At 39.0% G+C, this 122,908-nt stretch overlaps 2 protein-coding genes and 1 pseudogene across 3 annotated transcripts; 1 reads left to right on the top strand and 2 right to left on the bottom strand.

Annotated features, from left to right (window-relative positions):
• Window positions 1-4,692: 4,692 nt before the first annotated feature.
• DAW1 (dynein assembly factor with WD repeats 1) lies at window positions 4,693-24,248 on the top strand. Its single transcript, XM_053986820.1, has 13 exons — window positions 4,693-4,768; window positions 6,444-6,516; window positions 7,754-7,898; window positions 11,119-11,177; window positions 11,851-11,973; window positions 13,811-13,910; window positions 15,713-15,820; window positions 16,508-16,614; window positions 19,790-19,892; window positions 20,267-20,381; window positions 21,430-21,506; window positions 23,422-23,584; window positions 24,138-24,248. Exons 1-13 carry the CDS (start codon window positions 4,729-4,731, stop codon window positions 24,170-24,172), a joined length of 1,248 nt encoding a protein of 415 aa, XP_053842795.1. The 5' UTR covers window positions 4,693-4,728; the 3' UTR covers window positions 24,173-24,248.
• A 4,444-nt stretch (window positions 24,249-28,692) lies between these two features.
• SPHKAP (SPHK1 interactor, AKAP domain containing) lies at window positions 28,693-93,693 on the bottom strand. Of its 2 annotated transcripts, none has more exons than XM_053986712.1 (12): window positions 93,466-93,693; window positions 75,278-75,380; window positions 69,210-69,320; window positions 49,449-49,508; window positions 46,363-46,497; window positions 43,721-43,976; window positions 39,702-43,446; window positions 36,289-36,468; window positions 34,310-34,396; window positions 33,248-33,300; window positions 32,979-33,163; window positions 28,693-30,945 (listed from the first exon to the last, which is right to left on the bottom strand). In XM_053986712.1, the coding sequence occupies exons 2-12, from the start codon at window positions 75,359-75,361 to the stop codon at window positions 30,802-30,804; spliced, it is 5,040 nt and encodes a 1,679-aa protein (XP_053842687.1). In that variant the 5' UTR covers window positions 75,362-75,380; window positions 93,466-93,693; the 3' UTR covers window positions 28,693-30,801. The 2 variants fall into 2 exon arrangements, with proteins under 2 accessions (XP_053842687.1, XP_053842688.1); XM_053986713.1 differs by lacking the exon at window positions 93,466-93,693 and adding an exon at window positions 81,626-81,671.
• A 332-nt stretch (window positions 93,694-94,025) lies between these two features.
• Window positions 94,026-94,755, bottom strand: LOC128812261 (translation initiation factor IF-2-like; annotated as a pseudogene).
• Window positions 94,756-122,908: the final 28,153 nt, after the last annotated feature.

Genomic DNA, 122,908 nt, shown 5'->3' with positions numbered 1-122,908 from the left:
GTACAAGAGTAGGCAAAAATGTTTCATGACTATGAAAGTGGGTATTGCTGTATTACTGCTAATTACAATTAATGGTTGATATACATGCACCTTGTTTTGCACATCCATATGAAGAACATCAAAATGATGGTAAAGAAGAGAAGACAATGTAGTAGGACTACTACAGTTATTGAAGGAATATAGACTCATAGAATGGTTTGGGCTAGAAGGGACCTTAAAGATCATACAGTTTCAACCCCCCTGGCATGGGCAGGGAGACCTTCCACTAGACCAGGCTGCTTAAGGACCCATCCAACCCCAACCAACATGGCCTTGAAACAGATATGGAAAAAATAACGGTTTAAGTGAAATGCTTAATACATTTTAGAATTATAGATAATAAATATGAAATCACAAGTTAGTTATTTTTGGCTTTAAAAAAAAAAATTATCACAAACAATGGTGAGATGAACACACTTCTACTTCAGCAAAGTCGTGTTTTCTAAAACGAAGTGGCTTCCTCTATTTATATTTTCCAGTTCTATTATAGACTTACTAGAAATCTTGTTATTTGTCAGGAGTTTTTGCTGCCTCCTGACTCATGGTTTGACCCAGTTGTGCATTATGTATATGTAGAAGAGCTCCTCTCTTTTCCACTGGGTGCATCTGGAAAACTCACTGACCGCAGAACACTTGCGTTATTACCAACACCGTCAGCTTCGCCGTCTTGACGGGACGATGCGGAGCTCAGCCTAAAGGTCTTCAGCTCCCATGGGCCATGGAAAGAAAGATTAAAGGCATCTCTGAGTTCTTCTCAGAAGCGGTAAGATAAATATATCTCATTGGGATTTTTGTATTGAAGATTTTTTTGTTGTCAGGTCAACTCATAAACTTGGCAAGGTTAAGAGGAAAGTCATAAAAAGTGGACAGGAAGGAAAAATTTGTTTCAGCTAAGTGAAAATGTGATTGAAGCAAGTAAGGATGTATGGAATTCCTTGACTGCATGGGATATGCAAGCAGTTTGTCAGAGATGGAAAATGGAAGACTAAGGAATAGAACTACTGTTCCTTTCTGCTACTTGTTATTATTTCAGTGTAGGTGAACATAACAAGCAACTATTCATGTGAACAGAAATTTGTGGGAAACACACTTTCTTGGCAAATTGCAACTAGTAATTTTTTTTCTTAATTTTAGATTTTTAAATTAATGAAAACAGCCATGCAAAGAGGATAAACAATCATTGGGAAAGAGAACACAGTTCTACAACGCACTATCACTTCTTTCTCCTGGAACAGCTGTTACCAAGCAAAGGGCAAACTCCCAGAACATAAAGTCCCTTATGTAAGTAATAGTTTTAACATTTTTCATGGCTGTGGTGTCATGATTAGCATTGGAAATAACAGAGCAGAAGTGAGAAGGCGCTTTAACAATGCACTGAGTCTCTTTGGGTAAGAGGAAGCAGAATATGCCAGAATAAAACAACCTTGGGAAAAAAACAATCATGTAAATCTGTTTAATTCACCAAACAGAAACAAGGAACTACCAGAGAATTGTTCTTCTGCATTCTACAGACCTGAAAATGATGAGAAAGGACAGCACACAAAAACTCCCCTTAGTAAAAATTCACTTCACCCACTACTGGCATAACAGAAATAGGAAGTGGCTTTCTACATCTTTCCCTCAACTCAGACTACTTTTGGGCTGGCCTTTCTGATTGAGTTCAGCATACCACAGGCTGACCTACTTCAGAACAAGTGGGTCATGATGCAACTTTAACCCAGAAAGTCTAAACCCCACTGTTCTCTGCAAGCGTGTTTGAGTCATCTTATGCTTAGGATGGTACATTGGCTCAAGAGAGGATTTCTCAGAATCTGTGTTGGTAGGAAGAACCCAAGGTTCTCCAAAGGAAGTTCTTCATTGTAACTGCACTGATTTTGCTTCATATTGTCTGACAGAGTTCCCTTCGGCTCTGCAGATAAATCTACACTGAAGCCTTTCAAAGACTCTTGAATACACACCAATGAGTTTTATACTATCTCAACTTTCTGCCTCCCCTGGAAGCTGCATAAGCAAAAATGGACAGGGAGCAACTGCTATATAAATTATCTTTCCAGGCTGATTTCATCAATACTTTTGATCTATGTACATAAAAGATGATTATCTCATCCTGGATGTCTCAGCATTTAATTATTATTTCCAGTGTAGATATTTTTTAACTCCCTACATGGTGCATTCTTTGAAGTAGGCATTTCATGACTCAGAGGCTGTGTGCACTCTTCAGACACTGAAAAAACAGCAGGGCAACAATTTTGCCCCAGCAGTCTGAAAATATTCCTTCTAAAAGTATGCACTAGTTGCTTCTTTCCATGAACTTGAAGAAAAGTTGCATTTCTCCTTAACAGTCAAGGTTTAATGGTATGGACAGGAGCTCAGTCTGCTGTATTATCAGAATCCCTCTTATCTAGTCTCCAAGTAACAATGGAATAGCAAATCCTTCCATTCACTCCCTCCCCACAGTTTTCCCATTTTTGCCTAAAGCCTCCTCAGATAATCCTACCAGTGCTACAGCTCTGGTCCTGTTTTGTCAGAAGGACACACTGTCGTATATGTATTTTGCAGCCAGGCCTGTCCTGGGTAAAGCTTTGGGAATAGCTGTGGGAAAGGCTTTGTCACAGCACAGTGAGCTCCTTGTCCCCACTCAGGTGGTCAGCATTTTTTTCTAGTGACTGTACTGAGCAAACAAGGCCATCACATCAGTGCCTCTCTGGGTCGGCCTGGAGAGCCAGCACAGAGCTCAGAGGGATTGACTTCTGCTGTGACTCCACTGCTCCCTTATCTTATGCTTACAGAAGCAAGGAAAGAGATGACAGCTGAGGCCTGGTTTATCATCTTGTGTCATTTCTGCATCCTAATAACAGGTAAGGACAAATTGTGAGGTGTTCAGATGAAGATTTGGAGCAAGAAAGTGAGGGGAAAATGTACTGATCAACAGGTACTGATGTCATGGAGCTTTGCAGTCCTTCCACCTCCCTCCCCTGTTTTGAGTGTTTTGTTTAAATATGACTAAAATAAATAAATGTAGTAATTCCAGTTGGTCTTAAGTAAACAACCAGAAAGGCTGCAAGAATCTGTGTTTATGATGAACAAATTATGTTTTAAGGTAAGAAGCAGTGTCCTTGCCATGATTATTTGTTCATGTCATTTAAGTTAAAAGAACAGAAAAATATTTATGTTCTGAATTTATAATTTGGGTGAATAAACATTATGCTAAACAAATAGAAAAAGATGTTAAGAAATTGGGGACCACCAAGACTTGGGGTTGTTCAAAAGGTTATTTTTGAACAGGGTTGGTCCAAGTAAGTAAATTCCGTTGGAAAGTTGTTTGGATTGTTTTCAATAAAAGTATTTCTTATCTGCCTCAAGACTTTCCACATACAAACAAGACAAAAGATTTAAAACAAACAAATGGGAATGAAAAACTCAGAGACCACTTTGTCCCTCAGCCATGTCCTGAAGTAAGTCTGGAATTGGCCATTGTATTTTATTTCCTGGCTTTCAAAAAACTAAAGGACTATCTTCAAAGTGAAGCTGTAGGGAGCCATATGGGTGTCTTCGGAAAAGTCACGTACTGTTAAACACTGAGTGGGACTGTCTTGTATTGATTCATTGTCAACAATGTGGGCTATGAGATCGGCCAAATGAGAATGTGTTTACTGCTTCCCCCTATTGATCTCTGCAGCCATTTCAGCATAAAGCTTGACTCAAATTTTTCGTGCTATTAGTGCATTTTCTTCTCATGATTCCATGTTGGTTATCTCTTTTCAGTGACATCTTTTCTTCTCTTTTTGGTGAAATGCGCATCCAAAGAAAGGCAGTGGAACTGATGCAGGGTCTGGAGCACAAGCCTGTGAGGAGCAGCTGAGGGAGCTGGGGGTGTTTAGCTGGGGAGAAGGAACTGGGGGGGACACTATCACTTCCCCAGCTCCCTGAAAGGAGGCTGTAGCGAGGCAGGGTGGGTCTCTTCTCCTGGGTAACAAGTGACAGGATGAGAGGAAATGGCCTCAAGTTGTGCCAGGGGATGGTTTACATTGGGTATTAAGAACTGCTAAGGGAATTGGTGGAATCACCATCCCTGGCAGTGTTCTAAAGGTGTGTGACCCTTGGGGACATGGTTTAGTGGTGAACATGGTGTGCTGGGTTAATGGTTGGTCTCTACTGTAAGGCCTTTTCCAGCCTTAATGATTCTGTGATTCTAAACTCTAATTTTCATAGTTGTGCTTCAATCCTCAGTATCTCTTTAAAAAAAAACCTGAACAGATTAGGTTTTTCTTTTTTTCTTTTTTTTTTTTTAATTTATTTAATCTTTGCCCTCTTTCCTTAGTAAGTAACTATTCAATTTCCAAAAAGCTTCCACACATTTGCTACGCCGCTACTAGTGGCTCTTTGGCACTCCGAATTCATATGTATTTTTAGCGCGCTCCTTTCCTCTCAGTGGCGCAGCCCAGAAGCCCTCGCAGCCCAGTACGGACGATGCTGTGCCAGCACCGGGGCGGCAGCACTGACCCCGGGGCGGCAGCACTGACCCCGGGGCGGCAGCACTGACCCGGGCCCGGCTCGGCTGCGCGGCCACGGCCGCTCTCCCAGCGCCCCGCCATGGCGGGCCGGCGCCCTCAGCCCCGCGCCGGCCCCGCGCACGCGCCCCCGGGCCGTTGCCATGGCTGCGGGCGGACGCGCGGGGCCGGGGCGGCGATGGCGCTGAGGCGGCTCCTGCTGCGCTACTTCCCGCCGGGTGCGGAGCGGGGCCGGGGGGCTCCGGGTGCTGCCGGCGGCAGTGCCGGGGCTGGGGCGGCGCGCGGGGGCCTGCGGGTGTGGGGCGTGCGGCGGGGCCCTGCGGGGTGTGCGGACCGCCCGTCATGGCGGGTCCCCTCGGCCCGGCAGGGGCTGGGCTCGGCCGCGCGGGTCCGTGGCGCACCTGCAGCCGGCCGGAGCGGAGGTGCCGCCGTTTGTCCCGGTGCCTGGCTGAGAGGCTGCAGCGGGAAGCGGCTCGTCACCCATCGCTGCTGTAATTAGTGACTTTCTGCAAAGTCAAGGCAGTCTTACTCACATCACAGTAAGGGGCAACGATGACTGTAGCTGGAACGAAAAAAAAAAAAAAGTGTTTGTGTTTTTAAATGGCTGTTTAGCAAAAAACGTTGCCACTCTGCAGCTACCTGAAAGGAGGTTGGAGCCAGGTGAGGATTGGGTTCTTCTGCCAGGCAGCCAGTGAGAGGATGAGAGGGCATAGTCTTTATCTGTGCCAGGGGAGGTTTAAATTGGATTTTAGGAAGAAATTCTTCACAGAAACAGTGATCAGACGTTGGAAAGGGGTGCCCAGGGAGGTGGTGGAGTCACCATCACTGAGGTGTTTAAGGACTGGCATTCAGTTGACAAGGTGGTGTTCGGTCCTGGGTTGGACTTAATGATCTCGGAGGCCTTTTCCAGCCTAGCTGATACTAATTCCTATTTTTTGTCCTTCATTTATGAATTTTCTGAGTGGAGCCATGCTTTGCAAAGCAGTGCTGCCAGCATCTGGTATATCCTGTACTCAGGTGAAATTTCAGAAGTGAAACAAGCAGGAGATGGCCAGCTCAGGAAGTGTATGGGGAAAAAGGATCTTCCTTTCCAATTCAAAAACTCGCCAACTATCTGCCAATGGTTTGTGGCACGGGCTTTATCCCCTGCTGGACAGAAACAGCCAGAAGCAATAATCATACGTTACATGGATGATTTACTTATTGCAGCACCAACACATAAAGAAATGGAGGAAGCTCGTGATAGCGTAGTCACAGAAGTGTAACTTTTCCTTTGAACTTTGTAAAATGCAGAATGACACAGAAGTTCATCTAAATTATCTTTTCCCACAGAAAGTCAAGGAGCAGCTGAGCCCTTTATCAGCTGTTTCAAAACAGGAAGCCATGTGGTTAAACATTTTAATACTCCAGTTCAGTGGAAGTTGCAGAGGTGCCAGAGCAAAACTGGAAATGTAAAGCATTTTATGATTTTTGATACTGTACTGCATCCAAGCCTTTGCAAACACTGGATTAAAATAATGTTTTTTGTAAAACATGTTTTCCAGGCTTCTTGGAACACTAAACTACAGCAAGTATCTTCAGAACAGCTTCTTTGAAATTAATGCTGATGAAATGGTACAAAAAGATGTTGGAAAAAAGAGCTTGTTCATTTCTAGAATAGAAAATAGCTCAGAAATAACATTGTTTAATATCCTTTTTCATAGAAGCGTATCAGAGTTGTTCAGCATCATGCTTACTCTCAGCAATAACAGCTAACCTTCTTCCAGCTCCAAGAACTGGAATTGGGTCTCCTGAAGTCAGTGGAGCTATGAAAGTGGAAGTGCTGCTCTCTACAGCGCATGTTATAAAACTCCAGAAGTCTGATTATGACCTGTTTATCACTTGTTTTTAAAGGAATTATCTTGGAGTATGTAGAAGGTGTTGAGTCAAAGACCAGATCAATAGATCTGCTTGATCTTAGACCTGAGTAAGTATGATATTACTTCAGATAACAGCACTCTCTCTGTTTTTACAGCATGTTCATGTAAAACTCTATTTGACTGTATTAGACATAATTAAGATCAGCTATTATGTAGAGCCTATGTGCTCTACTCAGCCAGCTCTGGTTGGAAGGGCTTCAGAAAAATAACAGAGTGCCACCATTAAATAAAGTTACCCAAATCCATGGAGTTTATTAGGCAGAAAGACATGAAGTAATATGATTGTCTTAATAGCAGCATTGATATGGAAGAGGTCTTGCATGTAAGCCCAAGTCAGTAGACAGTGTAAGCTGGATATGCAGGATGAAAAATCCCAATTTAAAAATTATTAAGTTCTGTCTACTTAGGACTGTCCAGTATAGTGCTGTGGGTAAAATGTATCAAGTCTCTTTGTGAAAGAAATAAGTTGTCTGGTGTTACTGAACAGGAGTATAAACACTGAGAGGATACTCTTTTATGTTGTAGTGGCTTCCATTTAGAAGGCTGATGCAGAAAATCCCCTTTAGACTTGAATAATTCCCATACTAACAGAAATGCTTGGCTTTCTTGCTAAGCTGATTTTAAGAGTATATTGTGAATTGACTGCTGGGTATTGTCAACCCTTAGCTTCTCACAGAAAGCCAGAAATCAGTAGTTATCTGATGAAATAGGAAGAGGATCCAGTTCCACAGACCAGCTGTGGCCCCTCGCTGGGGGCTCCAGGGACATCAGTACACTGGACCACGTGGTAGTTACTGTCAAAACTAAGAGTTGTAGAAACAGCCATAGATTTCTGAAGACACAGAGATAAATTTAAAACTTTGCACACATAATTTATCTTGTAACTACTTCATGGGCAATTTGTTTAGAATTTATGAAATTCCAGCTTAATTCACATATTTAAACTGACAGTTTGTGACACACATCTCCCATGCCTGATCCTCCATGGAAATTGTTCAAAAAGATAAATTTTTTGCCAAGCTACAATTTTTAAAAGTTGAATTTTACTGTTCAACTTCAGTAAGAGAGGGAGGGAAATATAAAAACCAAGAAAGATTTATTCATATTTCTTTAGGCCTTTACAGAATGAGATAAATGCATAATATTTAATTGCTTACTTCAGTTTCTCTGCAAATAAATAATATTCTTGGGTTTAAATTCATAATTATTTCCAGAGGATGGAATGTGGTGGGTTTGGATTTGGAGTATTTATTGAGTTTGTTTTTGTTCTTTTCTCATAATTAGCACAGATGTCACAGCCTTAGTAGAAGAAATCCAAAAAAGAGAACCTCTCATCACAGCTTCCTGCTTGGAACATGTCATATATCTAGTACAAAGATTGCAGGAGAAGCTAGGGGAAAAACAGAATCACAAATTCTCTCTTTTTAAGGTCAGAGACATCTTTAAAATAATTTTGGGAATTTGGAGGAGTTTAAGTTGTGATATTATGAGTATATTTTTACTGCAGTTTATTGTGCTGTATGACTGATTCCTTGGCACTTCTCAATCCTCTTTGCACTTTCGGAGCAACTGAGTCTGGCCTGTTTTTCCTGCTAGGAATTCCCCCAATAAAGCTGAGAGGTATAACTGTTTCTAGACACTGTTTACCCAGGCTTATGTACTAGGGTGTGTTTTGGATGGAGAGAAATCAATCTTTTATTTGTTGAGTAAGAGTTTGTGGGCCAACAACACCCATAATTACATTTAAACAAAACCTGTAAATTGACCCCACATAAATTCATTGTTGGGAAAGGAGCAAAATATTTTCATACATGTGTCTACTTGTTCCTCATTTTGTGAAAATGGTGGGATTTAGCTATTATTTTATTATTTATGCTATGTTTTATGCTACATGCAGTTGTTATTACAAATCCTGGTTTTCATTACTTTCTGTCATTACTATTATCTTTGACTATTGATGAATTGATCTTTGCTTTACAGACTGCACTTGAAATATTTTTTCAAACAAATAGTATTTCTAAGAGCAATGATTACAGAGACCTTTCAGAGCTTCAAATCCAAGATCGAGTGTGTCAGAAGAGAATAGGTTTAATTGTATTTAATTGTGGAAATGAAACTTTCTTCGAGATACTGCATGCTACAATCTGACATAGTTAAACGTTGTATCTTTATTGTGTCAGCAGATGGCAATGTGCAGCTGTTGAACAGTGTTGGTCAGTGCTATGGCGTTTATTGTTACCTTAAATTAGAAGAGAAAAAGAAGTTTTGTGTTGGTTTGTTCAGCTATAAAACCCCTTACATGTTCTGAGGTATAACTTTGGTTCTTTTGACCAACAATACTCATCTGGGTGAATTCTGCAAAGAAATATGTATTTAACCTTGAAAACAGAGCTATGTAGCAAGGCATCTTAAATTTAAAAAGTTTCTCTTCCAAGTTATACTCTCAACTGAGATAATGCCTTGCTTTTCAAAAGCTTTAGAAATTGTCTGTACATCACAGAGACTGACAAATCTTCAAATGCTTGTTCAAACTTGAGTGTAAATAATGTATTTGTTCATTGTTGGGTGTAGTGCTGTGTCTGAGATTCTGTATTTGGAAACAATAGAAGCAGGCAAATCCAATCAGTGTTGGATTCTTCCTTTCACTCAAGAGTGGTTAGAAGTGTGTGAAAAGAACTTTTTTGATGTTCAGTTTCATTTAGGGCTTCTAAATGAGATATGAGCAGGTCTTTCTGAGATACTAATAAAATATAAGAGATGGGTGGGAGTGAGATTTGTTTTTCTTTTCCCTGAGAAAAATGTTCCATGTGTGCATTGTTTGGAAATGAATGGTTTTTATTCCTGTTGCACTGGAGTATAATCTGAAACAAGTGTATAAGATCATCTTTTTGTTATTTCCAGTAATTGTGGTGATGATGGTGTGTTAGGCACCCTGCAGTGAAATGAGGTTTTATAGCAATTTCTCAGGTTTTAAGCTATTCCATGGCATGGGATGCTATAGTAATTTGCAGATTTTTATCTTAGGTACAGCTGTAGCGGATTTTGCAGAATTGAGGTATATTTTTTCTAATATTGCCTTAGACTTTGGTTATTGTATCATTTGCAGAGGCAGTACTTGCTGGCTCAGAGTTCTGTGGATAAAGCAACTGCAGCACTGGGCATTGGAAGAACAGAATTAGTCTCATAATCTGAAATTACATAAAAACCCATCTTGTTTTCCTCCCTTTTTTCATAATTTCAAAATACCTTTGTTGTTCAGAGCTGCCTGTATGTAGTTCTAAAAATCTTATGGGTGAGATTTCCATAGATTTCCATAATTATTGATTCTCATATGCAGATAGATATTGTGGCTTGTTTTTTAAAAAACAAAATACTTTTTGTAATTTCCACATATTGATTGCCAATTCCCATTTCTGTAGCTGAAAGTACAGCTTGTGTTTCTTTCTCTAGAGAGCAGAAATTGCTGTTTCTGTAACATAAAATATATTTTCTGTTTCTCCCTCTCAGTCCTTCACTTATCAATCGTTATGTCCATTTTGATGAATCCCTGCTCTTCTGAGTAGAAGATCTATGAGCCTTTCTCATTTTCCTTTTGGAGACAGGCAGCTTGGAAGACTTGAGATAAGCAAAAAAAATACTGAAGCGCTGGTAATATGTCAGTGATTAAATCTCACTGTTCATAAACAGTTTCTTCTTCATTCTTAATCTACAGAAAAGACCTAGTCAATCACTGGGGTATTTTTAACATCCCTTTGCTTCACTGTCAGCAATTGTGGTGATTTCCCAGTTTATGATTTTATTATGGTTTAGACTTGAGGAGAGGGCAGCTTCTAATAGGTGAAAATTATTCAAGTGCAAGTCATGTTTTACAGCAGCCAGTTTATTCAAACACCAGCCAGATTATATTTTTTTGGTTCTTTTTAAAGTATCATGGCATGGTGACTTCCACTGCAGTATCTGAAACTATTTTCACCTTTGCTTAATAAACCTTAATATATGTTACTATGGCTATGGGCTCATTCACATGAATGATCCTGTAGTGTCTGATTAAAGCACTGTTAGAAAACAGTGCCCTCCACAACCTACACAATCCTTGCAGGCATTAAAGTTGAAATTCTCTCTTGGAATTTTGTCTTGCTGAGTATCTTTGTTATGGTTTTGCACACCTTGTTATGACCTCATAGGACAGAGCTGTAGCTTATATTTCTTTTTTTCTTCCTGTTTTGTATAACAGAGTCAAGTGCCAGCTGGAAGCATCCTGCACCCTAAAAGTCTCAAATTTAACTGGATTTCTTAGTGCACTGGCTAAGGCTAAATATTAGTTAGGATTTTTTTCATCAGTGATCTTACAGTCATCGTGATCTTCTGTTTTGCCCATTCAGCTCTGGTCTAGGGTTGTTTTGCTGGTCTTGGAGAAGGTGAAGAAGATGCAAACATGGAAAAAAAAAAACCTAGTTCATTGAAATAAAGGATAAAATTGAAATCAATACCATATAACATCTTCAGTGGTAACCTGATGATTAATGTGGGATTTTTTCTCCTCTAACAGGAGGAGGAGAAAAAATTAATCTGTTGAATATTTTGAGCAATTTAGTTTATTTTTTTAGCATCAAATGCATTTCCTCTCACTGCCCCCGCTTCTATTTCAGGTGCTTAGAACACACATATTGCCTTTGACTAATGTCGCATTTAACAAATCTGGTTCCCGGTAAGTTGTTTTCAAAGTCAAAGTATCTAATCATTAATTGAAGTTTTGTACTTGTAAATTAAATGGTAAGGAAGCTTCAGTGCTCTTATCTTGCTGCAGAAAGAATTCAGCTCTGCTGCTTATAAGCAGCTTCAGGCATAATTGGGGATTATATTTCAGGCCTCTGTGGAAAACCCATGGGAGATGCAAAAAATTAGCACGTGAGGTTCAATTTATGTAATTTTTTTCTTCCACAGTCATAGTCTGTTGACAATTACCATATTACAGAAAGAAGCACCTTTATGGCAATAAACTAAATATTGCTAAAAGCTAAATGAGTCTTTGACACAAACTCATTTGGGAGTTTCACTGTAGTGAAAGTGTTACTTTCATGTTAATTGATTTCACTGTGGACATATGTCTTATCATTTTTTCCTTCATGTCTTAAAAGCAGCAGCATGCTTTCTAGTTGAAATACCCTAGAGATTAGAAAAAATGTGTTTTTATGAATAAGATGTTAAAAAGAAAGAAGAAAAGGAACCTCTTTGGTCATAAATCTGTATTTTTGAAAGAAAGAGGAGATTTAGGGTCTGAGACAATGCTAACTAAAATCTGTGGAAATAAATAATTTGGCTGTGCATTGGGACCAGTAAGATATTTGCTGTATTCAGAAATGAATTTCTCTTTGCTTTAGCTTTATCACTGGAAGCTATGATAGAACCTGCAAACTGTGGGATACGGCATCGGGAGAAGAGCTGCATTCGCTGGAGGGACACAGAAACGTTGTCTATGCAATAGCTTTCAATAACCCCTATGGGTAAATAAATTTCCTCTGAGATTCTTCATAATTGCTAATACTGTTATTTTACAAATACTCTAACAAAGAATAGACTATTTTAAATTGAAAGAGTTCAACTTCTGAGTGTAGAGTGTGACCATAGGACACAAGGAAAAATGATGCACACAGCTATGGTCACGATGAAGAGACTAATTTATTTCCTCTGACTCCAATCATTTATAGTTCTCAAAAGGTGCCAGTGGATTGGAGGGTGAACGTGCCACCTCTCCAACAACACTGGACAAACTACCAGTACATCAAATTTCTCTGCCTCTATGAAGGAATGCAAAACAATAGGTTGTTTACAGAAAGTTGCGTGAGAAAGTTTTCTACAAGAATGTAAACTCAGAAGGCTTTAGAAAATCTTAAAAAATCAGGGTGACAGTAGAGTTCATCTATAGGTAATCACTGTAGGATGACACTGTCATTATTTGTACAAGAGATCCATTCAAATATGTTTTTTGCTATAATTTTTTAGAATTAAATTTAGAAATTCTAACCAAAAATTTAATTAGGTATTTAGTCTTGAAAAAAATAGAAATGAGTTAGTTGAATGTATTGAAACACAGTTTATTTCAGTAATATCTACACGACCAGATTGTGTTCTGAATGTTAATCATTCTCTTCTGCCTCCATGTAATTGTATGTGATGTGACAAATAAGTACTTATGACAATCTGTGTTGCTTCAGTTAAGGAGAAAGAGGTGGATTTCTCCATTTGCCATTACAAATTCAATATAATTTAGGACATGATTTAGAAATGTCACAGCTTTTGAGTAATTTTTGTACAATCCACAAGGTGCTGCTGTGTGAACATCAGATATTAATTTTTGTTTTCTTCAGTAATTGTTTGCCCTAGGTTGGAATTGCCACCTGTTAGGTGAAGGGAATTACATGTTAGCTACTGAAGTTTCATTGTCATTTGCTTCCTGAGGAAACTGTCATGTGTGAGAAAACCATTTTTTCTGTAAAGTAAGATAAATTAATTCCTATTTTTCTATTGAATCACATTACTGTCGGATGTCCTATTTATCAGTTGAACAATACACAATTACCATCAGGAAATTAATGTTAAAAGACTTGTTCTTACACTATTTAAAACTTTATCTCTTTCTTCTATGTGAAAAGGAAAACTTAGACTCTACTGTGTCAATGTCTTATATTCTGATATTATTCCTTACTTTAGAAAAGCATTTAATGAAGTTAATTTATATAGCTTGGTGAAACTAATGACAAAAATCCGTGCAAAGATCAAGAACTAGACCGTAACATAAAAGTGGAGAAGCAACCTACAGCAAGACAAAACTTGATGAGAACTTTGAACTATTTTTGTATTAAAAATTTGATAAAAAACCCTTTCTTCTGTAATCTTTAGGTTTTGGTACTGTGCCCCTTGGTACATTTCTGGAGACTTCACTTTAGTCTTGCTGTAACTGCAGATGGTCACAACCCTTCCACTGACTTCAGTGGCAGTAGAGTTCAACTTCTGATGGGTGAACTGCATTTATAATTGTTGATAAACAGATGTTATCTGATGAAATAATGTAACTTCCTAATAAATATGTAAGTACAGCACAACATCATCCCTAAAGTAGGTCAGTCATCAGTTATGAACACTCCTCTGCTAATAGATAGGTGCAGTAGCTCTCTTAGAAACTCCCTGTGTCTGCTAATTTTTTGCCTTGCTGTAACTTGTGTTTATAAAATCCTGTTGCAGCGAGCACCAAAGTGCATGGGAGCTTCCATGGATTCTGCTGTCTCTGGAGTCAGAGGGTTTTTCTACATAAAAATTATAGGATTTTTTTTTTCTATTTAGTGACAAGATTGCCACTGGATCTTTTGATAAAACCTGCAAACTGTGGAGTACAGAAACAGGAAAATGTTATCATACCTTCAGAGGACATAGGGCAGAAATAGTGAGTAGTGATGGATGTTTCTTATTCCTTTATGTTTCCTCACACCATCATTGATGACTGTGAGTTCTGACTCCCTGTGAGCTCCCACTGGAAGGCACAGTTATTGTGGCACATCTATTCATACATCCAGGTCTTGTTAACATTTCTGCACTGCAAGGTAGGATAGTCTCAGTTCTTGAGACAGAATAAACCCTCATACACAGTTTGAAACTATATTGTTATTTTTGCTTTGTTCTGATTTCCCTTGTTTGCTAAAACATTGAAAAATACCACAGCAACTGGAATTTTCAGTTTATTGTACATACTTTTTGTTTGATTACATATCACATGTTTTTCCAGCTATCTTGCATTGCCTGTCATATTTGCAGAACTAAATTACAAGAACATCATTGCTTGTGTTGTTGTCTTTCACAGAGATCTATACTTTGTGTACAGAACCAATTGGAGCTGTAGGGGAACGAATTTCTGAAATTTAAAGTGTGTTAACTGGGAATATGTGGGATGCTGAAATGTCAAAGATCGATGAAATTAAAACAGTTTAAGCTTTGAAATGCTTGGTTTCCTCTCCCATGCACTAGGATCCCTATCAGCAGGAACAAGTGCCTTGATGCACAAATTTCAGTTTGAAAGATCAGGGCAAAAACATTAACACTGAATTTTGATAATGAATGGCTTTTTTTTTTTTTATTTTTTTTTATTTTTTTTTTTTAATAGCTGTACAATCACTGTTCAATGAAATACTGCGGAAAATTGTTTCTGAAAAAACAATGTGAATTTAACTGTAGATCGAGAGGTCTTAAATAGAGCAAGAAAATGGTGGTTTACTATATTGGAATTTGAGGTTTGTTTAAGTGTGTTTTTGATTCTCTGGATGCTCTGAGTTACTCCTTACAATGGAGAACATGTTTGCTTATTGAGAAAGGCTGCAGTGATTTTATGGCATAAAATCAGTTAAGTAAATGCTTAAAGGCCTCTCCATTTTTTCTGACTTCTTAGGGGTTAGATTAGACCCGGAGTGTTATGAGTTGTGCTGACAAGTAATTAGAAGAAGGTAATTGCCAGTAGGAAATGATGTGTTTCTCTGAATCAGACCTGTTTCTGAAAGGCCATTATTGCATCTGATACATTGCTGGCAAGGGCATGCCCATAGTTATTCAGGATGAAAAAATGGAGCTACTGTTTTCCTTTTTTCATGGCACCTGCTATTCTTTATTTGCAGAGCAATCACACTGAATAATTACAGAAAATGGGAGGATGAATACATGATTTTTTAATGTGAAAAATTAATTAAAGTAGTTGTTACTTTTTATTCTTGCTTTTTCTTAAATATGATGTTGTGGTGATGCCCTTGGCAAATGACATTGATCATGACACCTGATAGGGTAAGAGTGCACAGAGTGTGTTTGTGGGTACACAGAACTATTTGGATGATCTTTGCCTCAGTCTCATCAAGTAACAGAGAAAACCTACCAAATGATAGTGCTAGGGAGGACTGTCAGACTGGACAGTAATTGGAGGATTTCAAAGAGAATTTTGAAATAAAAAAAAACAAAGCATGTGCTGGCAAGGAGTCCACTTGGTTTGAGTACTTACCCACAATGATGTGGTAAGGATTTGTTGCTGTTCTAGTGAGCTGTTGGAAGAATTCTGCAAGTTTTCTGTATGCCATAAAATATTACCAGATCTTTGTCTTATTTAAAAATAGTAATCCTGGCCCTTAAAAAAATCCTGTTTAGTTTATTTAGAAAATAGATCTAAATGGACTCCTTTAAACTTCTTCTGTCCAATGTTTCTCACTACAGGTGTGTTTAGCATTTAATCCTCAGAGCACACTGTTGGCAACTGGAAGCATGGATACCACTGCCAAATTATGGGATCTAGAGAAAGGAGAAGAAGTAGCCACTTTAAATGTACGTTTGCATTCCTTATGTTTTCAGAGGTGTTCCTTGCTTAGTTTTCCAGCTGAGATGAATAACAGTGTAACCATTACAACTGTTTCAAACCTTGTAGTTTCTTTTACCAGGTGATCCCATAGTGGCTGCAGTTACAAAACAGAATAAGAAAACTTGAAGGGAATGAGAAAAGCTTTGGTATTTTATAAGTCCTATTTATCAAAAGACAGATTTTCTCATTGCAGTGACATTATTGCTATCGATTAGAATCCCTTCCATCACTTGTTAAAACCTCCTGCTCTACTGTCAGTTGTGGCCTCCTCTGTAAGGAGGAGGCAAACACGGGCAGAGGACACCTCTAGATTGTCATCCCTCCTTGCTCTGCATGGCTTGCTGGCATCCCCCAGGGTCAGATTGGCCTCTGCTGCTTCAACGCAGTTCTCTCACATAAATCCTAAGTCATATGTAGTGAATAGGCTTCCTGTTTAAGTGGTGTACCTGAGTTTTTGCAGTTATTGGGATATTGACTATTCCACTGTCAGGTAGATCTTCCTGTCAAAATTGTTGTGTACTGGACAAGACAGTAAATAAAATAGTGATGAGTAATGGAAGGATTATGCTGCTGAAAAAAGACTACATATTAAACTATATTAATGGAAAAATAATAATTTGTATTCTCATACTCCTTTTTAAAATTTTTTTCAGGGACACTCAGCAGAAATTATTGCTCTGTCTTTCAATACCACTGGAGACAGGATCATCACTGGCTCCTTTGACCATACAGTAGCAGTATGGGATGTTGGCACTGGCAGGTACTAAAGCACTAATAAATATAATTTTACTTTGCATGATTTCAGGACAAATTAAATAGAAAATGTTGAGCTACACCTTATTTCATGTATTTCATTTAGAGTATATGTTCTTTCATCTTGTAATTTGTTACTCCTGTTCTCTTTGTTCTTTTGAAAAGGAATGCTGCTCATGAAATGCTTTTGTATGTATTCTTTATTTTAAATTTCTATCTTATGAGTACTAAAGAGGCAGAAAGAATGGACAGATCCTGTGCATGTTCCTGGTGAATTCTGCAAAGAGAAATATATTTTATCAACATGGAAACTCATGATTTGCAAGGTGTCTAGGACGTCTAGACCATTTAAGTAGAAAGTATATTTTATGTTATAGAAAATTATTCTGGTTATGTTATCTTTAAAAACTACAGAGGGTGTATTTTTCCTTCTCACCATCCTTTGTCAATATGAATTTAAAATATGTTTTTCTTTGACTGTAGAGAACAAAATCTCTTGATTAGGATGCCAACAAATAATAATGCAACAGGTAAATATGAACGTGTATAATACTGAATGACAAATTCACTTGTTTTTTCAGTGGGAAACTCAGTGTAAGTAAAATAATAAAATGATCCCCCTGATTACTGACAGAGTAATTTATGAAGATAACCATTCTATTTTGTTTACAGGCGTTGGTTTTTGGTTGTTTTTTTTTTGTTTTGTTTTGTTTTTTTTTTTTTTTTTTTTTTTTTTTTTTGTTGGGTTTTTTTTTTTTTTTAGAGCGAGGGAAATATCTCTGAGATTTATATATAAAAGGAAAGTATGTGTATAGTGATATCTTGGGATAATAGACAATATATATAAAAGTGAGACTGTGTGATTTATAAGTAAGGTACACATAGTGTATAATTTAAGGTTTGATCCTATAATCTTTGAGCTTATTTGATAGCAACACTCATTCAGCAAATCGACCTTTGAATTCAAGTTCCTTCAGCCTGATGTTCTTGCAAGTATTTTTGTGTGAAAACAACTTTTTGCATCTTATTGTTTGAGCCTACAGTGAAATCAAAGCCTGGGGATTTTCATGTTGCATTTTTTTTTCACTATGAAATCAATATGGACTTCACATCAGGGCCAATACCAGCAATATGAAGGAGCAGATTCTCACTGGCAGCTCTGGTGATTAGCTAGTGGACAACAGAATTGTTCCAAGGCCAGCAATCAGCCTTTCAGATGGCACCCGGGCATGAATACATTTAGGAATAATGGAAAGTTGCTGTCAGACTGTGAGCAAAAAATAATTTGCTGTCGACAGATTCAGGTAGATTTGCAAAAATCTTGTAAGTGAGGTTTTGTGTACTTGTTTTTCACCATGTGAGTCACATGAGGTGTACAGCTTTCCAAATTTCAGTTTCTTCTGATTTTGCTGGCTGACGCTGCTGAGCACGTGTTCCTGAGTTTTATTCTGGGTAGGTGCCCTGAACTGCCCTGACGGAAATTGATGTAGGGACAGGAAATCTGAACAAAGTTTGAGATTCTCTTCATAAAATACTATGATTTAAAAGAAAAAAAGGGTAAAGGGGGAAACACACTTTTGTAATCCAGGTCTGTATTTCCATGGCAGATACAGCCCATTGTAGTTCAGTTGAAGGTGTCTGCAAAGCTTTATTTGGCAAATCAACAGCCTGGTCCTGTATCTTGGGTCAGGGGTGCTCGACACCAGCGTGTGAGAGAGAAGCAGTTTCTCATTTGCAGTTATAGTCAAATACTAGAGCATCCATAGATCAAATTTCATGTGGAAACTGAAGGCTAAGGAAATACTGTCATGGCTAAAGCTGATTGCTTTTAATAAAGAACTTAAATGGAACTTTTTATGGCACTTCATAAGTCTCTCTTCTGTGTTTTTTCTGTGTATCTGATAATGGCTTCTGTGAGATGTTCTCCACATTGCTATTTATTCTGTTTATTGATCAGATTTTTATGTCAAAGCTTGAAGGCCGCATTGCCTTTTTGAAAATTGGAAGTTTAAGCTTTCAGCTTTTAGATTAAAACTTTTCTCTAGGTATTACTAGGTATTTTTGGCATTAGGTATTACAGTAACAGCAGTCTTGATGACCAAATAATATGTTTATAAAATTAAGTTTTCCTCTCTGAACTGCTTGTTGATTTTTTGTTTTACTGTAAAAAAATCTAGAAAATTACAACAGTGTAGATCTCACAGTGTTAGAAAGTAAAAGGAGTAATTCTGTAAAATGCTAAGAACGTAATCAAATTTTTGTTATTAAATAACAAATTCAGATGCTCAGGAAATTTTCTTTACTGATCATTTAGCACATATATTAATTTAGCTACTCTTACATATCTTGTGCAACAAATAAAAATATTTCAGTCACTTAAACTAATTTAGTTGTTTTTCTAGCCATTAGTTTATCTGTTATTTACAGTCTGCTTCTATTAATGATGCAGTGATACTAGCATTGTGATAATAACCCAATTTGCTAATCCTTTAATAGATGTATATCTCAATTAATCTTTTTTAGGCTTTGTTGCTTTATAGGCCATTAAATAGGAAGCAGTATTGGCTAATTGTAACCTCTCTGCTCAGATAAAGCTGAAGAATTTAATGGGACTTGTATTGCTAGTCTTGTGCAGCAAGACGTTCAGGATTAATGAGGATTAGAAATCATATTTCAGTTGGGCTGTCATTTGGCTGTTATTTGGGAACATGCTCGCATTAAGTATCTGATTAACTTCCATTTGATCTTCAGTGGATTTTATGAAAGGTTTAGATTATATGGAGTTTTAAAGATGTACTGTTTTTACAGTTCATTGAAGTAGGATAATGGGAGAGTAATGTGGAAAAACTTGCTGTGCTTTCTTAGCATGTAGATGAATACAAGGAATCTGTCGCTGGTATTGAAAATCATCACATTTCACTGGAAATACATTCACTAAAATATTTTTGAAAGAGAAGGGAGGAAATTTCCATTTTATTCTTTACTGCATCTTTTTGCCAAAAATAGGAAATGGAATTGATGTAATACTAGAATCCTTAATGAGCTGTACCACTCCATTTAATTACTTTAATGGTGAAGACTTGACACCTTAACTGTACCATTTTCTAAACTTACAATTTATATGTGTATATAAAAATACATACTATAAATGTAAATGATCATTTAAAATTTTCTTTTGGTAGGTTGTTACATACTTTAGTAGGCCACCGAGGAGAGATTAGCAGTGCCCAGTTCAACTGGGACTGTTCTCTCATTGTCACTGGATCAATGGACAAAACGTGCATGGTAAGCTGGTTGAGTAGGTAGTGAATACAGCTACTTGACATATAAAATGTATCTTTTTTAAATTGAGGAGCATCATTTTAAAGTAGTACATATAATGAATTAGAGAATTTACAACTAAATGTAAAACCTATAATCTTACTGATTTCAATGAAGTCTAGTTAAGTCTTGTTTAATCAATACACTGAACTAACAAATGTATAGAACTTCATTAAACTAACTAAAGAGTGACTCCTTATTGATTTGTATTCAGCTGTCGTGTTATTACATGTCAAACATCAGAAAGGGCCTCTACAAGTTGCTTTATCAATCAACTAGATATCTATAAAGTAAATTAGTCCAAAGAAGCAATGCAGTGCCCCTGTTTGTGTGTGCAGCTGTGGAATGCTGTGACAGGGACACACATAGCGACGCTGGCAGGGCACAGCAGGGAGGTGCTGGATGTGTGCTTTGACTACGCCGGGCAGCGCATTGCAACAGCCTCTGCCGATGGTGAGTGAGGGGCCTGTCACTGCTGGGGAACTGCAGCATCAAACACCTCTGTCCTTTCCTTTGGCTCTGCATTGAATGTAGCTTGATGAAGAGGAGGACTTGATTCAAAACTATCAATCGAGCAATGTTTGTTTCATTACTGAAATTGGGCATTAAACTTTAAAAATTTTCTCCAGTGACAAAGTTCTTATTTTCATACTTCAATCAACTCAACATGTCTTTCCCCTTTAACTTCAAACTTGAAAAGAAATATTTCACTTGTGGCTGGAAATACATTTAAAATGTGTACATAAATAGCTTTTGAGGGGGTTGATTTGGTGGCTCAGATTTAGGCTTAAATGAAAAATGTAGTTGGAATTTTACTGATAGATTTACTAGCAGGCTTTTCTAATGCACAGCAAAAGAATACACAAAGAGGCAAGAAAGAAGCAATTTTGTTTTGTTATTGGTATGCAGAAGTTTTGCATGTTTATTATTTGTCTAGGAATCACAATAAATAGTTTTCTGTGACCTTCCCAATTATTTATATTATACTGAATAATGACAATACTGTATTACTTTTAGATACACAATTCCAGAAACAGGGTACCAGACTGGATGGGGAGGACTATTTGGGTCTATTTTCCTATACTTGCTATATTAAGACAAAAGCCAATGTAAAAAGTTTCCTGATATTTAATCAATATATTATTAAATATAATGAACAGGTTATTAAATAATGAAATATAATGAAAGCTTTATAAATTTATTGTACATGCATTCTGAAATCACAGGCTTCAATAAGCTGTGTTCTATGTGGACCTTTGTATTCGTATGTTAAGAATTTTCCAGGAGAATCCATTTCTGATCAGGGAAGGAATGCAATCTTTTCCACTCAGATTACAGATTCTTTTTAACATGTTTTACCCTTGGAGGAAACTCTGTGAGGTTTACCTTCTATTTCTTCCAAAATTAAACCTGAGGATGAGTTCCTTCTGACCTTATTCAAATGCTCTTACTGAAATGGGTGCTAAAGCATAACAATCACATATGGCTCCTACTGCAACAGGGTCAGCAAGAGTCTATAATGCAGGAACAAAACAGTGCATTGCAAAGCTGGAAGGGCATGAAGATGAAATTTCAAAGGTAAGTTGTGCACTTTTTTTAATTTGACTTCGTGTGACATCCAATCCAGCAGTTATTCCATGATGCAGGAATACTTTTAATCATTATACCACCATATTCTTTAATATTTCAGATTGATAGGTCTAACTAAGAAGTTATCTTTACTAAAAGAACATTCCTTTTGGCTAAAAGCTATCAGACAATGATTGTTTACCAATTTCCCACTTCTGAGCTAAGACAACACTGGGTGTGCTACTCCTTTGGGTTCCAAGAGCCACCTCTCTGTATTGTCATGTCATTACCACTTGATTCCTTAGAATGGTGGCAGCTACTTGAGTCCATTCCTCCAAGGGGTTGACACCTGGCTTTGTTGCCATTGAAATGCCTGGTTTTCCTTAGCTCTTTCCTTTTCCTGGAGCACTTTATCAGTTGGGTCTGCACACACACTTGGTAAAGAACAGGGGAGCAGAGGGGGAGATGCTCTCTAAGTGTTCTTTCAGTGTGATCATTGTTAACAGAACTCCTGTCTGACCTGTCCTAAACTCTGCCTGTGTTATTCTGCCACATATTCCCACATTCTCTGACAGAATAAGCACCAGGTTTTTAATCTCTTGTTGACATCTTAAGGCTGTTGCCTCTAAGGCTTTTACCATGACCCCTATTCCTTTCTTCTACTAGATGTGCTCCTCTTTACTCTCTGTCATTTCTCTACACACCTGATTTATAGAATGGAACAGAAAAACCATATTTCTGGGAAAAATACACGGAGAATCTTCTTTTCAAAAATGCATAAGGGATTTGGAAATACAAAGTCTGTTTCAAGAATCACTTGGTCATGAGGAGTGTGCTCATGTGCTTTGCTGGCTCAATTTTGAACACCAAGGTTCTGTTCCAAATACATTTAGTTGCTTCCAACATTGTATGTATTTCTCAAACTTTGTTATTTATTGCTTGCAGCTTTTCATTATTCTTTCAAATAGATAATCTCCCTAGCTTCCAAGCTAGTGTGCTTTGTTTGTGCTGCTTTTGTGGATGCATTTTGATGATGAAATATTAATATTTTGAATCTAGGATAGTCCTTAATGAACAAAACTTAAATGCTTTCATTCTGTTGATTTGTATATAAATCATTTTGCTGAGAGAATAGGAAGTTCAGAAGGATTGGTCGTTCCTCAGATACTAAAGTTACTGTAATATCTCATACTCAGTGTAGAACCACTGAGGACAATCTAAGCCCCTGCTGCTGAGAGGATGGGTCAGAGACAGCTTCCATCAGGGCCTTAGTACTGGCATCATTTCAGCGCTGGAGGAAAGAATCCGCTCCTCTGGGAGCACGTGGAAAAGGCCATACATTTCTGTAGATATTCTATGGAGATGCGGCCACTTAGGAATGTTATTACTTGGAAATTGGATTTCTGGGGAGCAGATATTTTGCCCTCAGTGATTAAGCAGTTTTGAATTATATAATAAACTGGTATTGTCCAGTTAGTGCTCAAAAAATGTACCTGATTATCTGGAAATCCATAAATCCGTACAGTAATGGCAGTGAATGTTTAACAAATATGAAGACTTACTATAAAATTGTTTCCAGTGCAGATTCTGATACTACAGAGATGTATGTTATTTAAGGTAGAACTCTATAAAATATGTATACATTTTACATTGGAATAATGATGACATTTAAATAAAGCTGCTATGTGGAAGCTATGATCCTGTAGTAAGGTCATAGTATATAAGGCCTTTGTAAATACACAAAGTTTTCAGCCACAGAAGTTTGCCAGTATGACTGTAGTGGAATAGTACCCTTGATTTTAGCTAAAAAACTGAATGCAAGAGTTGTGCTTTCTATTTACATCTTTCAATCACTTTGATATGCTTCTTTCTCTAAGCATACTGACTTGCTGAGTAACATAACTAATTTCTGTATTTTTTAAAGGTGTGTTTCAACCCTAAAGGCAATTGCATACTAACAGCCAGCTCTGATAAAACAGCTCGGCTCTGGGATGCTGCTACTGGACACTGCCTTCAGATATTAGAGGGTCATGCTGATGAGATCTTCTCCTGTGCTTTTAACTACAAAGGTGATACAATCATTACAGGTAACTAATATATTCAATTTTTCTTTCCTTTTTTTTTTGAGAGACACCTGAAATCTCGCTACGGCAAAACAAAAACAGTCTGAAAACTTTCCTGGGGCCAAATGCAGGTACCAGCATTTGTACTTACTTACAATATAGTCAAGAAAATCTAGAACTTCACTTTAGAACTGAGATTTAAGAGAGTATGGCCATGAATGAATCTGTGCAAAGGTATGGGCCTACCCTCTCATCTCTCCAGTGGGCACATACCAGCACCAGAGCAGTGACTAAGCCATTTTCTCACAATGCATTGCTGTGAAGGAGGTATGGATGAACACAAGGCAAAGGAGCATGCCTTTTGTGTATTTGGTACTGAACTCTGATCAGGTTTCCTTCATTTCAGGCATGGGGATGCAGGATGATCTCAGCTGAAAATATTGCCCTAGATTCAGCTGCCTGTTTCTAGTTGTTGAGAAAAAATATATATGTGTCTCCTGGGTACATTGTTCTGTATTAACAGAAATGGATAGACTGTGCACCTAAATGATCCTTCACAATGTGTGTTTCTTACTAGGGAGCAAGGATAACTCCTGTAGAATCTGGCACTGACTGAAGAAAAGGATCCAGTTTGATGTATGCCTGCCTACTTTGTGAGTTTCAGAGTCAATAAACTCAGCCTGTCAGATCTGTTTTCTTTCACTCTCTTTGTTTGCCTTCTGTTGAAGTAGAACAGTTATCTAGATTTGATAGATTTGACTTAGGTATGGCATCACAGAACTGCAGAGGTTGGAAAGGACCACAGGAGGCCATCTAGCACAACAGCCTGTCCTGCTCAGAACCCTGTCATCCAAGCAGGATGCCCAGGACTGACGTGGGTTTGAATATCTCCAAGGATGAAGACTCCACAGTTTCTCTATTTGATTACTTGCATAGTAAAGAAGAAAAGTAGGGTTTTTTTTTCCTCTTACGTTTAAGCAGAATAGTTCCTTGTATTTCAATTACTGCATGTTGCCTCTTCACTGAGTAGCACTGAGAAGAATCTGGTCTGTTATTTCAATCACCAGAGAGAAATCATGATTAGTGAGAATGAATGCACAGAATAGCTCAGTTTCTTTATGTGTGATTTTTAATTTGTATCCTTTTTAATAAAAAAAATAGAACATTATAGTAATCTCAGTTGTGAAAGGAGTGTTGGTATGCACTTTCTTTGAGGACTTTTGTATTAATTTTTTGTGTGTGTGTAATAAAATATTGAATTAAAATGCCAGTTTTGCTTTTTGTAATACAATGCCCCGTTCATGTTCCTGGAGAAAACCAGCAGCCATTTATGAGCTGCCCTGCTATTAACTATTGCATGTATGCTGCACTTAAACTCCCCTCTCATACTTGCCCACATCTTTCCAGTCAATCTTTATTTTCTGCTTAGTACTTATTGTTCTCTTTTGAAGTGAGGTAAAAAAAAACTTACTATCAGTGGTGACTTAAACTTGGAATCCTGGCCCAGTGATTAAGTCCAGCATGAAGAAACTCTGCTTGCCAAAGATTGGAAGCTAAGGATCCTGACATAAACAGAGAAGTGGGTGAGAAACTCCTGCAAGTCATTTACTAGCATGCAATGAGCTTTTAGCCAGGCTTTCCTCTCCCAGAAATTGCCAATAGGTTTCCCCTGGAAGCAGAGCTAGCTCCACTTCCTGAGAGCACCTGGAAGTGCAGTGGCTCTTTGCAGGCATAGTGAAGGAGCAGAACTGACTGGTCTCCTCCAGCAGACTCGAAGGAAGGATGAAAAGGCCAAGAGGGAGTAAGGAAGTATACAGCAGAGAATTAACTTGGAGGTATTTTGTTATATTCTGTATCTTTGGGTGATTGTAGACTTCTAAATGTTGTTAAATTTAGTAGGAAGTTACTAAAGCTGATGTGTTGGGACTACCTCTGAGTGCTTGCCAGCACCCTTGTGTGTAAATGAAGAAACAAAAGTGCCTGTCATCACTTGGCAGATTTCCTGGTTATTTCAAGTAGTGCTCTACTGTGGGAGAAGTGAGCAGAGAGCTGCAGATAATTTAAAATGAAGTTTTCACCTGTAGGCAAAGTGGCTGACACAAATGTCTCTGTAATGCCTGTGGTGCTTCCTAGGTTTTTGTGCAAAATCTTTGGATGTCAAAAATGTATCTCAGTAAGTTGGAATTGAAAGGGCCAGGAAGGGCAGTGCTGCTCTGTGTTGGTTTAGAATTGCCCAATGTCCCTAGATTGATAGGTACTTGTGACCTGGGAGATTTTCAGCTGACAAAAATGGAGGAAAATTACTATGGTGAGATGTATACAATTACTGCTATGTAGTTAAAACCTCAAATTTGACTTGCTGTGAACTATCACAAAGTAGAAAATATTCTTTGGACTGTGATTAGAAACTAAATTCTCCCCCCCCCCCCCCCCCTTAATATTTTAGTTTGGTTTTCTTCCTGTTGCATCTTCCTTCATGATTTTTTTCTTATACTATGCTAGTGAATCAGACATCAGTAATAGCTTTTGGCTTCAAGCTCTTGTCCTATTTTTGCAAGAAATAGTGAGTTGATGTTTAATACAGTAAGCATTGGACTGGCAGGCCATCTGGGTTCTATTTCTGATTCTTCCTAGATTCTTGAGTGTGTAGAATTGCTTTTCAGGCTAAGTTATCTAAGTTTCCTGCTCACATGTGAAATATTTTCACATCTGGTGTGATTCACAGCACTGCTGGAAAGGGTGCTGGCTTGGTACCTTGTAAGAGCTTCAGTAGTACTCTAGATACTCTCTCTGAATGCTTTGGTGTTAGGTTCTCTGCACCTTGGTTTACCCACATGTGGATTTTGTAAATTATAGCTATACACATTAGGAATGTTGCATAAATGTAACTTGCTGGAACCATTCTGTGGGTCTGGCAGCAGCTTTATCCCTTTCTCTGATTCCACTTTAGTCCCTCAGCCAAAATGGTGAATGTGTATGTTCAAGCTCTATTACCTGGCACTTTTTAAATCTCTGTACCTTATACTATCCAAGTGCTACTTTAATCACTGTGTGGTTGGAGTGAGATGTAGCTTTCAACATCACCCTGAAATGCTGACAAACTTGGTTCCCTGTGACCTTATTGAAAATGATTACCTCAGGAGAGCCCTGAAGTGCTTAGGCTTGTCACTATAGAAAATATTTGCTGTATTCTTTTTTATCCTTTAGACCTTTGAAATCTTTTCAGGTTGAACCTCTGTGAATATGCAGTTCTGTTTTTCTGGGAAAGAGGTTTGTGTCATGCTCTAGGACAGAACATACACTTCACAAGGATGGGGATTTCCATGTAAGCACATGATGTGTACTTGGACTTGTGAGATTCAAATTCTTTCTGAATAGGTGATGACAGTAATACTCACACCCACTCATGTTTTAAAAGTGGAATTTTGTGTGAATTTCTTTTTGTCTCCTTCAGTGGGATCACTCACATTTCCTGGGTAGTTAGTAAAAGCATGTGGAAATATACCCTGCTTCTATTTTCCACTTTGTTTCACTTCACTGTCTAATTCTCATCTGAAGCTGGGAGGGGGGCACAGTACCCATCACCCAGCCCTATCTTCACTGCAAATTGTTTAAATTAGTTTGATAGTCTAGCTGTCTAATAAAGCTGTGTGTCCTGCTAAATGCTGCACAGCTGCAAGTTGCCTTCTGAGGGCCTGTTCCTTGTGATGAGGGTCTGTTCCTGTTCCTGGGTTCAGAGTGGGTTGGGAAAACTCAAGTAGTGGTGATGTAGGTTTGCTCATACATGGCAAAGGCTTAGGAATGGCTCTGACTCAGATTCTTAAATTGACTAGTATGGATTTCCTTCTGAGCTGCAATTTGTTTTATTTAAGTAGGTCATGTGGGTTCTTTATTTCAATGGATTGGTGGGCTTTTTCCCTCTGTCATTTTGATATGTGCAGTTTAGGATCAAAGTGACATTCCTATGCTTGTCTGTCATGCAGCTCTGCATTAAAACAGGGCAAGAGCAACTGTAAAACTGGCCTCTTCAGAAAAGTTATCCACTGAATTTAACAGGTGACTGTTTTTATCACAGACCATAAATGGTTAATTTACTTGAACACAATAAAAATCTTCAGAGGTATGAACAAAATTGAGGTAGATTATAGTTTTTCAGCTTCTAGTAACCTGAACATTGAAAGAACCCTAAACACAAAAACATAAATAATGAAGTTTTAAAATATCTAATTCAAATACAGTAGAATTGCTTTTTGAAGAGTAGCAGATCTACAGGCCAAATGTTGCTCTTCATTATGTGGGTGGTAGAATCAACCCTGGGGTGGCAGTGCACCTTCCCCTGAAGCCACGTTCAGGAAGGGGAGCACTGCAGCCGTGGCTGCTGCTCCCATGGGGGCCCCCGATGGCCAGGGCATCCCGAGACATCTCCTGCAAGAACTTCTGCAGCTCCCACTTGAAGTTGTGTACAGTTCCTTGCATCCTCTCATTTGATAGCTTCTCATTTCTTTTTGTTTACTTTGAATCTGGCTCATATGATTTTAATTTGTTGTATCCTAGTTTTTATCAAGAAAGACAGTGAGCAACCACCCCTGATGTTAAAAAACCTGCACCATGCTCATGTAGAGGGAGATTTTTTGCCTAAGGCTGTATGTTGTTCTCATTTAGGTGTATTTAATACCCACTTTGAAAAAAATGGAAAAAAAATCAGAATGGGCAAGTGCTTTTCTGATTTATTCAACGAAGTGATGGTTTCCTTTTCTGTTTAGCAGTAGAAATACCTGTGTTATCTAGACAGTATTGCAGTAAATGCCCCTGTGAACTTACACAAGGAGAGGAAACTCCAGAACTTCTGTCTCCCCACCCTCCTGCTCACTTTTGCAGGTACTGAAAGCAACCAGAGTGAGCACTGATAGAGGCTTGTACATTGGGAATTATTCTGGGCAATCAGGGTATAATTTTTCTTTATTGTGATACTAAGAATGTTATGTTTAGCCTTTTATCTCTTGAATGACTTGCAGCCTGGAACTTGGAACCTGAGTAGCTCTGGCACTGAGGTACGCCCTGGACCTTGCTCTGGCTTGTTTCGGTCAGAGCCATGGATCAGATTTGTCATTGAGAAGCAGAGTTTGAGAAGCTCCAGAGATGGCAGGCAAATATTTAATAGGTCAAAAAATCCGTAGCTCATTTGTGAACATTTTAGGAAGACAAAGAGGACACACATTATAACATAAATTTATTTCTGAATAAATTGCAACATTAAGAACTACTGTACAGAGAAACTGCATCACACTGTTACAACTCTGTCATGATATTTGTGCTTTGTAAACATTTATTCTATCACAACAAAAAAACTGTATACTGACAACTAACTGTATTTGGCTTAAAAATAAATACACTTTTCCATTTATTAACTCAAAGCACTTTATAATTCTTGGTGCTTTTCATTAGCTCTCAGCCTCAGAAATGCATGAGTTGCCACTCATGTTAGTGGGAGGTACAGATGCTCAGCAGTTCTTAGAGGCTGGCCCAGTGACTCCCGTTATGTTCATGGTTTGCAATAAATTGACCTTTATTTTGACTGTAAAGTGACCTCTCCTGTTCTGTTTATACTGCAGAGTAGATCGAGAAATAACTTATGTTATTTAATGTTCCACATTAGATTTTGATTCACTAACAATTTGTATTTCATAACAAATGAGCGATGCAATCATGCAAGTTTTGTAATGGTTTTAAAGATAAAACTGAGAATATGGCTCTTTTTCATAAATTATTTAAAACTACTTCAAAATTTTCAAAAATATTTAGTGCAAAAGGATAGTTTTTTTTTCAAGAAATATTACAGAAGCATATACTGTTATATGGAAAATAAAACTTCTCTGCAATATTTTTTTGGGAAAAGCAAGCAAGTATTCTATTCCACTATTTGAGTAAGAGAGATGAAAAGTAAGTATTTTCAAAAAAACAAATTGCAAAAGAGCTGTGATGTCATAAATTGTTTTTACCTTTAAATTCACACTCAGTCTCTTTGGCAGAGTGGAGAGAACGTATCACTAAGTGCATCTCAACAGGACAATAGCAGAGTAGATCTTATCAAACAATTATAGAAATGCTATAGGAATGTGAACACTCACATACAGTCCAAACAGTTATCTTCAAAATAAACACATATGTCTGCTGAAATTTTAATAAACATTTTGCTTTTTTCTAAGTTACAAAAATTTACCTTGAGATTTTTAGGACAAGATGGTGCTCTTTTAAGATATGCATTTCTTCACCTCATTAACAATTTATTCAATTACACTACATTAAATAGTACTTTTTTCACTGCTTTTAATTGATATGTAGAGTGTTACATAGTGCTTTCAACAGAAGCACTTTAGGTAACAATTGTACTATCATGATTCCCTTTTGCCAGGCAGGGACACTGAGGCACAGAGGTGAAATGACTTGCCCAAGGTTGCAGGGCTGGGGCAGGACAGGGCTTGAGAACGGCTGCCCTGGCTCACAGAGCTGTGTGCAGGAATCTACCAGGTGGAGCTATACTGAACTGCACTGCTTCCCAGGAAAAGGAGTCCATTTTTTAAGGACAGTAACTAGGAGACTGAATTTTATTTCTTTGGGAAGGTTGCAGGAAGCAGGAACAGCTATGGAAGAGAAATAAACACATGGGAAGAAACTAAAATGTGTTTCCAGCAGCTTTTTATTGTGTTGTCTAACTGCAAAGGTGTTAAGTGTTCAAAAGCTTTTATCCTTTAGCAGATTATGGGGATTTCAAAAACCCATAAATATTACTTATCTAGGGACAAGGGTACCTCCAGGCATTCTGGAACACACTCTGCTTCTAACAGTTAAACTGTACAAATATCAGTGTTGTTTTAAAACTGAATGGTAGGCTATTATCCCATTTTACCTGACTGATTTAATCAAATTGATGAAAATTGAATATATTAGATAATTAAGCCTTTACTGTGTAGTTCATTAATTCAGGAGGCTAAAAATCCATCCCCTCATAGTACAGTGCATCCTACAGCACAACATGTCAAGAGTCCCTCATGACACAGAAAGACACAATAAATTCAGATTTACTTTGCTTCTGGGTCAGTTGTGGCACGGACTTGTGCTGTTCTTGTAGAGTTTGTACATTTTGCACATTTTATTCAGTGATGTTCGGAAATCAGAGCATTACACAAACCACTGCTTATTTAAAGTGGAATAAACCAGGAAAGCTGAACCAGCAAGCTTTGTTAACCCAGTTCAAGCAGCCAGTCAAACAGGCTGGGTGTGATCTCTCTGCTCTCCTCGCTGAGCTTGCAGTACTGCACCACGGCTTGGAAGATATCCCCCACTTTCCAGGACTTCCGCTGAACTAACTGCACCACATCTAGAAACTGAATAAAAATACACTAAATAAAGCACCATGAAGTACACTTGGGATTTGGTGAACATTTTCTAAGGTTTTGTGGAATGCATACACACAAACTCTTGGTAGCCCACCCTTTGTAAGTGCACAGCTGTATGAGGGAGTGGACACCATTTGGTGCACAGCAACATCAACGTTCTTGATATTTATAAAACATTAATTTCTCTAGTTCCACAGCTCCCCAAAGACTGATGGCCTCTCATGACATCTTCTAAATTAACTGCTTCTGTCAATTATTTATTTATTGCAATGACAGTAAAACCAGACAAAGTCGGTTTGATAAAGGATTGCTATTTGCCATGTTATCAACAACTCATTGTCAAAATAATGGAAGTGTGATTGTCCATCTTGAAAAAATATTTTTGCCTTACCACTAGCTATCATTTATGTTTAATTTTCTGTACTTCTATATATGCATGCCATAGTATTTTAAATATTCAAATAGTACTGGTGAGAGGGAATTCTGTGTAAAAATTGTTGCATGAAGACATTTATCACAGTTGTGTTTTAAACATACACAGTATCTGTATTTGACTTTTTTTTTAATTTCCAGAGAAACCAGAGGTTAAATATATGTTCTTAAGCAGCTGTAAAAAAATATCCTGAGTTTTGTCCACTTGGTACTTAATAATGGGCTTCACAGGGTCATCCATCTGGTCCCTTTTTCTTCTGAAGCACATAAAGGAAAATCAAAACTTTTCAATTCTTTGCATTTCACAATAATTAGTTTGCTCCTTCTGTTTTAAGTTTTAAAGCACAAAAGAAAAGATTGTGCCTCTAGTTAGTGTAGCTGTTTGCTATTTACATACTGAAGCCTAAACTTTTCATATGTATTTTAATGATATTTAATAGGCACGTGATTTCCAAGAATGCTGTTGTAGGCAGGATGTGCTTCATTATTCTCTAGTGTATTTTTGCAATTGAATTAACTGTTTACCAAAGCACATGGGTAAAGCTGACAGCTGTTTCTTTAATTAGATGCAATTTGGACTGTTGCTGTTGAATGCATTTTAAATTATGTTTATGATTCCCAAATGCATGTACTCAAGAAAATCAAACAATATCTCTACTACTCAAAATGATCTTCCCATAAGAGACCAAAATACTGATTTGTAATACTTTTTTCATTAATTGACTTAAATGCTAACATGTTTTTAAGTCTTTAAGCTTAAGCTTTCTTGCTGATCTTGGAAATGGGTCTCTTTTGGGCTTTCCTGAATTGTTGTGGTTGGTATTTGGTGGGGTCTACAAAGGAGCCCCAGCTGACCATTCAGGAATAGAAAGAGTTTGCACTTCTTGTGGCTATTCTGGTCTTCAGTGTTGCTCCTGGCTCTGGAGTGGAGAAACCTCAGGAGGTTCCTCAGTCATTTGTGTGTGTCCACTCTCTCTGGAAAGAGACTTCTGCTCTCAAAGCTGTACCCCCAGCTGGAGCAATTTATGAACAGCCAGGCACAAGTTCAGACCGACCTGAGGCTCCTGTAATTGGTGTTACAGGCAAGGCAGAAGCAGCATAAGGACTGAAAATCTTAAGTCCAAACAATGTCTCACATTATAATGACCAAGTAGCAGAATATTGTACCTGTGATATCTACACGCAAATGTTTTTTATTTTTTAAACCTTTGCACTTAAATGCCATGTAAACCATGTGCAGCTTTTCAAATACAGCCACATAAAGTACTCTGTTAATTCTGCCTTGGCCATTAGTATTTAATGTATCATTGATATGAAAAAGTGAACAGATTCATCAAACATGCTACAGAGACTTGGACAAGGTATCATGGTGACATTTTCTTATGCCATAGACAATCTACTACATATTTCACATACTTTAAGTTCTGACACACTTGTCCTCTCATTCCTTTCTGTCATAAACAGCAGTGTTGCCATCTTGCTGTAATTAAGATGTTTTTGTATCTGCTTTTAAGCTCAATAACTTCAGTAAATCACAACTGCTACAGTTATGTAGACATTAATAGTATGCCCAATTCTGTAAACACTACCTTTTCAATTCTGTTTTCCTGAGATTTCTTAAAATAGATAGTTGGAATTCCAAGTTCAGAAGCAGCAATCCACTGCAGGGTGGCTCTCAGCTCCACATCGGGGCACTCTGGTTCCAGATCAAAGTTTATCACCAGGAGGTCCTTTTGACAGTTGGCTGTTCCCACTGAAAGCTCAGAAGTACTTTCTGGAAAAATAACCCCACTAGTTACTGTGCAATTGCTTGTGTTATCTTCAAACTGAATGTTTTAATTGATATAGTTCAACTTACCCTCAGTGTTCTCTGTCTGTTCTTTAAGGAAAACCTTTTCTTCTACTAATTCACTTAGAAACAAACAACAACAAAGCTTATTAGTCATACTTAGGAACAGTCTACAACACTGCTTCATGATGAATAAACTTCTCCCGCATTACCTCAATGCAAGACCTAGAAAACTGCAAGAAAAAGGTTACATAGGATGAAACAATAAAATGCTGAATATATTTCATTACTTAATCTGTGAATCAGTAAAAACTGAATTGCAGCATTTTTCTGTAGCAGGATAAAGTACTTGTATTAGTTATATCATGTATTACGTTTCACCAGGATCTGTGTATCTTTACAGTTCACATAATGACAAGCAAATGACATTATGGTAAGACACAGCAAGTCTCATAACCTGGGTGGAAATGCTGAATTTCCAATGTCTGTATTTTGCTGTGACAATTTTCTGACGTCACTGACTTCAGAAGTTCCCATGTTCAATATGTGATGTCCAGTCTGTATGTTTGTGCAGTGGGTGTGCCCTGGCTGCATAATGACATTCACCAGCTAGCAGGTTGTACCAGGATCTTTAGGCAGGATGTACTCACACATCTCTTGATAACTGAATTGCATGCTCAGTGAAACATTCGCAGAAACAATAGGTAAGATGTACTGTGGGCCAAATTGTTATTATTATTGGAAAGAATGCTATTGGTTTTTTAAAAAATTATTTTAATTGATCCTTATTTGCTTGATCTTCCTTGGTATTACAATAGAGTTTTGATAATATTTGAAGTTATTCAGAGAAGAAGGTTCGATGACAAAAAACTGATACCACAGAGAACTGTCTTTTAGACAGGGTGGTTGATGGATCTGTGTTCTCAAGAGATCCACCTGACTGGGTTTTCCTGTAATTTTTCACTGTCTGGTGCCCTCTCTCTGCACAGACACCTGCATGTGCTTTTTTTCTGAAACCATGGGCAGGCACAGCAGCAGGTGCAAAGCAGGGCTTGGCACAGTTTCAGTGGCATAAATGATTTGCAGATAAAATTGGACTAAACACCAAGTCTCACTTCAGTGACTACTTACTTAATCATAGGAGAAGATGGCACGTTCTCCTGATAAATTTCCAGGTCCATAATGCCAAGACTGCTAGTTGTACTGCTGTTGCCATTGCTGACAAAGCAAAAGTTTAAGTATTAGTGCCAAGCTGTGCTGAACATGTCTCCATACATCTTCTAAAAATTTATTTCTGTACAAAGCAAAGTGGGGAGGAGCTCTGTTCCATAAAATCAATTGTGCTCAGCAAGTGGTTCCCTGAATGAAGCACACTGCTTCATTCATACTTTGAGCATAGTCTGCTCAAAGTAATGAGGCTTTTATTAAAATAGTTCTAGATCAAGCATGTATCAAGTGCATCAAGTGATGCTGTAAATTGCAGGAAAAAAAAGTGGACTGTCTTGTGAATGACTTATGTAATGAATACTTGGCCTCAAACAAAAACTGAGTCTGCCTGAGTCCTTGAAAAGAAGGATTATCAGGTACAGAGATGCACTGCAAGAAACCTGCAAAGATCCAGCTCCCTCTGAACAGGGGGAATTCAGGAGCAAGGCACTGGCTGCCCATCACACACTTACCTGTAGGGTGAGTCCACACTGGTAACCAGCAACAGTTTCAGTGTATTACATCATACCCCAAATACTATTTGGGGTCTGATGGAACTCACAGGTACAGAGATGGCCCCTCATGTTTCTGACTACTCTGAAATACTGAGATTTTAATCAAAGCCATTTTGCTCATTGGGACCACAAATACACAGAAGTATTCTCTTTGGCTTCTTCACAAGGATGAAGTAGCACACTTGAGGATATTTGGAAAAAAAAATTACCAGTTCACTTTATAACATCATTATAAATGTGACAGTGAATGTCTATGCAGATACTGTAATTCTCATGGACAGGCTGTGAATTTGCTGGCTGCAAGTCAATTACCATGAACAAATTCTGTGTGGCAAGTCATGGTGAACCACTTAATTTTTACTGAAAAACCAACTAATAGTATTTTCCCCTACATTAGAGGGATTGATTAGACAGTTCCTTTCCCCATCAGGGTGTTCTGAGACATTGTCAGCACGGCATGCATTCAGACTTGCTGTAGCAATTTCTGTTCCAGTGCAGAGCTGAAAGGCACAATACTTCAGCACTCTCAGACCAAGGACTTTGTTAAAGGTTGATACTGTAATAACAGGATGAGCATTCAGCTGCACTAACAGCCATGTTTTGTTCAGTAATTTCAGCCAGCCAGCAGTGCTCTCTGACAGAGACTCTTTCTTTTCCCTGCTTCATTACCATAATGTCTTCCCTCCTTGTCATCTTAATACTCAAGAGAAAGATGTAATTACTTGATAATATTTTAAAACATAGTCTAAGAGCATGTAAAGGAAAAATCTTACTCAATTTGCTGCTGTGAAAGGGCTGAAGTCAAACTACCACCACTCTATATAAACTCCAAGGACTAAATAACATTTTCAAACATTTTTTCCTGACTTGGAACAAAATCAGGTCATAGTAGTAGGAGTTCTTGAATTTGTCTACTCAGGGAAAAATTGGTCATCCTCTGTTAATTTGCAGCCCTGTGCCAGTTTAAGCAGATCAGGGTTCAATCTTTGTTCTCAATGCATGGATTTCTGGTGGGAATGGCAGTCTTGTCAATCTTGGCTAAGGAGGTGCCAAAATAAACATTAGGCAAACAACAGCAAATAAAAGAAAGACTATAGCAATTAACTTGTCCAATGGCCTTTTTGCTGTAGGACTGAGATACTTTAGTGATGTCAGGAGGTTTTTTCTTTGTCTGAATTGAGCTACTCACCAATAGTAAAAAGACCTGTCTGAGAATCAGAACATGGGTAATTTTTTTCCCCTTATTAAAAAATAAAGAAATAAAGTCTGCCATTAGACATTCTTTACAGTATTCTGAGTAAATCTCAAGCTGTTGCCTCTCACTGCTGATGCAGGGTAGGCTTGGTGGGCAGACCACACTGTAACAGTGGGAAGAGACAACGTGGGTACCTCAGGGAGCGCTCGCTGAGCTGCAGGTAGCTGCTCGTGTCATCAGGATTGTCCTCATCGTTGGCCAGCTGGGACCAGCTGCCAGTGCTTTCTTCACTGCTGCTGAGATGGGCTGGAAATTCTTCAGCTGTTTTCGTCTCTCCTATGATTTCAGCATCTGATCTGCTCTGAGGACTGTTGCTGCCAGGGTGATAGGGAAGGCACATTGATATTGTAATATAGGCAAACAGACTGGTGCCACCAATCTTCAGGCAATGCTGCTCATTAAAGTCAGCCAAGCTGCAGAATTATAGACATGCAAAAGATTGGACAGCTTATAATTTATACATAAAGCCCAGCAGAACATCTGGCCTGAGATGCTCTTAAAAAAGGACTTTCTTATGATTGCTATAAATAAACACAAACCCTAGATTTAAGTATGCATAGAAAAGTTTTAGCTTGTACAAAAAGATTTAGTATGTATAAAAAACCTGATCACTCTAAAGGTTTATTGCTTAATGCACTTCAGTCAATCAGTGGTTGAAATATGTGGCATATGTTACTGCAGAATGACAGCATTTCTTGGAAATAAATATTGCTGCTAAATCCCTGTCCTGATAATGGGTGCATAAAGTCCTTGACAGGGTTTTCTACTTTATTCAAATTGTAGATCCAAAAGAAGTGAAAATAGGAAAGTATTGTGGGTTGTGGATCACTAATGATTCTGAGTCTGCCATGTCCTTAGGATCTTCACTGCTTAGGCCGGGGACGGACAAATATTGCAACAGTCAGAAACCAGACTGAAGATGGAGCCCAGACTGAGTTTAGAAAGTACAGGGTTAAGGGAAAAATGCTTTAATTCTGCACACTTGACATATGTCACACATGTGTGTATGCCATATATATGTACACATGCTCCCAGCAAACACACACAGAAACAAAAAAAGAAACTATATTTCTGCTAAGTTTTTAGAGCTAAACTGGGCTTTTGATAGAAAGAAAAGTAATAATCAATCCCTCCAATAATTATATCACTGTAGTGCCAGAATAACAAATAAAGCAAAACTGTAGTTTTGTTATATTCACTAGATAGTCTCCATTTGCAATTTAGGGATTAAAGCAATGTACTGACAACCCTCTGCAGGATCTCTCTAGAGAATTTCTTGCCTTCAGACCTTTATCTGAAATTATGGTTAAGGCATCTGCCTTCAGTTAAAGCAGATCACACCAGGAATTCTACTGCTCCTGGGTAACTATATAGTGAGATAATATCATTGTGGGTATCTTTTTGCCAAGCTCGCACTCTCAGAAGTTGCTGCATTAATGCTGGGTGACAGAGAGATGCTGCCTGTGCAGGGAGAATGGGACTTGCTTGCCTGGGGCTCTGCTGCCCCTGGCAGTCAGCTCTGCCAAACCCCTGTGCCTGTCACCCTGAGCCCTTGGGCCCAGGTGTTATTCAGCTTCTTAGGACAGGACAGGCAGCTCCTGATACCTGGTCCAAAACACAAGACATTGGTGTGGGTGATGTTTCTTGGCATTTTGGGTTTTGTTTGATTCATTATGCAATTATATCTCACACCAGTGATGCTTTGAACTGACAGTTCCTCACTTGGAACAGTTTCTGTGTAACTGTGGCAGGACAGGCTCTGTTGCATGGCCTACATACAAGAAACAGCTTTTTTTCATTGCTGAAGGCTTTCATGTTTGGTTTTTTTTTTTTTTTTTTTTTTTTTCCTAATTGACTCTATGTCTGCTTGATATTTTGCCTGGAGTCCTATGTGCCTGTATCTGAAGTAGCAAGTAATTTCATGCAGTAGAAGTGGATCAGAGCAATTTCTACTGATGCTTTTATAGCTACATTATATATATTTTTAGGTCTTCATTTCAGCCTAGACTTAGTCCAGACAGCCATGCCACAAATGGTTCAGATCTGTGTGAAGAACCACTGGTGGCTTTGCCTTCCCAGCAAGGATACAAGCACATCTGGAGAGCACTTGGGCAGCTTCTATTTGAGATTGCTTTGGAAGAACTCTGCAATTCATGCTGCAAATGAGGCCAGTGGACCGAAATGGAGGCCAGGCTGAACCAGAACTGCACAGCATTGCTGAGCCAAGATGCTGAGGCAGGTGTGGCCTCTGCTTACTAATTCTGCCCTACCAATACTATTGCTTTAACCATGTCATAACCATGTTGGGAACTCTGCTTCAAAGGCAGAGGAAAAGATGAAAGAGCTCATAAACTGCAAAAATAACTTCATTTTCAAGCAGTCAAGATTCCAAATAGGTGGATTTCTAAATTTATCTTACTAAAAACAGGTTACATTTTAAGGAGGAGGAAGTTTAGTGCAGGAGAGTCAGTATGAAAGACTAGTGACACCATGGTAATTATCCACCTAATTGCTGCCATGCACAGGGAAGTACTTACAATCTATCTACTTTCTCACTTCAAGCAGAGCTTTGTCAAATGCTGAAACACAGCACTGCCTGGAATAAAATGAGCTACAAAATGGTTTCTAACACCAGCACCTGCACTCTTTCTGCCACTCTGAGATAATGAGGTGCTGCAGAGCTCCAAGACTGGCAGTTTAGATACCACTAAAGTAACAGATACAATGAAGTACTGTGATAAAGAGACAAGCCTTGAGAGAGAGCATTCCCTTCACCTCAGAGCACCCACAGCAATACTCTGCATTTGCACTGCACTCTCAAGCTGGCTCACACTTTACCTTAACAAAAGCAAGCTGCAAATTTCCTTACAAAAGGAGTACAGCTGTAAGGAGAGGGTGGTAAGCTGTGATGCAAACTGGATGAAACTACATTAAAATAAAATGCTCTTCTTTTCCCTATCTAAATTCTACCAGAGAAGTCTTGAACTAAGAGGTGAGGGCTGCTTTTATTCTCATTTTTCCTTCACTAAAGAATTTTTACTACTTGTAGCTCCAGGCTGGAAACACAAAGTTAAACCTCAAGCTCTCAGAAGTCTGGTCTTGTTTCCAGGTACACAAAATGTTACTTGCAACAAGCATAGCAGAGAACTACAGGTCAAATCCTGCTATTGTCTGTTATACACTAGCACTGGTTTTTATTTATCTATTTTTTAGTTCAGATATCAGCCTGTGCTAAATAAAAGTTTAAGCTTTGGTCCATCTTTCCTGTCTTATGGGAGACATAAATGTCTGTAGAGAGAGAACTTGTCTGTGCAGTATTACATTTAAATCTTAATACCATATTGTCATATTCAATATAAGTTTCTCCAGAAAGTACCACTGTGACACATGATTAGGTGATTTTCTGCCAAAAGAAACCTGTAGTCAAGACGTAGCCTGCTTATATCTTTAAAAGTACCACTCTTATCTTCTTCTATCAAAATAACTTTTACTGGGAAAATAAACCAAGGAACAAAGCAATGTGGTGATTTGCTGTTTTGTCACTTACCTACTTACTGGGGAACTGGAAACCATGTGTTTCCCATCCAAAGCTTCTGGAGGCTTTGCTTTGCTTTGCTGCCCCTTTCCAGATGGGCCACATGAAGTCAAGGACTCTGAGTCTTTATCTGGCTCATCTCGTTGATCAGTTTCTATCTGAATTAAAGGCACTTCCCTGAGCTGTCCTGCAGGGAGGCTTCCAGGACTCTTCACGTGCTCTTTTTTCTCATCCAAATTTACTTCCTCCATTTTGGGTTTGAGATGTATCTGTGTTGTGCTTTGGGGATGTTTGCTTTCCAGCACGTGTTCTCGGCTTGTATAATCAAAGGAATCCTGCTGGACAACAATTAAACTTTTACCACTTTCAACAATATTTGCAGCCAGTCTTTTTGCATATTGTTCCACGTGTGGTGGAGAATCACTGTGAAACTGGTCTGCCTCTGCAGCCTCTGCCTCATCTGCTATGATTTTGTTCTTGCGCATCAGAGACTCAATAGAACTGGCCCAGGTCTCGTGGATCAGCATGTCTGTGATCTGGTCGGTCTTGCCTCTCTGGTACAGGCACGAGTCAGACTTGCAGAGCCCCGCAGAAGCCACGGTACTGACGGGCTGTATGCTTAAGGAATCTTGGCGATGGTGGGCGAACCCATCTAAGGAATTTGCTTTAATTGGGACGTTCACTGTAAGCCTAGAGCCTGAGGATCTACTGTCAGGCATTGACGACTGCCTAAAGCAAAAAGGTGACCGTAGAGAGGGTGCCAGCAAACTGCCACACCAGTCCTTTGAATTCCGAGAGGATGATGCATTATCTTTATTTTCCTTTTCGATTTCTCTTAGCATATACCTATAAAACTCTTCTGTTATACTTTCTGTGCTGGACTGTTTGGATGGGCAACTTGGTCTTACATTAAGATGGCCATTTTTCTTGGCTACCTGTTGCAAAGCAGAAGTTAAGATATTGTTCGCATTTTTTCCTGCATAATAATCCAGTAATAAATCAAATCCTCTTCCTTCGTTTTCCATCTGGTTCACCATAAATCTTGAAAATTCATCTGTAATGCTTTCACAACTAGACTGCTTTGAGACGGAACTTGTCTGGCTCAGAGAGTGACCAAAGCTGTTCATGAGACCTAGGGTATTGAAAGAGGCTTTGGAATCTGAGTCCTCCTCTGGTATGCTCTCACAGCTTGAGGCTTTGGCTCGGCTCCACCTTTCACAGTGCAGTCTGTTCCTGGGGTGGTTTGGACCTTGCCAGATGCTATCAACCATGGAGAGTTCAGTGAGGTTCATGATCTTGGCAGCCACTTCATTCGCAAAGAGATTGACTGAATCTGGTGTGTCCTCAAGGTTTATAGATTCATCTACTACCCGATTCATCAATTTTTCCTTTAGCTCAGGATGCTCATCTGTTTTTCTTTTGATCTCACTAAGCCGAGGTGCCCTGTGCTTTCGAACCACAGAACCATTGGTATGGGTTTCCTTCTTCCTTTTCATGGTTCTGCATGATAAACTCTGGGTCACCAGATATTCACTGCCTCTCTTCCAGGCACAGAACCAGGGTTGCTTGCCATTTGAATTTTCTAGACAAATGGCAGCTATTTCTGTTGCCATAGAGACAACTGTTTCTGCCAATTCTTCCGCAAAGTCTGTTATACAATATTTGTCCCTTGAATTTTTCACCTGTAGCACAGGCTGAGAAGGAAGCAACACATGGTTTCCTAACAAAGGCAAGCTAAGTTGAACATCATTATTTAGCACAGAATCACACTTAATCTTGGCTTGGTTTTCTGTGTTTATGGTGGCACTGGAAGACAGCTGGTCTTGAACACCATGCCTGCATTCACTGTTTGCAAAGGTATTTTCTCTGTCTGAAAATGATCTGTAGTCTTTCTTCTGATGATGATTGTTACTCTGATTTGGGGATTTGTAACAATCTCGCGCAGCTCTTTTCAGGTATCTCTTCTTGGGAGATGTTTTAGCACCAAGTGCGTTATGCCCTGTATCTCCACTTGGTTCTGAATTCAGCGTGGAACCTTCATTGCTATTTACATCTTTGATATCATTCTTGCAAGTGCTTGTGACCTTTTCAAGATCTTTACTAGTACTGGTGCTGTAGGATGTACCAAATGGCTTAGCAGCAGAGTGATCAAGGGGGCTGTGTGAAGTTTCACATGCTGCTGCCAGTGTTGGCCATCCTTCTGTTCTTGTTACCTTCTCTGCTTTTGCGCTTTCGGAAAAGAGAGGAGAACACTCTTCAAGTTGCCTTATGTCATTCATCTTCTTGCAAGTGAAATATATTATATTAAAAAGCAACTCGTTTGCAGTCTCTGTGAAAATGTCTTGTGTACTTGAGCCATCCTCCGAATGGGCTTGTAGCTGTCTCTTCTTCCTAACCTCGTCCACAGAATGTCGTAGAATAATATTGGATAAGTTTTGTGCAAGTTCGTCCCTGATTACTCCATCAGCACGTGGAATATGTGGTCTTGCTGCTGTTTCAATAATTTTCCCATTTATGGATTCCATAAAATGCCCTACATTTTTGTATGTGTCAGGTTTTGTCAGAATTAGGGATGCCTCTTTGAGAAGCGCCTCTGCAATGCTCTCATTCAGCTTCTCCATGCTGCTTCCCACAGCTAAGCTGCAATGCAGAGTAATGGCTGCAGAGGCCTGAGCAGCAGACAGAAGTCCACTGGAAGTTGCAGGGTACTTCTCCTCCTTTGTTTCCCCCAAGCCACAGATGGCTACAGCACTTGCCACTTGAGTCATGCCACAGAGCGCAGATGGGAACGAGTATTCCGTGCCAGCACAGTCGTCAAGGAGCTGTGAGGGTGCTGCGTGCACCTCTTCATCAGCAACCACTCCACTTCTCGGGTCTGCGACTTCCTGCTCCCGGCGGAATTTTTCCGCAGCCTGGGGACTGGAAATGGTTCCAATGACAGTGGCTGCACAAGCCAGAGCCACTTCCAGTGCACTTTGGTCATGTCCATTTGAATGCTCTTCCTCAAAGTAATCTGAAACTTCAGCAGAGCTTTCTGCCTCAGCCCAGTGGCTCGGGCTGGGGAAGGCAGACCCTGGCCACTCAGGTGCGTTCTCAGAACTGTCTGGACTTTGCACTATGACGATCTTTGGGAGTTCGTTCCATGATCGGGAAGCAGATACATCTTCTGACTTACAGGAGCTTCCTACAGAGATGCTGACTGCAGCCTCCTCACTGAAACTGGGTCGAGACTGTGACAGTCTAATGAATGCATCCTGCAGAACGGATTCTGCTAAATTTGTGGCGTACTGACCTGTGGTCGCCTGCTCATTCTGGGAGGGAGGATCAGTCTTCCTGACACCTGCACAATCTTCCCCATCTGCCTTGCTGCTGTGTTTCGTTGTGGGATCACCCCGAGGCTCCAGCTCCTCTTTAGCCATTTTGGTTACAGATACAGAAGATACATCTTCTAACATGAGTGCTGAGTTTTCAACCCCACTAGTCAAATTAGTAGTACTAAATAATGAAGTACGTTTTTCAGCTAATTCCTTCTGCCACAGTATTTCCTGGTCTGACTTATCTTCAGGTTTTGAGATGCCATTTTCAGCTCCAACATTCAGAGTTTCAGAGACCTGAGCAGCTGCATTATCTTTATTAATGCAGTTCCCTTCAAGAATGAACGGCAACCTGGCTTTTCTATAGTGAATGTTTTCAAATCCCTTTCCTTTAATTTTTTTGACATCTGAAGATGCTTCTGAAACATTTAATTTTTCATGACCTGTTGAGGAAAAAAAAAAAATTAGTGTTTGGAGAGTAACTTGTGACTTCTAAAAGAAAAGCACTGCACAACTTTGTAGTCCGTTACTGTTCTGTAAAAGTACTGCACAGCCATGTACCTTGTCTTTGAAGAAAACTTAAAAAATATGAATGGCTGTCCATTTTCTAAATTACATATGCATGAATTAACATCAAGTGCAATTTCTGTGAGCATTGCTACAGCTGTTTTGCAGTATGAACAACAGCATAATTATGCTCAGTTCCCCTGCTTTTACCAGCTTTATATTCATCAGCCTCGTTGTCATCCTCGAGGTGCTCGGAGGCCGTGAGGAAATCTTCTTCTATTGAGGACACGGAGCAGTTTGTGTCATCCTCAGGCTTTAGGACACGAGTTTCTATCTGCAGCTGCCTCTCCTGAACGAGCTCAAGTCCAATCAGAAACTTGTTTATTTCAAAAATAATGCAGCTTGCGCTGTTCCTCCTGTCCCCCCTCGCACACTGAACCAAGCAGACATCTGCCAGCCAAGGACACTACAGGGGAAAAGAATCTCAGTTATTCAATTAAAAAATAACACTTATTTTAAGCTTCTCCCTCTATAAATATCTCAGGAATGTTCTGTTGTAAAGATGCAATACGTTTTGTCATTTCAATGTTAGTAACAGTGTGCAGTTACATGTATGCCAAAATAAGAATTCTTGGACTGACAGCTTTTGTTATACAAGTGTTTGAGAAGAGAACCCAGCTGTATCACAGGGGATTGTTTGTTTTCAATCAACTTGTTGTTTTAATGACAGAGAATTATTTGATGTTAGTCATCTGACATGCTGTTATTAATGGCCTCACACTACCTGGTATTACCTCTCTGAAGGGAATTGTTTGTGGGCATGAATTCTTTTTCAGGGTCATTTCTGTTGCAATGCTTGTTTGAAGACAGCCCTGTAAATATTGGCTGATAAGAATGTGAAAAGCAGGTCACCTTTAGATGTTCCAACAGACCATTTTTAAATAGTGTTTTATTTTGTTTCTTTGCTGCTCTCCCTCTTTGTCCAAAGCCCCATTATTTCAGGCCAATACAAACTCCCACTGGAAATGGGGATTCAGCGCACAATGTGCTCAGCCTTTATATAAAACTGCCTTCTCTAGAGAAGCTGTACAATTAAGTTGAATGTTGGACAGGAATTGAGAGGAAGGAACTCTTGTTATCCTCATTTTACTGATATTAAACCAGTTGGACATTTATACAACAGAGCTGAGTCGATGTCTCTGCATGGGACCATGCTTTTTGTATGGATGTATCCTGAACCAAAGCCAAGCTTTTGCAACTTGTGATGTTGTGCTTTGAACTCGGGCTCCCAGGAAAGAGCCAGCTTGGGTGGCACCAGCTTTGGACTGGATTGAGGAAGAAGTTTTAGGCTGTGCAAAAGATGCCCTGGACCCCCTGGGCATTTGCACAGTATCTAACATAGGAAGGTGACCCCATCCTGGACCTTTTTTCTTTGACTGTGAATGCAAACCAATCATCTACTAATAAAGAGAGTGGGATGAGTGTTATGGTAGATTAACATGTTTATTAGCTTGCTCTTCCTTTCCACCTAAAAAATGTGTCTGAAAAGAAAATCAGATAAATTAGTGTGTTAAAACAGAAAAGATAAATTAGATAGCTGCTATGAAATTGAATCAGCACTTAAGCATGCACTGTATTGTGAAAAATGTTATGAAAATGTTATCAAAAACAGATGCAGTCTTAGCTCAGACATTCCCTACTTTTTCCCCAATCCACATTTTTGGGGGTTGTACTTGTGAAAATAGCTTGAGGAGGAGTGGCATAAAAATCATTTTACAAAGCTCTACTAGTCACCTTACAAATGAATTTCACTGAAAGCCAAACAATAGGATGACTGTGGCATATTTGGCCAATAAATCTCACCCAGTCTCAATGCAAAGCTTTACTCGACAGAAATTTATTTAGTTCCTGTTTGTCTCTTGAGTCTGTTCTCTATGAGAGGGCTGCCAGTCTCAGTGTCTGTAGGCTTGTGGAGACAGGGGTGACTTGGGCATTTCAGTTACCTTGTGTTTGGTACCCCACCCCTGTGTGTATTGCAACATCTTGGGATGTGGGGTTTGGAGCTCCATCTCTCCCACCACAGCCTTGTGCTTGTTTTTTTTAAACATTTCTAAACTCAGCCATTAGTCATGAGTGGCAGGAAAGCTCAAGAACCAGGTAATTGCTCTCTTTAATGATCAGATTATTGGTAAACTGTAAAATTCAGTGATCTTTGCAATACAGCTGTCACAGGGTCTGCTTCAGGAAGGCTTTTGTACACAAGGTAATTTCAGTGAAAGAAAGTTTCCTTCTTTTCTTATCTGCAGCTGACAAACATGGCAATACCTGTTCATGTTTTAAATTGCTTGATACAGTTTTGTACCCCAGGGTAACTCTGCAGTTTAATGAAGTTGAGAGGTGAAGATGGATTGGGAATGTAAGTGGAAAGTGGCAAGACCACTGGAAAGGCCAGTGCCTTGGCTCACCTCTATGCACAGAAGTGTTACCTATTTCCCTCTCTGCTGCCCTTCTGCTACTCTTGAAACTGGGGCTTACGAATCAGTCATCATCTCTGCCACCAGTGCCTGACTCCTCTGAAGGATCAAGTGCCAATGTGGCTTAAAGCATTACCAGCTGCATCCCAGATCTGCAGGATCCAGGGGGAATAGCAGCATCTCTTAGCTATCTTTGTGTAGATGGTGTGTGCCCTGTCGTGCACCACACACTTAAACCTGTCTGACAGAGGCTCTTGTTTGTATGTTTGCAAACTTCCACTCATCTCAAATTCATCTCAGGTCTTTGCCTTTTTCCTATTTTCCAAATTCCATCCTTCACAGGCGTGATGTGATCTTAAAGCTGAGTTTGACTCCTACCTGGGGAACCTCATAGTCGGCCTGAAGGTTTCCTGACGGCAATCCACTCAGCAGGACTATTTCATTTTCCTTCGGTGGCTGCACGTTCATCGAACTGATCAGTTTGGGGAGATTGGGTGAGACGCTGATCAACTTCTGTAGTATGAAACAGAGATTTTGCTCTCAGGTAATAAAGTCTGAGTTGCACAGTTATACTCATTAAAATGAAATATCACTTATAGGCATTCTTTTAGAAAGCTCACTTCAAAGTATTACTTCAAGTATATTAAGAATAGAACTGGTAGCATTAAAATGCATATTCTTTCTTTTGAGACACCAGGCAAGACATGGATGACAGTATAAACTTTTGCTCAAGTGTCCAGCAGGACAATCTGCCATCCCTCACACTGTCACATGTTGAACAGCTTGATTGGATTGGTGCATTTAAATACTTCCTGTTACATGTGAGTTCCTTAGACTGTGAAAACAGTGTCTCTCTCATGGGCTGAAACACAAAGGCTTCAGTAGGTATGGTAATGAGAACAGGGCAAATCTTCCCGTTTTCCTCCAGGCATATGACTAGCAAGAAACCAGTGGAAGTTACCTGGAAATTGCCAACCAAATTGGTGCAATGCTAAACATGGAACAGCAAAACTATTGGAGATATATGAAATAAGCCTTTCTTTTCTTTTACACTGTGTATCTTCGTGACCTTCCATTTGTAATGATACAGTCACTCCCTGTATGCTATGTATTTGTTAGAGGCAAAAGCAGTAACAGTCACAGCATCAGTGATGCTATACAGGAGATCTGTATTGCCCCCAGCACATGCAGGGGACATTTGTGCTCCTTTGTGTATGAAGGCCAGAACAAAAAGGCAATACCTACTCTGAGAGTGCAGTTCTCTCTGCAAAGGATCTTGGTGTCCTTGTTCTGTGAACAGAGAACCAAGGCTGACCCCTTAGAGCAGGAGCAGAGGAAACACCACCTCCATTTTCTGCACCACCATGGCCCAGGTGTTAGTGCAGAACATGTGGAAAAGCCCTTCAGGGAGTGCAGATTTGGGCACCCAGCCATCTGCTTTAGATACTAACCAAGGCAACAATACTTAAATTTTTTTCCTTTTCATCTTCAAAATATTAAGCTTGCAGTACTGTTATTTCTCTTTGGATTGAATTAGATATAATAAAGCTTTATGGCTTAGAAAAGCTAAATCAATATTGGGAAACTGTTCACTTTTCAGGGGACTGATCTTCAGATGAGACTAAGTATTTTTATGCGATATAACTAAGTTCAGTGCTTCTATTCAGTTTGATGTTTCACTGTAGCATTAAAAAGTTCTCATTATTAACTTTTTCTTTAAAATTATAACCTTTCTGTTATGACAAACACTTCCTGAAGTATTTCTATTTTTCTACTGCCTAAATTGCCACATTTAATCATATTTCTTAGGTAGGAAGTTACAGCATTTTATATATCTTTTACTTCACTTTTTTACCTTCAGGAATAAAAAAAAAGGAGTCTGGAAGCATAATTATTTTACACAAAACCCCCCAATTTAACCCTTTCCAAGGTTCAATCAGTAACACAAAATCCTAACAGTACCTATTAGTAAATCAAGTACCTGCTAGTAAATAGTTATATATTTAATATGAAAAATAGCTGCGCTAACATCTTCAAAATGATTTTAAGAAATGCTTTCACCACACCAGTGTCTTGCATAAAAGTCCATGCCACTCAATGCTAATTTACAAAACCTGCTTATTATACACAGAAATGGGGATGAAGGAGTTTCCTCTTGGAAAAGAATGCACAGCACCTGTGCTAGCAGGGAATTTTTATTACCTACACTGAAAACTGAGAACAGATGTCTAGTTCTAAGATTGAGGGAGAAACTTTTGGTGTTTCCTCTTATAGCTTTTGTTCCTCAACAAACACCATAAACAACAATAAAACCACCACATTTTAGAAAACAATCAGTGCTTTTGTGGCTTCAGTAAAGTAAAACCTCTCAAGCTGCTCTGCACAGTTAACCTGCTGATTCCATAGAAAAATCATTTTGCTGCAAGATGCCATATTTATTTTTGACAACAGAATCTTCACAGATCCAGGATGCAGAACACAGCATAGAAAAACTGTTCCTGCTAACAAATGACTTGCAGGAGGCATCAAGGTGCCAGTACTGGTTGTTCTATGATCTAGAAGTGTTTCCAGCAAACGAACTGTAATGGTTTAACCAAGGAACTCCCTGGGTACTGTCAGGAGTTCCTACCTGTGTTCACTCACTACATATTGCTTCTCTATTGGTGTGTCAAACATGGGCACCGAGCCAGCATGATAAAAGGAACTGATAAAGGAAGATGCAAGCACAAAAGTGACACCAGGCCCTTTTTTTTTTAAATGTCACTTCTGCAGATTTAATGGGTTTTTTTCTGGAATGGTATATGTCTTAAATATCATATCATGATGTAGCTTGTTTCAGTGCTTATAAAATAACCAGGGTTTTTACTGCTTTTTAAAAATTTCTTTTTTCCTACCCTTGTAACTTCCAGTTAAACAGATCAAACACACCTTTAGTTCTGTTTTATCTAGACCCCTCCTCAACCTATGTGGAGTTTATCTAGACCCCTCCTCCTACCTATGTGGAGTTTGACTGAGTAAGACAGCTCAGCTGAACAAGACCTAGATTCATGGAAGATTTTCAGGGGCTTTTTGGCAGTAGGACAGAGAAAGAAATCAGAAGCTGGTGGCAGAGCAGGACACCAGAAACTCTTTTTATGTAGTATTATGTCAAATTTAAAGAAAATGGATGTATGACACGTCCATGTTCACTTCTCTGATAAAAGCAAGAAATCTACTCATATAACTGCTGTGAATTCGAACTGCAACAATCCATTACAAATTTCTGGGATGGGAATAGGAAATGCTATGTAATATAGTCCAGTGTTGAGACAATTTCTGATTCCTTATGCATTGCTCTCTGTAACGCTTAAAAATCTAGGATTGGCTTTGATTAGTCCATAGAGTTTTAATCTCTATTTTTACTGGAGAGTCCTGGTGAGCCTGAATAGATCCATTGTGCATGTTTTTGAGACCTAAGCAGATACCTGTTTCACTTGCTCATCACTGCAATCATCTCTGTTGGCATCTAAATTCACAAAACAAACCTGTAATGAGAGAGAAAAAAAGAAAAAGCACTTTATAAAGTTGTATTAGAGAGGCAGAAACCCTTTTAAAGTCACTATATTTTCATTTTCTAGCCTTGTAGCTGAATCTGTGAAGCCTTTTCCTAGTACAAGAAAGGTAGAAAGGTTAGTAAAGAGAACAGCGGAATAGATGTTAAGAAAGGAGGAAAAGAAGGAATAAGAGTCATGACTTTATCAGTGCTGACAATTAGTGTGTCTGATGAATGAGCAAATGTTGCAAATAAACTGTAATACAGAGGATATCAGTAAAGGTAGAGAAAATGTTAAAAATACATTTGATCATATATCTGATAAATTCTTCATGTCTTGCTTTTCCAATTATTTCTTTTCAGGCACTTGTTGCTAAATGTTTTATAAGTAAGTGCAATTGTGAGTTGCTTTTAGAGTTTTCTGCACACCACATAAATATTGGAGTATTTTTCCTAACTTTCCAGAATGTCTATGAGAAATTTAACACTTTATGAAACTAATTTTTTAAACTTGGTTCATGAGGCAATATTCAACAGGAAGTTTTCAGCACTCCTAACTGGGCACCACAGGTGCAGAAGAGCTTAACTGCCTGGTGAGTGCTTCACCAGAAAGTTCTACTTTTGATGACAAGGGCTTTTGCCACTGCTTTGATTATTATGAGTTTCAGCGACTATTTAATGGTAGTGAGATTAACTTAAACAGAAACTTCAGATCTAAAGACCATTTAATTTCTGAAGACTTTTATTTTATTATATGCTTATTGGAAGGCCATTTTCTAATAAGAAAATCCCTCCTCCAGCTCTGAGTTAGAAGCAGGGACTCCAAAACTAGGCTGACTGTGAAGTTTATGAAAGTTGGGTGTTGTCCTCATTTAACCCAAAACCTAACACAAATTCAGGGCGCAGCTGAAGCCAACACCTGACTCCAAATAAATTGCAGATCCAAAATTTAACATAAAAGATCTGAGTGATTTTTTTTTTTTTTTTTGCTTCTTTTTCAGTGAAGAGGAAATACTTTCCCTAATTCCATGTAAATATCCCATAGAAAATGAGAATGCTCTAAATTATCCCCTTCACCAACACTGTTGTGTTAGGCACCCAAGCTCCTGTTGTGTGGCTGCTTTTACACCAAGACAACCCTGATTTCAGTTTATATATGCACATGCCATATGTACAGATTATGACCATCTGCAGTAACAGCCAGCACAGCAGATGGAAAGATCCAGCCAGTGCTCCCATTATAAACCAAAAAGCACCCAGTGAAGAAGAAAGCTTTTTGCCCTTTTAATAGTTTAATGTCATCTTTACATGAACTTACAAACATATTTTCCAGCCCTTTTAAAATTTTAGCAGAAATATTTCTGTGTCTAATAATGACAACAATCAGGCTATGCCACTGTCAGCTGCTGAACCTTTAAGAAATAGTTATAAAAATGTCTAAGCTACAAAATAGTAAAAATATCCTCTAGCAACATAGTATGGTGGTTATGTAATGTCCTAAACATGCTACAGTTGATTAGACAAACATTTCTCTTACTTTCTCCTGGGTTTTCACATGTAGGCATTTCACATATCAACACAAAAAGCATTAGAAAATTACACTCTTGGTTTGCACGTGAGCTTGCCCACAACAGTATGAGATATGAGTTCTGAGTCTGCAGCTGCATGGAGGTGTGCTTGCTTGGGGAACCATCAACTTGGCACCAGGGCAGGAGTGTGGCAAGGTGTGGGGCTGGTTTCAAGTCCTCCCCAGCAGGGTCACCCATGCTGAAGGCAGGGCTGTTACTGAGGAGTGCTGTGAAAAAGCTGCACAGGAGCAGTTGTGTCTTCAGCCAAACACCTGATTCTCTGATAAACCTTGGTTTGCCCTTTGCTGCCTCCATGGAATGATGGCTCAGGACTTTGCTGTGATGAACAGTGGCACTGCTACCAGTGACACTGACTGCCATCCTAAAGCCAGGCCCTCTCCAAGCAGCCAAAACAATCATCTCTGGTTCAGGCATGCTTGGCACATAACTCACTAATGCCTCAACAGAACAAACCTCAGTACAAGCAGGAATAGCTAGCATTTTAAGTCACATAATCCTTATTTCTTTTTTTATTTTTAAATTGATTTTCAGAACTGAATGGACTTGCACTATAAAACCTGCAGCAGTACTGGATCCAGTTCCCACATGCACTTGTCAAATTCCATTGACATTGATTTATGACACTGCCAATGTAGTCTTTTAGCATTTCCTGTTCTGTGGATTTTGCAGTTTTAATTACAGGCAATTTTTAAATAAAAACAGTTTCACAGTGGTGAAAGACACTGATGAACTCATTTATTTTTTCCCTTTGCTGTGAACAGGAGGCAGGATGAGATGGAGAGGTATTGTGACCATAAATTACCTCTACAGTTCCATCCTGGCCTGCTCTGCACTACTGCTTCCTTCTAGGAAGTTCACTGGGAAGATATTTTTGTTGGAGATACTTCACTGGTGGTGCTCAAAGAGAAAATGATCTACTATGAAAAATCTCTCCCTGTTTTCTGCTTACATAATACAAGTTTTAAGCTCTCATTAGCTTGTATTGCTTCATTAACTTCTAGTAATTATCAGGGACACCTCCATCGAAATAAGGCAAAACAACACTAGAGAACAATTAATAATATTTTGGATGGAAACACTGCATAAATTAAGAAGGAAAAGCCAAGGTCAGGTCAGGATTTGCTGACCTCAATTTAATTCTGATTTTTTTTCTTTGTATCAGTTGCAGCTCAGTTCAGCTGTAACCTTCTCCTCATCACGGTATCTTTAAATGCCAGTCCTTTCCCAGCCACTCCTCTACTTCTTCACATCCTTGACTTCTCACAAACACCTTTTCAGTTCCAAAGTGTGTTTGCTTTCCACTTACACTGGTTTTCTGTCTGGAAACCATATAGAAACTTTAAGATATTGCCTTTTTTCCTGCCTTAGGAAATACTTATTTTGGAGGGAGAAAACAACAAAACTTAAATGGTGTTGCATAATACAAAAAGGAAACAACCCACCACCCAAATTCAGGCTTTACACAGTGAGATAGTCACCCACAACTTCCTGGGTAGGTGCCAGAATCTGCTTTCGGTTCAGTAGTTTTTCCAAGTATAGAAATCCCATTTGCTCAAGAGAGGAGTGCTGTTCTTTTGGTGAACGTGTACCACTGCACTGAAATGTAGAACAAAGCAGGGTGCTACATGTCCCTAAACCATTTAAGGCACAGGCACACTGTGAATAGCAACTCTTGCACTATGCAGATTCTTGTACATCAATAGCACAGATTTGGGTCTGACCCCCAACCTTCCTCTTATGAAAACCTCCAAGCATTTCAACTAGGATAGTTCCAGCCAGGTTACCATCACTAAATTGCTGAGCTCTTTACTTTCCATGATCATATAATAAGCAAATAGAGAAACCTTTTTTGTTTTCTTTTTCTTCTATATTTTGCATGGTAATTTCTATGACTAGTTAGAGATGCATAGGGTAAATTCTATAGATCAGTGGAGTCCTGAAATCTGCTCTTGAGTTGGTGTAGAAATTATATACATACCTCACTTCTTAAAAGAACTATATATTAAGAAATTCTTTTTAATAAAGTATTTAAGGGTGTAATGTAAACACAGTATATTTTCCTCACTGACAAATGGCCTCAGGATATAGTTAACCTGGTTATCAAAGTGAGCCACAGTCCTGTGTTCTGTGCTGTGAAGGACTATGATCAACACCTGCTTGAAGTGCTGCAGGAGGTGGGCCTTCCCCCCCCCCATAAAATCAAAAAAATCTACATTATACCACTCTCCCAAAAATTTCAGTGTCTATTCTAAAAGAAAGGAAGTTAAACTGAAGAGACAAGACTCAAAAATGAGAACTCTCTACAGATGGCTTGTGCAACCTGAATTTTACCTCATATGCCCACATTTATGCAATGCAGAACTGCTGCCTGATTCAGTGAACAGGAAGCCTGCAAAAAGGGGGAAAATTATGGAGATTCCTAGCACTGTGTATCTGCCATTTTCTAACATTTGAGCCTATGACTTAAAGGACACTCCTAAGCACAGTTTCTTAGTTTCTAATCCATCAATAGCTGGATTAGGACAACACAGTTAAGCAGACTATCAAAGTGGTAGCAGGACTACATGCAGGTGACACAAACTGTTTTGTCCCTGTCATGCCACCACTGCCCCCATCCATCTGATCCCCAGCTTGGGCCTAGGTGTCACCAGCAGCCTGGTTTTGGTGCCATACACCTCAGCAGAGGCTAAATGTCTGTGAAGATGTTTGGATTTGCACCAGAACTGGGTAGAACTTTCCATGTTCTGTGCTGTCCTGGTTGGTATTGCAGGATGTACAAGCTGTCTTGAAAATGAGCTTATAGAGTTTTTATCTCTCAGGTCTGTGCTGTTCTGCTTTTCCCATCCTCTTCTGACACATCACTGAGTCAACTTATGCCAGGTGCCAATTCAGACACCCTGCGAGACACTTAGAGGGAACAACTGGTTTGGGACTGCTCTTTTATCTGGCCATAAAACTCATGTCTAATTTCCTACAAACAGAAGTGAAAAAGATAAGCAGCCCCAGGAGAGATCTCTGGAGAAAGTGGTTCTGAGCAGGCAGTTCCTGGGTGCCAAGTTAAAGAACAGTGTAAATGCCTAAACCTGAGGATGTGCAGGATACAACTGTGGGATATGAGAAGGTGAGCAACTGCTGAGTCCAGGAGTGAAGGTAGTTTTGTGTAAAAAACCAGTTAAAGTGATGGTAGGAATGCAGTCCTCAGGCAGAGAACTCCAGCAGCAACTGCAGCTCCACAGCAGGACAGGCAGGATCAGACTGTGCTGCCCCTTGCAGTTAGAGCTTCCCCCATGCCCTCAGCAGCGATTTTGCTCCCTTTAAATGTTACCAGTGCAGTGGCAGGAGCAGAAGTCAGCTGTATGTCAGGACAGCCAGCTGTGTCCTCTCTGTCCTGGTTTGGGTGTCCAGGTATGCAGCTGTCCCAGTGTCACTTTTAAATTAACATGCACCCTGCTGTGCTTCTTTACATCTTGCCTTGCTGCTGGTGAGTGACATGCATCTTACACCAGTGCAGTGATGTTCTGATTATTATTTAGCATTATCCTTTGAAATACTAAAGGCTTGGCATTTTACTTCCATGTTGTTTCTCCTCCATATTTTGGGCAGGTATTGTTTATTCTCAGAATGTGTGTTGTTTCTTATACACTATTATTCTAAACACTTTATCCCTTTTTAAATGTAGGATTGTGAAGGTACAGTTTGTGAAGAGGGTGATTGAATTTTCCATCAACTGCCATTGCTGCGACAGTTGTTTTAAGGATTTAATGGAATCTTTGACCACAATAATTTCTGCTCTTAGCAATAACTCTGTGATAGGATGGCAGATTTGGAATTCCAAACCTATTCTCATCCTAATTTAATCTCTGCAAAGTAGAAAAACAATACAGTTGCTCTAAACTTCTATTAGACCTAAGTCTGAGTCTCCTGGCTTTAAAAAGATTAGATCACTGTAATTTCCCCACAGCACAATAACAGAATAGAGCTGCTCCAAGGCATTGCTCATTGGAATGGTGACTATTTCAGAGAACTTACAGCTGCATGATGGGCTCCCTCAGGAGCTGAAGTCAGTGAAAGCCTGGGGAAAAAATATTGTTTTACCCTGTACTTGTGAGCCAAAGTAAACTGTAACCCACAGAAAATATCAAAGGAGTGGCAACGTGCCAGATTTTGTACAGAAACTTCCTGTGAGCTTTGTCTCTTTGAAAATGACCAGAACCACTCATATATTTTTGACTTTTATTAGGATGGCATAAAATGCCTTTTCCAGCAGATTGTATCCATGCAGCCAGTTTGTGTGACAGGAGCATTTGTTTTGATGGTTAGCAAAATGCTGATCTGCAAAGCTCCCAAATAGAACTCTGCATTTATTTTCACTTGTCTTATTTATGCTAATATGATGGCTAAATAAAACCTCTTGGATTTCTTGTGATATACAGATATAAATGTGTGTGTAGATATATCTAGTGAACTGTCTGTAAGGTCCCCTAATCATTGACCTCTCTGTTCTTTAAAATTGCAATTTCTTAAATCTTGTAATCCCAATAGAGTTTCAAGTACTCTTTTTTAGAAAGATAAAAAACCAAATAGCTGTGAAATGATGGTTTCGAAATAAATATTCTAAAATGTCACATAAGATCATCCATTAGCTAACAAGGAAACAGAAAAATAGTTTTGAAGATCCTAAGAATTTTTTTATCATCTAGGCCTGGTAGGACTTGTGTGAAAGGAGGCTGATTGCAAACTTTTTTTGGAAGCTTGCGGCTTTGGTCACTTCACTACAATTATTTACTAAAAGAAAACTTTCATAACTGATACTCGAGGCCTCTATGGCTCCAACTCTCAGTATAAATGCTACAATATAGTTCTGATTCATGTGCTGAAAAGCTGCTGTCAGGTTTTCCCTGTGACTCAGGCTTTGGAAAATAGAAGTCTCCCTCCATTGCATCTTCAGACATTTGGCCTCTTGGGCAAATTCACTGCATTTGATGGGAATCTTGTTATCAACCACTCTGTGACTGCTCCAATGAATATGGACATGCTGGGTGTAAAACTTCCTTCACAGAAATGACTTTGCACCTATCAAGTCCAGGAGCAACAGCCAGCCTGATACTTCTACCCTTTGCTTGTCTCTCATTACCATTACAAAGTTAATTTTTTTTTTTCTGTCACCACTTTTATTTATAGACTGGCACCAAAAGGAGTTTTTACTGCAGGATGAATAGAAAGGATTACTGCTTGTGCAAGATTAAAGAGTTAATGTACATTTCTGTAAAACCTTATATGCCTGCATTAATCTTCTTAATTTTTTTGGATAGGTCTTATTATGCTTATTTAATTTCTTTCTTTCTGTATTCACTTACATGTTAAACAGAATCTCAGAGGACTAGATAATATAACTGTGACAGTTAACAGATCTGATTTCAAGGCCAGTCCAAATAAAAAATGATAAATATAAACCAATAAACCATAATTGATATAATCATTTAGCTTTGTTTAAGTTAATCTTGACTTTTTCCATTTCCTGTATTTGAAAATTGTTGGTATGGAAGAATTATGGTTCCATCAGACTGTCGTAGGAGATGGTATTTTAAAGGAGAATTTGTTCTTGAGCAGAATAACCTGAAATCAGTTTGTGAGTTACTCAGGAGCCAGTCCTGCACCTTTATCCTTTTCCTGCCTCCTCCGACCTCCTGGTCAGTAGGGTGGGCCTGTTACTGAAATACAAGCACAGTCTGCAACAATGCATCAGTGACCAGGCTGCTCCAGAAAGAAAAAGACAGAAGTTCACAAAACAGTACCTTTGAATTTTAGAAACTTCCAGGGAAAAGATTTCATAGAAATGGTTGAAACTTTAAATTGCCAAAATGCAATGATGCAATCAAGTTTTAACTGTTGCGGTTAATTATAGGCCAGACTCTGCTAAATAACTCAGCTGAAACAGAGTTCAGTCCCAAAAGGTTTTGTTTAAAATGACTGAAACCATCACTGGCTAAGAACACTGTCCCAAATGCACCAAATATAAAATATTTAATGGTTTCTAAAACCAAGCTATTTAACAATGAAACCAAGGTGAAAGACTGAGTCCCTCTAGCCCCAAACTCTGATTGTCTTGGCAGTCACTGCCCAGGCTAGTTTTGGTAAGCCAAGAAATACAACTGCCTGCAGTCTACAAAGCCAAACAGATGAATTCTTTAATCCTATAAGCAACTGAAGCAAAGGAAATTATGATGATGTTTAATTTACAGAAAAGAGAACATTGATGGTACATTTCTAAATGAATGATCAGATTTCTGGGACAGTTAAGTACTTGCTTAATGTTTTCTTGAACACACCTAAATACTTTTATTTGGTACAGCATTGCTCTAAACTACTATAAAAATCAATTATTTTTCTCAAAGACATTTGTATGACACGTAGAAGCACAAAACAAGATTAAAGCATTATAAGTACTTAAATCCATTCTGCTTATCTGTGCACAGCAAACTGTTCTGTGGTGCTCTACAGGATTTTTCAGTACTTGAGAAAGATGAGGAAGTCAATGTGGCTAAGCCTAATTAAAAAATGCAAATGATTTTGCTAAACAAAGATGTCAAGTGAAAATACTCCATAGCATGACTGTGAGATTGATCGGACTCAAGTTCTGCCTGCCCCCGGTCTCTGGGGTGTCAGGATGAGCAGGTATTACCAAGGTGTAAACGCAGCTATCAGCGGATAGAGTCAATTGTGCATTTCACAGCTAGTTACAGGCTGTCAGATCAGCAGCTAAAACACCAGTGTCTGGAACAGTCTGTTTGGTTTTGAGTTTCTAAACCGAGCTAGTTCTTCCTTACTTGCCCCCACTACTCTAATTATGCTTATCACTTCATTATAATACACAATATGTTCCCCCCCATCTTTTTAAGTAAAATGTTAGTATGCATAATAGTTAGAGCATGTATCTCATTTTTGCTCTGTTTTTCACACAGTGGGGTAGGTCTGCTGTGTTTCGCAGTCTCCCAGGCTTAGGTGCCTTTTGTTCTGGACTACACTGGGGGAAGAAGGAATGGGGAGGTGGCACTTTGCAGGGCAGCAGGGAAAACCAGTGGCTCCATGGTTGTCACACCTTAGGAAACTCTTCCTGATAAATCTCTACTCAAAGCTTTCTGTGAAGGGATTTCAGGACTGTATCCAGTAGATCAGAAACTGCTGTCTCTAGATGAAAAACAGGCTCTGTGTCTCCCCTGATTAAAAAATTCTTTACTAAAAGCAGATCATTCTGTAAGTTCTCTGCTTTTCAGAGGATGGGGTGAGAATTAAGGAAGGAAGCACGCAGGTCTGATGATAGCTTTTGATTGAGCTCAGTTGTTTGATAAATACACATCATTATACACTGTAAGAAATTAGGACTGTAAAATCTAACTGATCTGGATAATTTCCTCAGCTCTTCCTTTTCTTCACCAGGCCCATCCTGGCCCCAGTCCTTCTTCTTGCTTCCTGCCTCATAAAATTACATTTTTAAACCAAGACCATCGTGTTCTGTCCTCTTGAAAAGGATTGTTTCACCCTTCCATTAAGAGAATTTACATTCAGCATACAAAATATCCAGCTACTGCTTGCTGACCACTGTTACAAGCAACAGAAATTACAGCTTTGTGATGGATACAGGTTGGTGACAGTGATGGTTTCTGTCATTTTTAACCAAACTTTTCTGCTGCAGTAGACGTGCATCTGTCTGCTCATGCATGCTCTACAAATTGCAGGGCAGCTCTGCCCCAGCTGTTAGACAGGTTATAAATTGGCAGAGCTCTGAGGCAGCAAGATTACTTGAAAAAGAAGGAATGGTACAGGTTCTTGTGCTTATGAATCAGTCTGGAAAACAGTTGGCTGTCTGACTGCTGAGATTAGAAAAGTCTGCTTATCTATGTATTAGTATCTTAAGGTTAACTTTTCAGCATGTTGACATGTAGGCTCTGCCACTTTCCTCTCAGTAGACTTTATTAAAGTGTAGCTCTGTCTGGTTTCTCTGTTGTATAAGGAAGGTTTGAGTTCACACCCTTACAATTTCTCAGTTTCATCTGTATTCATGAAACCTGTAGGAACTCTGGCTCTGGAACATCAGGCCCATTGTCAAATTAGACAGATATCATCCAGTAAGTGACTATTTCACTTGAGCCTGAAATTATTTCTGTTGGTAAACAGGCAACCAGAAACTCTAATCATGCATTTTTACTGAGGCTGTAATCCTCGGTGTTGATTCTTTAAAAAAATTTAATCAAACTAATTTAAATATAATTCAACTAGTTTGTCAAATTATTTTTATTCACACAAACCCACAGCTGCTTGGGGAGAATGTTTTGCCTAATGACATGTATTTTTGGACAGATTTAGGTTGTTCCTTTGTTGAGGTCGGTTTTACTGAGTTCCTGAATCCAGTATGAAATAGTAAAGCTAAATAATTTCCTCTCACAGAGCTCTTCAAGCACTTTGAGGGAACTAAAAAAACCTAAAAGGTTGTAAGGTGGATGTGTGGCTCTGGAAGGACTCAGCTTACTCAAATATACTGTTCAAGAAGCAAAGGGGGGAATTCTTTAAATTCTCACAGTAAATAAAGTGATTTTAACTGGGAAAATTAATTATGGTGGGTTTGATACTAATTCTTCCCATATACCTAGAAAAATTACTTAAAAAATATGACTACCCACATTTACATATTGTCAGTTAAAAAGAGCATGGAATATCTCAATTAAACATCTGGTGCAATCTGGAGGAGGTAGCCATAACATCAGAATTTTTGAATTCATCCCTAATCCCTGTGTGTCAGGCAGAAGTACCTGTACTTCTGCACTCATCCATTCTCACAAGCTCTGCATTCCCAGAAGCAGACCATAGAGCTGCTGTAATCATAGATGTTTTTCTACTAAATTACACAGCAGCTGACAGAAATAAAGATCTGTCCATGAGTCAGCTGGATTATCAGCTTTATCATTACCATTTTTAAGCTCTGCAATTAAAAAAAAATTAATTGTTTGTTCTACATACTTAGTTGCATACACAGTTGGAGGAAAAAATACCTGAGTAACACTTCTGAGGGGTTTAGAGCAAACCCCTGGAATAAAACAAGAATTTTCTAGCTTTCAAATTCTTGTATCTGAAATAGTAAAGCTGGGAATCAGAAAGGTATTCTGGTCTGAACTTCTTTTCCTAGACAAGCTTCTACCAGGAAAACATCTGCCTTCTTCATGGTCATCCTAAATCTGCAGGTCTAGACTCATACTACAGAAAGGAGAACTACAGTGATGATTAAAGGCTTGGCTTCTGTAGTTCCCAGTCTCTTTGCAGAAGACCAAAGAGATGAGGAATCTTGGCATCTACTTGGGGATTGGATCTTTTTGGAAAAAGAGCTGGAAATCTCAGCCTGTGCTAGATTCCTGCAGTACTATAAGGAGTGGTGTTTGTGGTCATTTCATTGACACTGAAATGTGTGGTGATTTCTGTTTGTTCTTGAACTTACAGATGTTGTATGGACAGCTGCAGTGCATCTTTCAGTTCACAGGGCACATGGACACACCCTTTGTCTACACAAGGTCCTGACAGAAGCTCTTTGGAGAACACCAGTGGCAAAACACTCAGCTGCAGTTAGGTACAACCCACAGTGGAAGCTAAGGTTCACAAAAGCTAAGGTGCACAAAGCTGTGCAGAAGAACATCCACCATGGAATGTTCTTCAAGTTCTCACACTGTCATGGGGCCTCTGTGTTTATCTGTGATGAACAACTGCTCATTTCACCCCGGAGGAGCTCAGAGCAATCAGCTGCAGCAGAGCAATCACACACCCTGCCTGGGGGCACACGGTTCCTGCACCCACTCAGGCACACTCACAGATTTCTCAGCTATTACATATATAACTGTGCAGTCACACACAGACACTAATGAAGAGGAAATGAGGATTATCTGAAGCAGGAATGTGCATGTGGCTTTCTTTTGCACATGGTTTCATAATGCTTAACGTGCCATCTTCATTCATCTTCCTTCTGGTTTTATAGGAGGCTTTAAAATGCCTTCATGCAGAGCAGTGAGGCGTGTGACACTGCCATTATAAAGCATGTAATGGAAAAGACACTTTCCTGTAATTTCTAGGGAAGAGAGATCTCAACCATTAACAAACTACTAGGTGAAATGTGTGGGTTTCAGGTAATATTCTTCAGAATGTTCCTTCAAAGTGTTCTCCCACATTTTTTTTAATCATTACTATTATTTTGCCTCCTATTACTCCACCTTGGAGTAGTTTGGGAAGCAGGCAGGATTTTGTTTCATGCCTTGCTATTAAATTCGTGTGCTGTCTTGGTATGAAAGAATGCAATCAGGTAACTTCAGAAAAGTGTTTCCTTTTCCTGATAAGTACATACAGATAAGTATCTACTGAAGAAGTGTATATATAGTGTATATATAGTGTATATATGCTTTAAGGACTGACACATTTTTGTGAAGATCTGCAATATAATAAGAAATAAGCAAACTGAAAATTACCAGCTGTTGCTTTTCTGTTGCGGGTATTTGTTTTTAGATTACAATTTCTGTTCCTCCACTGAACAAATTCTGGTGACTAGTTTTCACTGCTATTGGTTCTCATCACTTCTTTTTGGGGTCATTAACAGTTATCACTAATATGCAGAGTGCACATTTTTAGTAGATAGGAGACTGGGAATGGTATAAGAGATGTAGCTCTATCCTCCATGCACAGTAAAATCTAACCTTTTATATTTAAATGGTAAAAGAGGATCTTGATCTGAAATATGTCTTATATGAGGTATTTGAAATAGCCTGATAGTGACTCAGAATTAAAAAAAAAAAGTTTCTGGAAGACAGAGCTAATCGTCCATTAGCATTTGGATGCAATGCTTGTCTCACATGGATTTCCATGCTTGCCAAAATGATTCTGGCAGAGGAACCAGCTGTGAAATCTAGAAATTAAAATATTAGTTTGGAAGTAGTAGATATGCCCTGTAGCTACTTGCAAAAGGATTTGAATGAATGAAAATGTGAGGTAGCAGTGTTATATAGGTGGGAGAATTTCTGTCCCCCCTTTTCTCCTTGTCCCCCTTGCTTTCTGTGCTGAGCATGATGTCACATCTATGGAACTTTCCTTGGGAAGTCTGCTATCCCAGCCTGTTGTGCTCTCTAGTGAACTCACTGGTGGGGGCAGTACACAAGCCCTGTTCAGAAATAGCAAAGGCATCTCTCTATTCATTCCCTGTGTTCAGCAGAAATACAGAAATGCAGAAAAGCCCTACAACAGCCATGGTGAAGAAAATTACCTCCAGCCCTGCACAGAGTGGTAACCTCAGAGTATGAAGCAGCTCAGGCCCATCTTCTGTACTAAAAATAACTCCAAAGGCTTCATAACAGCTATCCCTCAGTGGGACACAGCAGTACCTTCCTTAGCTCACCAAAGTCAGATCAGGCTACCATCAAAAAATCCACTTCTGTCAAAGTAGGACCATGGCACTCTACTCACAGTTTCTCTGCTCAAAATTACAACAGGATGCAAGGCAGGTTGGGGAAACATCAACATGAAATGAGGTCTGAGCCTTCCTTCTGTTCTGTGGTCCTGTTCATGATTAGAGAACGGCAATTTCCATCTCTAGCTGGGAGTGGAGGAAGTCTTTTTCCCATTCTTGCCCTATATTTTCATTAGGATGGCCACAAAAGCCACATTACTCCTTTCAGTTTCCATGTAAAAACCTCTCCTATGAGCTGCACAACTGCTATCTAACATGACATGAGGTTTCCAACCACTCTTCTTGCAGGCTCTAATGGAGTGTTTCCAAAAGCAGAGAACTCTGCATCTCCTGTAAGTCAATCAAATTCACCTAAATAAGGTCCTGACATGACTCTCCCTTGTCTCCCCAGCCCAGCCACAATTCTCTTTTAGGTACACCTTGCAAGTTGTCAGAAGGATGTGTTATACTGCTCTCCTTATAGCATTTTTAGCAGTAATGAATTTGAAATTTAGTCCAAATTATTCTTCAGAAGGTGCTTATCTCAAATGACTTGGTGGATTTATGGTTCTTGATATTTTAGAGACTATCCCTATTTTCATGGCTGGACTGCATTAATGAATCTTCCCAAGTTATCTCTTCATAATCCACTGCTTCAAAACCAGCTGCGAATATTTTCTACCCATTAAAGCTTATTCCTTTGGGTTTGATGTAATTAATTGCTACTTAAGACTCAGAGAAAATATTCCAATAAATATTTATGCCACATGCACCATCTACTCTCTCCAGTGCCCTGTATATTTACTGTTTAACAAATTTCTGTGAACCTCAGCCTGCAATTCATGTTAGAGGGAGCCTGTGGCTATAGCAGCAGCACAGTCACAGATGTCCACTCTGGAGGTAGCACAAGAATCTCATTTCTTGATAAAGCAGGTCATGGAGGCACTGAGAAAATGCCAGAGTGGAATGCTGAAGAGGATGCAGCTGCAATACCATGCTTGATCCTCCCAGTGCTTATTTATAGCTTTGTCAGAGTAAGGTTAAGCACCTGCGTCTCTTAAGGACAGAGAAAACCACTGCAGTGTGAGACTCTCATGGAGGGACAGGAAAGTAGATGGCAGATGTAGACAGAAGATTAAAGACTGTCCCAAGTCTAAAGTTACAGGGAAAATAAGAAAAATTATTGTCAATCTTTCACACTCTGAGATTCACAAGGCAGCTTTTGACTGCTGTATGATATATGTGTGGTACTGAAAATGTGGAAATGCAACCCTTTAAGAGCATATTTGAATTCTATCTTAACATTAACTCATATGTGAAGATATATTTTTCAGAGCCAAGTATGCACAAGAGCAGAAAGTGAAACATATTTTACAGATTATACAAGTAATCTTTTCAGTGGTCTTTTAAGCAAGTGCTCAGTCTGCCTGCACTGTGCTCCATAAGGCAGAGAGCAATTGGTGAAGAGGAGAGGTTTTATTTCCCTGTGCAAGCCAGAGAGGGGCTCTCTGGAAGGTACAATTCCTTACCACAGCAGCATGAACACCCACACATGCCTGAGAAAGGACTACAACTTAATGCCACAATTTAGCCTGCCGCTGTTGATTCCTGCACCATGTCAGGATGTAATTAAGGTATCATCAAGCTGAATAGGAAGATGAGACTTAAACCTAAAAATATCTCCTGTAATTATGGTTTAGATCTGGAAAGCAATGGATGGATTTTGATTTCTGAAAGAGACAATGCTGTTCCTGAAGATGGTTGAGTAATTATGGAGTGAAAGGTAAAATAAACAGCCTTGTAATTCCCTGCCTACGACACAGTGCTGAGGTGTGCAAGCAATCTCATGAGGGAGGAAAAAGGTCTTAGTACATAGCTCTGGTGGTTTTAGGCAGAAAAATAGGGCTTTGCTATGTTTGCTAGCAAATGTAAAACTTCATTCAAACACAATAAAACAAAGCACCTGTTTCAGCTGTGCATGGTCACTATTCAGGAACACACATGGCTTTGTTTTAAAACAAGCCAACAAACAAAAATCTCCTCCTTTGGGATTCAAGATTGCACTTCTGTATTTGCCTGTGTAAAAGCCTTGTTGACTACTACCAGCCTGGGGAATAATCCTCCTTTCTGAGCTCCTGTAAGACTACACCATCACTCTTCAGTGAGGGCATGCTCTCATCCTTTGGACACTCTGAAGAACATATTGGATACATGGGCCCTGACTAAGGGATAGAAAATGTCCCTGACACATTGTCTGCACTATGTTAGCAAGTTACCTGGAAGTAATCTAGTATGAAAAACTGATGCCAAAAGAAAAAAAAAAAAATCTGTGTATTTTTACCTAAACATCCAAAGATATGTAGTACCATATCTTTAAAAAGACTTGGGTGAAGAAAAGAATGCAAACTACTCATGTGAAACCTGCTGTCCTTTATTTCATCAAAATACACCTTGCCAAAGATTTTTTCCTTTCTGCATATGTTATCATTCAGTTTGAATTAATTTGTGGTAACTGTTTCCTGGATGGTTTTGTTCCATCCCTTGAGTGAGCACTGGCATTTATCTGACAATATGGTGAGATGATTCAAGGAAGACTTGGCTAGAAAAACTAATTTCTTAATTTCATAGTTACTTTTCTCTCTGAATTGATTTACTGCACATTTGTACAAATGCCAGGGCACTAAATGAGATGAAGCAGGAGCTGGAGGAGGAGGTGAGACCACAGAAGCCCTGATTTGACCAGCTCAAATTAGTGCATAAGGACATCCTTAACCTCCTCCTTGTTGTCTGAAAGCTTGATGGCTAATCTGCAATGAAAGTGATAATGCTGAAATACCTGCTTAGGACAGCAAAGTCATCCAGTTGCAAGGCAAGCAGCAAGTTCTGAAAATCCAGCCATTCTGATAGCAAAATGACATTCTTCACTATCTCAGTTAACAGAGACACCACAGGCCATGTGATCCATCATCACATCACCTATTTGCTTTGGTAACAATCTGGTTTCTCTCTCACTTGTCACTCACTAAGGTAAGCATTGCTTCCCTTCTTTGCAAAGCTCAAGTTTGTCTCCTAGGCTGGGTATGTTCTCCTGCACTAAACTAACCAGTTTAACTAACCCTAAACTGTAATTCTTTCTCTGCTGCAGACAGATTAGGGTTTTTCCATGTGGCATTAGCCCACTCAGTGGCTGCTGCTGCCTCCACTATCCCCTTCCCCCAGTCATGCTGTACTCCACTCTCCTTTGTGCTTCCACCATCATCACCAGACCACTTCCAAAAAAGTGCCAATGGCACAGGGGCACAGAAAAGCAGCCAACAATTAGACATGAGGGTGTTTTACTGTGACTGAATTTGACTGAAGTTTGGGCCACTGTCCTTGTCCTTTCCCTCTGCTCTGACCATGTGTTCCTGCTGCTCCCTTGGGCTGGATTTAACCAATATCCAACTGCCTATGTCTATGCATACAGCCTGCATTACTTACATCCCTGTATGGAGCATTCTGGAGTGAGCATTTTTGTAGTTACAGAGTAGGAGCACTTGCAAATGGAAAAGCTGCTGGACTATTTCAAGAATGTTTCAAAACCTTTAACACTTTATTGAAACTGTTCTCTCATCCATCTGCCTGCAAATCCAGTTTTTTTCTCAGCTTTAAGGAGATATAAAACAATTTAAAATGAGCCCTTGTCACATCCTGACTCTTTAAAAAGTGTTATCTTTTTATGCTAAAGTAAGAAATAAGCAGTGTTTCTTAGTGCTTTGTTTTAATTGAAAGGCAGGTATTTTCCACCTTCCATCCTGCCATTTAGGGGTGTAAAGTTTCTGCTTCTCCAAGATATTCGACAGGAAGTTTGCAGGATTTCTGCCAGCCTGGAAATCCACTGCCCCTCACACAAAGGCACACTGCTTGGAGAGGAGAGGTTCTACCTGCCTACGTCAGTGGTTCTCAAGGACAATTCTCTGTTAGGCTGTGTGGAGTGGGAATGTCTTGCTCCCAGCCTCCGTGTTGGGACAGGATCGTCCTGCAAAGAGTGATGGGATGTGATGATTTTGTGGGGAGATCATTGGAGCCTGGGTCCATTTTGACAGATTTTTTTTTTCAGTGCAAATATAATTTCTAATGGCTTTTTGATGGCCTGGAGCATGAAAACCAGAGAGTATCTTGAAAATTCACTTATAAGTATCTTGAACCAGATGAATGCCAAATATCTTGCAGGACTATACCACCATTTTTTGTTTCTTCATTTAGTTTTGTATCCTGCTCTTTTCCTAAATAATGGTTTAATGACTATGTTCATGAAGAATTCCTAAAATAAAATTAAGATACATCTTTAGCAGTGTGGAAATACCACCTTAAACATGGAGATGCTGTAAAAGCATTGTGAAGAAAAGTGTTAAATCTTAGCAACTGCTAAGATAAAGTCATAATTGACATTTCTGTGTGCAAGACGAAGAGACTGTGCTTTAGAAGAGTCCAATGCTAGAAGACAACTATTAATCATCTAACTAAGCAAGAGTTTAGATTTCTTAACTTGTCTAACATAAACCAACCATAAATATTCAGCACCGGTAATTAATCTAGTCTAGATATTTGGAGAGAAATTAGGGACAAAGTATCTATCAGTTTTTTCTTTTCCAATAGGGTCTTTATAAAAGCATGTCCAAAGCAGGAAACATTTGTTATAGGTCCAGAAAAGAAAGCTGGCAATAGTGGAGTAAGCAGAAGTATCTGTTTTTATGTGAAACTACTTTTATTTTATGAGGTCACTCCATGGGGAAAGAAGAATGTCACCTTACAGAAATTTTAATTTAATTTATAAATCACTATGTGGAGCTTATACATGATTATGTCTCACAAATTCATGTGTTTTATTTTGTTAGGTGGATTTTGATTAAGTTCTCATTCAGTAGAAACAAACAAAACAAGACATCTATAATTAAAATACTTCCAAAATACTACCTGATTATATGAACAGGAAACTATGTATCCTAATCTCAGTAGTAAACTGGTGCTAAACAGTACCATTGTTAATTGAAGTAAGTTTAATGAAAATTTTACCAATTAGAGAAATATCCTCCAAAGAGAAAGAAACCACTTATAACACTAGTGTAGAGGAAAAAACTCTTTAAGGTAGTTTAACCTTTTAAAGCAGACAGTATGGCAAAATCAGACAATGTTGCCTGAAATAAGGAGGGTAGCAATGGCATAATCTTTCTATAACAACTTATCTTTGCTTGCTATGCCCAGCCTATCAGAGATAAATATATTTTCCTCTAGGATTCTATGAAAAATTAAGCAAAAATCAAAGGTCAACAGGTAAAAAAGCAAGCCAGAATTAATTCTTATATTAGGTAGTAATTCTTATATTAGGTAGTAATTTTCTCTGAGAAAATAAGCCTAATTTTTAGGATATTAAATACTAAATAGTAAAATTAGGTGACTATAGTCAATATGTTTTGCATTAAAAGTAATCCCTTCCTATATGAAAAAACGAGAATACCACCGGTTATCTGCCAGATGAACCTGCTCTGCTTAAGAATGTTTTCAGGTTCTCACCTTGTAAGGTTGCTCACGTGTACACTGGGACTAGGTTGTGTGTTTTGCTCACTCTGTCTTGTGGAAACTGATAGAGCAGTGCTGGGTATGACTGAATTAAGTCCAATAACCTCTGACCATATTCCTAAATGTCACGGCTGCAGTGACACTGCTGTGTCACTCCTGCTGCTCTCGGGCACTCTGCGTCACCCCAGGCAGGACACAAAGGCTCCGGCCGCCGCCTCCATGGATGGAGATTCAGTTTCCTGGCAGCAGCAGTCTGGGTTCATCAGCTGGAGCTGAGTGTCCGTGTCCTTGAGGGAATCCCAGCAGGCTCTGTGAGAGCCTTCATCTGGTCTTTAGGCTGTGTGCAGCACAAGCAGTGCTGGAAACCTTTTACTTGAGATAAGGCTGATCTTTCCTAAAGCCCTTCTTTGCTCACTGAGACCAGGGAATAGCATTTGAACAGGATTCTGAGGAAAGATCTGCTCTTCTGAGACCTCCATCAAGTAAAAAACTATTAAAAACATAGCCATGTATTTCCATCCAGTTTCAGGTAGATAGTTTATAAAGCAATGTAACTCCTATTTCTTCATGCATTATTAAACAAAAGCTGATCTTAATCGCATTATAACCCACAATAATGAGATTAAAATTTAATTTCAAGTGCAAAATAATTCTGTATGAGTTCTTCAGCAGCTTCCTTTCATCTAACATGGAAAGAGCTTTTTCTCTTTAATTGTGTCTCTCTGCCTTCAGGAACATTGAGCAGCCTTCTAAACATCTGCTCTTTCCAACCTGCCACTTAACAAGTTATGGTTCGGAATAATTTTCTCTTTGGCTTATTTTTCTCTCTTGTGAGTTGCAGATTATGAACATAAAAAAATGCAGAGAGCCACCAAAGTCTGAAAGCCAAATATGGGGAAATCTCTGCAGTAGTCTTTATTAATGTGTTCTGTATAGAAATCTGTATTTTTAGTTTGCGTATTTTTTTAAAAAAGAAAGCTGAAAATTGCAGACTTTTTTAGTTTAACATGTACTGTTGTCAGCTCCACATCCTATCCAAATAACTCTCAAGGAGATGGCAGTGAGTACTTACTGAGGCACAGTTGCTTTCCGACTTGTCTTCTAGAAAGCCAATTTGGCATGGTGTCCTCTGATTCTGCAGCCAGTAGTCTGTTGATTCTAGCAGACTGTTACTGCAGAGAATCTGTTAAAATAGTTAAAAATAGTTAAAATAATTGCAAATTTTTCTAAGCCCTATTGTGCTTTGGGGGCCAGAACCCTATTGTTGTAACTCAATGGAAATTTTGTTGACAAAACTGGGGGGAGTGGGGTGGGGGCAGAAAGATGGGCAAGACAGATCTCTTTGGTTTGGACCCGTCCAGTTACTGCACCTTTAGTCAAATCACTTATATATCCCCTGAAGTATTTTCTTCCAGAACTGAGAGTCCTTGGAGATAGATACTTGAAGAAAATGCCCAAACCCAGTCTTTTTATTGAAAAATATTGCTATTGGTTTTGTTCTGCATTAAAGTGATAAACAGACATATTAGGAAAACTAATTATTCAATTACACCAGAGTACACCAACTTGCAGCCTTTATGATTGACTGTATCTCTCTCCACAGTAGATCAGTACTACTCATTCTGCCAGCAGCCTCATTTTAGGGACTTCCAAGGCTCCAAACTCCTCCTTCTTAAACAAGTTTTTCTGTTTTCTGAGAAGTTGAAGTATTTTGGACCTTCTGTAATGAGTCCTGAGGTCAGTCAGCACCCTGAGACCAAAACATTGAGTTTAATCTCTGTGTTGACTCAGCCCTACAGTGTGTGCCACAGCTCCACTCAAACAAAACCAAAAAGGGGCTACAGAGATCTGCAGACTTTAAAGAGGCACAGCCAGTTTGCAAATCTGATGCTTAGATTAAACTGAATTCTTTACTTTCTGCCTCTGCACTAATATTCTATCATGAAAAAGAGGGACCATTAGTATCTTTAAAACAGCTAGGGAACAGCAGGGAAAATACTGCTGCACCATTAGTGCTACTTAGAGAATATTTCCTATGGCTTATCATCTTCCCTAGGCAGCAACGTTGAGAAGTATGTTTGTGAAATAGATGTATATTTTATTTGTACTTCTTGCAATTCTTGTATTACATGGAAATAGCCTGTACTCTAATTTTTGGACTTTTAATAATTATATTTAAAAATATAAATTTGTTACTCTACCTAGGGAAGAAAATCTATCTACAGTACTTTCCTTTACCTGACTGCATGTTTTGTATTGACACACATTTGTCCTACTTCAAGAACACTTAATCTCTAAGCCTAGATCTCTTCCTTAGGAAGAGAAGTGAGAATAACTTGTGAGTCCTTCTCATTTCTCAGGGAAGATGAATGACTGTGGAAAGCTCATCTGGCCAGTTGACACAGTTTTCTAATACTTGGGGGCATCCAGAAGTAAGCTTATTACTACCCACAGACTAACTCCCACTCTAATTTTTATATTTCTGGTAGAAAGTCAGTTGCACAGTTAATATTTCACTCCCTGTATTATACTTATATTGATTTCTGAATAAAAGTCAGCAGGAGAGGGATGAGAAGGTAATGGGAAACACCAGAGGCCCTGAGCTTGGCCTGCTTCAGTGCCTTTTTCATTGCCCTCCATGGAGACATTCCACCTTTGTGCTTGTTTCTCAGTACACCAGCACTGCTATGGGTTTTCTTCCAAAGAGCTTTAAAATACAAATTTAAGGTTCACAAAATACTCAGGGGAAGTTCTGTGCCAAAGACTTTCTTCTGAGAATACCAAAGGCTCATGAATGCTTCACCAGCCTCTTCTTGGGGGCTGCTAGCTAATCTTGTTTACCAGTGAAATGACTCTACACTCAATAAATTTTATAACCTCCCATCTCAGTGCAAAAAGATTCCTGCCATCATAACTAACTCCAAGACTAGATAGGGAAAATAATACACTCTATATCCCAAAGAAACAATTTCCTGTTAGTGTAATCAGCTGTTGTGTGGGTTTGGGTTTTTTTTTTTTTGAGGAAATCTTGACGGATTATGAACTAGTTGGTAAAATCTAGAATTAAGCATTCCTTTCCTCTTTCTGAAAAATTACCATTCTTTGAGGCTTTATGAATACAACATAGAATTGAACATATACAAAAACACACATACACATATATATATATGATTTCAGATTTAATTAGATTCTAGACATTCTCATCCTCAAGGGCTGAAGTTCTAATAAACATAATCCTGTTAAAACATAATTTTGCATACACAGGAAACTTTTTTTTTTAGCTCAAATAGCTTTTGCTGTAACAAGCAAACTTGTTTAATTTCCTTAAAGATCACAGTGAATTTTTCTTCGACCTTAATTACTTTAGATCTTTCTTTCCCAAAACTCAGTTTCTGAGAAACTGTGACAGGCAGAAATTTATCATGCCAAAACAAGCTTCAGATATCCTTGGTGCTGCTCATCTTTGTCTCAGAAGGAGTGCATTTCAGAACAGCTCAATCATAGCAGATGTATATTGTACATGATAAACCCATTAAATGAGCGGGGCAGTCCACACTTCACCCACTTTGTCTCCTGTGGGACATTAAATGACCCTTGGTAGCTTTAATTTTTTTTCAGAGATGTTTTTATCAGGAAGCAGATACTGATAAAGACAAATGTTTTGGTCTGGTCAGGTCAGGTCATGGTTGCCAAGCTTGAGTCACTCCAGGGTGGTTTACGAGTTCCAAGGCTTTATATTGCATTTAATTTTTTGTATGCAGCTTTTCATAACAGACTTTGAAGTTAAGGATAGAAATTACTACATGGATGTTTTGGACAGCATGTGATTTCTAAGTAACCTCAAGTAGATGAACACCATTAGTAGGATTATGTGTTCCCTGGGCCAGATTCTGCTCTCCCGTGCATTAGTAGTTCTGCACACACACTTGAGGATGTGAAGTGTCAAGAGGGGTGAATAGGTATAACATTTTTAATACTGGAGGTTGGGGAAAATAATTTACAGCAACTTGGATTTGAAAAGGACGGGTGAGAAAAACAAAACCAGATATACTTGAGTCCACACAGCAGAAGGTGGCAGAGGTCAGCTGGTCACATCTAAGGAACAGAGGTTGGCTTAAAATAATTTGGAAAGGCTCCAGAAACTACTCAGAAAACACAGTGCAGTGGGTATGGGAGAATGCAGGAACGTGTGTCAGAGGTGTCCTCGCACATGTTCTGGTTTTACACAGGTCTTTTGCTCAGGTTATACATGCCTGCTGTGCAAAAATGTATCTCAAGAAGCCATGTGAACTTTTGGGCATATTTCTTTGGTAACAGTCTTACTGTGATCAAAGACACACATATGGTAAGAATAAATGGACTATTTCTTACAGCCTCTTGCTATTGTAAGGCAGTTCTCCCTGTTAAATAGGTTCATGTGTTTAGACAAAGTGGAAGTTTGCACATGCATGAAAACTTGATGGGATATTCATGCTTTTAAAGGAACATACAGAAGTCCTTATAGTAAAATAATATATGACTGCAATGATCAAAAGTGTATAAGCTTGAAGGAGTTAATCTAAATTAACAGAGCTAGTTAATTAATCAAAAGTAATGTGAGAACTCTTTGTATCTCTACCAGCATATTACCACTGCTATTCTTGCATTTAAGCATTTTTTTCAAAATATACTGAGGTGATCTGTATCAAACAACAAGAAAACGAACCCTCTTCTCCTTCAGCTGTCAGTATGCAGTCCATCCCTTTAAGGCAAACAGCAGCACTTGCCAAAATTTCATCCTCCTGTCTTGTACTTCTCTTCATTCTTATTTAATTAAGACAAGTGCAGGGCCAATCCCACTGACACATTGTTAGGATTTTTCCTATGAGCTGAAAACTGAAAGCAGAATTTGATTCATTGACCATACTCATGTGACAGCTGCACACACTATACTGCTGTGTATCTGGTTTGGAGCAGGATCATCACACTCAGAAAATAATTCAGGATGAATCTGCATCATGCACTAAATGTGAAATCAGCAGTAATTCATGGTTCTAAAAAAAAGTTTTCCACTCTCATCTAGAGACTCAGCCGTCAGCATTACTCAGTGTGTTGTGAATCAATGAACTAAATCAGCCTCTAGCAGAGTGTGGATTAGAAAAGTCACTCTTTCCCAGAGGAAAATACTGCATATGAGTTTAGTGTAACAGCTTCCTGCTCCCTTATTTAGATCACAAGACATTAAAATACAGTAAATATCTATAACCGAGACAGCATTAAAAAGGCTCTGCTCCACAAATGAAACATCTGCATCTTCATGACTGAACATCTTAATTGCTTTGGTTAATTACTACTCATCAAAAAAAGATAGGAAAGTGGGACACACAGAATCAAACGAGATATCTAGGGGCACATCTTCTGCATTCATTTAGGTTGGTCTGTGTAGTAACCGGCTACATCTCATATGGTTCCTGACAGGAGCCATTCATGCCAAATGTGCATGCCACTCATGCCACTCAAACCTGCAAGTCGACTGTTTAAACTGTTCCCTTGCAGCAGGAGACCACAGCATTTCACTCCACCACCAATGACACATCTAACTTCAAAATCACCTAACACAGGCTAAAAGAGAATTCTTCATCCTCTTCCACATACACCCCCATGCACACACACACATACACACACATAAAAGGTAAAGTTTTATGTTTACATAAAGGTAAACTCTGACAACAGTGTAAAGAAGCCAGAAACATCCTGCTGTTTGTCAGATGTATTGTCAGAAGTGAATAACTTCTTTTAGTGTGCTGACAGTCATAAAATTGACTTGTTTTACAATGAACAGCTCAGACGTATGGGCTTGGACAGGTGAAGCAGCTCTCACACATGTGATACAGGATACCCTTCAAAAGAGAGTGATACTTACGAACGTAGCCAAGCAGGAGCCTTTTTTATAAAGGCAGTGGTGGCACTTAGTGTTGTGCCACTGTCCTTCACTCTTATATAAAGTAGACAACTCTGAGATTAAATGAAAATTTAAGATGTTTTCCCACACAGTAGATTTTCTGTCTATATGAGGATTCCAATTAAAGTCAGCAGTATTTTTAAAAACTAAGTGTTTTTTTGCAAATGAATCTTTTGATCAAATGAACTATTGACACTTTATCTTTTAGCCATGTTGGGGTGAGGAAGAAAAGCCCAGTCCCAGCATACACATCTGTCTTATTGAGTTCTCTTTTTATATCAATGATGTATCTAACACAATTTCTGTGGATGGTTTTCGGTATAAGGAAAAAATCTTTAGCATCTACATGTTTTATCCTTCACTCTTCTTACAGAAAACAAACAAACAAAAAACTCCAAACCCAAAATGAAAGCATTATTAAAAGACAGAATTATGAGAAGACTGAATGAACTGTGAAAGTTTAAAATGAATGCTGTCTTTTCAGCTCTAGAACTATGCCTGTGGGAGACAGTAGAGCTCTGAGGTTTATTGCAGAGTGAGAGGTGAAAGACAGCCTGTCCTCCTCAATAGTCTCTGGTAGTGCCCCCTTCCCTCAGACTGTACTGTCATAACAAGCTCCTAGGAAGGAGGAATAAAAGGTTTTCACCTTTTATTACCAGTTGTACTGAAATTAGCTACAGACATAAAATGACATTTGAACCCCCCTGATGACATACATACACACACAGGTATCACTTTTTCCCCCCAAATGCTCTAAATTAAATTATTCCATATAAACCTGTTTTTAGGAAACAATAACAGCATTCTATACCACCTCTTGTTATAGAAACCATTTCAATGAATGTTTTTTCATTAAGAACCCTCGATTGCATTGACCTGAGAGAAGCAAAGCTCTGTCTGGGTCCCAGAAACTTGTCAATTATTGATGAGCAGTCCTGAATGTCAGATAAATGCAGTAAATTAGAAACGTTCAATGGGAGTTTACCTCCCATATATGTATAATGTATTTTGGGACCAGACAAGTATAGACCAGGCAGACAAAACTTGCAAGATACCATAACAGAACCACAAAGTTACTTTTCTGTATCAAACCCTTTCTAACTATCACTTAAATTTTGTATTCCTCACTAAAGCTGAAAGCTAAAAAGCAAAGCTATATATATATTGGACTTTGAATATAACATAAACTTAAAAGTTACCTTCTTACATGCTGTGACAGAGCTTCCCAAACTGCTTGCAGAACTGTCTGTGCTGCTGCCTTGGCGCTCTGGGACTTCATGCATCAGTGGAGATTCAAAGTTGCTGAGGAACAAAAAAGAAACAAGCCCCCAAAAACCTTTCCAGTGACTCAGCTACATAAGTAACTCAAATAATACCAAAAGACAGGTCAGTAAAGAGATATAACTTAGAATACAAGATGCTGTCTGTACTCTCCTAGCTGATGTTACTAGTCTATTAATTGCTAATTTTCCCTTTTTTGGAAGACTATCCTGATCTACACACTTTGGATATAAAAGAGCAGACTGATGTCTTTTGAAGACTAGAGGAAAGCATAAACTGCCTACAACCAGACCTGTCTGTCTTGAATGCCACTGTAAAAAGTGGTACTAGCTTGTTTTCATAAGCAGGCAGCTTGGAGCAGCAAATGAAATACTTGCTGCAATAATTCCGCTTGGTAAACAACAAAAATATTTACTGCATTTTTACCTGCCAGGATGGAAGTAAAGGGGTAATGATTACAAAGTAAAAAAAAAACACAACAGGAGAGGCAGTATTCTGTAATCCAGATGGAACAGCTCAGTATGCTCTAGGTTTGGGGCTAAGCTAAATCATGCACATATTCTATTCAGTGGATTCAGTGGTACACAACATGTTTACTTTGGAACTGTGCAGATGTGAAGTACAAAATCATAAAACCAAGTTCCCCCAGCCAAATTATTTGCATACACAGCAAGAACCAACCTTCATACTTTTCTTTTGGAATAGTTCAGGCCAGTCTTCAAAGATCTTCCATTGTTTAATAATCACATTGGTCCAAGATTAATGAAGCTTCTCCTTCTGGTCATGACATGATCACAGTTAAAGGTCACATGTGCTATAGGACTATTTATCCATGAACATGCTAAGAGAAAAGTATCATGTTCTGCTTCCCAGACTAGGTCTTTGGAGTGCTTTTAATTATTGCAAGTCATCTATAAGAACATGTGGAACATGTTGTGATGGACCATAAAGAGTGGCCAAGTTACCATGGCTCGAGGAATAATCTCTCATTGGTTCCAATGGGATAACAGACTGTTCTGCTATGCCCAAACCTAAAGTGCATTTTCCTCAGTCACCTTTACTGGGCTGTAAACCAGTATGTTAAGAGGAGGCCACTCACACTTTTTTCCCTGAAATCCAGAGCCATGCTAAGGCTAAGGCTGCCTTTCCCTCCAAGATTCATGCATGTACCTTTCACCTGACACTGCTTAGGACTAGCCATGAATATATGCATTCCCACTGGTAAGAAACTTCATCAATGAGAATTCTGCTGATGTGTGTGGTGCTATTCCATAATAATTTTAAAAAGTATCTAGATGTGCTGGAATCAGAAGAGTTAATAAAAAATATAAAACTAATTTAGGACTCATTAATTGCTAGCTGGGGGGATGTTTAATGAATCACATGGGAGGACAGAATATAAGTGCACAAGAGAGACCAGAGGGTTAATTGACTTCACTTGGAAAGTGTGTTACCACTTAATACTCTGGAAGATACCAGTATCATTTGTACTTAGAAAGAAGACTTCTGCCTGTTTACATAACTCTGCTTTATTGCTCAGATGATATAGATACACAGTAATATTTCTGGGCAGTAATTTTTCTGGGATTTGACACAGCAAAATAGCATTTTATAGCCCTTACACTGAGTTCTTTAACAGAGTGAGGGAAATTTAAAAAATGAAGTCAATTCTGGTTTTTAACTCCATTTAAAGTAGGAACCTCATATTCAGAGGGTAAAATCTTATATAAGTTAAGTATCCTTTTTGATAAGTCCACATTGAGATGCAGCCTTTGGATGAGGTAAAACTCACCACTCCCAGCAGAAGCTGTGCACTGCCTCTTTTTATAAGATGCATCACATCTACAATCTAATAGAAAATTACAGATCAAGGCTGACCTGCAGGTTGAATTACAAGGCCTGTTGTACTCTTTTCTCCTGCTCTTCACTGAGAGAAAGGCTGAGGGCCCTGCCACAGGGAGATGATGGGCTGCTAATGACTATTTGCTCTCAGTTCCACTGTGTGCAGGGAACTGAACTTCAGTGCCTGAGGTGTTGCTGTGTCTCACAACAACAAAGATAACAATTTGACAACTACCTGAAGGCCTTCTTTGGAACTTAATTAAACGGTACAAATAGAATATCACATTAAAGCATAGCTGGAAAATGTAGTTGGAGAGTCACATTCTGGAGTATAAACAAATCTGTGCTACCTCTGGACAGTATTTCAGCAAGGGGTAGCACATGACATGTCCCATACAGAAGTAATGCTCTCCTCCAAGTCATGCGGAAAGTGAAATGATCTGTAAAAGCTTCTTAATCCTTTAAAATCGGTGTTCTTTTCAAAATAAGCCCACTTTTCATTTGTAAATACAGAAAACCTTGTTAAAAAGCACATGCTAACTGAAATAAATGTAGAATGCCATTAAATATTTTAAATTAGACTAGGCTTCCACTCATACTAAAGTTCTGACAGGAAACCCAGCTGCCTTTGATGTTCCCTAAATTTGGTAAACCCAAATCCTCTTGTCACCTATTCCAGTCCTCAGAGTTTTATTTCACATCCAGCTGATTACTTGGAGCACAGGAAAAATCAACAACTGTGTTTCACAGGACAAGGGACAATGCATTTACAAGTATCTCTAAGACTTTCAGAGCTTCTTTTTTGTCTTAGGTTCATGTCTCTGGTTCTGTAACTGCTGAGCAGAACTCCTGTTCTCATGCTGCACTGCAGTTCAACTCCTGAATTGTGCCAGGGACAGAACTCTGGGCTCCCACTGCTTGCAAACAGCTTCAACCAGTCAGGGTTCAGTCACTGAAATGCAGAAAACTTTTAACAAAGAGGTGTCAAAATAGGAGAGCTACATTCAGTTTTAGACTCCACAGCCTTTTCCTTATTGAGTTTATGACTACACAATTTCTAGAAGAGGAACAGGGAAACCCCCTGGCCACTCTTGCTGGTCAGTCAGGTACATGACCAGGTGTGACACAAAGGAGATCTGCAGCAATGCATGCCAGCTGATGGGAAAATGAGCACCCAGCTGTGCTTCTGTAGGCTGGGAATTCACCACAAAAGTGAGTCTTCCATAACTCAGGGAAGTGCAATGTATGAGGTCCTGCATAGATATTTTCAGGGGCACAGGTCTTTCTTCCAACACAGAACATTGCTTTGACTTTTCAACATCTCTTTTTCAATTATCTCAACTCTCAGGGCAAAGTTTTCCTCTTCTCTTTATCCCATGGGTACCCTTTCTAAGCTTTCATTTTCAACAGGTGTTTCTCAAGAGGCCCTCCTTAGGCCATACAGCTCTGCCACCCTAGCTCTGTAGCAAAAGTAGTGATACAAATCTATTTTTCACTAACTCTCCAGGGAAAAACTATTCTGGCTTTGAGAAGCTTCTGCTCTCATTAGTTCCTCAATAGCAGGAGGCAGAATGAAACTCTTGCAGAGATGCAGCCAGCTCATCATCAAATGATAGCTCTGCATTCACATACTATGCTCTTTACTTCACATTAAGAGCTTACATGAAGTGCTGGATTTTCAAGACATCTGGCACAGATTGGAGCCTTTTCATTACAAGAAAAAGAAAGCTGTTAGTTTTTAGGTCTCAGTTCTCAAATTTTCTTGGTTCCCTTGTTTAGTAGGTGATGGAGAATGCTGATCTGTGTAAGATGTGCTCATCTGACTTGCAGGTACCACAAAAAGCCACAGGCATAGCAATCAATCTCTGTTAAGGAATGGCTCATTTTGAGAGTTTTCTTTTGGTGTGAAAGATCCTAACATATAATTCAGCTTTTGAAACTGAAGTTGGGAACCTGGACCTAAGACTTGGTGTTAAGTGCACCATTTTCACTTTGGTATTTACATTAACAGAGAAGTTTCCACACTCATTTGCCAACAGGTGCTGTCTTATCGACTCATGAATTGTAATAACTTTTTTTCCCACAAGCTGTATGCACTCACAAAGAATACAAACAAATTGCCTGGAAATTAGAGGACTGTAGTAAATGGCTATGAGGTTTATATTACTAACTGTAATAATAACACATCGTGTATTACTGTCCAAAATGCAAACTAATGGCTTTATCTTTCCTATGTTAAATAATTCAAAAATACTGACCTCGATGACTCAAGACTTAATCAAAAAACCCACAGCTGCTCCTAAAAATAATTATCTCCTTTGCAGATGTGGCAGATGGTGCTACATCAACTAAGATGAGATAATTTAAAGAATTCCCCAGGTTATCACTAAAGAAAATTAATCTTGTGAAAAAGTATCAGAAACTTCAATTTCCTACCATTTTGAACAAGCATAACCAGCTTCCCAAAACTTGCTGTTCAATAATCATTCCTAAGAAGCAATCTCAATAAACAGTAAGTGACCATTACATATATATTTTTTTGATATATATATTACAGCCTGCTGCTTTTCCTCCTTTCATTATGACTCCTAATCTTGGCATTTTGAACATATAAAATGTACTGATCAATGAAAAAAATAATCTTGAAGGAAGCAAACTGAATGATCACAGGGAGGTTTCTCAGTGCAATTAATGCCAAGCTATAGTGAGCTACAATTCTGTTGTTCTGCTAATATTTGTAGTGAACATCATGAACAACAAAAAAGGGATGACTCTCATTTTGTAATAGAAATATGGGAGAAGTGAAAGCAGAGCAAAATACCTTACCGTCTTCTTACTTCTACCCTCCCAAATAAACCTGAAAGCTACTAAGCAACTGAGGAAGGCAGCCAGCTTAATCCAGACCCTAAGCAAGAAGTACTTTTGAAAGGCATGCAGTGTTCAAACAGCATCTCTTAACTTCAAAGCCTTTTGAAGTGGACAGACTAGTCATACTCTTTCCTCATGCTACCTTTCAAATTTTACAGTTTTAAAATTTACCTTTGCAAGTAAACAGGTCAGCAAAGTCACTAGGAGCAAAATCTTTAGATATAACAGTGTCAAAGTTACAATCCTAATCCATATAAATGGTTTTTATTCAGTCTGGACAATGTGTATACTTCAATCAGAGCACAGATGGTGAGTCAAACAGATTCTCTATAAATACCTCAAACAAATGTCTTTCTGATTTTGTTATGGACTTGGAACTCAAGAACAGAATATAATCACTGGCAATATCAGGATCACATCTTGTAATAGACTTTTTTCAATCTCCCATGGCTGCTATTGGCTTCACTGGAAACAAAAATACTGAATACTTCTCTTCACTGTCTGTGCACTCTAACAGGTACAGGATTGCGTTTTACAGATCAGCACACAAAAAAGACTAGAAGTTTAACTGCTTTATATTCAGATTTCTCATTTCATAGTGTCTACTGGGTACTCTTGATTTACATTTCATTTTTTCAGTGATACAGCTGCCAAAAGATCAAGTCTTTAGCTACATGCTGATGAAAAACAGATGCAGAGAAAACACAATCCGTGCTGGGGTACACTTCACAATGCCCACAGAGCCCTGAATGACCTTTATTCTGCTCCAAATTAAACCAGTAAATAAATCTATGAGTCTCTGTAAGCAGTAGCAATCAGCCTTATTTCAAATCCTGTTTTTAAAATATAAAAGAACAGACAAGATTTACTGAAGAACAAATGTAAACAAAAATAACTACATTTTTTATGATCTACTTAGAAATATTCCTTCCTTCCTGAGTTTACTGATTGAATTACTAAGGCTAAAATAACAAGGCTTTATGTACAAGTCTGACAAACTCCTCCACATTCAATAGCTATGGCAGGATATATTCAGTTCAGGGAGCTGACAATCAAATCAAAGAGTTGGCACTCAGAAGCTGAACGACAGATGATTGGGCTGGTGGCTTTTGATGCTTAACTGTATTTCAGTAATTTAGTGACAGAGTCAACCCAATATAAAACTGCTTTTGCACACAGCTGATAGGCATCCTGCCTTTTCCCCACCTATCCCTGGATTTGACATGGCTCTAAGGCAGTTCTAGACAGACCTTTGTTATGATGGTAGAATGGCTACTTACTAAGGAAACCTCCCAGAAAGAACAGCCTTGGACCTTAGTCAGAGGAAACTACAGGAAAGAACAGGAGGAACTGTGAGATCTCTTTGGGTGGGAAATGCCCACAACAATTCACAGGTAACAGGAACTTCTGCTGAGTTCCTGAGGTACAGGGTGTTTTAGAAGGTACAAAAAGATGACCTGGATCACTAGCTAGGGACCAGCAAGGTCTGCTGAAGAATGACTGACTTGGAATTAAGGAACAGACCCTTAAATGCAGGGAAGGCTAAAGGACTTTACCTTATGGAGATGGACTGAAAGACAACTCAGACTGCTTTTCTGCCCCAAAAGCAAGGAGTCTGTACTCAGGTCTGGAGTGCCAGCCAATGGGAAACTAAGGCTCTGCTGAGGGTTTGACTGCAGGAAAGATAAGAAATCTTGTTAAAGGAAGGATTCTTTGAGCAATTAATCTGTATACATGTAGCTTAAGTGAGCAGTGCTGATTGGGAAGATGATTTTAGAGAGATACAGGTATCACAGAAACATCAGAATAAGGCAGTTTAATTTCCTCTACAGCAAAGCAATAGAACTGCTACTATTTTAGCCTACTAAGTCAGCAAAAAAACAATATAAAATCTGAAATAGTCTTAAAAAGATGTCCCACAAAAAATTCCTTATTCACTTAGCATATGTAGGTGTACTGTACAACATTACTGGTCCTTGTGCTGTGGAAAGGAGAACAAAAGAGGAAATAATTGTTTTTCCATTCTAGCAAAAATGTTCATGACCATGTATTTATTAAGAAATTGATATTATTTCTGCATTTTTGATGGCAATGTCTATTCTTAATATAGGAAATGTTGTTAGTGCAACACAATGTAATAGTTCAAATGTATGATGTTATCTGATCCTCCTTTAAAAAGAATGGAAAAAACATTGTGACACAGCTGAAAACTGGTGAAATTCGGGCCAATTTAAATACATAATACCTAAGAAATGTACAAGCAGCTCCCGCAGATTTCAACTAGAAATAGAAATTCTCAGCACTTTTCAGGAAATCAGACATTGAAAATTAGACTGTCATGCCATAAACCACTGGGTAATTTTTCACAGCCTGTTTTATATGTTTCTTGTATCTAACAAACAACTTGTATTCACTGCCTGCTCCTCTCATCCCTTTGCTGTGCACAAACTGTCAGCTGGGCATCTCAGGACAAGCAGTGCAACACGACACAGGAAGACACCAGTGTTTTTATGTGGAGGATGTAAATCTCGCCTTAACTCATTCATTAAGTATTTTTGGCATCCTATTTATATTATATAGCCAAACATCACAGACAAGCTTCTCAACCAGCTTTTGTCATCAACAAGTGTGATTCTCATTTGGAGCATCAGAGCAACAGTAAAATACTGACAAAATAAGTCTCAAAGCATAGCACATGCAAACAAGTATTTCACTATCTGACAATTTTTTAAAGGCCATCCTCTAAAGATCTCAAATTTAATTTATAAAAGCTTTTCAGTGATTTCTTCAAGACAGATATTGAATATTTCTGAAGGGAAGAGTAATGTGATGAAGATGTTCATAACTTATAAGTAAATGCATATGTCATGATTTTATTTGAATAGAAAATGTGTGTAGCTAATCAAAACTTGCTAGCTGTTTGCGTGTTTTCCTTTTTAGATTGATTACAAATCAAATAGACTGTACAAGCATAATTGAAATGTGGTAGGTAGTCAGGATTATGCACGTGATCAGAAGGTGAACATCACTTTCATCTTCTGAATGGTATTTCCTAAAATTCAGCAGACTTTCTGAAATTCTTTGTACCACCTCTCCACAGAAATAATAAATCTGGCTTTGGAATTATGAGATTAAGAAAGAGGTCCTGTCTGTACCTCTGTACCTAAATACAGATATTGAAGATAGGAGCTTGAGAATTTCCCACTGTTGCAACATTACTTTCAGCTACTTTTAAAAACATAAAGGGCAAAATTGTTACTGAAAACAAACTACTGATACTGGAAAACCAGATATTTTTAAAGACACAATTTGAATTATGGAACAGCTTAAGGGCTTGGAAACAAAAAAGTATGTGTATGACAAGCCAAGTGGTTATAGTATAATGATGTACAGTGTTCTTTATTACAAAGCATGAGAATTGACTTCAGTGTAGTGAAGATGCACCTGTCCATATCACAGCAGTTAACGTCTCTGAATACTACAGGAAATTGTAAAAAAAAATTATTCTAAACCTGAAGATTCCTCAGCCATCAGTAAGCCACAGAACTATCAGTAAAGCATGACAACTTCTTTGTTTACCTTTTTCCCCCTTTTTGGGGGAAAGGCGGGGGAGAGAAGCATTTCTGTGATCTAAGTCAATCAGAGCAGAGGGAGAAAAATATGATGAGGTGATCAGGAATTTCTATTATCAGGAATCTGTAAGGTATGTGCTTGCTGAACCAGTGTTAGACACATGGACAGTGACACCAGCAAAAAAATAACCAGGTCAGTCTGTTCTCAGTTGTGAAGGAGGGAGTGCTTCAAGTGAAACAGGCAGATTAGCCTCACCCGCAACACAATGGTGGCTTGCAGGTATTTTGGGAGCCACCAATGATATTTTGATCTCCTGTTTGGCCGAATAGATTTAAGCAGGTGTTCTGAACCCAAATGCTTGAATTCATCCCATCTACTCAACCACAAGAGAACCGAGATTTTGGTGCTGTGAGCAAGGCCAGGAGATTTGGTTGATATTCTTCTAAGAAGAGTCTGCTCTTCTTCCTCTGTTCTCAGTAATAACGCTGCCCAATTTCTACAGCCAACGTCATTTCTACAGCCGTAAAATGCAGGCAATTTGTAGCCTGTTGTAATTAGTTCCTTCGGTCAGGTACCTACACCAACATATCTATGCATTAAAAGTAAAACTGGTCAAAATGACACTATATAGTTGTGATATTTGTCCCTATTAAACTCAATTTGATTATGGGAAATATTTTACCTTAATGATATCTAAAGTACTTTCAAAAGTACCTATCCAGCAAATGTATTATTTCTAGTGAACATATCTATTTCTTCAACATCATTATGTTTCCCAGCCCTTTCCATTTGCAAGAAAGCCAAGTTGGTTTAGATTCCTGCTAAACCTTCCAAAACATTGTCTAGGATTATAATAGAGTTCAGAAAGCAGTATGTTTTTTACCTTGACTAATGATACTAGAAAAGTAAAACAATAGTCTAAAAATAAGTGTTTTCATATGAAGTATTCACAGAAATTTCCTATTCTCTTTAATCCAGTATTGTTTCTGTGACCACCTGCAGTTACATTCATAAACTATCTAGTTAAAATGTCAGGGTACATTCTGCTTATTTTAATGCCAAAGAATACATTTTGTCGTGGCTTATTCACAACAGATCTTATTTTAACATATTTTACATGCCTGAAATAAACAATTCTGATTTGCTACTAATATCCCACAGAAACAAAAATCTTACCAATTTTGATGCTGTGTGAATATGTCAATGAGTACAGTCTGTGACTAGACAGAAAAAAAATCTCAAAACTCATTAGCTTGAAAGTATGATTTTTTTAAAAAAAGCATAACATTGTAAGAGATGTGAACAAACTGAAGCTGCTTCTAATCAACTTGGCTTTTAATATGATAAAACATGCTTTTGTGCCATTCTGTCAAGACACTGCAAACATTATATTTGGTTTAACTTGCTTCAATTTGTGAAACTTTTTTTTTCCATGAACTGTAATATGATTAACAGGATTGAGTGGTAGGTGAAGGCAACATTCACAACTTTTTCCTCACTTATACCAGCTTAAAAAAAGCATGAGATTTCAGTCCAAGAAACTTGAACTTTTTTGGCAATGTGAATGCTTATTTCTACTCTCTAAAATCTACAGCCTTTCATACTCTATAATGAACATGGGACATTATCTTTAGGACTCTAACAATGAATCAGGTCAATGTGTTATTAATTTAATTAATTCCTTGGTAGCATGATGTAGATAAACTGCCATTGCTTTGCAATGAACTTCAGAATAATTATGAAACTGTTGTGATACCTGGGCTTGACATGGTTAACTTGTTCCCACTGGGATACACAAGGTCCAGCAGGACCATCTGCACCATGGACTGAGCTCAGGTTAAGCTCTCAGACAGCTTTATCACTGCCTGCAGTGTGTTTCTGTCAGTACTTGCCAAATGAGTATTCCTACACTTACAACTAATGAAAAAAAAATATAAACCAGCTCTTCCTATTAACGTCATTAAGAGTAGAGATTGCCACTTGTTTCATGCCTTTGGGAGTGTTTAAATTTTACTCTGATCAATTCTCTTTCAATTCAAAGCTCTTTCAATTCAAAGGAACAAAAAAAGAAGGATGCACTTAAATCCAGGTTTCACCAAATTCCTTCCTATCGTTTCATTAGTGGAGGTCACAGTAACAATTGCAGCTACAGAAAGACACGGGTAACACAGAAGTCTGGTTCTGTGTATGCAAAAGCAATTCATGCAACGTAAACCCAGTCCTACAGCCTCTTTGTTTGTTTCCTTATTGGACTTGGACTAGTATTTGTATTTATATTGCTTGTTTATGGTCTGTTGCTATTTTTTTCAGTGGTTAATTAATTTTCTTATACGTGATGCCTTAAAAGCCTTGCCTTCTGAATCAGAAAATCATCTGTTGCACTCAACAAATACGTCCTTACCTATTAATTAATTTTTCTTCTATGAAATATTTTCTACTGTTGCTAGTACCAAAAGATACCTCTCTCTTATAGTACTATGCACTGTTCCATAATGCACAGATTTCCAAAATCTGAAAAGTATGGGTATATTTGTAAAAGTACCAAAACTCGGTGTTTGGTAGCTATGCTAACACCTAAATTACATAATGCAAACACTGCTACAGGTCACCTATGCTACCTTTGGGAATGTGGATAAAGTGACCATTGGATTACACTGAATTTATGGCATGTATTACGTTTAGGATTGAAGGTCTTGGCTAATACAATGTAATCATATAACTAAGCTCCCTAAGAGCTGTGCTATTACTTCTGTATTTTTAAATATTCAAGAAGCATTTTGTTTTATTCCAGTTGAGGGGAAGGCCTTATTCCAGAGTTAAAGTGAGGATAATGGGTTTTCATTTCAACACCACAGCATGCTAATCTTTTCCTTTTAAAAATAAATGACCTGTTCATTTTTATTAGATGTCTACAATGGTAATACACATTTTTCATGAGAAGGACATTGCCCTGACAACATGGAAGAGGAACAATCTATAAGTATGTTGTTGAAACATTACCCTGCTGATTTGATTTCTTCTCTTTTCAAATTGAAATAGCACAGATGGTTATAAATGCATCTTAGGGGAAACGGATTGGGACCTGATTTAAACACAGTTCTGAAAACTAATATTCTTTAATATTCTGAAGAGCCACTGCACGTAGTGAACAGCTCCATGGCTGACAGAATGCCTGTATATGAAATTTTGATAACTATGGAATCTCACAGAGACTACATGAGCACCACACATGCTTTTCACTGCTAAAAGAAAATACAAGTCCTATGAAATTCTGTGCATCTTTCTGTTTAGAAAGTTTTAACAACACCACAACAATGTAGTCGTTCAGTGAATTTCAGTTTCCCAGCAATTTATGTAATAGATCAAAAATTTTCCAGAAAACAAAAAAGCTCCCATAATACTTGGAAGATAGTTACTGCAAGTGCATGCATCCAGCTCAGGACAGTGCATGAAGGGTAAGTTTCAGTCTTAAAAGTCACTGCCTAGGGTTATACAGGACTTGTTGACCAGTTCTGAATTTCACTAGCAGTTAAATATGTACTCTAGCATCAAGTTCTGTGTTAGCAGTTTTAGAAAATAACTTTTCTTTCAGTGATAAATTAAATTTAATCAAGACTTACAAATGACACTTTCTTACACAGCAGTCAAGAATAATTAGATGTAAAAGAAATTGTGATGCCACAACAAGAGGAAACATAACTTTGATGACTATCTGTTGTGTGTCATGGGCACTTGCAGTAGCCAGATATTTAATAATAAGCAGGCAAGTCTTGAAGTGAAGAAAATTATTGAGGGAAACCAAAGAGATTAATGTCAACAATCCAAAGGTTGACAAGACTGAAAAAAGAAGTTTTAAAATTAATTCTGGGCAGCAAATAAATTCCAGATATTGTAGTATTAATCTGCACATGCTAACTTTGTAGCTCTGTTTAAAAGACAGCCAGAAATATGCAGTATGTTTTTTTTCTCCCTTTCAGTGAAGCAGGAGGAAGGGAAGCTGTACTGCACATGCAGTCTGAAGCACTACTGAATCCACTGATAAGCAAAGAGGTGGTTAAAAAATTGGGAAACAACCCCCAAAAATTTCTGACACTGAGATCCTGAGAGATGTGCAGTTTTTCAAAGTGCCTCATCCCCGTGAGTGCCAGGCAGGCTTCCCCTTTCTGCTTCTTCCCAGAGAGCACAGGCAAGAGCCTGTACAACACACCAGGAGAAGAGGAGCTGCTGCTGCATTTTATCCAGTGAGTTGGATTAATTAAAGCTATTGTTTTGATGTAGAAGTTTCTTCTTCTGAGAAAAAACTAAAGCTGCCTGCTGCACTTCTTAGTTAATGCTCAAAACTACATGGCTATTAGTGCTTGCATTCCTGGTCCTTCATGTTTAAGCTGCTTCTCCACTGAAATAAGTCAGTACTGTGTGTGAGAGCAGCTGCAGTGAGTGTAATACAGAGCAGTGAGCCTGCAGGGACCAGTGCAGGGACCCTGCCACCCCAAGCTGGCATCCTTAGAGGAGGGAGCTCTCTCAGCCTCCCTCTCAGCCTGCTCCTGCTCATCAGCACCTCTAGCACACCTCACTGCTGTCTGCATATGCCACTTCTGGCTGTTCAGGTGCCAATCATGGCTTAAAATACATGGCTTTAATACATGTTCTTTAGAAGGTGTTAAGTTTAGGGAAGGATAGCTGCATGAGGAGTGGCTGGGGTTCATTAGCCACAGAGCAGATTAAGGTTGCCATGAGTCTATGCCTCCCCCCCGCCCCGTGCCTTCTCAGGTAGTTGTGGATGTGACAGCCTGGTCAGAGAGCGATTTGTTTTCTCACAGTGGACTTGTGAGACTTTTTAGGGAGTTGTAGAGAAACGATGATAACTTGTTAGTATAAACAACCTGCAGGTGGTGTTTTCCTACTCTGTTTTTCTGTTCTTCTCAAGGACTGTTTGTGAGAAAGATGTTTTTGTTAATTAGCCAATCAAGTAGAGTGTGTCGAAGCTGTCTATAAAAAAGGAGAGTTTTTTGTATTAAAGCTGCTGTTGTGCAAACCAGCCTTCTGGTGAATCTGTGTCATTTCTTGCTCAACGGTGACAGGTAGTAACTGAACCAACCACACGTAAGAAGAAAGAGTAAAGTGATTAATATAGGGCTGAGGAAGGAGATGACAAGACCCTGATGAATTAGTGAGTGTGCCTACAATGATTACTGGGAGGAGGTCATAACCTAAATCATATACAAAATGAGCAGCATAGCAAGAGAATCTTATTATTCCAAATTATCACTGAAAGTTGTTAGTACTTCTCAATTGTGTCTGGAGAAGGAGAGGACTGAATCAAGGAGGAGAAGGGTTATTGTGCATAGGCAGACTGTGAACAGAGTGACTGACACTACTGCAACTACTGCAGTCACAAAAGGGAGAAGGGATGCATGGAATTAAAGCCAGAGCTGAAAGAGGAGATTAATGGATATTTTCAAGAAAACATGAGAAATTCATCTGGGAGGCTAGGGTAGACAGGATTAGAGAATTCAAACCATATGGAATTGGTTAAATAAGGAAGAAATGGAGATGCCAAGCCTGGACATAAGCAGCACGGTTTGGTCACTGTAGTGTGCAAGTGGGTTAGTGAAACAAAGCATGGAAATTCTATAGTTAACTTCTTTACTACTTCTACACTTCTCCTTCCTCCCTTCACCCAAAGTCCCATTCCTCATGCCTATGACCTTTGACAATTTAGGTTCCTTCTAGTTTTAGCTGGTTTTTTTTCTCCCCTGACCTCACTGAAGGAAAGCATCTCTGAGAATTTAGTCTATGTTTAACAACACAGGTTAGCCAGGTTAGTGAACTGCTTAAAGTAATTGCCCATGAAAAGAGGGCACAGCATGTCATTTCAGGGATTCCCATCACTGAGACTGAAACTAACATTGGAAGAAGTTAGTGAATATTGAAACATATCAGATAATTTTTCTGCCTGCTACACTCATATCTAGTTCATTCATCTGCTAATTTGCAAATAAAAAGTACACCCAGCAAGTATTAAACTGATTCCTCTGGTTGGGCTGCAGTACTGGTTCTGCATGAGTGCAGAAAAATAAATTTCATCTTCCTATGTGATGCCAGCTGCTGCTCTAATGCATGTTGTTTCCTGATAATGGGAGTTCTGACAGTACTCACTTGTTCAGGGGATATATTTGCTCTCTTTCATTTAAATAAGATTTGTAATACATTCGGTTTTCCTTTACTCACAGAGGTGGAAAAATATGGAGAACAGACCTCTAAGACATGGCCTATGTAGTCAGTCCCACTACCCATTGCTCCTCTTCACTTGGATTGCTTCACTCATCACTGGTAATTTTTCAGAATAAATGTTTAGTATTTATTTCTGTTTATGTGTTGCTTTTCTGCTTCTTTTATTTTTGTTGGTATTCTCTTCTCTTTAATGATTTATTCAAATTAAGTGTTATCTGTAGCTTAGTCCCATGGCTGTTGTGGAGTCTTTGCCTGCAATCTTGTCTCCTTAAAGGATCAAAGTTTTATTTCACTCATTCCTAAAAGCATCTTAGTTCAAAGCCACCAAATCTGTCTTCTCTGTAATACAAGATCCAGGCTGCTTTGCTGGAGCATAAGAGCAGCTGTCAGCTCTGTCTGTGACAGTGTTACGGAGTAAGTTCCAGTGGCACTGTGTGCCACATGCCTGCTGCCTGGAAGGAAGCTCTGATACAGCCACAGCTTTTGGATCTCTTCTCAGCTTTAAATAACTTACCTCTACATCTGAGGTCAGCCCTAGCACATTCGTCAGATGTAAAGAGTGCTTGGTTTCCATCAGAATCCTGTAAAACCAGAAAGGCTTTTCCTAGCCATTCTTGTGCACTATGTGCCACATCAGGTATTTCTGAGATGTAGCAAAGATCATTTTGTGTTGGTGATGCAACACTTTTTTTATTACATGCAGAGCAAGTTATCAGAAATAGAGAGAACTTGTCTATTCTTGGGCTTGTCTTTCCACTTTTTAAAATGCAAAACCTGCTACTTCTCATCTCTGTTGAGTGTACAGGCATTTTAATTTTTCCAAATTACTATCCAGTCTAAAGTTGCTTCTAAGCTCCACTGCTGTTTCCAATTCTGAATTGAAGAACACCTTTAATTCCTCCATTCCTTTCTAGTACTTACACAAAAGGTGTGTTGAAAGCAGGTTCCAGTCCAAAAGATATGTTGGAAGACTTTTATTTGGCAGTCAATATTTCTTTCAGATACATAAAACTGTGTACGTTTATAGGTTTGGTTTCATAAGCTTGAGCAGAAAAACTCCAGTTTTACTGAAGGGGGTGGTTGTATGTCCTTAAGCAGCTGTGCAGCAGCATCCCAGATAGTCACTAATACAGGGGCCAGAAACAAGGAAGTTCCTGTTTCATATGTAAAAAGTTCATGCATTTTTCTTCCTGTCTCTCACCTAATGAGGCAAAGTGCAAGCTGGTATATTTAAGATTTTAATGTGGGGGTGTTTATCCTCCACCGTAAAAAAACCACCAAACCAAAACCAGCCATCACAAACAAACAAAAACCCCAAACAATAAATCCTTACAGATCATATTTCCAGCTCCCCAACTGCAACATGCATCAAAAATGCTGCTTGAAGGGAAAGTGGCAGCTACCAGTTCTGTGCAGTTCCCTGCAGCTGCTCATCTGACCCCCAGGCTAAGTGTTCACTACAAGAAGCTGCTGCTGGAAATGCTAAATTATCAGAAGCCTGAAGGCCACTTGCCTGCTCTGCAGTGACTGCTGGCATCCCAACCCAGGGCTTATGGTTTTGCCTTCAGCTATGGAAGCCAAAGGAAGGGAAGGTACTGAGAAGGAATTGATGTGCACCCTGAGTTTTTGTTGAACTCTGGGAGTGATGGTCAGCAAGTGGGCAGAGCTGTGGTCTTGACTTAGGAAGGTATGTGTAGGTGACTAAGATAAGGTATAAACAGCCACAGAAACAGCTTAATGCCTAAAGTGATTCTGTAAGGAAAATAAAAAATACCCTTAATTTGTAACAGTTTGACAGTGAAAACTTTCTTTGGTGAGGTCAGTAAAGCTAACTCCTAAATGCTGACATTCAAAGTTTGTATTTCTCAACAGCTGCTGTAACTACATCTCAATTACAAGTTGCCTAAATATTGTATGGTGGGCATAATGAGCTGCAGGTGTATGAATGACAAGTTATCTGTTCCATGGCTTCCCAGATGTGCTTTTTTTTTTTCCTCAGGGTTTCCTGATGAAGACAGGAATGACCTGAAAAAACTACTTGCTGTTCTGGTCACCCTTCCTGGAGTCCTGTGATCCTTACACACAGACAGAAAGCTTACAATTAAAGCTTCAGCAAGGAAAGGGTTACCTTGATTAACAAAGAACAAGCAGCTGTCAACAGTGAGCCTCAGGAGATAAAAGAGATGAAAGAGAGAACGGTAGTTCTTGGTGTGGGAACGTCTGTCTGACCTGCTTAAGTTCCAGGAAGAGAATCACTCTTCAGGAAGATGAAAGAAGTACCTTGCTCACATGAATAAGATTAGCCTTGGCCTTGCTACAGAAATAGGCAATCTTATCTGGGTTAACAGGCCTATAGCAGAGGTGAAGAGATGACCAGATGGCAGAGCTCTGGACTAGAATAGGACTGGTTTCCTCAGTTTCTAAACACAGTGATGAAAAGCTTAGCAACAATTGTGGAGTTGGAAGATGGCTGTAGGCTGGAGGAGGTAAATTTGTAACAATGAGAACAAGACCATAGGCAAGGAAAGCAGCAGCTTGTCTAATTCTTGATACCTTCACGACTGTCGTGCTGGAATATCTGTTTATATTGGGGTGAAGATTGCATTCTACCCAATTTTTTTAGAGTGTGAAATACAAGATGTCATGTCATCTAATCTAAAAGTCTCTTTTGTCTTAAAGTCTGCATCTCTCTCTCTTTCAGATAGTGACTTCCCACAAAATACTAAAATTACTATAATCTCTTTGTTCTATAAAGTGTAAAAATGCATTAAAAATCATTTGCCATGATTAATAGCAAAAAAAAAAAAAAAAAGCTAAATAATTTTCATTTCACCCTGAAATGCCAAGGGAAAAACTGGCAAGCACTATTTCTAGATCAGGCAATTCAGATGGAAGTGCAAATGCATTATTAAGCTTTGGTCAGTAAATATTTATTGTTATGAAACACTATTCAATCCAGTCTCTCTAAGTGATTGCTTTAAAGCTTTTTGTTTCCTTCTAGTAAATAGAAGCAATTTCTCCTCAAAGTAATTATCACCCACTCAGGTGTCATTGTGCCTCCCTCCCCCAAGTAGTTCCTCTTGTGTGTTGAGGTAGTTACACATCGTTTCACCATCTTTCTTTTAAGGTTGTGCGTCCTCCAAACTTTATTTCTGTCGTTTTTTTTTCGACTCATTTAGACATTGCACTGGGAGCAACCAAACCAAAACGATTTGTAATAATTGACAGCATATGCTTTTTATCTCTGATAGTTTTAAATGGTACAATTTCTATAATACTTCTGTCTGCCTAATACTATCAAAATGCAATTTACTTGTGATTGTTGAAAATTATGCTTAACCACATCTTGCGTCTCCGGTAGGCTCCTGCCATCCGTACATCCATTTCCGTCTTGCAGGAAGTTTTGCGCTAATCGGTTCTTCATGACTGCTATAAATGCGCGTTTGGTGGAGCCAGGATAACAGAACTACAGCGATTTTTAGGGTTTTTCTTTCATCGTGAAACAATCTGATTAACTAGGTAGCGGACACGCTTCGAAGCGATTTCAGCACAACATCCTAAAGGTATCATTAAGCACTAATTAACTTACCGACTCTCTCGAGATGCTACGGCATGAAAACCAGCTGTCAGAGCGAATTTAGACGACAATGTCTATTTTTTCTTTCTATAGCAAGAAAAGCCCGCTAATTCCCGCTTTAGGCGTAGGGGCAGAGCCGCGGCGGGTGACCGATCACCTCCCGGCAGGTGCGGCGCGTCGCCCGCGCTTCCGCAGCCGCACGCGAATTCCCGGAGCCCCTCCGCGCCCGGCAGCGGCTCCGCTCCGCCGCTGCCCCGCCGGCACCGCAGAACCCGAGCGCGGCTCCTCCGTGACCGCTCTCAGGCCGGAGACCCCCGCCCGCCCCGCGGGCTCCCGCGCCGCGGAGAGCCCGGGCGGGGTGCTCGGCACCGTGCGGGGCCCCGCGGGCGCCCGGCGCCGATACTCACCCGGAGGCACCGGCGGCTCCGCGGCCGCCCTCACGCGGCGCGGCCCCGAGCGGCGCGGCCCGGAGCGCGCAGGCGGCGGCGCGCGGGGAGGGGCGCGGGCCCTACCTGGGGGCGGCGGGCGGGGGGCGCCCGGCCATGGCGGCGGCGAAGGCAACGGGACCCTCCGCTCCGGCCGTGTCGGGGCAGCGACGGCGCGTCCCCGGCGCTGCGGCGCCTCCCGGCCCTGCCCTCCGCCTCACTCCTCCCCCGCCCGCCCCGCCGCCTCCCCCGGCCCTCCCTCGCGGCCGAGCCCCGCGGGGCCCTGCGCTCCCCGGGGGTGCGGGCTGCGGCGGGGCCGAGCGCACAGGGCACCTCGGCGCAGGGACCCCGGCGAGCGCCGTCCCCCCGCAGGGCAGCGCCGTGCCCGGCACTCCTCGCACCTGCGAACCGCTGCCTGGCAGCCGGTGCCCGGCCGGGACATGCGGGAGGCGGCAGCCGGTCGGGAGCTGTTCGCTGGAGCGATGGAGGTGGCGGCTGCAGGAGTTCAGGACGGCTGCAGGAGTTGCTGGCGTTGTGCTCTGGCTGCAGTGTGGGAACGGGGACGTGACAGCGAGGTGCTCGTTGGCTCCAGAGAGAAACGGGCGATCCTTGCTGAGTCCTCGTTACGAATGTCATGATGTTCTTGGAGCCCCAGCCCCGTAAACCATGTGATTTAAATGACGGGGATTTCTTTCTGGCTGTCTCAGATGTGACACTCAAGCATTTTAGAGAAGGAGCCTAGAGTTAACTACAACTGACGTCTTGTTTTGAGCTCATTCAGACTATTTCATTTGGTTACTTTCAGCAAACTTTTCCTGGTTTGTTTACTTTTTCTTTTCAGGAAAATACCGAGTGTGTTGAGGCTCGGCTCTATCATGTTTGCATAACCATGTCAGAGAGTCTGTGCAGTACAAATGATTAGAATTGGTCTCTAGTCGTGAAAGGAGAGATTAAAAGCACTTGAATCACAAGAGAAGGATGCACAGTTCAAAACATTTTGAACCCAGAGCTTCCTGGGTTCAGCAGGAGTCCTTTTGCCTCAGGTGTGAAATTTGGAGGGCTGGAGACAACTGGTATCACCTTGTAGTTCCTGGCAAGATTCCACTTCTGTTGAGACTTGTTTCCAATAAGTTTATTCTCAAGGTCAAAGCCCAAGATGTGCCCTGTGCAGTTAGTTAATGAGTATTATGCTTCTGTTAGTTACATAGCAAACACTCAACAGGACTCCAGCAGTAAAACCACGGCAAGAACTTTCACAAATCTACAAATGCTGCTGAAAGCTTGACCTGTGTATGGTGAGCCCTGTTCTATAGTCAGTGCTCTGTTCAGAGATTTGTTGAGTGAATTCAAAGACAAAGAGGAAGGGCAGGGGGCAAGGGGATTAAATTCATGTTTGGACAACCTTTTGGGTTTTTTTTTCTGCAATAAAGATTCATCATTCCTCTTCTTTTGCCTTTCCTACACCTTACTATTCCCTTTAGTTGGCACATCATTATGAAATCATGAAGTTTACTGAGTTTTGGAAGGGCCTGGGGCATGTAGAGAGAATTATTTTATATATTAAATCAGGTTTTGTTCTCTGTTCCAATTTACAGTGCGGAAATTTCTTAACCAACTTTGGCTAGAGGCACAGTATCATTTAACTACTGAATCAACACTTTGTTGTTAAGAAAGGCTACCTGAAACCTAAAGGGTTTATTATTGGTGACTTCCACATAACCAAGAGGAAGAAGTTTCATCTTAATTTTTAAATATCTCAAGATTTTGTGCTAAGGATATGGATTACACCTTCTGTCAGCATGTGAAGTGACATAAGAGTCAGAAAGGCTAACAGCTACGTCATGGTCACTAAAGTTAAAGGTGAATTGAAGCAAAGAGAAGTATTGGGTTTTAAATGTAAAATGGAGAAGCTGAGGAAATAGAGACACAACAGTTAGCAGGGGGGTTGGACTAGATGGGTCAGAGGTCCAGAGCAGAGGGTTTGGATGAGATGGTCAGAGGTCTCTTCCCTGATTTCTGTGATACTACCTAGGTGTCTCTTAGGCTGCATTTGGGCTACTGATAAAGCTGGTCAAGGCTTATTTGCTTTACAGATGTGGTTTCCACATTCATATGCCTGGGTTTGCAGAACAGCTGCTTCAGTATTTTAAAATGTTTTGCTTCTGTTGTGAAGGGGAAGGTCAGGCAGACCTTCAGTTAGGGACTGAGAAAGGAAATGACCATTTTCTCTCAGTTATGTTGTCATTCCAGAAGTTCATAACAGGTTTTCTACTCTCTAATTTCAGTTTTTCTCTTGTAATTTGACAAAAGAGAAGAGACAGAGAAAGATAGGAGAGGTTTTTCCCTCATTAGGGGTGGGACTATATGTTGCTCAGTCTCACCTTTATGTTTGATTTTTGTTCTCTGATGTGATAAGGCTCTGAACCCTCATTTTTCTATCATAAACACCACCATGCATCAGTCCCTCACTCCAGCAGATAGCACTGACATTACCAATGTGCTGGTACTTTGTTTGATTTTTATCATGTCCTTGATGATGATGTGAAACCCTCTGATTCTCCCCATGTAATTTGATTTCTTCCCTTTTTTTTTTTTTTTTTTTTTGCATTAGTAAATCTTTATTTTCTGTTTCTGTCATCCTGCAAAAATTCCACAAACCTGTTGGACAGACATGTCCTCTTCTATTGCTTCTTCTCACTATTTCAGAGCCCTTCTTTGAGCCAGCCATTACAACTTGACTTCTTTGCAATCTACCAGAATTATCTTTTTCTTAGGTAGCCAGCACCGCTCTTCACTGAAAGCCCATAGTCTTTATTTCTGAGGGATTTAGCCAAGTACTACTTTGTGCCTTTGTTCTTATTCCTTGACAATGTTGGCACATAGCCTAAAAAGAACTATTCTTTTTCCTGGAATCCAACTTGACAGAAGAGAACTGATTACTGTCACACATTGACTTGTTTCAAAGCTGTCACCAGGAGTGTATTTTTCTCTCAGCTTTTAGATAGGAATTGGCACCAGGAAGAGAATGCTGTGGCATTTTAGTTAGCTGTCTTTTATATGTCAGCCTAGGACACTGTTCCCATACTGGATGACAGAAGGTTATGGCCAGAGAATACAATATTCTTATGTTTTAAGGGTACAGACTATTCCAGTTGTTAAGATTTTGCTGATTTCAGCTTTTATAAAAACCCAAAGGGCTGCTTAAAAATAATTAGTCAGCCCTTCTGTTGGGAAAAGAAGCAGAAGAAACTGCTGCAGAGCTGTTAGTTTGAACTGACAGAAACTGAAACAATAGCACCAAACCGAGCTGTCTCCTAAGAAAATATGTCAGTCATTCCTGAAAATCAGAGGGAGCCAAACTTACACTAGGCCTTTGATTAGACTTCAGCCATCCTTTGAGCTATTCCACACCCCATCTGGACATGGTCCTGCACAACCTGCTGTAGCTGACCCTGCTGGGCAGTGGGGTTGGACTAAGTGCTCTCAAGAGATCTCTTTCAACCCAGAAGATTCTGTGCTTTGTAGGATTCTGTGCTTCATTAGATTTCAAGTTTTGTTCACTTGCAGTGAAAAACACTCCCCAAAAACTCTGCTTATGTATGACTTGGTTTGTCTCAGGAACTCTACAGCTCTGTACTGACCCTGTAACTGGATGGTATTTTCAGGAATAGGTCAATGTTGTAGGGGACTAGAGGAAACAGAATTTTTCTTTCCACTTCTCTTTGCTTGTCCTTTAGCTGCTTTCTACAAAACTCTCCTAATTAAAAGTACAGAGGTGGAAAGCTTAGCATGTTGCAAAAGCAGGTTTAAAAACCTGTCAGCATTTTGGCATTTTCTGGACATAGGTATAATATTTCCAGAATAAATACAGTATTGTGAACCATCCCTCTTACATAATAAAAAATTTGATGCAGTTAGGACAAGCAGCATCTAATCCTCATAGGGGCCTTTGGACACTAGTGTTAATTAACAAGTGTTTTAGGATGAACCTCTCTTTATCCTCCTCACCCATGTTTGCTGTGCAGTTGGTGTGCACACAGATTACTGTTTTGATGGATATTTAGTTAGTCCTTTACAACTAAACTATATCCCCTTTCCAATGAATATTAAAGGGGTTCTACATGGTTGCCCTGACAAGTTTTTTCAATATAAGCCATCAAGCAGGATTTATATTTGTCTACTAGATGTTTGCTTACCAAGATGGATATTTCAGCTGGCTGTATTACCATGTGTTTGATTATTGTGCATAAGCAATGACCTCGTGCAGTCAGGTTATTGATGAGGTTGCATAATTCTCTTTGTGTTGTCGCTCAATAGATTGATTGAGCACTGACTCTGTAGAGGGACACCTGTTTTACCCAAAATACCAGGTGTATTTTGCTTGTAGAGTTGCATTGGTTAAACTGTTTGCATTGAAGATTAGGTTGTTAACTTTTGTATGATAATATGTTTCAGACAAAGTTTGTTGTCCAGTAGCTTGTTTGTTTGTTTTGTTTGTTGCTTTAATTTGATTTAGGTTTGGAGTTTTTTACAGTTACAAAGTTTTGTTCTGCCTATCAAAGTTCTGTTCCCTTTGAGATGGGTACTTGGGCTGTGACTGAAGTACCCTCAGTCAACAAACCAGAACTGAAGAGGCATCATAATGTGTTGCAACAAGTAAGAAGCATGACTTACTTTAATTTATATCAGAACAGATCTGGTTGACAAGATTCTTACTGACAATGGCCAGGAGCTTTACAGAAAGTGAGTCTGGCCAAGATAGTTGTTGAATGTAGTCAAAAGAGAATGAACAGTTGTTGCTTCACTCCAGACTGGTGACACAGCTCCCCGTTTAATAAATGCAGCTCATTGCCATAGGGCATGGGTGCGAGATGATTTATTTTTCATCTTTGTACATATCTGCAACTACAAAGAGAATTTTTTCTAACATAACCTCATTTTTTTTTGAGTTAATAGGCAAGTTTAAATATTAAACCTACTTAGTCTGTCTACTTGCCTCTCTTTAGCTCCCAAACCTTCACTCTATTTTCAGCCTACCTGCATCCCTGGATAAGATGAGGGAAGAGAAAGGGCAAAGAGATTGCATTTAAATTCTGAAAGATAAATCAAGAGTAATAAACTGGTCCCAGATTTTTGAAATTCTGAATAGTTTGTTGTCACTCTCATTCCAGTAAACTAGAGAGCTCCTATGACTGAGTGTTCCAGCTGGTCTCAACTGTATTATTCCACAGGGAAGGGAGCTGGTGTTTGCAATAAGCTCAAACTGAGCCATACAGTTCCTCTTAGGTCAAAAGTAATGCACTCATTTTATTCAGAACTGGGCTAGAAGCTGATAATAATAACCAGCTGGTAGGCAATGAGCCATCATGTGTAGCATTAACTGAAATCTTTTTGGCATCTGAAGGTGATGATGCATGTAGAGTAGACAGAAGGTGACACATTCCCAAACACACCCTTTGAGTTCATCTATACTGCCCTGGGTTTTTTGATAAAGATGAAAAAAATGCTTTTGGTTTCCCCCTTTCTCTGATCATCCAAACCTGATGTCCCATAAGCTGTGAGAATATATTATACAACTGCTGTGTGCTTGCTCTTGCCCTTTCCAGCACCTCCAGAGGTTGTCCAGAATGCTGCTGCTTACTTAAAAGGCTGTGGTGATAAGGGGCAGCTCTGTTTTCAGAATACATGTAAAATTTTTAGATTATTCTGAAGAATTAATGAAAATAAGATCTGGAATTCTGAGTCTTCCTGAAAATCACCAGCATTTTTCATTGCTAAACTATTTTTGGAAATTTTATTTAAATTCTAGCTGCCATCCTCCAATGTAGGGTTTCCCTCAGGCTTCATATTTTTGGCTGTTCTCCTGGGTGAAATTTTCAAGTGCTGGGAGCAGTTAGATTTTAAATAGGTAGTATATTTTGTATGTCCCTAGAAAAAGAGGTTAAGTCAAAAGACTTACTAAACAGGTCTCATAGTAGCTATCAATAACAACTATCCATTTTTCCTTCATGTCAGTAGGCAGGTAGAAAACAAGAAAATATGAAAGAGATCAAAAAAGAGGCTTCAAATTTTCAAAAAAGAAAATTGAAATACCAATGTAACTGATAATGCAGAATGTTTGATTTGATCGGTTTGTCTGTAGCTATAGTGTTCTGTGCTTGTAAAATTGCTATTGAAGCATAAAAATTACATAGGTGGTATGAACATACAATTACAATGTGAAGAAAAAAAAGGTTTACCTTTTTGGTAGATTTTTCATCTAAGAGTATACCAACTGCTGTGTACTAATTTTCTGTGTGGATTATATATTCATGAGATGCAATGTGAGAAATTGCTCATGCAATATATTTGAATAAATGACAGGATATGCTGACAATAAAATGCAGGTGTATGAAAAGAGCAGGACAGTTACTACCAGAAAAAAAATGAAAATATCTTCAGCCCCTCAATCTCATTTTAAACATCTCTGGCTGAACTTGCAAGAGAATAACAAAAAGCTAGCAACCTTTTTACAAAGAAGAAGGATTTAAATAAGTGTGAAAAACTGACCTTTCATGTTTTTCATACTTCAGGCTGCTAAATTACCATGTACAGTTGTTTGAATAGCTGCAGGAGGAGAGACTGTAAACAGATGCCTACAGTCACATAGAAAATCCTATGGAGTTAAAAGTTTCAAAATTACCGTGAAACCAATTTTCATCACCACAGTAGCTAATGGTATTTCTAGAATCATAAATACCAGTTGTTAAACTGAAATGTGTATTTCCACTGTAACAGGTACACAGGCACGAAAGCCCCTCTGCATAGCCCTTTCATCATAGTTCAGACCTACTCTGTGTTCTGAGGAAATTTAAATAATGTGACCCTTGCACCTGTAATCCCCCATAATTTCTTAGTAAGCTTGTAACAGGATACATTTTTTGCATCAGAGCCTAAATTTGTAAGGGCTGAAACACTTCTGAATGAAATTTTGTTTGTAGGGGAACCTAGGGATAAGTCAGATAACTAGCAATAAGGCACACTTTGGGAAGGTTTCAAGCAGGCAAAGGCAATTTCATTTATAGTTCTGAACAGAAGAGCTTATCTAGATTTGGGGAGAAGATGGGAGTGTTTAGAGCTTGATGACATCCTGAAATAAGTTCCTGATTTATGAGAAAAAAAAATTAAATTAAGATCCTATAAACTGCATGTGAAGGCAGGCATTTCATTCCACAAACCTCTGTTTTTCACTATATGCTTTTTGACTTCTGTCGGTGAATTTGCACTTCAGTGTTTAAGTTATTTACTGTTTGATATAGAAACAGTAATAAAAATAAAGCAAGCTACATGTAGTTCTGCTATGTGTCTGAGTTCTAATTCCTAAAAGCACAATTAGCTGGAGTCAGAGAGATGCCTCATTTAAAAAGGTAATTGAAGATTCATCTAGGGAATGGTATATTTGAGAAATAAGTGAGTATTTCATGTGGATGTGCAATGCAGCTTCACTTGAATTGGATGAATTGCTCATCATTAGAAGAGGAATGGGTAAAATAAAAACATTCTCCTTGTAATGAAAAATTTTGAAACATATGTTTCCCACCCCCTACGTTTTTGGAGGGCTTTTAGAAGACAAGTTGTAGTAGTTGGAGAGACATTTTGTTCATGGTGTATGTTGGGAATTTATGGAGGACAAAATTCCCAATATTTATGGTATGGTTAAGCATACCCAGAATGGGCAAACATGCAGTAAATATTTAATGAGTCCTAGTTTGGTGATGGCTAGGGGTTTTCTGGGTCTAATTTTATATTTTCATATTTTTTATTTGTGCTTACATTTAAAGCATTATGAAGGTCTGCTGTCCTAGCAGACCACAGTACTTAGGGGTTCTCAGAGTCTTAAGAAATTTGGTTTAGACAACAACTGGAGATTTACAGACAGTCACTGAAAATTACTGTGGAATCACGGGATGCTCTTGGGAGTGGCTGGGAAGCCATCAGTAAGGATTGAGTTTAGTTAGACTGAATGAGTGTGTTAGTTACACTGATACTACAATATGGACTTGCTGACTTCTTTAGGTTCTTGCCAGTACCAGTTTCTGTATGAAACATGAAATAAAAAAGAAATTAATTTTGGTTTTTTTGAAGAAAAACATGAACAAATCCAAAGCAAACAAAACCCAACTAAGTTAGCAGAATAATAGATCACACTTCAGTGAGCTCTCCCATGAGATTATCTTCTCATGCTGCTATAAATGAAGAGTTTGGTTCTGACAATGTACAGTAAACTAATGTGAAGGAAGGATTGGGCCTTTACTGTGTAGGTGTTATGTTAAAAATTGGTCCAGGTGAGTAATGCTATTAAATTTTAATTCTGGCAAAAGGATCTCTTCTACTAAGCTATTAAATTATACAAATATATTTCTTACACCATTTTGATTATGATATTCTGATGTAAAAATCAGGAGATGGAAATAAATGTGGCTTTTTCTGCTGTAAACCATAGTTCATATTTTTGTGGTGTAGTAAAATTTTATCTGCAAGTTATATGGTTTCATACAGAAAACTGCTCTGCAAAGCTCTAATATTTACCAGTTGTTTTGCATTTGGAGTATGTTTGTGTGCATATTTTGTGTAGTACTCAATTTAAATCTTGATGAACAAAATTTAATTGGAAATTCATTACTTGGCCTCATAGACTTATAACTGTAGGCTCAAAGATACAATATATAAATAGAAACTTCCTTTGAATAAAGTGCAGAATTAGCTTGGGAGTATGGAGTGCAGTGAAGGCTGTACTTTCTCAGATGAATTTTGTTCCCTCATTTGTACCTCATTGATTCTCAAAATCTTTCACACAATAGAGTAACTTCAGGATTAGAACATGGGGTTTGCCATCTGAGGCTGTCTGGGGTGACAAAAGCATCTTGACAGATTGCTTTTATGGCTCTGAGCCTAGTGAAGAATATTTTACCCTGGTTTTTAATTTTCTATATTACTGTTCTAATTAGCAGGGTATCATATATGCAAAGATCACAGTTGTTTATCAGCTTTACCCACTAGGTGTGTAGCTGAGGTAACAGCCACCTGTTCACTTGGAGGAAGCTGTGCACAACTTCCTCCAAGTCCTTTATCAGAAAAGTGTGAAAGGTGCCTGAATAGATCAGTTGAAATGAAACCAGACTAATAGGTGGTTGGTTCCCCTGGAGCATTGTCAGGACTCTCTTCTAGATGTCTATATATTGATTTTTGCCTCTGACTCTGCCCAGACTGTTCATTCTGTCTGCGTGGATTCACCGTTGTCCAATATCTCTGTGTATTGGACTTGTCAGTCCAACAAGAGCTGCTGCACTAAACCTCCCTGTGGCTCCTGACTGCTGGAACTCCCAGGTCTCCCTGCAGTGCCCATGCTGAGAAACCACACACGGTGTGGAAACATTTAGGGAACTGAAAATGCACTGTGCAGTTGATTGCTCCATGCAGAATGTGTTTGATGCATGGCAGTGTTAGATATAGAGTGTGCCTGGACTCTGTGTCATCTGCTGGGGATATTTTGGCCAAAGTACAAATTCCTTGAATAGTTCTTGACATTAATTATTGTGTATGATTTTTGAGTTTTAAATTGTGATGGTATTGCAAAAAATTTTGCTCTAACACCTCAGGTCTCTGAGGCATCTGTAGTCATTCTAAAGGCATTTGTTGCTGGGGGTGGCTGAGCAGGGACAGTGCACTGATACAGACCTCTTCCTTTCTTCTAATCTTCAATGCCATTCACAACTCCTGGAAAGAGCTGGCATATACAGTGGGACTGACCTTCTAGTTGAGTTTTGTACTTTTTGGCTTGCCAAAATGTTTGTACCTCACAAATGAATGCCCTATTTCACTGTGCCTTTACAGGAACTCAAAATTCAATTCACTGGTTGGAGAGGGAAATGCAGAAAGCCTGGACAGGATTGTAAGAAATGCAGTGTGTGTGAGTAGTAGTCTGAATTTAGGCTGGGCACCTCTACTGATCACTGATCTCTCAGGTTGGATGTCCTCTCTTCTCATTGAAGTCAGTGGCAATTTCTTCTGTTCCTGTTCAAGTTGCAGTGTACCACCTGCTTTCAGATTCCTAAAAGTCATACCCAATTTTAAGCTTTAAATTTACTGCCAGACACACCAGAAATTCCACTCATGAAACTCTGACATCTGCCATGTCAACAGCTCAGCATATTCCTGGATGCAATTCAGACAATCTGAGCACCCACCAAGCAGCACAGACCTCTAGTAAGCAGCAGCAGAGCCCAAATGAAAGTAGGCTCAAACTGCTATTTGGGATTCAAGTTTCTGATTTAGGGCTTTTTTGTTTCCTTTTTAATTTTTAAGCATCTATTTAATCAGCCTTCAGCAAGATATTATACTGCATGTACAGACCTCATTAAGGGCAGTCCATTCTAACAACAGAAGTATATTTAAATAATTTCCTGAGTGTAAACCTTGCATTTCAATTTTGGTTTTGGTAATAAAAGTTAAAATGAAATAACAGTAGAGCCATACTAAAGCAGCTTTGTCAAACTGAGTTTGTAGTTCAGTAATTTAAGTAAAGCCTGATAAAATTAGACCTACTTTGATGGGGAATTCTCACAGCTCTCAATTACAGGTTCTTAAACCTTAGGGAGAAACAAAGCTGATGGTAATTGTGTTGTGACTTGCTTCTCTGAATGCCTTACTTTCTTATTTTATGCCATACTGAATTGATAGAACTTTGGTTGAGCTTTATGCATTTATTTTATGCATAAAATAAAATATTTGGAGTAGACTCAGGAGTCTGCAATCACTCACTGCTCCATGGTACATGCTCAAATTTCTTCTGACAGTCTTCCAAGCTGAAATCCCTGCAACCATTCCCCTACTCTTATGTAAATCTGAGCACTGCATAATGCTACCAGGCCCTGCACTTATTAGGATTATTTTCTGTTGTTAAATCTACTTTAATATCCAGTCTTGCTCTCTACAGCAATGATGGCAGAACTCTGTGCCTTTCCCTAGCATAGTTTGAGTCTTATAAGTAAATACTACCTGCTTGGATATATGGGACTGCTTTATGAGGAGACTGGGACAGGTATGCTATTCATACTCCATAGGCTGAATATAAACATGTGCTGGGTGAGGAGGGCGTGGACAAGTAGGGAAAAGAGTGTCATTCCCCTTCCTTCAAACGCCATTAAGATTGCACATTAGTATGTAGTACTTAAACTGAATGTCACACGTTAGTATGTATGTAAGATTCTGGATAAAATATAAATATTTGAATATAAACTAGTTATATACTATCTGATATCTTGTATAGTTATCTTCAAATCCAATGTTTATGCAAGGACCTTATCATGCTTCTTGGAACTAATATTTCAGCTTGGTTGCAGTTTATTGATCTTGTTTCTCAGTGGAACATCAAAATGTCTTGTGTGTTGCCTAAACCCTTTTAAGTTTCAAAACCCTTGTGTTGAGGGGCTCTCACTAAATATTTATGCAGACAAGGGCTTGATCTTCACCTTTGATATGATGTTAAAGGGTGAGATATTGCTCCCAGCATATTTGCTTGGGTTTTGGAGGGTTTTTTCCATCTAAAAGACAACGGGGGGAAATAAAAGTCCTCATTATATTCTAGGTGTAAGCCAATGGCTTTACTCAATGTTGCATCAGGAATTATCTGATAGATATATATATATAGGTTTTGAATAATTTTATTTAGGGGAGGGGAGAATTTTTTGTTTGTTTATTTTTAATTTATTTTGGTTTGGTTTATTTCTATTTTTATTTAAGAAATCTAAAGGCAAGCTCATTCTTAATTTCTGGTTGGTTTACAGGAAAACATCAGGAAATAAACATAAGACTAAGGTTAAGTTTTATACTGTGTGGACCTAATTGATTTGTTACTGTAAAACAAAGACTAGTGATGCCATGGGATTTAGAGGGAAGTCCTCTCCTCTGTGGCTTGCATGAACAGGGTCAGGTCATATGAACCTCTTAAACTTGACAGAGTTCTGTTTTGTATGAAGCATGGGGTTTTGCATGGTTTTCATATCTCAACTCAGTTCTCAGCATCTACAAATTGTTCTTAAACTAAGGAGTAAAAAACCAGAAATAATAATAATAATGAGGGGGGGGGAAAGGCTTTGGAATATCAGCTATGTAGTCCTTAAGTTTAAGGGGAAAAAAGACTAGCTTTACAGCTTTAACGGTGTTTTGGACATAGCTAGTTTTTATCTGTCACCAGAATCATCAAATATTCTTGTTCTTATGGAGCCATGAAGATGTTTTCTTGTCAGAAAACACTTGCTAAGAAGCAAATTCTAGAGAAATAAATTATTGTGTGGGTTTATAACACACTATAAATACATGTAAATTGCACCATGGATCGAAAGCTCATTTACACTAGCTGGTAATGACGATAGTTATACTGAAGATTGAATTCAAGAACTTTGAATTTTTTCCTAAGGTGATAATGTCTTGGGACTTGTTTCTTTATTTCTATGTTGAGATCTTAGGGCTGACTCAATGTATTAGATACTTCTAATCCATTGTATATAGGGAAAAGTGTTCAGTGCCTCACAAAGTTAGTTACATAAAAGTTTATTGTTGTAGCAGCCAAGTTGTTACTTCTATTGCAAATTGAAATTTGAACAAGTTTTTGTTTCATTATTGTGTAGATTCATCTGTAATTACAGTTCAGTCGGATGTGAAGATCTTTCAGAATGGCAAAACACTTTGGACAAATTCTAAACATGTAGAAGTGTCCGCCAGAATCTTCAGAATGTGCTGCTTTCCAGAGGAAAAGAGAACAGCTGAGAGAAATAGAAGGGGAGTACCAACAGATCACAATATGTGTGCACACACCAAGATTAAGGGTAAGAAATGTGCACTACAAGAACCATGGTTATATGTAGGCATGTATGCCACCAACCTCATGTATAAATTTCCCTATTTGATCCTTTGACCTCTAAAAATCACACTGAGGCACAGAGGAGAGCAGTGCATCCATGGCTATCTACACAGCTACCCAGGCAATTGGGATAAGTTAGGCTGGAAGGAACCTCAGAAGGCCACCCAGTCATGGCACACTCCAAGATATGTGAACTGCTGCTTTTTTATAAATTTGTAACGTGGTTTTAATGCTGGTATGCCATGAAACTCTACAAAATAGGTCTGGGAAAACCTGTGAAAGATAATCCCCTTTTCTGAAAGTAATGTCAACTATACTTAAGCAACTATCAGAAGCAGTTAGACCAACGTGTTCTTAAAAATTCCCTCTGCTAGACATTTCCATGAGCAGTGTAGGTAATCTATTCCTGTGCCTCAGCATTATTGCAGTGTCAGGTGCCCCTGTACTACAGGTCACAGCCACAGAGCACTCACTGAGTTAAAAGAGCAGGAGACAAATAGGCCAAACTTCATTTATCTAACTGTCAGGTTCAAGATACTGTCTCACTTTTGGGTTCCCAAACAGATAAATTCTGCTACATTTATGCTGTGCTTTGAACTGTCAATTGTCATAGTAGTCACAAGAATATTTATCTTGGGATGTTTCAGCTGGAAGCACTTAAACTGAGCCTAATTGAGAGAGACTGAAAAAAAATTGTAATAAGAGGACTGATCTGAAAACAATTAAGAATATACTTGGATAATTATGAACCTACATCAATTCAAGGATTTTAGAAGAGGAATTGAGTGGAACTGTCTGGAGGATTTGCTGGGTTGTGATACAAATGCTGTTATGCTTTTGAAAGTTAGGTAACCATTAGTTGAAGTAGTTTGTACAGCTGTGAAAAAAAGCTAAGCCATGCAATTTATACTTGATCAGAAGAACACAAGGCAAAGGCTGCTGAATGATACAAACACTTGGAGAATGTCTGCATGGAGGCTTGGATTTTGGAACAGAGTTGCAGAATTGAGACCATTAACCCCTATGTAAATGAGCCCCTCCAGGCTTTCCAGAGTAGTTCAGCTAACACCAGCATTTTGCTGAGGGAAGGTTGCTCTATTATGCTGAAAAATACCAACTGATTTCTCCAGAGCAACAGTATAATGATGTCAGTAATGCTGCAAAAGCCTCTATGTGAAGGTCTCATCCTTAGTCCTTGTTGCTGCTAGAGGTTATCACGACTTGCTACTTTCATGATGTTCTAGGAAAAAATATGCACTACTAGATTATCTGTTATCACTGTCACAGCCCAGCCCTCTCTGCTGCTAACATAAAATGGAATTATAAGCATCAAAGGGAAATGAAAAATCAAATCCAATTGCCTACTGAGTGACTCAATTGCATTTTCTGTTTATTAGATGTGATGACAAGATAAAATACCATCATTCCTGGGCAGTTCAAAAGCAATCACAGGCAATTTATTTGATACTTATCTCTTTAGGCTCTGCCTTTATTTCCAATCTGCACAAGAAGTATTTATCTGCCTAAATTTAGCCATTTTCCTTGGATGTCTGTGTTTGCTGCCTTGTCTTCCAGTCTGCCTAGGAGAGATGGAAACACCTTCAGAGAATTTTTGAGTAGGTGTAGAACTCTGAATCACTGTCTGGGAGAGCCCACTGAAGCCTCTTTTCCTGTATTTTGTTGGGCAAGTTGCCTCCTTTATATAACAGTTGCATGTTGGCAGTGACTAATGTGACCCCTCTGGGTGTCAGCTGAGATAAACTCCCTGCTGTGCTTCCCCCTTCTTCCTGTGCTTGGGACTAGGGGGGTATTCAAGGAGAAAAGCCAGTACAGGCCAGCCTTTGGGAAGAATAAAGAATGATACAAAAAGGAACCCCATTAGAAGTGCTCTAGCATCTGTCTACTTGAGGTCTTTTTAAAATCTCTGGGACTTCACAAACAGACATATTACTTGTTTTTTGTGGCTTGCAGTTACTTGAGAGATAACAGCATGGAAATGGCTGGTTTTAAGTTTTAAATTTTTTTAATAAAAACCCTATATCCCAAGGCCCTGCCATATATATTGCCATATATATGTATATATGTGTGTGTATATATGTGTATATTGTATATATATACATATATATCTCCACCATCCTCTAGTCCTTTCCATAGTCCCATGTATTTTTAATACAGAAACATGTTCAAATACTATTACATAAAGAGTAACTGCTGGCATATATCTTTCCCACAAATTTGTCTAGTTTCTCTTTAATTAAAAAAAGAGAAAATAAGTATAAACTTTCACTGTTATATGCAAGGGAATCCAGAGGTTTATTAGTTTTTTATGAAAAAAAACCAACCCTTTTTTTTTGTTTTGAGTTTGGTTTTTGGTGGCCTCATTTGAGGCCACTTGCTTCTTCACTTGCGTGGAAAGAGATGGTGAATGGGCATCTAATCTTACAATCTCTAGGACATTCACAGTTTTGAAGATCTGGAAGATCTGTTTCACTTGCCTGTTTGCTTGTCTAGATTTCAAATCTTGGACATTAATGACAAGCATTCTCCTATATTTTAGACAGCCTTGTTTCCTCTCTTTGAGTTCTGTCTAACCCTACTTTTTGAGAGGAGACCAAACTTTCCCCAAGATTTCCCACTGCTCCCTCATGCTTTACCTTGTCTGACATGTCCCAGGGTTCATTTTTTCAAAGTTGCAGTATTTGTTCAGATTTGGAACAGCACAGAACATATGCACAAATATGCTATTCTAAATGTGAAGTTCCTGTTTCTGGATAGTTTTATTTTAATAACTATTAGACATGTTTCATCTTAGGAAAAACCTTGAGAATGGTTGAAACAGAAAATGGAGAATTTCAGCCATGCACAGAGTTTGACAAATTTCTGTGTAGCTGAATGGAGGTTGTGCACTGAAATGTGCCACCAGAGGCACTTTGCTCACTGCTCTGGCAGGGAGCTGTGTGTAGAGATGAGTTCTCAAATGGAGGTCTCCTGCTTACTTTGTCCAACTTCTTGACTGCTGTCTTTTTTCTTCAGTGGGTCAGGAAACTGGTGAGGCAGTTTCCATGCTCTCCCTCTCTCATGTTCCTGAAATGCAATTTGAATTTGCTACAACACGTGTGCTTTTTATAGGAACAATAATCATGTTGACCTCATGCAAATCAATGCTGAACCTGGCTATTCTTCATGCTTTTGCACATGTATTTGAATTGTACTGCAGTGAAATTATACACCACCTCATTTTCCTGTAGTAAAAGCCCTCTGGGCTGAATTTACAGGGCTCCTATGCAATCTGCAGCAGAAGAGTAAATCCTATTATGGGATTTCTGAAGCCAAACTGAAGAGCTGACCAAAAGATGGGTCAGTTCAATTAATCAGCTTTGTAAATGTATTAACATTTCATTCAGCAGAGATGACCTAGAACGGTCAGCTGCCTGCTCTCAGTCCTGTGGACTCCGTCCTATGGACTGAGAGGACCAAGCTGCAGAGCCTGTCTTTGCAGGGGTGCAGTGTTGCTCTGTGCAGACAAGCTGCCTGTGCACATCTCTGGGTGATGGACATGAGAAATGAGCACAGTGACTTCACTGTTCAGTTACACTCACATATCTTGCTTTATGCCATGATTAATCTGAACAAGGATCTCCCAAAGGCTTTTACCCAGTGATCATCCTGCAGAGGGTCTATGTGAAAAGTGCCTAATACTGGACAGATGTGTAGCTGGTGTTGCTAATTGTAACACAACTGCAGCACAAAGCAGGCAGCAGCTATTGTATTCACAGGACAAATTTTAGCATAAGATGGCTATAAGCATTCTAGTGGCTCTGTTGATCAGACTTTTGCTGGTGAGGTAGCAGAGGCACTGATCAGGCAAATTTTGGTGGTAATTACCTGTGTCAAAACCAACTTCACTGAAATCAGAACAACCACTGTTTGGAATGAATGTGTTTGTGCAGAGCTGGACCCAAGTGATAGATAACTACAGGTTTCTCTCCCAGTTGTACTTCACTGACTTTCCAGGCTACTCTCTATGCATTTGAACAGTCATTTATTAGGTTATAGTGGCTATACAAGCTGCAGAAATGCTTGCAAAAGAGCCCTGATCCTGTGATTTACAAAATGGGAGTGCCAAGGGTTAATGAAAAAGGGTTGCTTCCTAGAAGCAGTAGGTGATAGGCAGCAGGCAAGTCCTGAGCAGCAATTCCCAGGTGTGTAAAATTGGTCTGGTGCCTGCAGTGACAATGTGGCTCAGAGAAAGCAGGAGCTACTGCTGGTAGTGTAAATAGAGATGTCAGTGAGACAATTTGAGTATACAGAGCATTTGTTGGATTATTATCTGCGTAACAACGAGAAGCTGCTGGATTTCCACAGCCATGTCATTGTCCTTTTATTTAGACTAATACAAAGCCAAAGGGAAGAACAAATTATGTGAACAATAACTAATCCTGGTCAATAACAAAGTATGTATGTGTGTCTGTGTGTCTGGTTTTTTTGGTTTCTTTTTTTCTTTACTTTTTTGGGGGGCGGAGGGGAGAGGGGATTAAGTATCAAGTGTTACATTGTCAGACATTTATATAATTACATTGACTCACTGTTGTTGATGCACTTTGTTCTTTCCAAATGCATGGAGGGGATCAAGGTATATTACGTGGCAAATAGAAGTTACAGTGAATGAGGTGTAGTGAAGAGTGGCTCTGTAGAGTTTACTGGTCTTGGGAGAAATAAGGAGCTATGGCAAAACACAGATCACTTCAAAGCTGTTCTTATGAGCAGAAGGAATTTATATGGTTTATATTGTAGGCTGAGTCTAGTTATAGCTCATATTAAAAATCTGCTGCTTCAACACCCTAAGTGTTAACATCAGTCATGTTAGTTAGATACCTGGGGTGCATGTGCGTTTCCAATGGGTTGTTGATGCCTAAAGATCTAAAAGGGATTTCAGTGCACAAGTACCATTTCATTCTTAAATCATTATATGCCTGTGTATTATCCCAAATAATAGGAAGCCATTTCACATCTGCTAAGATCACAGCTATACCACAGAAGATGGTTACAACTAAAAAGATGTTCTATTAGGGATACTTGAACTAGCATTGTTTTTATGTTGTTACTTTATAGTGAGAAGTTCTATTGAGCAAGGACACGAAATATGATTTTTTTAAACTGAGAATGACGCAGATTCCTACATATGTGGAGTTTTGTACATGTTCACAGTAGTAGATGAAGACATGATTATGCAAATACTTTTCACGTCTGTTAAGTCAAATAATGCACAGATAAATATAGACCAAGAAAAGAAATCTAGTAAAACATTTGACTTCATAGAGCAAAAGCTATGTAGGGGCACAGCAAGGTTACAAACTTAGCAGTCAAAGACAACAGAAACAAAATGCAAAAATTTACTTTGTGCATTTGGTATTCCACCTGCAGCTTTCTTGTTTCTGTCTGTGCTTTTTTCCAGTCTCTCATCCTGGCTCTTGTCCCAGCTGCCAATCTGCTTTCCTTGCCATATCACCTGGGTGAGAGGAGCAGAAGCATTGAAACCCAGGAGTGAGAGAGTGTTTCTGCTTGGGTTTCTCTGCCTATTGCCTCAACAGCCTGGGCTCTCCTGCTGGTGCCAGGAGATTGAGCATTTGTGAACTGCGTGGGAACAGCTAAGTAGTATCTTTCATAGAAATGGTGAAGAGTACATTCCTAATGACAAGGAACACACATGCATAGCAAGATGTTTAAAAAAAAAAGTTGTGGATATTGTTAACAGGGGAAAAGAGAAGTTTCTACTAATGCAAATTTTTACAAATAACTGAAGTGCTTCTAAGACAATGTCAAAAAGAAAAAGAAAAAGACCCAGTAAACCCAGAACAGTAACACTGGAACAGATAATGTGGGAAATCTTCAGTTCCATTTCTTGGAATATGAGAAAATTCTAAAACTGCCTAATATTTCCATTATAACAGTTATGCATTATAATGGTAGATACCGTAATGGTACCTGTAGGCAACATTGCTTCCTCTGATTATTTTAATTTACATGTCTCATGATTTAGCTCATAGGTTTTCCCAAAGTTTTTCAACTGCATGAATAGCCTCTGTCTCACCTGGCTATTTGCAAGCTGCTCTGTTGTTTCCTGTTGAATTGTCTCTACTACAAAAAATTTCTGTGACATTGCACTTTGTTGCATAGGTCTGACCATTGCTTGAGAACATCATGTGTTACAGTATTACAAGTAAGGCTTTAGAATAAATTAAGTAGGTTCTTATTAGGAATTATTTGTTTACTTTTATTTACTGACTTGTTTATAATCAAGAATTTTGGCATTAGGAAATTAATATGATTATGGTTATGTCTCTTTTGGAATGTTTGAGAAGATAGATTACTCTGTACATGTGACTGTATCAAACTATTTGTTGAAACAAAGCAAGGTTTATTTGCTAACATTCTCATGACCAACAAGACAAAAATAGCCAATATGTTATTGGTGTAGAGTCTTGTTTTGTTTGTTTTTAAGTGGCAAGCTGTTGTTTTTGGCAGTTTAAACTACTCTATAAACCTTCCTTTGGGTAACTGTTAGAGTATTTTGTATTTGTAACATAAAGAGCAGACCAAAACAACAAAACTCTTCAATTTCTGCGACAAGGTTTTCTGCACTGACCAGTGGATTGATCTGTATTCATATTAGTTCTAATAGAAGGGATCTGCAACAAAATTGCCAAGTACAAGTTTTGCTATTAGTTACTCCAAGGATTAAAAACCCCCACGTAAGTAAACAATGTGTAAACAATGGCAGGTTAAGAAAAAACAAGATTTTTTTTCTTGTTATATTTACTTCTAGATTTTCTTTGTCTTTGACATTTACTTTTTTGTCTCAGTCGTGAATATTACAATTGTTCTCGTTTTTAATGGGAACTAAGCTTCTCATTTAATGCCTCATGTCAGAACTTGACCCTTTCAGAAATAAACTAAATAGCACAAAACTTGAAGCAGAATAGAGAATAAACAATGCTGTCTTGACATTGCACAGAAATGTTTATTAAACAACTCCATCAGTGTCATGCTTCCAGGCTTGCTCTACAGTCCTGAGTTACTGGTATTGTTTGAGACCTGGAGTTTTGAGCAGTTCAGCTGTGTTTATGTTTACTTTGCATAGAAATAGAACAATCTCGCTTGTATTAAATGACTGCAGTATGAGTTGAGGATTGCAACAACAGATGTGAAGGAAAAAATATTTTAGCAAAGGTTGTTTTCCCTGTGTTGCCTCCAACTGAGGCTTGTCTAAGTGCAGAATCCTATTCTAACAAATGACAATTAAAAGTTTTATATTTAGATAACTGGCTGCCTCCTCAGAATACCCTCAAACACAGGATTTAGTTTGCTATTTAGGTTGGTTTTATAGACATCCAACTCCTGTCAGGCTGAGCTCCTGTCTCCTCCAGCTTTATGGAACATTTCCAGAGGAAGTATTGAAATGGATAGATTTCATGTCTCTGTTGCTTCCACCATTACCTGGTCTCAGTGCTCAGTCATAAATTAACTTGGCGCTTTTACATATTTAGATATTTCTTCTCTGATCCTATTCTGAATTCTTGATCTTGTACTGTCATGGGTGTTTGGGGTATGTAAACTTACAGAATCAGAACTAGCATCTGCTACGGCCAACAGTAAGTTCCTTACAAACAGCCAGAAAAATAGCTGCATGTCTCTTTGAAGCAAAGTAGTACAGTGAATAATATGACTTTTAAGCTATGATGAGTCTGGGAGCTGAGTGAATCTCATCTGTAGTAAGCTGGGCTACCCAACCAATGGGGCAGTGGAGGCAGTAGGATTGAAATGGTATGTAGGTTTTGTTTGCTGAGGACTCCTGAAGCTGCTTGAGTCTGACAGTGCTAGCACACAGGTTTTAATTTTTTAAATGTTACCATGGCATCTGAGTTAACAAACATTTAAAAATTACTCCAGAAGTGTTCAGCTCTTAACTGTCGTTGTGTGGTGCTTTTCAGAGTGATCAAGATCCCAGCATCCATCTGGGGTTAGGTAACCTAGAGAGTCAGAATTTCTACTGCTGTGCTAAACTCCCCTCACTACATCCTTGGCTGCCTTAGAGCTGGGATGGGGCAAACAAAAGTACTCCACAGAAACATCTCCCAGCCCCTTAACCTCCAACATTAATTAATGTATGTAAAACATACATAGGCTCCTTACTCCCACAGCAGTCTGATGGCTGTCCTATTACAAAGCATTTCCTGACATGGATGAACTAAAAAATTTGGGTTTAAAAGGGCTTTAATGAAAACTGTTTGTTTCAGAACCTCCTGTTGACTGGAGCCCTGTGTTGCTAAAGGTGGAATATACTGTAAAAGCTTTTGGATGTAATGGAAAAAACTCCATGGTTTGCAGTCTGTGATAGATCTGGTGTGTGTTAATGTTAAATATGGTATAAAATAAATGAATTTAAGGTACGGTGTTCTTGCTAACTGGAAAAGTCTAACTGACCTATTTAGAATGTTTGATGATGTATGTCAGTTTATTTTCTCAGCAATTTCTAGTGAGAGTGACTATTTAAAATGCATCTTGATCCAGTTTTCATTTCAGGTTTGGTGGTAAGGTTATTTTATTATTTCTGTTTTTTTAATCTCTTATTTTCACATGAGCTGGACCATAAAACAAAACCTAATTATTTGCATGGCCTTTCCCTCCTTGCCCGCCACCCTCGTCCCAGAGGCCCTGCCCTCGGCAGAGCCGCGTGGCACCACGGTGTGAGTGCAGGCCAACGGTGGTGCCAGAGCCACCCCGCGCTGCCCTCCGTCCCCTCCCTGCCGGCGGCTGGGAACGGTTCCATACTCCCAGTTCCCTGGGATTAAGGGCAGACAATGACTGTGCCTGACCCTGCTGGAAAGGGCACCTTCCTCAGAAACCACCGAGAGGTTGTTTATACGTTCATGACCAAAATTAAGGTACTAAACTAAGGCCTTCAGTTCCTTCCAGGGGCCGTGTGGGGCCGAGCTCTGAGAGCGTCCCTTGCTGTGGGTCTGGAGGTGTCAGGGTTTGCCTGCTTGGAACGACCCCGAAATTGTAAAAGTCCTTGTTCCCCTAGCCCGGCCGCCGAAGAAGAGGTCTGGAATGCGTGAAGTCGAGTTTTCAAGGTTGTTTATTCTACTTTTCCACCCTATGTCAATTCACCTATTACACTACTCAAACCCTTTTGGCTTGTAATTCCTCATATAGAGTTGGCAGCCTCCTCCCACGGGCTAAAAAACAGGTGTTTTTGACTTCTTGCCAGGGTCCCCGAGCCCCCTGCCAGGGTCTTGAGACAGCCAGGACAGCCAGAGGGATGTCCTGGACTCCAACACGGAGGTTGTGCCTTATACATCCCAGTTTGTACATTTTTTCTGGAATATCAAACTTTCTTTTCCCCAGATATGAGTCCCTGATTGCTTTATTTGAAACAAAATGGTATTTCTTTAAAAAATCCAATTTAGAATTGCCTACCCAGTTTCATGGAAACCTGTGAGGAAGCCTGCTTTCCCTGAACCACCAACAATTTCAGTGTGTGGGTGAAAGGCATTATTTAGGCTCCTGTAAAACATCAGGAGAAAAACCATGTAACATAACATTATCAGAAAAGGCTTAAAATCTGTGGGATTTTATTGGAACTAAAGGAAACATGGCTGAATGTAATGACAGAAAAGGCATTAAAATCCCTTTCATTAAGGAGCTATTTCTTCTTTGCCTTTCCCCTTTGTTGTATAAAGCTTGCAAACATCAGACAGTTGTGTCCTGGCGAGGGAGCAGCTGCCTCTGGGCAGTGGCTGTGGCTGCAGGGCCAGCAGGAAAACATCATGGCACACAGCTAAGGGATGGAATCCAGGCTGGACAACACCTGCCAAGGACTGCAGCTTGTATAAAACTTCTCTCAGGTGATTTCAAGGGGTGGAAAGGCAGATGACTAATATTGCGATGAGGTACAAATTCTGCTTTTCCACTTCAGAAGAGCCCAGGGATTCAGGTATCTCTTGGCAGGTATCAATACTGAGCTGATGACTTAAAGTTAACTTTAACCTAAAAATATTGTAGAATCGATTCCTTTAAAGCTTAAGGGAGATTTTTCTCTCTCATATTGGTCCCCTCATCAGTAAGTATATTTACTGGAAATCTTTCATTTGGAGGCAAAATTACCTGATACAGGTCATACGCTGAGACATCCCTCAGGCCCAGCAGTCACGTCACCAGCCTGTGGCAAGTGTTGCTGTAGAATGTTGACTTTTTTTTTTTAAGTTCTATAAAATACTTTTTTTTTGTTAAATGTGTTGGAGTCTTATCAGAGGAAATAGTCTTAAAGACAAAATAGTTGTTGTTTTCTTAGTTTGTGTTTTTAATGGTAGGTTTTGGCACAAAGTTACACAGTTTTACAGCCTCAAAAGAGCTCAGTACGTGGATTTAAATTTTTTTAAATGCAATTTTGTTGCTGTTGCTGCAATAGGCCAATATGTTGTGTTCCACACAGAGAGCAATACTACACTTATCCAAAGAATGGCCTCAAGCTAGCATCTGAATCAATGTCAGTTTGGGATTTCAAACTTGGCTTCTTGCTCAGTGTCTGGAAATACTTTATGAAAAAATAGCTTACCCATCCATTCAGCATTCACCTGTGAGACCACTCAGTCCTTTACTCCTCATTATGGAGAAAACCACTCTTTAATAGAGACATTTATGACTTTTAATTGCTGTAAATGATAGACCTGTCTCTGTGTTCAGAATAGATCTCTGCTGAAATTATCCCAGCCAGCTGCTCTAAGAATACTTACCTTTTAAACTGTCTAGATAAAAACACAATTTCTTTATTTTGTTGCAGCCACATTTTTCATGAAGCAAACGTGCTTTTTTGGGACTACTTAAAAACAGTGGCCAGACAAACTTAAGGGAATAAAAAGCAGTTATTTTTTACTGAAGGGCCTTCAGGTTCATTTAGGGCAGACAAAGCCCCCCCAGGCGCTACACCCAGAAAATGGATGATGGGTTTTCATACTTTTATAAGTTTGCTCCATTTGCCTATTGGGAGTAAATCTTTCCATTACAGCTTCAGGTAATGAAGTCAATTATCCCAAGTTTGCTGCCCCCAAACTCACTTTTGTTTACATTTCTCAGGGCCTGAGTCAGTGAGGTGTCCTTGATTCCCAGGCCTAGAGAGGAATTGTTTTGCCTGACCAAAATGGGAAAGCAGCAGCTGACACTGTACATGGAGTTTAGAGTTATACACTAAAGAATTGCAGGATTACGAATATAAGAAAAATATAAAAGCTAAAATTCTAAGGCATTAAACTAACTATATTCCATAATTACATAAATGTTTTTATACCAGTTTGTTGCTTATTTTGGGGCAGCATCTCAGACAATGTTTGTCATACTTGCACATTCAGTTCTGATCATGTACTTACTGGGTATGCAGGATGATCTTCAACAGGCAAGTGAGGGAGGTCAAACACAATGAAGATTATTCCTGCTCTTTAAAAAGAAACTGCTTTAGCAGAACCCATAACGATGGGACAAAAATGTGGGAATATATAATGAATACAGGATTTGTCCACAAAAACCCAACATTTTTCTTCAGAGGCTGGACACTGATGGTTTGAGGAAATAGCGACAGTGATGGGGATTGTGTGATTTCTAACATAAAGGAAGGAATAGCCTCAATATAAAGCTCTCTAGCTTTATGCAATGCATGCCAGTAAGATCAAGAGACATCTTATTGCTTTATCATAGAAGAATTGGATTTTGGCATGCACTAAAGAGATGAATTTAGCTGCATCAAAAAAACCCATAGTTTTATGGGTGTAAAAAGAGTTTTGTATTCAAAGGGAAGTATGATTAGAAGAGCAGAAACAGAGAACTGGGGAAAAAAAATCTCTTACTAGCAGGCTGAAGCCATGGTCTTGGGCCATCTAGGCAGGATGGGAAGGAATCTTGGTGTAGATTTCTTCATGGCAGTCAGACATCCCATATTTTTACTTTTTTGCTCAGATATGGTCGATTTGGTCCTTTGTCAGCAAGGCCCCTAAGTGTCTTAAGAGCACTCTGCCACCAAATGGAGGAAGTGCTTGAAAGGATCTCACAAGCAGGCTTGGAGATTAATTCCATAAGGTACCTCTCTTTTTTTTGGAGTGGTTGGGTGGTGAGACTAGGAGAATATCTTTAGAGTATCTTCTCCCGCAGAAGCGGGTTTAATTTCCTGAAATGGCTTGTGTGACTCCAGGAGGAGGACCCGTGTTTTAGGATACTTCTCTGTTTTTCCATTCCAGCCTTTAACTCTTAAGAATGTAATACAGAGGGAAGTGACCTGCTAAGCATGCCCCAGCTTCCTATGCTATCCTGCTGGGGGTTGTTTTAAGAACTGCACCAAAAGGAAAGTGATATGTTTAGCCCATAACTGCTGTGGAGTCATCATGAAGTATCAATTGCTTCTTCATATTGAAACTTCTACTTTTGCCCTAATTTAGTTAATTTAATTTACACATTTTCTACTTGGTTTAACTGTACTTAAAGGTGCATTTCAGTATGTCTCTGTCCTTAATAACAGCAGGAGAATTTATATGGTTCTTGTTACAGCTTCAAAGAGACAAGATAATGCAAGTTGATTTAAATGAAAATATTAATGCACTAGAGAGTTGCCTGTGCAGAATTTGCTGTGACTTCGGTAATCCCTGTATTTATTTTTTCATACACCCACTTGCACATCATTTATCAGCACGTTCAATATAATCCTCAAGGGCTATAGTACTTGGATTTTTTGGTTGTGAGCATGACTTGTGTTTCTGCTATTACTTGGAAATCAGTCTGTACATAATTTCTTTAAATTTCTTTCTGTCAGAGTCAAATGTATCATTTCAAAGGAACAAGCCCACAGGGCTTCCATATTTTGTCAATGTGCAGCGAGAAATTTCATGAGAAATGTTTTTAATATCAAATCTGTGCACTGGTATTTTAATAGTCTCAAATTTTACTGTATGACACAATAATGTTTCTGACAAGAGTGATTACATCTTTGGCATTAGGACAGAAAGGGACAGGTTGTATTTTCTGCACTATTTGTCTGTTATTCCCAGCTCAAGAAGGTCTTTAACATTCTCTATAAGACCACTTGGGAACTTATTCATTTACTTGTGATTTTTAATTTGTAAAAATGTTAAAAAAGTACACCTCTTTCATGAAGACATTTGACTTCTGTTGGGAATTTCTGCAGCAAATACTGCAGATACGCCTTCTGAATCTTTTTCTACAGCAGATCCAAAGGGATCCCATCTGTCATAGCTTGCATGATAAAGATTTGAACTTTTTTACTTTGACTATTCCAAAAAAAGCTTGCAAAATAAGAAAATAATTAAGACTAAGTGGTTGAAACATGCATGCTTGCACCTCAAGGCACTCAAATTTAGACTGTGCATCTTCAGTTTTATTTTTAGAAAGTATCCAGTCCCCTGTGGACGTCTTTGGAAGATAGGACTCAACAGCTTTTAGGTCCTGAACTCCCTTCTTTCTTTCTTTCTGAGTTGTTAACCATATGCTAATGGTTATAATACTGTTTCTAGACATTTACCTACTATTTTTACAGCATCCAGTTTGCAAAATATATTTCAATTCATGCAGAAAACTACTTGTTGAGCCAACTAGAAACTTAGGGGTTCCTTGTGTGATGTCTTGCCACCACTGAGACAAAGAGAACTGCTGCTCTGCTCTACTTGCAAAATGTTATATTGAGGACTAAGACCCTTTATGAGTAGAGGAAGGTAGAAAAGAGTCACCAGCATGCAGGAATCTAAGCCAAGCTGTGGGAGACTCTTGTCAACAAATGGCTGTTTGAATTAATCACTATCACAGGAGAACTCGGGTAGAAATGTTGCACAAGACCATGTATATCTGAAACACTTAAATGCTTCAAACTCTCCTATAATGACCTTGCACATACAAGATAAACCTAATAAATGTGTTTAATAATTATGAAACCAAGCTCACCATTTGGCACTTGTAGTATTAGAGAAGACAGTCTTTTACATGTTGACAATGTTATAGAGGATTCCAATAGAAGATTCTTTCCTTTTCCTGCAATATTTGAGGAACTCAGTGTAGGGCAGATGGCATGAAGGAAGTTGGAGTGTTATTTTTCTACAAAAAAAGGTAGAAATATGTTCAGTATGTAGCACAACAAGCTGCTTTCCTACTAGATCATGTGCCTCCAGCCACATGAGCCTGGTGTTTCCTGTACTAATATTCCAAAAGAGTGCCCATTCTAGCCCTTAAGGACAAAGCAGGTCATGTATAATCATAATGCTTCCTTGAATCATGAAACACTGAGCACAAACCTTTTTGTTTTTCAATTGCATTTGTGTTTGTCGGTCTATTGACTCACTAATGCATTTTGTTGGCATTTTGCCTCTCTTCCATGTTGCAGGTAGGAGTGTTATAAAAGTTGCACAAAGTTGGGTGCTCTGTTAACTTTGATGGCTAGCTCTGTCGCAATCTTCTTTTCTTCTTAACAAAAGGAAAGCAATTGCCTTGAGTAATGCATGAAAATTGGCAGAAGTTACAGATGGCACTGTCAAATAGCGAAAGAAAAAATAATGTCCCATCTACTGTGATTTGTCTGGCAGAATTGAGGATGCTTCTGTCATTTCCCTGACAGGATGCTATACTTATCCATGGCACACGGACAAGACTTGTCATTTAGATAAGAGCTGAAGTGAACAGAGAAAGCAGAGACACAGTATATTTATTAATCTGGATTGAATTCAGAAGAAAAACTGCTGTTGAGAATTTTGATATTCACTTTATGTGATTCTGCACTTGCTGTAAACTGTAGCAGCCTGACCCAGTAAAGATGTTCCTGTTTTTTAAACATGCCATTGTCTGAAGTTAAAGTGCAATATCTCTCCCTGCATATCTTGTAAATGGCTCATCTATGCTGGTGATAAAACTTATGCAAAACTGTAGTATCAACCTTGTGTCACTTTTGTTTTTAAAAGCCACCCAAATAAATAGAGCAATCCTAGCAACCTGTATTGTTACATGCACAGTCAGTTACCCAGCTTCTAGCCTTTTAATGTTCTACACTGTGTTCTGTACAGCAGCCATATGTCATTTGAAACAGGGTGTTGCCTTTTCAGGTGTAATTTGGTTTACAATATGTTTATTCTCAGCAGGCTTTTCTCTGGTCTGTGTGTGACTCTGAAACCACTTCAAGATGACTTGCACAGTCTGACAGACTTCAATAGTAATAATACAAACAACTGAAAAAAACCCCAAACAAAACCAAAAAAAAACCCAACAAACCAAACCTAAATCAAAGAGAAAAAAAATCCCCCCCACCCACCTAACTTAGACTAAAATAAAAGTTTTCCTGATTTACATTGGAATAGATACAGCATGTGTCAGTGGAGGGAAGTTATTGAGGGAACTTGTGAAAAAGACTGTTTCGTTTTGGTGAGGAAATGGGAACAGGAAATCCCAGGGACAGGCTGTTAACACATTACTTGGATTCTGTGCAGTCCAAGCAACCTTAAAGGAACTCACTTTTCTCTGAGCCTTTTGCTGCCTCCCCTCTGTGCTTGCTGTATATCCAGCCCAGTTGTTCAGATGCCCCACGTTGGGAGGTCCTTGTGGCACTGCTGAAAAAGCAGAAAGGAGGCATAAATCAAGCAACTTAGTTGCTAGATATGACGCTACTCTTTTTTTTTTTTTTTTTTCTATTACACTCTAAAGGACAATGAACATAATAAGCATGTGGTGTGGGGCTGTATCTTTTTTTAGAGTGCTCTCTCTGGAGTCAGTGAGAAGTAAAATGTATATTAAAGGCAGAATTTGAGATAGAAGTTTCAAACCTTTACTTAGATTCATTAAAACATATCACTGCAACTAGAATAAATGACTCAAATCAATGACCAGACTTCTGGAATAACCCCAGCTTATCTACATTTGCCTCACATAAAATCCAGTATTTCCATACAAATATCACGTTTCTAATTAGACCTGATGGGGAAGGACACACCGCCAAATGGAAGCATGTGAAGATTATGTTTCAGCCACATGTTTGGTAGTAATAATGACATAACTGCAATTCTCTATTGCTCTTTAGAGCTGAGCAATTAGC

Source organism: Vidua macroura, chromosome 10 (genome assembly GCF_024509145.1).
Source record: "Vidua macroura isolate BioBank_ID:100142 chromosome 10, ASM2450914v1, whole genome shotgun sequence".
NCBI lineage: Eukaryota > Metazoa > Chordata > Aves > Passeriformes > Viduidae > Vidua > Vidua macroura.
The sequence above is the reverse complement of the archived record's forward strand: the minus strand, read 5'-3'. Positions and strand labels throughout refer to the sequence as shown.

Excerpts from the sequence above, each read along its gene's own strand:
- DAW1 (XM_053986820.1), top strand. The coding sequence starts at position 4,729 with ATGGCGCTGAGGCGGCTCCTGCTGCGCTACTTCCCGCCGG. Across the intron at positions 13,911-15,712 it reads GAGGACATAGGGCAGAAATA|GTGTGTTTAGCATTTAATCC; the intron begins GTGAGTAGTGAT and ends TTCTCACTACAG. Across the intron at positions 23,585-24,137 it reads AGGTGATACAATCATTACAG|GGAGCAAGGATAACTCCTGT; the intron begins GTAACTAATATA and ends GTTTCTTACTAG.
- SPHKAP (XM_053986712.1), bottom strand. The coding sequence starts at position 75,361 with ATGCATGAAGTCCCAGAGCGCCAAGGCAGCAGCACAGACAGTTCTGCA. Across the intron at positions 69,321-75,277 it reads CTGTCACAGCATGTAAGAAG|ATTCTCTGCAGTAACAGTCT; the intron begins GTAACTTTTAAG and ends CTATTTTAACAG. Across the intron at positions 36,469-39,701 it reads TCCAGTTCCCCAGTAAGTAG|CAACAGTCCTCAGAGCAGAT; the intron begins GTAAGTGACAAA and ends TCACCCTGGCAG.